This window comes from Cydia splendana, chromosome 18 (genome assembly GCF_910591565.1).
Source record: "Cydia splendana chromosome 18, ilCydSple1.2, whole genome shotgun sequence".
NCBI lineage: Eukaryota > Metazoa > Arthropoda > Insecta > Lepidoptera > Tortricidae > Cydia > Cydia splendana.
The window spans coordinates 11889347-12033525 of NC_085977.1; the positions used below are offsets into that span (position 1 = coordinate 11889347).

The following is a 144179-nucleotide window of genomic DNA, read 5'->3' on the forward strand; positions in this document are numbered from 1 at the left end:
TATCTGCCTATCGCCGCGATAAGCCCGAAGGCATTCTAACAATCTCGTGAGAGAGCAACTGAAATTTTCTACAAGGAAATGTATCAGCTAACGCACTTATGATTCCATGTTTTTATCGTTGCGGTATTATTAGCAGTGGAAAGTCGAGCGCGAAGCTCCGCGTAGGGGAGGGGTGCGGGGCGCGCGGGGCGAGGGCGGGGGCCGCGCGGGCGCGGGCGCCGTGCGCGCGCAGCGGGGGGCGGGGCGCCGCCGGCCCCGCCCCCTCGGGCGCCAATCCGCGGCGGCGTGGAGGGGCGGCCGGGCCCCTGGCCTCTATTTACTCTTTCAATCAGTGCGAGTGTTTGCCCCTGGCCGGCGTGCACGCGCGGGTGATGCGCTAGCCATGATCTCGCAGAAGCTGTCGTACGGCGACGTGCCGACGTCCGCGTCGCTGAGCTCGCTGTCGCCGGGCCTCGCGCCGCCCTACGTGAACAGCATGGGCTGCATGCCAGCCCAGCCCTACCCGAACCTGTACTCCAACAACATGGTGGCCGGCGGATCTTGCATGGGCTCCCCGGGCGTGGGCTACTCGCCGCCCAGCACCATGGCGTCCTGCATGGGCGGCGCCGGCGGAGTACCCTACGGGTCCCTGCCGAGGGAACAGGAGGCCGCTTCGCCGACCTCGGCGCTCCAGCGAGCGCGGAACGACAAAACCTACCGCCGATCCTACACGCACGCGAAACCGCCCTACTCCTACATCTCGCTCATCACTATGGCCATCCAGAACAACCCCACGCGAATGCTAACGCTCTCGGAAATCTACCAGTTCATCATGGATTTATTCCCGTTCTACAGACAAAACCAGCAGCGCTGGCAGAACTCCATCCGGCATTCGCTATCTTTCAACGACTGCTTCGTGAAAGTTCCGCGGACGCCCGACAAGCCCGGGAAGGGGTCGTTCTGGACGCTGCATCCGGACAGCGGGAACATGTTTGAGAACGGCTGTTTCCTCCGTCGTCAAAAGCGATTTAAAGACGAAAAGAAGGAGGTGATTAGACAAGCGCAGAAAGCGACGCACGGGCACGGACACCACGGAGGGCACGAGAAGAGAGATCACCATGATAAGGGCGGGGAGCTTCGGCCGGCCGGCGGCGGCGTCGGCGACGACAAAGAGATGCGCGACGAGCTGCTCGCTCAGCTCCACGCCGCGCCCGAGCTGTGCCTGCCCGAGCACACGCCGCTAGCCCTCGAGCACTACGCGCAGCTGAAGCAGGAGCCGCCCGGGTACGCGCCCGCGCCGCACCCCTTCAGCATCACGCGGCTGCTGCCCGGCGCCGACACCAAGTCCGACCTGAAGATGTACGACGTCAACTACGGGTACGGGCACTCGGCGGAGAACTACTACCAGTCGTCGCTGTACCACCATCACCACGCGCACGCGCAGCCGCCCTTGTGACAGTATCCGCTGGCGTAGGCCCGCCGCGGCCCCTGGCCCGGCGCCTACGCCGCGCTCTAACCGCGCAAGTAAGTCAACGGACTCCGCACTAAAATCTCATTAAATTATTGATATTGGACTCCTGAGTGAGCGTGATTTGTGTTCTGGTGATATTCTAAGACGGTTTGTGTAAATACGCTATTTTGTCCAAGCCTAATTATCGTTATAGAAGCGTCGCGTTGTCGCGTTAGGCCTAATTGTGGAACTTGCGAAAGTGTCCTTTTAAAGTCCTTCTGAGCGTCTCCGTCGGCTCTTTTGAATCAAATAACAATATAAATAAAATGAGTGATCGTTGAGCTTTTCCATGAGTCGTTCTGTAACTGAAATGAGTTGAAATAGAGCTAATCAGTTGCATTAGACGATCGATACGTTATCTGCAAAGCTGTACCTATCAGTCGCCCGTGGCCGTAGTACTCGTTGAACTCTTTTGTATGTAAACTCAAGTACGTAGTTAAGTAGTAAATATCATTTTAACGCGAATTTAAATGCCACAAAAAATATTTTTAACAAATGCCTTCCGAATCACATTCACGTGTCAAAAATCTCAATTTTATTAAAATTTGTGTCGAAATACGAACCTAAAACTACGATAACACGTTTTTATAATTTGTTGTGTGCAATTTTTATTGTATAAACGTCGGTTTGACATTAGTAGGTAATATTTTTTTTATGATGTCACATTACTTAACTAATTCATTTATAAAATAAAAACAATTAAATATAAAGTCAATTAAACTACCTATCTTAATTGCTGGAGTGAAGTAAAAAACTAAAAATATATCTTAAATGAAAACATTTTTATTTAAATTATAATCGCGTAGGTAGGCTTAGTTCTACATATACCTAATAATAATATGTAAATGGAAAATTTTAAACAACATACTATATAAATTTTATTAAAAATGTTTCATTATTTCGGTAGGAAACTATGTTATTAATTATTGTAATTAATTGATTGAAAAGAATCTACGGAGAACACAACAGAAGTGACGTCATATCGAGGACCGACAAGTGTGCAATGTCGTTAATGTAAATTGTGTATAATATACGTTAGATAGGTGAAATGGAATTACCGTTCTGTCGACCATCGTATAGTCTAGATAAGTTTTGTATATATAGTTCTAAGGTAAATATATATGACTTTAAATAATGGTGTTTGGTGTAAAATAGGTACCTATCCAGGCTTCTGCACTACATTCCAATATTTATTTATATGCAAGTGTCAATTTAGCATTTTTATTATCAAATAGCTTAGCAAGCGTTGCCGTTTAAGTTTACTCGAATTGAAGTTTAGTATAGAACAAAAAGAATAGATAGTATAGAGGGGTCTTGTCATTGTAAATTTTGTAGTCACTGTAAATTTACTGCCATCTATCGACACACGACTAAAACTCAAAATGAAAACGTATAAAGTTATCAAAAAATGTATTTAAATGGATAAATTATTTTATTATTTTTATATCATTTTGATCCATGTTCATTCACTGATATCTATGTGTTAAAGTTGTTAAATATGAAACGGTGTCGTCACGCCATCTAGCCGAGGATAGGCTAAACGTGTGTGCGGCATCTATTCGAGAATGACTTTTACTTGAATTCCGAGGCACGTTTTTTCCTTAGACTTTATTCGTCTTATACGAAGTTACATATGTCTTTGGTATAGAATATGGAACACCTAAATGGCCCCTTTAGTGTCGTTGTCGTGTCTTGTATCATGGAAAATTTACACCAAGTAGGTACTTACATAACTATTACAGCTCTAATTTTTAAACTCAACTATCCAAAGACAAACCTGTCATTTCAAAGACAATTAACCAATTTACACTTCACATTTCCGATGACATCATTATCAATAAAAATCGGATTTGACAGCATTGGCAGAATGTAGCTCGCCTTGGGCTCGCATGACCTTAGTCAAGTGGTAAAAACCTCAAGTTTTTTCGACAAAATTCGTCTATTCGTCGTATGTGAATCTACGGCTTAATGTGATATTTCTAGGTTGTCATGTTTCAGTGATATCACGGCCTTTATTGCGTATAGCTATTGGAATTTGAAACGGAGTGTGGAATTCTCATTTTGTTTAGTCATTATCGCAATTTAATTACTTCGATGTTTTAATGTCAAGTGCTATCACAATAATGCTGCAAAATAATTTTATCCGGTCGGTTTTTTGTAGTTTTAAGATTTTTATGTTTTTCTGTTAATTTTCTCATTAACTATAATTAACAATCCATTTTACTAAAAATAACGAAATAAAATTATATTTCCTTGATTATTAGAGTAATTATGAAGAGCAATATACCCAAGAATGTTTACCGGCACGTATACCAATTTAAGTGTATAAAAATAAAATAAAATAATAATTCACGCGATTTTCAGTAAGTATAATAAAAGTAAATAACTCGCAACTTGGTTATTTCAATATCATTCAATTATCTAATATCTCCATATTCTGTTATTTCATTTTAATAGAATAATTATATCCAACATTATTCACTTATACATATTTTATTCATATTGTCAACGCCTGCTAAGCTATAAAATCATATTTTAATCATATTAGTTATAATATTATAGTGATGCTAAATTAATTCTTGTTCTTATAAATACATATTAATGCCATACTCGAATCTTGATAGGCTACTTATATTATCATCTGTTAGTTTCAGAGTTAATAAAATTAAGTATTTACAATAACACATTGTTTTCTTTAGACATCAGTTCCACTAAGTTTAGGTGAAGTGCAATAGAAGTGGTAAGAAGGAAAACTAACTATTTTATAACACTTTAAACTCTCGCGTTTTGTACACATATTTAATTACTCAAACGGGCAACTCAGCTGAAACGTCGGAATTAAAGGTAAAAACAATGAAATTATATCGCGGTAGACCCGTTTGTGTAATTAAATATAACTAACTATTTTATATTAATAACTACCTAGGTTACTAGGTAGCTAGGATATAATGAAACAGCTTCCGTATGGGAATTTGAAATAAAATAATTTTCAAAATATTACGTTACTGACAGGGATTCTACATTTTTTTAATTTGTATAAACTCTTGTAAATTGTGCAGTGTGTTGTGATTGTGACTTAGGTAAAATAAAATATTCTCAAGTAGCCTTTTTAGGGTTCCGTACCCAAAGGGTAAAACGGGACCCTATTACTAAGACTTCGCTGTCCGTCCGTCCGTCCGTCCGTCCGTCCGTCCGTCCGTCTGTCACCAGGCTGTATCTCACGAACCGTGATAGCTAGACAGTTGAAATTTTCACAGATGATGTATTTCTGTTGCCGCTATAACAACAAATACTAAAAACAGAATAAAATAAAGATTTAAATGGGGCTCCCATACAACAAACGTGATTTTTGACCAAAGTTAAGCAACGTCGGGAGTGGTCAGTACTTGGATGGGTGACCGTTTTTTTTTGCTTTTTTTTTGTTTTTTTTTTTGCATTATGGTACGGAACCCTTCGTGCGCGAGTCCGACTCGCACTTGCCCGGTTTTTAATAGTAGCTTTGCTTAGTTAATTTGGGGCTAGGTTGATCTGTGTAAGATGTCCCCTAATATTTATTTAATTATTTTAATAATTTTCTAGATTTAGCTGCATAGACAAAACGTTAATGAATAAGGTACTTTAACTATTACTTAAACCTTTTTAAAAAAATATTTTTATATTGACATATTTACTCAGTTAGTAACAAAACAAGACAATACCACCGGCGTTAGAAGCGGCGTCAACAAACTATTTACCCACTTCCGTAACGATAATAATTGACACAAAAACTAATTTGGTTCAAAAATCCCTTAACCCTTTCATCCCAACCTGTCGTTAAGACAATTGCACAAAGAACTTTTACTGTCGTTCTCACTTTTGTCGGCTTGCGCAAGCGCGCCATAAAGCCATAAACCGTACAAAAGGGTTAACACGTGGCTCGGTGTTAATTTGTTTGAGAAATCGGCAACGCCGATAAACTTGAATGGACCGATGATACAATGTTTCGTAAAGGTGACATTCGGATGGCAACTGTGGCTGCATTACTGGCGTTGATGCGCATGCTGTCATTATCATTATCAATTTCGTTGATAAAATAAATGACGCTGCCGTATTACTGCCTCGATTAAATAGAACGTCCAATCCGTACTTAATTTCTAACGAAATTGAAAGTGACAGCGCCCGCGTTGTCGCCGCAACAATGCCTAAAGGTAACATTCCATTTCTGACCGCAGCTGCACTACGGCTCCGGCACGTCGTGTTATTGTCAATTTCTATAGTAAAATTAATGGCAAGACAATGAATGACAGTAACGTCGCAAGTGTCGCAACAGTAGTGCAGCTGTCGTTGGAAATGGACTGTCACCTTAATGCCGCAACAGTAATACAGCTATAGTTGCAATCCGAATGAGACCTTAAAGCGAGTTATTTGTATTGGGAAATGGCAGGCTTACGTTCAGTTCATATTTATGTGAGACAGTGTGGCTTTCGATTTTAAGCACGTGAATCATAACTTCGGATGTGAATCATAAACTCTGGCTATATTTAAATCTTCACAATAGGCCTCTTATACTTTTGCTTAATCCGTTTTTTGCTCAAGCTTTTTACAAATGAGATTTAAACGACGGAAACAGAGTTGATATTATAAATTTACATTGTAATATTTCTTAGTTATCTTAAAAGAAACTTAACACATCTGTGTTTGTTATACATTTGTATGTATGTATGTATGTAATATGTATGTCTTTTATTGATAACAGTTTATGGGGACGGGGAATAAATGTAGAATTTCCCCATCTCAGAATGTCATAGATAACTTTAACTTTTCCGTAAGTGGGCGAAATTTCTAGGATATTTTACTTATAATTGTCAAGTTTCGGTGCAGACATGGACCAATGACCACGAATAGATTAGGTACCTGTGTGCGACAATTGTATCGTTTCTCATTGTATAATAAAATATATTAGGAACTTACTAATTTGTTGATAGAATTGACGATCAAATGAAATAGCTATCTTGTTTCTAGTAATTTTATGTTAAACCTCTCGATACATCGGGTCATGGACAAGAGCCACCCATTATTGTGACAAACCCACAATGGCCATCACAGCATCGCTGACATAATATCGCATTTATTCAAATAAAAACATTATAAAAACGAAAACACAACAGCGACGGCACAAAAAAATACTAAAACTCAAGTGATTCACTATAAAACTTGTAAGAATACCACCAAGCAATTACATCTCGAGGAAAGCTATTCAAACGAAAACGAATCTTATCGCCACAGAAGAGGTGAGTGGGGATATTTTTGGAGGTGAATAGGTTATGTTTGCCTGAGGTTCTGATGACTGGTAAGGTTTTGAAAGGTGGTCATCAGGGCCCAAGCCCGGTAGCGTGTAACAAGCTGAATGGAGTGACACGTGAAATGTGAATGATAAAAAACATCGCCCACACAGTGCGTTTCCATTGACCCTGGCATGTATGGGAACAGGGCAATGGGTCTCTGTGCTTATGGCTCGATTTACATACCTATACTACGTATCTTTAGGTATTTAAATAAAAGTATACAAAATCTACCCTCAAATGGCTCCTTAAGCTAGTTAAGGGTAGATGAAAATATTAAGCGATCAAATAATGTAGGCTAAAGTCAGGTCGTTCAGTTACAGATCCAGGCGGTTTTGTAATTGGTCGGTTAACCAATAAATGTTATAACTACCCAAAAATGTACCAATTGTCTGTCTACTTTTATTTAAAAACCTAAAGATACAGACTACATATAGCATGTAAGGGAACAGGGCAATGGGACTCTGTGCTTACGGCCCGATTTAGACATTTAGGTATGTATTAGATTTAAGTTCGAATTCATTCATACATACATTTGCTACGTGAGTTAGCAACTGATATGAATGTATGAACTCGCACTTAACACTAATCAATGTGTAAATCGGACTTATAATTATCTACAACACTTTCATTTTTTTATGAATAAACTACCTAGAGTTATAGGTATATTGATGCGGGTGAAATCCGTTACGAGTGATGTCAAATTTAATCGAGTTGTGCCTAATGTTCGAATAGGTACCTACGCTAAGGCTTCTGGGCGTATGTATGTATAGTATAACATAACATAAATTACAATACTTCTATGTGAGTGCATTTTCTCTGTATTTTCTCACATCGTTTATCCTAATTGTAGATATGTAGAAGAAATCACATTTTAAATATAACATGCAATGCAGAAATATGTGACATGCCCTTATGCTGCTACAAATCACACATTTTGTCATTTTTGTTGTGCAAGATATTCTTGCAAGTGGCTACTATGAAATTAATAAATTAAATAAATAATTTATTATTATCTTGCAATGTAAAGTCCAAGTTTAATTCGTCGTAAGACAGTGCAAACGTGTCCCCGCGCCGGCGGTGAAGTGGTTAGCTTTATGGAGGCTGTAAACCACCCACCGCGGGTTCGAACCCCGACGCTAACTCGGTAAAACGCCTTTAATCATTTTATTGCCTGTGTCGTCTATATCCGACAACGTGAAATAAATGCGGACATTAATAATAAAAGTTACATTTCCATAATTTTACGAGTGATATTCTTTTAGCACTTTCACACACAAATTATTTTTGATCCCTTTCCCCGTTCATTTGGTTTAGCTACAAAAGTACCTAGTAGCCACATTTATTAGAGTTTTGGAGAAACACTAGCGACCCGGCCCGGCTTCGCATGGGTTAGCAAATTATACATCTAAACATTTCTCAAGAATCATTCTATTGATAGGCGTGAATAAATAATTTAATACATACATACATATAATCACGCCTATTTCCCGGAGGGGTAGTTAGAGACCACTAATTTCCAATTGCTACAAACCTAAAGAAAAAAAATGATAGGTGAAAACCGCATCAAAATCCGTTCAGTAGTTTTTGAGAACATACAGACAGACAGACGCGGCGGGGGACTTTGTTTTATACGATGTAGTCGAGTCAATGTATGTAAGTAAGTACATCAGCCGCAAAAGTGCATGGCGACTTTATCAATGAATTCTTTCATAATTTCCCCATGCAATTTTGAAGCTCACTGTACAATCAGCAATTCTAATATTCCACGCTATCGTGCTTAATACATACATAAACCTATTCTCGAAGAAACGACTCAATTCGAAGGTTTTCATACATTTATTTCCCTACTTATAGTACTTATTACTATTATTATATTTATTAAAGTCTGATTTTTATTTTGGTATCATTAATTTGAACAATTTGGCTGGTTTAAAGAGCTCCTCATTCTGGGTAAAATAAATACAAAATCAAAACTTGTCCCGAACAAAATGTACTTAAATAGGTAAGTATGTAATATTCCGTTGACTTATAAAAATAACATATGTTTTCGTAATTCAGACGAAGATTTTTTAGGACATACATATAGTGAAATTGCGATTATATTGTACATAATAGGGAACTCTATCTACCTATCCACCAAATTGTATTGATCTGATGAAATAAAATCTATAACAAAATAAGAAACGGCCCTTGTATACAGGGTGATTCAGGAGACGTGAGCAGGACTAACACTGCGCATTTCGTAAATTATAAGCAACTGTTTCGTATCAGTATTAGTGAGGTTAACGTTAATTTTTAAGTCGTGTTGAAAAAAAAAGTTATTAATTTATTTACGAGATGCATGGTCACCCTACAATTAGAATACTAACTACCGATATTCTGTGTCAAATTGAATGTCATCACTGTCATCACGGTCTGGTTACTTTTGAAAACTCGTATCTCACCAAGTTTGACAGTTTATTTTCTTCGTAATCAAAATGCTGTAATTACGGTTAAAGAGGTTTTATGTTTATTAATTAGGTCGTGTAGGGTGACTATGATTGTAGAGAATTAAATTTGCCCTCACCAAAAAGTTAAAAAATAGGAAAAAGTATGGTTGTTTCACCTAAATACGACGGTGATCGATCAATTATCAGTTACTGAGTGTGCAGGATTAGTCCTGCTCACGTCTCATGAATCATCCTGTATATTCACCTACTTGTTTAGTAGCTTTCTCGTGAGGATAAAACCGTGTTATCTGTTACACGATTTCCTTAATAGCGCCCCGCCTCTAACCCGGGTACCTATACATATAAGATATACGTGTACCTTCACGTATGTTGGGAAGAAAACCTTTTTTCGGCGCTTGTGTCGGCGTTATCAATGTTTGCTGGGGCCGGAATAAGCGCACGTAGGTGTATCCGACGTGGCTAGTCCCTTATACGTACATATACGGGGGGCTTGTTTAACTTGCACAAGTAATAGGTCGTGACATGGCCATAATATATCTATTTAATTTTGACAAAAGGAGATATGTGGCAGCCAAGTTAAGAGATGTCATTCTGACGAGTTGTTATTAGACTCAAAATTATTATTCCTATATCTTCAATTGATCAGGCGAACCAGTAGGTATTATACGTTTTAGGATAAAGAACAAAATTACCTGCAACTCAATATAATCTTAATAACATGTACTACAGTCAGCAAAGCTATTAGCTTGGCACCCCTGCATACACATGTGGTTTTGAAATTTTTAACTTTCTTCGTGGTCTATAATCGATGAACTAGGTGAGTACTTTGTAGTGTTAAAGTCAATATTGTTATTTAATTAATTTGTTTATCATAGATAGACGAAATATGTCACATACCTATATGTATTATTAAAATTGTGTTAATTGTACCTGCACATACGTGAATATGTACATTTTGTCCACCGCTCCACCGATTCCATGGAATGTCCCCGTGTCCCAACCAATTTGGTGAGTGAAATCTTTGGTGACAAAAGGAAAACTATTTGTGTGCAAACACCATCGATCATGCGCGGCACTTAGCCGTATTGGGCACCGTTGGATGCATTATTAATACACGTTTGTGAGTTTTGACTTTGCAGCGTTTACCGTGAATCTGGTTTTTAAGTTTTTTGCAGTCTCTGCAAATGTATTTTGCACGACGAAGCGCACAATAATATATTATCACACGTATAGCTTTACTAATAAGTTTATCTCAGATTTCAGAAAATGTAATTGTTTTGTTTATTTATTCTTATAATTTTCGCGTTCTGTTGTGCATGATATGATTGCATGAACATAAAACTATAATAATTTTGATATCGTGTAAGATAGTTATGTGTTTCTGTACAAACGAGACCTAAAGTCACCTATATTTTATACCTATTTATCTTCCAGATAATTGAACTACGCTGCTACTAAGATTCAACAAGATTAGGTTTAGGTCTCGTAATTTTTAGAGCGACGGGAAAATCACAAACATACTGGTATATACATTATATACCAGTATGTTTGTGTATAATTATGTATAAAATGTATAATTACATATAAAAATTCAATCACAACAGTGTTTATACCTACATATTTTGTTGCGTGAATGGCGAAACTTACCTATACCGATGTGCACGTAGTGCTACGATATTTTTTTATCTAGATATGTATAGTGTTAGTAGGTATGAGACCCCTTTATTCATACGTCCATTTCCATCCAAATTTCGAGCGATATTAGATTCCGTGCGCACCCGTCACGAATGATTTATGAGTGGCCGGCACAGGCGGCACAAGATGAATTAGTTTGGTTAGACAACTGATGGAAAAATGGCGGACTATCTGCGCAAACTTTCGATAACTTAGGTAACTGCATTGTGTAATTTTGGAGAGTTTTGAAGGGGCGTTTTTTAATTTACATACATTATAGTCTGGAACAAAATGACGAAAGTGCCTAGCAATTCAATTCAATTCGAATTTAGGACTTTTATATGTAGAAACAGAAATAAAAGAAAGTACTTAATTAAAAAATGCAAAAATTGGCCTGGCTCTTACGGGGCTAAAGGTACTTTCTAGGGTTCCGTACCCAAAGGGTAAAAACGGCACCCTATTACTAAGATTCCGCGCTGTCCGTCTGTCTGTCTGTCCGTCTCTCTGTCTGTCTGTCACCAGGCTGTATCTCATGAACCGTGATAGCTAGGCAGTTGAAATTTTCATAGATGATGTATTTCTGTTGCCGCTATACGAGTAACAATAAATACTAAAAACAGAATATAATAAATATTTAAGTGGGGCTCTCATACAACAAACTCTCAAACAACAACAAACATTTTTTGCGTAATGATACGGAACCCTGCGTGCGAGAGTCCGACTCGCAATTGGCCGGTTTTTTTTGGGTTATTCATATTCATGTAGAGACAAATATCAAAGTGACTCTTTTATAATGGCAAAGTGACCAAATACGAAGGTTTATATGAATGCCAATTTGTTCCCGCCTGTCAATTAGTCCGTCAGCTTGAAGCTAATTGTTCTCAACCAGCCCACTTAACGCAAGGGCATTGACCTGCCACCATTTTGTTTAATGCTTTTATATATAGGCGCTACCGTTTTACTAACCGATATTTAGGGACCTAAACTTAGGGAGTACCTAGTAGAGGTTTACCTATTAACAAAAATAAGCGGTTTTGACTTATTAACAATATTAGTGGTGGTAATTGCTAAAACTGTTGCAAATTTTAGGTATCTACGTCAAACGGTCTATGAGAAAAACGCATTTAGAGTCGCAGCAAGAAAAGTCTGCAGCGGATTTGATAGCCTACGCAGTGTAAGTGTTATTTATACGTCATAATTTCATAGAACTTTGACGTTTAAAATGACACTTGCACTGCGTGGGCTATCAAAATCGCTGCAGACTTTTCACGGTCTGACTCTAACTGGTTTACAAGACCGAAGTGATCCCATAAGTGTTCCGCGAACAAAGTTTTGTGCGGAATACAAAAAAAAACAATACAGATAATAAAGACTTCTTTACAGGTCTGGTTCTAAAGAAAATGCTTCGAAAAGCATGCTATGCTAGTGCAGGGTGCAAGATCCAACCTTTTTTCCTTAAATTGTTAAATATATATTTCAGCCTCAGCCAGTCAACCAGGTATATCCTCCTGACCACTGGGTATATAAAGCCTGACCAGGAATATATGATCACGCGCCATGTTGCGGAATTTCACTGGAACTATTTTTTTCATACTAGGTATACTGAACTGTCCCCCTATACATGAGAATGACAGCGCCCTCTTGACGATCATATATTACTGGTCGGGCTTTAAATAAATTGAACTTTGTCAAGCTGACAAAAAGTTAAAACTCGATTGGGGCCTGCGAAACCGGATTTTTGCCGAAAAGAAAACCGAAACCTTAATGTTTTATGCCGAAACTGAAACCAAAGCTTCGGTCGGACACTACACTACTGAAAATACAGTTTTAGCGAGACCGAATAGTTCTACAGTTTTTTGGCCGAAACCGAAACATCGACCACCACTTTTATCTTGAAACTTACCGAAACCGAAACTGGTAGGTATATTTTTTTTATTTACTTACAGACTGAAAATAGCAAATCATCAAAACAGTGTCAGTCGATTGCCAGTAAACCGATATGTACCGATAAGGTAGATATGCAAATATAGTATGTATGTTTGATAATTTGAGTGTGGACGTGGAGTCAGAGCTAAGGAATGTTTCCCGCCTTTTTAGATAAGCCGCTATAACAACATTTTAACCAATTTATGCATTCATGTAAATTATATTGAATTTGTGGTTTGTACAATTAAGATTTCTGCTACTACCTATTGGCAAGATATTGAATATAATAGTAATTAGATAAATCAATTTTCTATTTTAGTATACGGTGATTGGGTAAGTATAGTTAAAGGAATATTAAATAATTGTATGTATTAAATTATTTAATAAAATGGTAGGTACAGTCTGCAACAAAAGAAGCTAATGGGGCCAGGTACGTCTGGTACGTGTTTAAAATGATCTAAACACAACTCCGTATTTAGTTCAGTGAATAAGAGCGTTTACAGATAATTTTGGACACCCTGGCCTGCTTATGATACCTAATGATAAGTTACTTTCGATGACTTAAAGTTTTTTTTTCGTTTTACTCTTTCTTCTAAATATTTTCATGCCGAAATGCCTTAGGTCAGCCATTCTTTAAGTTTGTTCCGCGGAACCCTAGGGTTCCGCGACACCCCTGCAGGGGTTCCGCAAGAATTTAGAACACTATGCTTTAGTCGCCTCGAAAAATTTTACTATGCAAAAAACACACTTCTAAAAACTATTGTTTTATTGTAGGGTTCCATCAAGTATTTCGCTTTCCAAAGGGGTTCCGTCAAAAAAAAAGATTGAGAACCGCTGCCTTAGGTATATTGAAACATATTTACTTAAATCGCTAATGTTAGAGTCCGTCTCAGCTAACTTTGCACCTTCTTCTTCCTCGCGTTAACCCGGCATTTTGCCACGGCTCATGGGAGCCTGGGGTCCGCTTGACAACTAAGCCCAAGAATTGACATAGGCACTAGTTTTTACGAAAACGATTGCCATCCAGAGGGGAAACTAGGCCTTATTGGGATTAGTTCGGTTTCCTCACGACGTTTTCCTTCACCGAATAGCAACTGGTAAATATCAAATGATATTTCGTTCCTAAGTTCCGAAAAACTCATTGGTACGAGCCGGGGTTTGAACCCCCGACCTCCGGATTGAAAGTCGCAAGCTCTTAGTACCGCTAGGCCACCAGCGCTTCAGCGCTCATCTAACTTTAAGCTCAAAAAAGTGAGGGAGTGTCATTATCACATTTCCATAGAAATTTGACATGGCTACACTTTGTCATTGCAACCCAATTGTCAGAGTAGCTTGTTCCGGCTCTACTCTATTCAGTTCTGAGGGCCTACCGCGAACCACGTTCGACGTGTTGCCTCCTTGTCACACTTACGTAAGAATTTACAAGTGCGACAGAGAGGGAACACGTCGAACGTGGTTCGTGATAGACCTTCTGAATACTGTGGCTACGTATTCCCGCTGTGATGTTTGAGAAATGATACATCAGATTAATTAACTTTGCACTTTATTATAATTTCGTTTTACATTCAGTCGGCCATTAACGTCTACGTTTTTATACCAACGAAGAGCGAGAGGACGCGGCGCGATAGAGACCGCATATTCGGTTGCGTTCATTATGGATGCGTTCTCACACCCGCCAAAAAATGAACAACGACCGTTGAAAGCTTGGGCGCGTTCATTTTTATCAGCGTTTTTATCATCTTAGTGTCATAGTATTTATTATTTGCTCGTAGTATCGCAGTATCGAGTCGTTATCGAATGGTCGATATTTTTGTTTGCCCAGTCGCATCAATGGTCTCGAGTGTGTTTGGGCAATAACTTGTTCGATGAGTTTACGCTGTGATTAATTTGTGCTTACTGTTGGCAATACCTATTGCGGCTTTTTCCTTAGCAATTGAGTTCTACCGCATATATGGATTTTATAATTCTAACTTGATTTGATATTTAATGTAAGTACATAAGGGTGATATTTAGATGGCAACAGCAGCTGCATTCTGCATTACTGTTGTGGCGACGGATTGAACATTCGAATCGGCAACGAACGTTCGCAACCGCAATATGGCGAGAAGACAGTGAAGACACATGACTGTAGCTTGCTGAACGTTTATCACTAGGTACACCTTATATAAAACAAAGTCCCCCGCCGCGTTTGTCTGTGTGTTTGTTCGCGATAAACTCAAAAACTACTGAACGGATTTTCATGCGGTTTTCACCTATCAATAGAGTGATTCTCGAGAAAGGTTTATAGGTGTATAATTTGTTAACCCGTGCGAAGCTGCCGGGTCGCTAGTAAAATTATAATATTGGTGATCTCGATATGCACAGCTAGTTCCGCAAATAAAAAATAAGACACTCAACAAATAAACAATAATTGAAATTACCAGCTTACTTACAATCCAATATTTTACGCAAGACCCTCAAAGAGCCCAAAATAATTACCCAATCCGAGAACATTAGCCAGTTCTACCAAAATAGCGAAACAAAATCCATTACTTAGCTTATTACAGCTCATCCGACCGCACACAGACCAGAAATCCGACACACCGTCCCCTTTCCCACAGAAAACGACCACTTAAGACCGTATTTGGACCCTCCTATGTAATAAAATACTAACCTACGATCTAATATAAAAGCGGATCGCATTAGCTAAAGGAGCCATTATTAAAAAGTATCAGATTTCCGAACGCACAGCGACGACGCGGCCAATCGTGCTCTTCCGCCAACGCGCGGACCAATCAGCGAGCGGCCTGGATTTTTTTTTATTGTGGATCGAGTTAATGGATTGTTCTTCATTTTGATTTATGTGTTGCTTTTTTCGGTTGTTTTTAAAGTATTGCTGTTGTGGCGGGTAAATAATGATTAGTTCGACCGCTGGAACGCTGGTAATTGACGAGATGTAAGTTTTGAGGAACAGTTTTAACTTTTAACAAATCTACTTCATAGTTCAGATTCAGATATAGTTGGCAATTTGTCAATCAGTAAGAACCAGGAAAACTATACATCCTTTTCTTTGGGGTGCTAATACTAGTGTAAGACAAAGATAATAATATGATTTTCTCTGTCTATGATTGAAATGAGACAGTCCTTTGACAAACTATACTTATTGTATTAGTTCAGGGGCCCATTTCTCGAACGGTATTAGTCTAATATTATTAGTGTGTTGCCATGGCAACCCAATGGATTTGACAGTTCGTGGACTAATATTATTAGTCTAAGAGAAATGGGCCCAGTACAGATAAGGTATAGGGTATAGGTAAGTAAAGATGATGATATTTTTATACTATATTTCACATTGTTTGGGTACGATGACAGCTGTCATCTCCATACAATTACCTTAAAAAGAAAATATGTATTGAAATGACGGTTGTCACCGTACCCAAGCTATTTGATAAATAGTTAAATACCTACTTAAAATAGACCTGACCGCGTAGCCAACATGCCAATTGCTTACGCTCCGTAGCGATCGAAATGCAACTGTCACTGTGGCACTAATATGGAAGAGTGATAGAGACACAAAGCGTTTCGTTGACGTAGCGATAGCGATTGTCACCTTGGCTAAGCTGGCTGTGCGGGAGACGGCAGCTATGACGAAATCATTATAATGTCAACTAGAATAGTTAATCATAGAATTAAACGAAGCTGCATAATTGGATAAACCACAATCAAAATTAAATAAACCAAACTACTTAAAAGTTAGGTTTAGTGTCAAAAAAGTTACATCTACCTAATGTGGCTACCACCAGTTTGGCACTGATATAAACGCTATCGAGAATGTAACTTACGCGAGTAGGTACAAGCGAGATGCATAGAAAGAAAGTAAACTACGTAGATGTTAGCGTATATGTCAGTTTTGTTTTGACAATGTCAGTGACTCATGTAATAATGGTACGCGTACTATAGTAAAACCTAACGTCACAGAATAAATAATAGTTCTAAGTACAGAAGACTCGCTCTCTAACAAAACGCGTCTGTTACGATCAGCACAGATATGGCCGCTAGGTGGCGACAGCGCCACGCGCGGCTTATGGCAAACCCCAAAATTGGGGCCGAACGGATGCACTTTTAGCTACCTGTAGTAGCAAAGCGACGAAATCGCGGAGTGAGACACGTCTGCTAACGTGCTAGAAAACGCGAGACAATTTACTGGAAAGTTCTGTCAAGAACACTGACCCTTTATGTACCTATTGTGATTGAACTTGTATGTCACATAGCCAACGATTCTATATATTGATCCTGGCGGCTTAGCACGGTCGCGTTTTTATCCCTTGTCACCATGCCTGTCACGTTCTAACAAGTATGTAAGTGCGAAAGAGACGCGCATAGTGATAGTCGATAAAAATGGAACCGTGCTGAGCCCGCTGGTTTCTCCAATGTATTTTTCCTTAACAAAAAATGGGGATTTCAATTTCAAATAAAGAAAAATTGAAGAATTTTCGGAACAAATTTTAGCCCCACAATTAGCTCAAATATAAGGCTCGTGTTGTTGACACGAGGTTGTAGACTTGCTCACTACCGATTAGGCTATAGGAGACAGCCAACTATTCACTGCCAAGAACACACTACGAGTAGGTGTGTTCAATTTGTTTTGGAAATGGGGCGCTTTGCCACTGAAAATGTTAAACGTTATAGCAAAAAGAATAGATAGTATAGAGGGGTCCTGTCATTGTAAATTTTGTAGTCACTGTAAATTTACTGCCATCTATCGACACACGACTAAAACTCAAAATGAAAACGTATAAAGTTATCAAAAAATGTATATATATGGATAAATGATTTTATTATTTTTATATCATTTTGATCCATGTTCATTCACTGATATCTATGTGTTAAAATTGTTAAATATGAAACGGTGTCGTCACGCCATCTAGCCGAGGATAGGCTAAAGGTGTGTGCGGCATCTATTCGAGAATGACTTTTACTTGAATTCCGAGGCACGTTTTTTCCTTAGACTTTATTCGTCTTATACGAAGTTACATATGTCTTTGGTTATAGGTAGGTATTTAAGTATTTTAGCTACATAAATACGTCCAAGTTAACCTATTTCTTAGCTTGAAGCCTACCTGTTGACAACTATAGCTGGCTGCGGGCGTATCTAGGTGCCATACGTCTTGGCCAGCGCGCATGCGCGCTCGCTCGGTCAATACCAGGCTTCTAGCAATGTATCTATTGCGAAACATTTGGATGTGAATAGGTTGCTGGGTTTTTGTATGGTGTGAAATGACAATGGGTGGTTATTGACTAACTTCCCAGGTAATAGAGACACATGTATGTGCCTGGGACTGCCCAAGCTTTGCTCGAATTGCAGTGCCTGATGATAAATGCATTCCTAATTGGCGTGAAATAAAAACTACACATAGGTATTCCTCATGTTATTCGACACACGAATGGTAATCTTATTATATACAGTGGCCCAAAAATAAGTGCATTCCCGTTGCCAGGGAGGTTTTGGGATTAATTATACTGAGCAAGTTTTTCTATGGGACCAACCCCAAAATCGCGAAACTTATTTCTTTGCCACCCTGTATATAGAAATAGTAATAGAAAATATTTATTCGTATCTAAGCATAAACGCAGAAAAGAAAGTTATAGGTACAAAAATAAACATAAAGAAGGAGTAATACGAAATGGTCACATCTCACCGTGATGCTGGCGACTTCCAGCGCTGATCTTCCGATGCGACCCTCCGGTGAAACAATCAAGACATCTCTCAACTCTAGTTTGGCTTAAGCACTGGGGGCTTAGCCAAGATAACAGTCGTTGATAGAAAACGCCGAAACATAAGCTGTCATCCAAATCCCGTATTTTCTTTTAGTTTGGCGTTAGTCAATGTATGATTGCCGCTTTGGATCCCTGGTACACTTAGAATTTTTTTTTTATAAATATAGGTAATTGTTTGGTAAGTAGGTTCCCTAGAACCATCTTTGGAGTTCAATAATTGTAAATGTAAGTACTTATGTAGGTACCTATATCTAATTGGAAAATGGTAAGTATTCAGAAAATAAACCACTATAAAGATAACTAATCTTTAAGACTAGTAATTACCAGTACCACCTAAAAATAGCCTGTAAAAATAGCCTATTCTAAAGATAAAGATAAGTCGATTGTGGCTGATGTAACCAGCCCTTCAAGTACCTATATTGTTAGAATCTATACGAATTCTGACAGTTTCTATTAACCTAAAAACGATAACAGGTATCTCTCAAAACAATAACGTTATATAGATTTGGAAATAACCACAAATAAAAGCAAGTGAAAATTAAATCCCATAAAAATAGTTTTATCTATAGCAGCAGATAAATTTTCTCCCCAGTACGTGACCGACGCGCCCTCTGCTGTGTCCTGATAATTCCCGATGTTTATTTGCCCAGTCTAATATCGGGGGTCGCAGTCCGAGCTTTGCACTGATCTACTTTCGTTTTTAGACTATCAGAGTAAAAAATATCCTAATATTGTTGTTCAGGTTGTTCTGAGATGTGTTTGCAAAAGTCAGAAGCAACAAACAAATGATTGACTTTATATTACTCCTATAGATGAGTATCTATAGAATGGACGTTACTTCAACCATTTGTTCTTGTAAAGGAAATAAAAAGGGCTAGTATCCGAGTAAGCTAACCTGTGGAACGACTTATTGGCAGCGCCACTATAGAGGTACACGCTATATACTCTTATGGTTTTCTTGGTTGCATAAGTTATTTGACGTTTATGGACTTTATGGTAACGCTTTTACTAGGTATGCTTTTACAATCTGTCGCTTGCAATCGGTGCAGAGATACCTACAGGTCAATTTAGTGATGTGCCGATGAGAACGTTCTCGTTTCTGAGAATTTATTTCTGAAAAAAATCCCGGAAAATTCCAACTTTCTCGAGAACGTTCTCTTATTAGCATAAATAAGTTATAAGACTTATAAGCCATCTTAATTTTTTTTAATGGAATGACATATTTACTTTTTTATACCTTTTGCCTCAAATAACTTGTTTGGGCAATTTTGTGTAGTTTTACTCATGGTTTATTTTATCAATTAGTATTATTTTTATATTGCTATGAATGGTACCTTGGGTACCTATTTGCTTTTAAGCTTATTTGTGTTATCTCCTACACTAAGCGATTAAACAAAAGAATTCATCGCTTTTGCGATGAAGGGACTCTCAGAGAACATTTCCAAGAAATTTCCAAGAACGTTTCCGATAGATTTCTCTGTTCTCGAGAAAATTTCGAGAACGGCACATCGCTAGGTCAATTAAAACGTATACTGACATCAAAATGATGTCATTTAGTTATCGTGCATTTCACTCGTATTTTGTCCGTACATGTATTGGAGGGAGCGAAACGCACGTTACGAAGGTACGCAGGTGTCATTCTGATGACAGAGTAGTACGTTCAAATCGGTCTGTCTGAGTCAGACCTAAGTAAGTAGGTTTGTTGAAAAATTAAACTCGAACCACGAAGATTTGATGAACATTGAATAGTTTTATCTATACCGCTGCAATAGGTTTTCTCCTGTACGTGACCGAGCGCCCTCTGTCGCCCCGATAATTCCCGATGTTTATTTGCCCAGTCTAATATCGGGGGTCGACGTCCGAGCGTGTGCTCTACTTCATGTCGGAGTTGTTCTTCGTTTCTGTTGTTTTAGCTGACCGATGGGAAAGTATCAACGTTTTACGAATGTACCTATAGTTTGGAAAGCCATTTCAGTAGAAAAACCGGTCAAGTGCGAGTCGGACTCGCGTTCCAAGGGTTCCGTACATAAGTCCGACTCACGCTTGACTGCACATTTCTAATAGGTTTTCCTGTCATCTATAGGTAAAGTACTACAGTGAAACCTGGATAAGTGAGACTTCAAGGGACGAGCAGATTTGTCTCACTTAAAGAGGTATTCCACTTACCCAGGCTCTCAGTTAGTCAGGTACAAATAAATTTCTGTCTCATTTACAGAGGGTCCCATTAACAGAGGTGAGAATAGAGGATATATCTCAGATATAGAGGTGGTTAATAAGGTATTTTGTAATTATCTTTAAATGTTTAGGTAAAATAATCTTTGTTCCTAAATATTTTTTAAGTCTGTTTAAATATTTCTTTGAATTTATTTTGAATGATTTTCCAAAGGATAGATTTTTTCAATTAAATTTGATACGGACTTAATTGCGTCTTAGAAATGTATTAAATGAAAATTTGTTTATTCTTGTTACTTATCAAGATTTCAGCTTTCGTTTCGATAGTTTTAACTGCATAAAGTAACTAAATGAAACTTGATGTCGTTTAGACACAATTAAGCAAATGCGGATAGACTAAGAGTTAGTAAGAATACGGAAATAGATCAATAAAATCCAAGTTAGAGAGGTCATAGATTGACGTTATCTCAGATACAGAGGTAATTCGTATAAAATTCTAAAAAAACAATTAGGAAAATGTAATCTAATAAATATAGTCTCAGTAAAAGAGGTAAAATACACTCTCTGTCTCAATTATAGAGGTAAATGTGACCATAAAATCACAACAACGAATCCCAGTAGGTTCGTTTTATCTCACTAACAGAGGTAATTCAGTGCTAAAGTGTCGGGACCGCACCATGAGTCCCAGCTATAGAGGTTTCTCACTTATCCAGGTCCCATGCACTTAACCAGGTTTCACTGTATTTTGTGTATTTTTTTTCAAAATTTTAGGCCCAGTAGTTTCAGAGATAAAGGGGGGGGGGGGGGAATGGTCGGACAGACAGACAGACGCACGAGTGATGCTATAAGGGTTCCGTTTTTTCCTTTTGAGGTACGGAACCCTAAAAAGGCGGCAAATTTAAAAAAATGTATGCGCGAAGACGAAGACCTCCCATAGAAATTTTGAATTTCGTGCCTTTTTGTACTAAGTGGGTTTACATAGTATATTAAATAGTGTTGTGGATCAAAGTCAATACACTGCTGTTGGAGTAACTAATAGTACCTAAACTTAGAACATAAACCTATTAGAATTATTACAAGTTAACCGTGATTCGTGATACTGTGTACTGTGTGTACTGTGTGTGTGTGTATTATACATTTATGACCTATTGTTGTACCTACCTATGTTTAACAAATAAATAATTTGGAATTTGAATATTCTGTCGAGTTCATGTTACGTTGTAAACTACGACATAATTAATTTTGTATTAATTAAGCAGAGATTTTTGCTAAAAATACTACTTACAATGTATAAAAATTTAATAAAAGTGGAAAAAATCACTGTAAGTGGTCGAGACTCAAATGTTGTACATAGAGACTTACTCGGTGACAATGGTTTTTTAACAATTTTTTATAAACATTTTTTTAATCCTTCAAATGACAGATTTTATTGAAAGCAAAACAGAATTAACAAAATAAATACTTAAACTAAACATTACAATTAAAACTAAACTCGAATAACTATAATTAATTATAATAACTATTTTATGATTAATGATTTAATCCCATTTCAGCGTCAACTTTATCTACATATTATATCTGGCTATCTTAAATTGTAGGTAAGTAATAACTAGTTAGCCAAATGTTATTTAATCGGCATCTATTTTATTTACTAGGTAATACATTTAAGTATCTTCAATCAAACTATTATGTCCCCCAGATTAATGAGCACTCAAAACTTTTTCCGATAAGAAGCCAAGCAATTTGATGGCATTATACGTATTTCGCCAAGCAGACGCTGAGCCAACATTGCTGTTGGCTCATTATTGTCTAAGTCCTCCTTTTAACTCCGATTTAATATTAGCCGGCTTTTTTTACGGGACAGGACATTTTATACAAGTATTTGCTAACGAAAGATGAAATTAAAGATTTCATTTCCTTTGTTACTTATTATAATATTGAATTTTTGAGTTGAATAAATAAGAACATTTTTATCATTTAGCTATTGTTTAATACAATTTAATACAGGTAATTAGATAAATATCGCCTACATAGGCAATAGTGGGACAAAAAAAAGTACAAAAAAAATGATTGTATAGCTAGATTTAATTCATGGGACAATCATTATTTATGTGGTTTCACACAGATAGCAAGGAACAAACAATATTAATAATTATGACTTAAAAGTAACTGGATGAAAAGCAAAGCTAACATAATATATAATTCCTGCACCAAACTTACTCAGTTCCGCTTATTGAGTATAATTTCAGGATTGAAATAAATTAAATTAACATAGTAACATTTAAAATTTTCATCAAAATATGTATTTTCTTATTCACACTAAATTTATTAGTCAGAGTTACACTCATCTTAAGTACAAAACCTTGGACTTCTTTCTCTTCTCACATCCAAATACATACTCGTACAGTCGCCATCAGATATATCGGAGCGGCCAAGGTGTTCACAATATCTGAACACGCGCTCTAACGCCCTGACAATAGAGGCGTGTTCCGATATTTGTGAGCACCTTGGCCGCTCCGATATATCTGATGGCGACTGTACCTATAGATACAACTGAATCTGTCGTTAGGTACCTACTCTTAATAAAATTGCCGCCAATTTACTGAACTTTCTCAAAACTGTTGCAGGTTTAAACGAATCTATAATTGTACATAATAAGATCAAACAGTGATTACTGAGGGCGACGGCGGACCTTTCATAAGTTCAATTGAACGGAAAAATCCACCCGTAGTAATCACTTGGACGGTGTCATGCAGTAGTGAAAGTATAATGAAATATTGCATTATTTTATAATTGTGTATAAAATCATGTGTTGTATTGTGTTTTGTTTCCTAATTCATTCATGTTATTCTTTTATTTTGTGATATTAATAGAAATAAAGGTATTTTTGTCATCATCCTCAGCCTATTATTGTAAATTGCCGATATGTAGATAGCTAAACCAAACGACTTAAATAATCAAGTATCTAATCAATAACTATTTTCTTCTTGTTGAAGTGTCTTATAATTTTGATTAAAATATAATGTAACCTACTTGCAGGATTGAGTTAGTATGCTGGTAAACTATGAGTTTTATATAGGATAATACTTACAGCTACTTACCAAAAACACGTTCTTATCAATCCAATGAACCAGCAATATTTCTTGGCGACTTATCGTCCACTCCTCTCAAGCTAACAATTAAGGTTGATTTAAAAAAAAAACCTTTATTTAAGAGAGGACTGGACCGAGTCGTAATTTGTTCAAATTTTCTTGAAAAATTCTCATCGATGTCCATTTAATGGAGTAGGTACTTGTTTATTCTGACTTCGTGATTCGATTGAGTCGTGAACTTTGTAGAGAGATTAGCTTGTAATTCTGTTTTAATAATTACTCTGGGGCTTTATGATGATTAATTTCTAAAGAGGTATGTACGATATTCTTGCCTAATTTTAATATTACCTACGTATTTCATATGTGACTGAAATAATTTATGTAACTACTTCATGTGTTCGGATTCTCGGCGCATGACGTGTCCAAACCATCGGAGTCGCCCTTCGGTTAATTTTTCGGGCAAAGGTCTGACTTTAAATCCCGACTACGGCGAAGCAAAAGGACGATAACGATTTTAAATTAAATTTCTTTATTAAAGACAACATATGGTGCACACATTTGTTAGTTATTGCTCATCATTTATGTTAGTAACAACAGTAACCTAATAAAATAATTAATAATTTATATTTAATTTTGCCCTGTATGTATGTTCATCTGTTCGTTCGCTCTCATAACTTCTAAAATACGTAGGTACCTACCGATTTTTTTCTGTAAACACAGTGTTCCTTCTTCTCAAGACAAGTTCTCAAGCAACTCCAAAGGTACCAGGCCAACCGACAATTATAAAAACGTTATCAGCAGAGATAAGGCCCGGAACCGACGCGCAGACAGGCAAACAGAGTTATCTGGACGGTTGGGACCTTCTAGCGCTTTGTTATGTACTTATTGCGTTCCGATGCAGTACCTACTACCTACCATTTATCTATATAGAAACATGTTATAAATCAAAATAGATGTACGTACTCTACGTACCCATGTGAGCCGTGAAAATAACTTTTGAATGCAAACTATAGGGAAATATTTCTATTCGTAAAACTATTCGAGGGTGGCAGATACTTTGAGGCGTTGTCCTATTCCATATGTCCTGTCCTGTTGTTGCTGACTGTGCCACTTTCGGGAGTGTAAAAACAACTTGGGTGCCTACTCGGATACTAGATGGCGCTCTCCTTGATGAGGACCGACAAAAATACCACAGATTCGATGTTCACGTTTGTACCAATTTGGCAATCGCTCCACGTTACCGCTGACGCGAAGCCAAACATTCTCCGAGCCGGTTGCGGCAGTTTTTTCGTCTCGCCGCCTCCTCAGCTGAACAAATAGTGACAAGTGTGCGCTTCAAGGAAAACAGCGATTCAGAAAAATGAAATTTTTCGCGTAGGCTCCCGGTCTAATGGCGGAGCGATTTTCTGCTTCGCTTATACTAGCAGGGCATCGACAGTATCCTCCTAACTCTCAGAAGCTTTAGTTTATTAATTGAACCTTGTCTTAATAAAATTTTAAATGAAATATTTTTTAATAAGGCCTTTATAAAGGGTCTGGGGCTCAAGAATGTATAGGGACCGTGCGCGTTGGAGGGTCTGCCATCTTGTGGCCTGAATCGGAAACATAATTATATATGTGCATCTACCGTTGTCGTCGGTACGTTTCCTTGTGCATAGTTGGTTCTGCACTCTTATGGGCTACATCGGAAGCATAAACGACACATTTACGCCTTGCTCCAAAAATCTGACGGCTCCTACCGTTCATGCACGGTATTCCCCCTATAGGTCATGCACGGGGCCTATAAAGTAGACAATGGTAAATATTTGACAATTGATGATAAGACAAAAGTTATAAAAAACAAGTTGGATCTAGCTCCCTTTAGAATGCACCAAGAATGGGCGAATTCAGAGATTCAACCTATCTTTATGACTTTCAAATTTGCTTATGATACCTGTAGCTTACAAATAGAATTATCTAGCTGCCTTCGCCACTGGATAACCGCCTTAAAACATGCCCTTTCCATATAATAATTTCTCTGTTTATTCCATTACAACAAGGTTTAAATTCCTACGAAAAAACTTTTCGGTTTCCAAGGCCTAACTCATGTGCTGGAAATTACGAAATTGAGAAAAACAGCTTAATGGGTGGCCATTGCGAAATACGTGCGATGCTCACTGTACTCAGTACGCCGCAATGATGTCATGCTAAGTGACCTTTAAAATAACCTTGCCAAAACTGGAAATTTGAGTTATTTCCAAGTGTTAAGTTTCATAGATATGTGGTCTGTTTATTATGTATTTAAGGTAAGTACATTGATTCTATAAACTATTTTATTTATTACTCACTATCATGCATAAAAAGGCATTACCCAGGTACAGGTTCTGCTATAAATGGTATCCCCTCCACATAAATTCGAGCCTATATTGACTCATTCGACAGACTGAAATAATTATTAATTCCTTTACTTAACTTTACCTTCTCCTAAAACCTCAAAAACGGGAACCCTTAAGGATTCTGCTTACCGTCAAATATACGTCTGGACTCAGCTCTATTACTTAGGGCATACTGAAAATTCCTGGACTGGCCACTTAGAAAAAGTAAGTCGTCTCATATATCAGAATCCAGAAACTTTCAGTATGGCCCACCTATACGAGAAGGCTAAACGTACCCTTCGTATTCTGACTACATTAGAATTCCTGCAGCAGTATTGTAGCGCGACATAACTGCTGTCTGCATTGCTCCGGTAAATGTTAATAAAATCCGGGCAGAGACATCGATTTTGACATTTGCGGCAGTAGGTAATGCAGTGTAGCTGGTGTAGTCTGTATCCGAACGACCTTAAGAGTGGGGTATGCTTTACACACACTTTTGAATTTCGTCGCAGATATGTCCAGATTGTACAGGTTTCCTCGCGACACACTTGGGAATTTCGTCGCAGATATATATGTCCAGGATCCTCGCGACACACTTTTGCATTTCGTCGCAGATGTGTCCAGGTTTCCTGACACACTTTTGAATTTCGTCGCAGATGTGTCCAGATTATCCAGGTTTCCTCTCGACACACTTGTGTATTTCATCGCAGATATATTTGTCCAGGATCCTCGCGACACACTTTTGCATTTCGTCGCAGATGTGTCCAGGTTTCCTCGCGACACGCTTTTGAATTTCGTCGCAGATATGTCCAGGTTTCCTCGCGATGTTATCTTTCTCTGAAAGTTTTACAAGCAAGCAACTCTTAGACAGTGGAATCCACATAGGCACCTATCAGCCCCTCGATATAGTAACATTAACTTGCGTAACACTTATCTATAAGCTGTATGAAGCAACAAGGAAAATTACTCAACCATTTATTAAAACTGTAAGCTTTCAGTGTCAGTGATAACCTATAATCAGCCGATGAACCCATATCGACAAGGGTTTCATACCTATCTGTAACTAATAACATCGTAGGATAACCAATATAAAGGTGGTCTTTAGACCTATAACAACTTAACGTAATCAAAGTTCTTATTATACTGGTTAATCAAATGAAATGGAATAACAGCCAAGTTTACTATCAAGGTGCTTCGGTTATCTTAGAGTGGCCATTTTGTGTCTACGCCACTCCAGATTAGCGATTAGTGTCTAAAGAATTGGTTTTATCGCTTGTAAGATTGGATTAAGGTATCAAAACAAGCAATTTATTATATTACTCGTAATCATAGTAATAGGCGCATGAGTAGGGGAGGTACGGGACCATTGGGCAGTCGGGAGGCTCGGGCACCAGGACTCAGGACGATTTACAAGGGGGTTCCCGAACCTCCCGACTGCCCAATGGTCCCCTACCTCCCCTACATTGTTCAGTCAGCATCAAAAGCAGTGGATCAGACTACGCGTCAAAAGTATTTAAATAACTTAACAAAAACACTCTTTCTATAAAAACATATAGACTACTAGCGACTCGCCCCGGCTTCGCACGGGTTACACAAAACCTTAACAAAATATACAGCTAAACCTTCCTGAAGAATCACCCTATTGATAGGTGAAAACCGCATGAAAATCCGTTTAGAAGTTTTGAGTTTATCGCGAACATACACACAGACAGACAGACGCGGCGGGGGACTTTGTTTTATAAGGTGTAGTGATTACACAGATAATTTTGTACGCAAACTCTAGAGATACCTACCTATTTATATTACCTCTATTTGGAAAAGTATGCTGACTGTAGAAGGGTAGTAACAAGGTTTTAGAATAATGATTGAAATTTATTTCTTACTTAAGTTTAGTTGTTTTTTGAAACTCAATGAGTTCAGCTAATTATTTTTTTCAGTGTAAGTCAGCAAAACGTTCGGCCGGGATGTTTGGAGCCCATGTTGTTTTCAATCCGGCTAAGTGCGAGCCAGTCATCTCCGGGGACGAGATCAAAGACGCCGGCGAATGACCAGGGGGCTATTCTAACCAGCGCTCGACATTTACTGAAAAAAAAAGTAAAAAAACAATCTTATTTATTTCAAACGAAAAATTATACCCGAGCAGTTCGAACACCAATGAATTATGATAAATAGGTAATAGTAATATCGTAAATATTTTTTATACCTTATCCAGGCTTAGGGTTACTATTCTAGAGTTTCAAGACCTAACGTTAATAATAAATCCTATATCTGTACCTTTTAATAGCCAAAAACAATAAACAAATATAAAATAAATCAGGTACCTGTTGTCAAAACTTACTAGCATTGAAGTCTGTATGAATGGCCGTATGGCCGTCCTTACAACGTATTATCAACATTTTTTTAAACTCTACCTACATAGGTACCGACTACCTACTTAATATCAGGATTTTTTTAATCGCTACCTATGTAACTTAGTTATACGTATGTCAATTTAAGATCCTATAGATAGTTCGAAAAGTGTATACATGTTTATGATCTGACTCTGTATAGTATGTATTAACAGTATAAGTGTCTTGGCATAAGTAGCTGTAAACTTATACTTGTTTCTTTGAATAAAGAATAAAGAATGAAGGGGTATCAAGTTTATGTGCAGCTGACTGTACGGATATCTATAATGTCTAGAACGGAGTACAACATATTTGGCATCGCACTGAAAGAATAAGTTACCCGTGTAGTGGTTGAGAATAGCCCCGGCGAGACGGAGCGAGACACAGGGAATATTAGATGGCTCACTCCCCATAATCTCGGCTGCGCGAGGAATTAGCTCGGCCACTGCGCATAGGCAAGGTGCTACGAGCGATGGTTCTCATTAGCCAAGTTTTACGTGCCATTCTTTTCCTATTATGTGTATAATATCTTAATATTCATTTGTTTACAATAGTAGATTCACAAGGGAGCAAAATTACATATTTACGGCGTCGGCGTACATTGAATTTCTAGCGCTGCGAGGGATTCTAAAATAGAATCCTGAGTGTAGTGAAAGATTCAAGTGTTAACGCCCAAGGTAAAAATAATTTAACTAGGCCTACCATGTGAATGTGACACATACTGCCTTTCATATCACCTATGAGAAAATTATTAAGTTCCAGCTTAAAAAAAGAATGCAAAAAATAACAAAAACAGTGTCCTAGAACAGAAAAGCAGCAGGGAGGAAAAGTGCCACTTTGATCCTGAGGATGAGAAAGAAAAAGCCCTTTTCCGACTAGGTGATGTAAAAAAAATATTTACCAGGGTAGATTCATCAGTTTTCTTTTGTCCCCCAGAGCCGAAAACAGAAACCCCATCGATGCTGCTGTGTCAACTGCTTCTACACCTTAAAAACTATGAACATGAAAACTAAAAACAGGAATATTCATTTTACGTAAGTACCCGATTTAGCACACGAGCAGAATTTTATTCTTACAGCCGTTGTCAAATTTCTGAAGGACTAACCACCATTCCATATAAATTGAAAGAGTGTTTTTACTAAGAATGACCGGTTAGAACTCGCCTCCGCTCCCGCTCTCACCATCCGCCCGCCGTACCCTGATTACATCCAACGACATCCCTTTGATGCGTAGGACGTATGAAAAAGTTACATACTGCAGAATTTTATTATGAGCGCCGCTTAAGCATGCAGAGGGCCTACCGCGAACCACGTTCGACGCGTTGCCTCCCTGTCAAACTTATGTACTAATTCACAATTGCGACAGAGAAGCAACACGTCGAACGTGTTTCGCGGTAGACCCTCAGATTGTAGGAGGTGACTTCAGAGGGAATAAGATTTTATATCAAAATTGTTTACTGCTTACGGATTATAAGCTTTATGGAATGAAATAAAATGGTATATTTTTATTAGCGATACTGACGTTTACGTTTTAGAGTTGTATGTAGATACTATTTTTTATACAGTAATATGATAGGATTTCTTTGATGTCGCCCTCTGATGACCTAAGTTGACCTAACTGCCTAATTTACGATCTACAGAACCACTTCAGGTATTTTAAAATTAGGGTTTCATTAGATAGCAAAAAATAAAAAGGTACTTTTTAGTAAAATGTATGCGCTTCTAACTAATTATATCCCCACCAACTTTTTACAGATTTGAAGTAGGTAATTAGCCCCGTTCGCACGGCAGCTTTTTCGACGCGCGTTAAAAAAGCGTTTGAATGACACAAATGGATAACCATGTATGTATTCACACGAAGGCGGTTTTTAAGCGCGGCGCTTTTTTATCGAGCACTGTTCGATTTTCGGCGTTGAGCGTTGGCCGTTGATTGAATTGATCATACGGAACTACGTGTATCTTTTCTCACAAGCGTTAAAAAAGCGCCGGCGCTGCTGTCAGTTGGCTGTCAAGTGTCAATATTTGGTGTCAATCGTCAAAATTATTATTAGTTTTACCTTAAAAATGTCAACTTATGCTTACTAATTCCTGAAATATTCAAGCTATATTCACATAATACGTCGTAATAGCAAATAAAGTATGGCTTTGCTGAGATGCGTACGTGGCAGTACGACTCACAAGTGATTTTTAAGTGTTCATATGAATACAAATATTAGAAACGGTAAAAAAGCGCCAATGTCGGCCCAACGCTTTTTAAGCTGTCGTGCGAATGAGGCCTTACACCGCAGATATATATAATATTTTAAGACTAGTTGAAAAGTAGTTGAAATACATGAAAGCATAATTTCGTTCTTATTTATTTATTTTATAGTAATATCAAAAGTTATGAAACTGACTTAATTTCAGATGGTAGATTTGACAGATTGGTTAATTTTAATAAGAATTTAAATTACCAGTCATTTTCTCGGAAATTACATTCCACGAATTTAAAATAACGAATTTTCCACAAATCTGACGGTCAAAGGATTAATAAGGCTTACAGAGTTATCGCAAACAAGCCTACGCTAAACCATAATCAATTCACTTCTCAGAACCAGTTTTCCGTGAACAGCATTTACCTACACTATTCATAGAATACGAACCGAATTCAGATTTAACATTTTCTTAGACGTATTTTAATTTTATTTTATTTAGTATTAGTTTTTAGTTTTAATTTTGTTTTATTTTATAGATAATTTAGTTTATTTTATTTTTAATGTTTGTATCTACCTTATAAATAAAAAAAAAATTTCTTATGGTTTTCATATCATTTTGACACAACACATCCTTGAAAATCTTTGACCCTGGAAGCGAAATAAAGCAGGTGTGGCTGACTCCGCGATTTCGTCGCTTTGCTACAGGTAGCTAAAAGTACATCCGATCCACACCAATTTTGGTGGCTAGCCATAAGCCGCGCGTGGCGCTGTCGCCACCTAACGCCAGCCATATCTGTCCGAGTGTGGCCCATAATTTCCCGAAATCATTCATTCTCGGTGACAACTACTCCGTTCCCATATTTTCCCAATGGTTTTTTTTGCGCAATCGCCTATTTTTAATATTTTTAAATTAATCGTTTCTTTATAAAAATGATTTTCGGAAATTACGGGCCACACTCATCTGTCCTGATCGTAACAGACGCGTTTTGTTAGAGAGTCAGTCTTCTGTACCTAGTACTATTATTTGTTCTGTGAATAAAGTGAAAATCGTGTATGAGATGCACGCGAATCACCAAGAGGACCGTCAAAGTATCTAAACCAGTTCAAGATCATAACAAAATGTTAAATTAGAATAGCCTCCAGTAATCTTCATCTCACGTACCTACTTTTAGCGACGTCAAATTTGCTATTCCATTTAAACGCATTTCATTTCCAATCGTTTGGTGTATCATATAAGGTTAAAATTCGGTTGGTTTAAAAAGTCTTTGCAAAATTAGAGGAACTAAACTTAACTAGAAATTCTGCATTGATTCTGTCTTTATCATCTTGTTTGTTTCTCGGAGCTTCGTTTCTTAAGAGTTTCTCTGTTTATTTAACAAATTTATGAAAGGGTCAGTTGTAACTTTGAACTGCTAAATTAGGGACGAAGAAATAAAACAAAATTTTAAAAGTAGCACAAACTACATTTAACCGGCGTCATTTTTTCTTTGGTTGCCAATGGACACCATGGTACATTTCATACTTACAGCAGGCGTGGCTCACTCCGCGATTTCGTCGCTTTGCTACAGGTAGCTAAAAGTATACCCGTTCCACACCAATTTTGGTGGCTAGCCATAAGCCGCGCGTGGCGCTGTCGCCACCTAGCGGCCATATCTGTCCAGGCCGCGTAGCCAAGATGCCAATCGCTTACGCTCCGTAGCGATCGAAACGCAACTGTCACTGTTTCACTAATATGGAAGAGTGATAGAGAGACATAAAGCTTTTCGTTGTCGAAGCGATAGCGATTGTAATCTTGGCTAGGCCGGCTGATAGTAATAGACGCGTTTTGTTAGAGAGTGAGTCTTCTGTACCTAGTACTATTTTTTATTCTGTGCTTACAGTGTGTTTTTCCTTTCGGTCAAACAAAGAGGTAAAAAATTGCGTCTATCATTTTAATAGTCATAAAATTTTAGCCCGTTATTTTTAACAATTAGGAGCAGAAGAATATGGGAGCAATTAGCGCTTTCTGACATTTATGTTCATAGGTACCTAATCCTTTCCAGTTCTTGTTAAACACTAAAATATGATAAAATTTGAATTCCTGGTACCGAGCTAGGAAGGGAATTCTTACACCCTTCAGCACGCATTGAAAGTGCTAAGCGGGCATTTTTGGACGTTTTTGTTATGTTTCTGTGACATAGCGACCTCGCACCGACCCGCTAACGACGGGGTTCAGGGAATCAGATGTGTGCACACGTATGGAATTCAGGTTCAAGTGGTGAGACTTGTAAATCTTCATTCCCACAGGCATACCAGTCTGAGACATTGAAGTGTATTATTATACAGCCTTTTAAATTAAAGTATTACCTCATATAAGTCAAAGATTACCCTAGATGTGATAGGCTGAATATTTTACAAGTTAAGGGACGGTTGCATGTGACAAGTTTTCATGTATCTGTTGTATCTGATTTTGATTAGATATGGATTTGACTTAACAAGTAGGTAATCAAACATAATTCCATTACATCAAAGTCCATCATCGGAATTAGGTTTCCCGACATTCAGGATTAATTCGAAATTTCTCGCATACTTACCGATACTTACTACACCTTACCGATTTATGAGTACGAGCAAAATGAACACAACAAGTGATGTCAAATCGATATAAAATCATCATTACATTCTTAAGATAAAATGCCGTACCGGTACTTAAAAACTAGATATTAACGGAAGTTCAATATGTTGGAACTAGCTGCTAGCAAACAGAGAAACATATATAAACATAGAGTTACTATATGTACAGTCGAGTGCATAAATATGTATACATTTCTTCTCCTTAACCCATTGCAATAAGATGAAAAATGTATAAATATTTATGCACTCGACTGTACCAGTATAAACTGGCTGTTTAGAAAAGTTTTCTAATACAGATGTCACATTTGTATATAATTATGTAATTCTATTCTGACCTACTACTGTGTATTGTGGTACTATTGTGTATTGTGGCCTGTGCGGGTACACAATATATTTTGGAAACCTCATCATCATTATCCTCGCGTTGTTCCCGGCATTTTGCCACGGCTCATGGGACCCTGGGATCCGCTGGCAACTAATCCCAGGTATTGGCACTATAGTTTTTACGAAAGCGACTCCCATCTGACCTATTATTATTTATATTTTGGAAACCTTATATGGTTTCATTAATCTACAGAATCTTTAACATCTTTCAGCGTACAGTTCGCACGAACAACACGCATCAACAATTGGCGACATACGCCCCAATAGTGTGGAAAGTTAACAGACAAACAGGGAGATTACACGACGCCGAGCAAACATCGACGGACCTTCATTCGAAATTCTCAAAAACCGTGCCGTTGTCTCGCTTACATAAATATTTACTCTGGCCAGTTATTGGCGGGTACAGTCGCGCTCCGGGGCACTTGCTTTTTACTCGTGTTTCACGGAGATTTTAGGTTACTGAGGATGTAATATTTAAAACTTCCGCGTTTTGAACTCACATTTATAGACGGGTCTAACGCGAAATTTATTCAATTACTTACCTTTATTTACCGACGTTTCGACACAGGCCGCGTAGCAAAGATGCCAATCGCTTACGATCGAAGCGCAACTGTCACTGTCACACTAATATGGAAGAGTGATAGAGAAACATAATGCTTTTCGTTGTCGAAGCGATAGCGATTGTAACCTTGGCTAGGCCGGCAGGTTTCACTGGGTTTCGCGTTAGACCCGCCTATAAATGTGAGTTAATATGGTTAATATATATTGAGGATTTTGCGTGGAGGTTTTAAGCTGCTCATAGCCAGTAATTTGCACGTAATGTAGTGCGTAGTAGTAATCGGTAAGTTAAAGGTAAGTCGACGTTGTTCTGCTGGATCAAGACCTGATACAGTTGCGGCAGTGAAAACACAGGAACAGCCACTCGTTCTCCAAAATTATAGAAATCGAAGAGTCCTTTTTTAGGGATTCAAAAAAATCCTAAGTGTATTGAAATTATCTTATGTGTGATACACATAAAAGCTATAAAAGCAACCGCTACGCTACGCAACCTGCGAGCTGCGCCAAAGAAGGCCCGGTTCTTAAATTTGCCTACTATCAAATTTTCATACTTTAAATGTACCCAAATGGGTTCAAATTTTGCGTCTATGTTTGCTACTACCATAGTCAAAACTGCAAGTTCATATTAAATATAAAAAATAAAAAACGATGGGCCTTCTTTATTGTAGGTATCTTAGTGGCGCATGATTGCCACAAATAATCGTATCCTAAGGCATCAATGCTGTATTCGAATTTATTTTTGTAAGTTACTGTTCTACTTTTACTTAGATTCAAAACTAAGCTGAGGTAAATGCATCTTTGCCGATATATTATGTTATTTCATAATATTGACATAATAAGTGTAGGTACCTTAACGACCTGTGTGCCGGACTGTACTGAACACAAATCTTTTTCGCCTCGCAATAGACTTCACGTCCACGCTCCACGGTCCACCTCTGCGGCTATTTGCAGGTATATTGTGGTTTTACATAACGAATAGATTACGTATTTTCTCTCTGGTTTTTGGCTATGAGATTCGTGTAAAATTATTTTGGGATAGGTAAACTGTTAATCTGGTTGTATTGCAGAGTTTTCTTGCCCATTGTTAAACACAAATGAAAATGAAATTTAAAAAACAAACACTTTTAATTTAGATATTCAACGAACATTTTCAGGGGATCCTTGAAATTGAGTGCATATGTCGTGATGTTGTGCGAAATTTTTCATCTCATTAAACATGTAACCATTAGGTATATAAGGTCTACTAGTGGTCAGTTAAGAGTATTGATGTACCTACATGGCGCATTTACATTACCTACATTATTTAAATAAAGTTCACTCTAGAAAATTTAATGTACCTATACGGCAGCTCATATCATTTTATATTTTTACATATTAAAAACATAATTATATTTACACTATTTACAGGTTTATGCTGTCTTAGGGCCGAAACAGACGGACTGCAACCCGACTGCAATTTGTATGGGAACTGCTCGCCAAACTGCGCCGTACCGGATCGTTTAAAACCTTCTTTTCTAAAGTATCGTTTCCTAACAAAAAGGCTCATAAGGCCACTTAGCTTTATCGGAGGCTCACGAGCAACGAGGTGCTAATCCACTCGCCTTATTAGAGCCCGTGCTAATCACGCGCAAAGCAAGTGGCTGGCAAGTAGCCTGGCAAGTAGCGAGTAGGCGAGTAGCTCAAAGGGCTTTGTTGATCCCAGGCGATACACTGACCTCTTAGCAGAAAATTAAGGTTATTAAGTGTCGTATGTTTTTCTTAGTACTTTGAGATTGTTGAGACTTTTTCGATTAGCAAAAGGTACCTTACAAAGTTTACTTTTGTTGTTGACGTGCATTGTGAAACACTAATTTTCGTACCATCATTTTAACAGTATGAAGAGGCGCGTATTTCTTATAATTCTTATATAAACCAGGTACCCTACACATGTTAAATATACTTGGTCAAGCAGATCTTGTCAGTAGAAAAAGGCGGCAAGTTTGAAAAATGTAGGCGCGAAGGGATATCGTACGTCTCATAGAAAATTTGAATTTCGCGCCTTTTTCTACTGACAAGATTTGCTTGACCATCTATAGTTACATAGGTACCTACCTGTGTATATGTATATGAAACTGAGTAGAAGTTAGCTGTTGTCAGTTGTGTCATGTGTAAGTGATCGCCTTTGGTTTCGTTTGACTATTTAGTTTAGGTACTTGCTACATTTTTGATCTACTATGAACGAAAAATGTTAGTTTCAAATAACATTTTTAGTCCAAATTACTATCGAAATATCTTACTCTTAATTATTTAGGTACTACAAGATACTATTGAATTTATTAAATAAATTTTCAGTTTTTAGTGATATAGAAATATCCATGTGGGATTGTTGTAAATTGCATTAAGACCGCTTTACTTCACTGCCCACTCTATGTTGCATACAAAGTGACATATAGGACACGTAACGTCATTATATCGTTACCTAATTACCAAAGAGCATCAACTGACTAGCTTAGAAGCTACAATTTGAACCGAATCCTATAGTATTAAGGTAGGAATTTGAATGAATTTGGGTTTTTAGGTGATACGTTTTGGTTGGCTAGTGATGTATATGATCACGCTGCAGTGACCTCTCGAGGCACAAACAGAGAGCCTTTGATCACGCCGCCACACGGCGACAAGAGCCGACAGGGTTGCTGCAGGTTGCTGTTCGTGTATAAAAAAGAGAAAATCAAAAACATAAATGAAACTAAGTAATAAAATACTACCATTATAAGTTTCGTAGGTATGTATTTCCCATCACGGAACAATGGTGTTCCGGACCTTTGGGAGGCGTGCGCGGAGCCGAAGCCAACACGTAGAGGCCCTTTTGACACTTTAATGAAATGTAAGGGGTACACCGAGCGGAGGCTGCCCTTGCCAGTGTCATGGGACGCACGCAGAGGCAGCACCCGCCAGGGTGTAAGGACTATTGAGAGTTGATGGAATCTAAAATGAACTAGGTTATTGGGTGAAAGCGATGGACTAAGAACTGAGCTATGGGGTAAAAAACCGGACGCCTGCCTAATAAAACGGTATGCAATTTTATAGATATAATTATTATTATATGTGGATTAATACTACTATTACCTTATTGAAAATTTCTGAATGAGGCAATGGCCTCCCCTCTTTCCCGCCATTTGGTCCTATCGAATGCACACACTCGCCACTCTTTACAAAATGTATCAAGGTTTTATTTAGCTTATCGACCGATGGAAAAACATCTCAAAAACAGTGTCCTCATTGGTAGGCTTCCCCTTGACCTCGACTAGAATTAATTATAATGAAGTTGAACAAATAAATATAAGGCATCTAGGTAAAAGGTTGCACTACGATATAAATATTTAAAGGGGCCGGGCCCACTGATTACCAGTCCGCCGGACAATAGCCTGTCAGTTAAAGGAAAAATTTGACAGTTCCGAACAACTGACAGGCTGATATCATCTGGCGAACTGGTAATATGTGGGCCACTTAAGACGCGACAACCCTATCGTCGTAGGCCTTTGATGAGATTGTGTATATGTAATGCGGATGCATGCCGTGTAAGGCGTTTTCTTTGTCATCCTGTTTCACTATGCATGCAACTATATCATACCCCAGTTTCACACCTTCATTGAACATACAGTTTTATCGTTAAAATCATGATTATATACCCAAAGGTTGTCTGCAAGAGATCGCTCTTAAGCGATAAGATCGCCTGTTGATCTGTCTTTGTTTATGTTACTGTATATTTATTTATTGTAGACTACGAGTATGTGAATAAAGTATATGTGCAATATAAAAATATGTGCAATAGAGAATATAATGCTACCTCAAATATGTAATTTAATATTGTAATTTGTAAACAATTATAGCATGTATTATTTATTAGATTAATTTTAATATTTTTTGACGATCTTAATATGTATTCATCTTTATATTCGGTTGTAATAAAAACATGTAATACTTATTTAAATGAATCTAAATCTAAATCTATTGTATTGTATTTGTCTCGCTCATTTAGTAGAAACTAAAGTAATTAAAACGAATTCAAATAGTTTAATGTAAATTACTTGTTTCAGATAATTTGGGCAGATAATTTTTCAGATATTTATTTGTCAGATAATTCGGGCAGGGTCCATTTGAGGGGCACAACGCCTCTCGTGGCTTAACAAGTTTATATTTTTGTAATTATAAAATTTTGGTAATAATCGTACGTTTAATTACATTTAAACACAATTATATTTATTTATTTACTTATTTTAATTAAAACTATATTATTAATTATATTTTCATTTTATATTAAGAAACAGATACAAAATATATAAATCATAGATCTAGCCCTAAATTAGCCTGTGGCATTGTTCCCAGGACGCCGGCCGCGTTCCCCCTCTGCACAGTGAGGCTGAGTTTTTGAGCAAGAAAAGGGGCAGCTCGTAGGTCGCCAGACACCCAGACTAGTTTGGTAGAAATTTCTTTTACTAGTTTTTTGGTGTCTGACGACCAGGGACCGAGAGTTTCAATTGCAAGTGCCGCAAATACATAATTCGGTTTCAAGAATGCGTATTTGCGACACTTGGTAATTTGGGCGTCGTCTGCTGCCGTCCCCGGCCTCCTGGCAGAGCCCAGGACGTGGGATGGGGCCAGCGTATCAACACATGTTACATCCCACGCCAGGGGCCGTCCCAGGAACCAGGGTACGAGCGAGCAGCCGTCGGGCCTTTTGCCATCCGCCGCAGATAAACCGACTGGCTCCAGGGTTGCTGGTATGGAGGCGGTACCGAGTGCTCTGCGGATTATGTCGTTTAGAGCCGTGTGTCTATAAAATCGGCCGGCGCTTGATTGGCAGTGGAGTCCGTGGTGCCCATAAGCGTCAACATGGTTTCCACAGCGGGAGCAAGCGTGTGGCTCGCAGGCTTTCAAACCTAGCCTGAGGCATACGGCTACGCGCAGTGACGCCGGGTCTAAAAGGGAACCAATGTTCCGCGAAGGCAGGGCGCGTAGCCAATGCCCTGACTCGGGTTCCGATACTGCCAGCAGTCTAGCACGGTCGCGGGGATTCGAGTTATTGTCCAAAAGGGATTTGTGGGTTGTTTTTATTTTTATCAGGTCCCAGGCTGCTTGGCTGGCTTTTTCGGTAGGTGGGCTCTCGCCGGGATTTCCAGCACTCCAAGTTGACTCTGCATCTGCCAAGCTCGCCACTACCACACCCGTGGGATTGGTGACATTAAGAATGCCACGGATGAGATGAGCGACGCTGTGGACAGACGAGAGAAAAGCGGGGAGAGCCAGATCGCCGGTAGAGCGGATACCCAGGCCACCATAATTAATAGGCAAAGTAGCCTGGGACCAGCTTTGAGGGCTGAAAGAGACATTTAGAATTTTACAAACCGAATTTTTTAATATATTGTCAATGGATGACGTGAGATTCGAGAATTTCCAAACGGGGCTGCAACGTAAAACGTATAAGAATTTTGGAGAAAATAAACACAGTCGTAAGATGTAAATAGCCATATGGGCGTTAATTTTGTATAATAAATCTGAACAGTTGTGAAAGTTATCTAATTTTGAATTTATTGCTAAAGGGATGGCGTCTTCGAAAATAGGGGCACCGAGTAATACGAGGGAATCTCGTGTAACAAAGGTGAAATTGGGGGCGACAGAGTTGAGACTTAGAGTCAAAGCAGCCCGGGCACTAGCTGAAAGCTTGTCTGAGATAAAAACCTCACACTTGTTGAAGTTAAGTGTGAGGCCAATCTCAGCGAACTGCCTTGAGATTATATTTAGGTCGTTTAATACAGAAGAAGCCGTCCCTGCAAGTGTCCCGTCATCCAAATACCATACATTTAGTTTTGATTTTAGCTGAGTGATGATTGGGTGAATTGCGAGGCTAAAGATGACGGGCCCGAGCGGATCTCCCTGCTGGCACCCGACACATGAGGCAATTTCTTTTTCCCCAAACATTAATTTAGACGGATTACCGTAGCATTGTTTTAGGTATTCAAAAATTTCCGGAATTTCCTTTTGAATTTCGTCTAAAAGAGTGCTTCGGTCGATAGAATTAAATGCGTTTCTAACATCAACTTTTACCATAATTTCGAAATTTGAGTTTTCCAGGAATGTTCGTGTGGCGTGCACTGCGGCCTCACAACCGCCTCTGACGCCAAAACCAAGTTGTTTGGGCTTGAATTTGTCTGTAAGGCGGTCGTGAAACTCGCGGCAACACAATTTGGAGGCTAGTCGCCGTAGTGTGCTTCCCACCGCTATCGGACGAATGCCACCGTCTTTTTTTTTTAAGGCTATCAGGTTAGCTCCGTATAAAATGGGAGTGATGTCGCTACAGATTTTACCTGAAAGCATTAAATTTAGTAACGCGGTCAGCTCTTTGAGGAGGGTTTCTCCGGCATCTCCCATTAGCGGGCTAGTCAGGTCCTTGAGGTGCTGCGGGGTTATGCCGTCAAGGCCACCGGCCGAACCATTGGGAAAAGAGCTGATCGCATGTAAAGTTGCACGTTCCGTAACTTGCAGTGGTTGCGGAGAGATTTGAGGCTGCACGGGAAGTTGTACTGGTGTAGTTGAAATCGGATGCTTTTCTTTAAGAGAGGAGAACACTTCGTCGGAACGTGCGGCCAAGGTGTCACTAGAAAATAGAAGTTTTGTGGCGCCTCTTATGTTACCGTCAGAAACCTTATTTTCTATTGTCTTAATTTTATAGTTTATGTGAGTATTGCAAATATTTAAGATTGAAGATTGTGCGGGATCTACGGGAAAGTCAGGGTGGAGTATATTTTCTTTGATAATAGCTGATAAAGTGCGATTGGATTGGTCTTTAGGGATATGAATATTTTTGTAAGTAAATGTAAGTAAGGCTTCCCATGCGGGTACATTATTATTAGACACAACCTTGGCCACGCATTCCGAGAGGCTCCGCGCTACAGCAACCCTAGCGCCTTTAGGTATACGTTTAGCTATTTTAGTTTGAGCTTTTAGTACTGCTAGCCGAGAACATAAATCTGCAGAGGGAGCCGCAGTGTTGGGAACAGTGGCCCCAGAACTGTCGACATGAGAGGAGTCGGTCGGGGGTAGGTCTATCCGAGGAACATGTTTCTTGGATAGATGGATCTTGAGTCCGTGGGCACCCTTGTAGGGTTTTTGGTCTTGACATATAGGGCATTCCGTGAGCTGGGTGGAGGCAGAATACATTACCACAAGACGATAAACATCACAAAATTATAAGCACGTTAAAACTAAAAATAAACTCTAACAACTACATATATACACATATTTACAAATAAAAAATGGGAGCTAGCTCCGCGCCGGATGGTAGGGTGCCCAGAAGGCTGGTGGCATTGCCGCGCAATAATCTGTCACTCTATATAAGTTCTACGTCAAGTAGGTAAGATAAGTAGGTTATACGTTATAAGTAAACACCGTTATCAATGTTGCAATTTATTGAAAATCAGTGGTTGGCAAAACTATCCATCGTAGGGAACCGTATTAGCTTCGCCGTCGGTGCCCAACTTCGCCCAAATGAATTCATAGTAGAATTAGCTAAGTATATAGGAATAGTATAAAAGTATTTTTTTTATTTAACCTACATTTTCCACCCGTCGCCAACTTCACCGTATATTTTTTTATTATAAACTTAAAATTAAATTACTGATTCCAAATTATAAATTTTTAATACGCTCATGAATCCCATGATACTATTTATAATCCCGGAATCATGATTTCATGCTAGTTAAAGCGAAGTTAAGGATGACTCACGTTAGACCGGGCTGTGTCCGGGCGGGAGCTTCCGGCGCTTCGTTTTCTATGGAAGCATCACGTGATCACGGTCATCTGTCATAGAAAAGTAAGCTCCGGAAGTTCCGGCCCGGACACGGCCCAGTCTAACGTGAGTCATCCTTTATGCTACTTATATTTTTGTTAACCATTCATCAAGTTGGGTAAATCAACGCGGTCTATGATTCCCGATTTCTAGGTAATAATTTCCACCACTTTAACCCCACAGTACTTGTTGGATTACGAGACAATAAGTCTGGTGTTTCGTCCGTTTATTAGAACGCACACAATGCGCACTACCACCGGATCGCTTTCGTTTTATTTTTAATATTAAACCCCCCGGCGACGGTTCGGCGGACAGAGTAGGGCGGGACAGAGAGTATGGGATACATTTTAGTACTGTATCATTGTTTTATCATACTACAGAAAATCGCCATTAATATTTCATTCTCTCTAACCAAACTAGTACTTACATAGTTTCGAAAATAAATTCTTACTATAGTTCGTTTTTTTAGCATTAGAAAAAAGGTAAACAGTCTTGACGTGCCTTTTTATTGAAAATCATTTAAAAACGCTTTTAAAAATTAAAAAAAAAAAAAAAAAAAAAGTTTATATTACTTAAGAAAGCAAAAGAATGTAAATAATCGTGCATGATTTATAATGTTACATATTTGGTGTGACTTATTTAAAAAAAAACCGGGCAAGTGCGAGTCGGACTCGCGCACGAAGGGTTCCGTACCATAATGCAAAAAAAAAAAAAAAAAGCAAAAAAAAAACGGTCACCCATCCAAATACTGACCACTCCCGACGTTGCTTAACTTTGGTCAAAAATCACGTTTGTTGTATGGGAGCCCCATTTAAATCTTTATTTTATTCTGTTTTTAGTATTTGTTGTTATAGCGGCAACAGAAATACATCATCTGTGAAAATTTCAACTGTCTAGCTATCACGGTTCGTGAGATACAGCCTGGTGACAGACGGACGGACGGACGGACGGACGGACGGACGGACGGACAGCGAAGTCTTAGTAATAGGGTCCCGTTTTACCCTTTGGGTACGGAACCCTAAAAAGTGTTTTTTAATAAAAAGACACGTCAAGATCGCTTACCTTCTTTCTAATGCTAAAAAAACGGACTATAGGGGGATATTGTTATACATTGTATGCAATACTTTTATTTGAATGCCTAGCATAACTATATTATTCACAACGGGTAGAAAATGTCAGTTTTTTACACGATGGTATGTTGTTTCAATAATATAAAGTTAAATTGACCGCATAGAATCAGGGTGTGATGCGAAATCTTGCGTAGACAGTGCTACGACGACCCGTAGACACTGCGTAGCGATATCGACAGACAAATGTAACACATCAGCGCCACCATCACCAGCACGGATATTATGGTCGTTTTGTCTACGTGACAGCGAGATAAAATGGTGTCCGTCACTTTCTATCCCGCTGTGTTAAACAGTGACAGTTATTTTATCACGTCGATAAAGCCATCCATAATACGCATACAGCGCGCTTCTGTATGTTCGACGTTTTCGGCGCGATTCGGGAAATGAATTCCGTGGACCGTCACATATCTTTACTATTTCATATCTAGTGAATCTCTGATTCATTTCCCGAATATGTAGCTAACAAGCATATTGCACTTTTTGTTACAAAAAAAAAATAATGTGTTACAAATCTGCCCTAAAATGATGCTGTCTCTGTACTACTATGACCTGCGCGTTGCGTTTCTGCGCAGCTTGGTGGAGAGTCCTTCAGGCTATTATTGAGACCAGTCCTCGTGTCTTCTGGCTCCGTATTCAGCACGAGTAAAGTCCTATGACGGTGACGGTATTGATTTGGGTCTCAATTATACATCTGCAGTAAGCTATGATGATAATACGATTGATTAGTAATGATGAAGTTAGACTATAGTGTAATAATATGTTCTCTTAACCTTTTGGACGCCAATGACCGATATATCCGCACCGCAGGTTCAACGCCAAAGACTGATTAATCGGTCACAGACCACAGAGCAACATAGACCTGCGTGCTTATGCATAAAGTTCAATTTCAGTTTTGACATTTCGGTGCCGTGGCGTCCGCGTGACAGCTTTTGTGTTTGACACGGCGTCGATAAGGTTAATAAAGAAAACTAACTTCCGAATTGTATTTTTTTCGTAATGATATATTTATTTATATTATTAATAATATGTATAATCCTGTCGACCGACGTTTTAACGCTTTCTGTCTTTCTATCATCCTACATATTAGTGCGATAGACAGATAGCGATATCGTTTCATTGTCGTAGAATAGTATAGCATACTGGCTAGGCACCCTGGCGAAAATACTTCGAAATGCGGTGTATGTCTAGTCCACGGGCCTACCGCGAAAACCGTTATGTCGCGAGTGATAGAGAAGGAGATAACGAGATTCCATATTCCATGTTCCAAAATCGATTTTCCATATTCGCCATAGACCCTCTGCTATGGAGTTAAAAGTAGGTAGAGTTAGACCAAGAAAAGTCTGCAGCGATTTTGATAGCCCATGCAGTGCAAGTGTTATTTATACGTCATAATTTCATAGAAGTTTGACGTTTAGAATAACACTTGCACTGCGTGGACTATCTAAATCGCTGCAAACTTTTCTTGGTCTAACTCTACCTACGTTTTCTTAACTATCGATCGATCGCCCTAAGTGCGTGCGTAAACAGCGAGCAAGTGGTTTGACAGCGATGAAATTCGCCATGTTTTTGCACCAGCCGCTCCTTCAGGCTGTCAATTACTCCCCTAAGACACGCGGCGCCAACTGTTACTCGACTACCGCGATGATAGCACGCCGAACGGTTTTGTAATGGGCCCCGGCCGCGCCGGCGGTGATGCTTTTAAAACTAAAGTTATCAATGACCTTTTTGAAAATTAAGATTCAAGCAGAAAAAAAAAGAGAGACAGAGGAAACCGAGACGCGCGTTTTTGTGCCAAGCTAAAGAGAAAATCAACGTAGTTACAGTGTGACTGGCAACTGGCAATACTTTAGTGTCATCCCATTTAAAACAATCTAAGAACACGCATCGCCAATTTTTAATTTCTAGGTACTCTTTTTTGTCAGATCTTTTGTCTATATCAGTAGTTCAAAACTGTGGTAGAGAGAACGGAACGGAGATTTTGGCCACGCTCTTCAAATTATGATGAATGATGATGATATCCCATTTGAGGTTTCCTGTAGCATTTCTGCGGACTGCAATGCTACATGAATTTTCAAAATCAATTTTGATGCCTGGACAATTAACATTTCCAGCATCTGAAAATAACTCGCTTATGTTTTTTTCTTCATCTTGTCGTACGTAGAATTTCAAAAGAAAACTTGCAAAAATCTCACTTTTCGATGTCACTTAAACTAACTAAAAAAACTAAAAATCATTTTTTTGTTCGTGCTGAGATTGAACTAGAAACCCTTGCCCCAAATTTTCAACCTCCATCACTGGCATTGAAGTAGTCAAACAATAGTACGCAAACTGGCCAGATGGTGTAGTGTTTGCCTCGAACTTTGAACTACACCACGCTACCCCACCTGTCCATGTTTGGGTATTAAACTTATGGTGTTTAAACTTATAAGATTATCTTAATTAGCGGGGTTACTTTTTTATTAACTGTATATGACCGCAACATATACCTACCTACTTAGCTGTTGGATTTGCGTAACGGCTGTGTTACTTTCGTTTACGATATTAAAGAGATTATGGCGATTATTTGAGCCAATACGACCACGGGTAGGCATTGATTATTTATTTATTATGCCTGATATCAATGTTGTGTTGTATGTATGTTGTTTTCAATGTACTAATTAATATATTAAAAAATATTGATTCTACTTTTTTTTTAATCGATTTTGAACATTTGAACTTTGATATCAGACAGTAGGCGTATTTTTTAGGAGTGGTCATCTAACATTAACATCATTATATTCATTAGGTTATTATTCTAGATTGGCCTGGCAAACACAATTAACTAATTAATGTGTTTGAGTTGAGACTATTAAATAATCGTAAGTATTAGGTCTTTTTTGTTGTTTTTAAGTGGTTAGTTAATTCCTACTTCTACTGCAATTTTAGGTACTAAAAATACGATTTAGTCTCATTTAAAGTTAGAAAATGTGCTCTGTTAATATGTATATCAATGCGAATATGTTCCTCCGGCTATAAAACCTTATTTTAATGCCTATTTTTTTTCACACAGGACGTGAAACTTCGTTGTGACTTTCTACTACTAATATTAGAAAACAAGTAAAGCGATCCCAGCGTTTTTGAAAATTCATCCCCTAAGGAGTCCCCACAAGGAGTTGAAAGTTTGTATAAGGTGAAAAAAGTGATTTCAGCGTATTTTGAAGATTCTATAAGCGCCAACAAATAGTCTTACTATAATGTAGCAGTGTACAGTTAAAAACAACTAAATGACATATTTATCTTACAAACTCATGCTCACAGGTGGTGAATATAGGTATTTGCGTCATACAATGCGTCATAGCAGAGATATAACTTGTTTCGGTGATGGATTCGTCTGTCTACGTCACACGATAAATCTTGCTCGAGGCAAACTTATACTGCAGTTTATAATCAAATTGTATATATGACATAATAATACATCATTATGGCATAAAGGATGACTCACGTTAGACCGGGCCGTGTCCGGGCCTGAGCTTCCGGCGCTTATTTTTCAATGACATGACAGGCGATCACGTGATGCTTTCCATAGAAAACGATGCGCCGGAAGCTCCGGCCCGGCCCCGTCCCTGTCTAGCGTGAGTCATCCATAACGCTGTTTCCTATAGGTACTAGGCATTTACTATCATTACCTATTTACGAAAACTGAATTTGATAGCGTATACTTAAGTTTTAAAATTGCCTCCGACTTTTCAAGATCAAGAACGGCATTGTCCCGGTGGTCTTGAAAGACTGGCTAAAGTTGACATCAATATCTATAAAGCAGCGCGAGTTTTCGAACTACCCTCACTTGATCTCGCATTGATCTTGAGGCATTGCCTGTCTCTACGATCCTGACAAATCATTAAATCATCACTTGGGGTCTTATTAATTATCATTCTAAAGCATTTCATCAGACGAGAGAGAAAACAAACAAAAACTATCAAAAAGTATTATTATCGTAATGTTATTAAAGCGTCAAGTAATTATACGATAGTATCAGTAGGTGAATTGGAGAGCACTCGTTTTTTAGAATTCCTGTCGGTAGGTGTACTTTTCGTAGTTGCGTGAGGTTTTAATGTAACCATTTTGTCGTATATTAGCATCACTTTATTACCAGCCTCCCACTCTCGTTTAACGTCGTCCTGGAGCTCTTTTCTTTTCTGTAGGACAGCCGGGGAATAGTCCTCTTTTATGTAAATTCCTGAGTTTTCTAACTTTCTTTTGCTTCTCAGCACTTCCATTTTCCTGCCGATAGTAGTAAAAGTTGTTACTATAGGTCTGATTCTATCACTCTTTTTGCCGATGCGATTCACATTTTCTATTTCCCAACCTTCGCATTTTATTTTCATTGTTTCTTTTATGACGTCTAGTATTAGTTGAACTAAGTCATCGTAGTTCTGTTCCGATTCTTGAACCCCAAAAAATATTAAATTCTTCTTCCTTAACTTGTTTTCTAAGTAATCTATGTTTTTTTGTTGTTTATCAATCTTCTCTTCAAGCTGGTTTGTTTTGCTTTCCATGAGTTCAAATTTTTTGTCTATATTTTTGTTTATGGTTTCTTTAATTCTTTCTTCCATATTTTTCATGTCTTCGCTTTGTGTTACTATGTCTTCTTGAATTTTTTGTAGCATTTTTTTTATTTCTTCCATAATGTTTACGCTGCCCGAACTTATCCGTCAGTCAATACGTAAAACGGAACGTTTCAGGAAATTTCTGAACGCACCTTGATTGACAGCTGTACGACTGTCATCAAGATATTATCTGTGGATATCAAATCAACAACGGAAGAAAAACAAATCACAAAATATAACTAACTACCTGCGCCCGGCACAACTAAACCTTCAGACGTCATCCAGCATAAACACTAGTGAAGAACAAAAAATTAACTAGGACCCCTCCTTCTTCTCCAAGCCGGCTGGTCACCGTGGAGGAGTACGACCGAAACCCCCCATTGAGAAGCATGTAGAAAATGAAAATGATTGTTTTATTATGTCAAAAATTAGTAAGTTGGGAAACCAGGAGAGAAGACAGAGACAAGTTTGAAACACTGGGGGAGGCCTACGCCAAAGAGGCGACTTCCATAATTAACTTAGTCTCACAAATAATTAAATATACTATTTAAATAATTTGTCATAACTTATTTGAAATAGTGATATCATATTAATTGTAAATTATGTATTAAAATGGAATGCCAAATGTGTTAAAATGGAATGCTAGAAAAAAAAAAAACACAATTTAATTTAATGTTATTAAGAGTATATTAATGTTACAATAATGATAAATGAATATAATAGAGAATGAATTGAAAAAGTGATTATTAAAACATGCTAAAAAAAAAATACAATGTTACATTCAAAGAAACTAATTATGTATATACATATTCTAATATTTATATTGTAAAGAGATCATGCATGTAAATGATACTGTTAAAACTAATTATGGTTGAATAAAGGCTTTTTTATTTTATTTATTTATAATTATACGATAAAGACAGTAAGTGTCAACATTGTACCAAAGAGAATTTAGACTAGAGGAATATTGTCATTTGACTTTGATCCTTATTTTTTCATATCAGTGAAAGAATAAGGATCAAAGTCAAATGGCGTTCTAAAAGTTTTAATCATTTGTGTCGAAAGATGGCAGTAAATGTACTGACTACATAATTTACTTTGACAATATTCCTCTAGTCTATATTCTCTTTGATTGTACCTATAGAGGAGAGTGTAGTATGTCCGGCTGATGGTTATCGGGACGGCGCGGCAATTTGGACCATCGCGTGCGACCTGGCAAGGGGATGCAGTACAAAGTTAGGGTGGTAGCGGGTACGTTACATTAGTACCTATGTTATTCCTTAACCAAGAAGCTTTATAATAGTTATAATATAACGCTCGTGTATGAGGAATGTTATGAAAGTGAAGGAAGCGAAAGAGGTATGTCAGGATCGTAGCAAGTGGAAATCCGTGGTCTCTGCCTACCCCTCCGGGAAATAGGCGTGATTATATGTATGTATATGTATAACGCACTGGAGGTTGTACGTAGTATAAATATATTTTGAAAAAGAGTTTATTCACTTATATGATATATGTCACCTTGAAAGTAGCTTAGCCATTATAGGTTTTTGGCCTTGACATTCGGCCCGATTCGAACTTTAAGATACGTCAAATATTACGTCTAGACTCTAGATACGATATGGATTGGATATGTCAGTGTCAAAAGTGACATTTTCGTTTGAAGAAACGTCATTGTTGACACCGACATATCTAATCCATATCGTATCTAGACGTAATACATATATAGACGTAGGTATCTTTTAGTTCGAATCGGGTCGATTATCGTAACACGATTATCGTAACGTAACAGGGGTTCATTGTTTCGGGCTGAACGAGACGAACTGTGATCTACCAGCGGACGTGCATGGCTCCTTTTGATTTGTTAGAAAATTTTCGATATCTAATAAATAGTAAACTGGTTTATGTAAGTACTTGTTTATAAATTTAATCGTAAGCAAGTAAATTGCCATATCTTTAATAGCAGTCAACAATTAGCCTTACCCTAAAGTCCCTAAATTGGTATTCTTCTTCTTCTTCCTCGTTTTCTCATGACTGATGGTCGCGACCACATTGTTTTGTGCACCAAGGCTTTCTATTCTGTACGATTTTCCACCGTCCTAAAAAGCCGCGTGTGTAGATCCCTGGCAGGCCTAAACTAAACTGATGTAACTGATAGTAAACCGCTGAAGCTTATAACTTGCGGGTACTATCCCAACACTAAGCGGTATCTAATGGCCACGGATAACAAAGGCAATTACAAAGGTTGTGTAAAGTTTAGCGCACTAATGCCTGCATTGTTTCACTACACAACTACACATCTCATTTGCACTTCATTATTATAATCATCATTTCCTGATCTCTTTTATTAAGTAGGTACTCTATAGGTACTTACCTTTATCTTGGTGTTATCCTTATTTCATACCAATAGTTGTGCGCGTATACGCATCTTGTTTTTATAGTGATACCGGGCGTGTCTCATTAAAACTGTATATTACAGTTTGTCAAAGGACTGTCTCATTTCAATCATAGAGAGAATCATACTATCTTTGTCTTACACTTACTAGGACCCAAAAGAAAAGGATGAGTATAGAGTTTTCCTGGTTCTTACTGACTGACAAATTGGTTTGACCAACTATATATCTGTAGTCTTATGAAACACCTTGAAACTTTCGAAACAGTCCTTGTAATTTTAAAATAAGATTCCTTGGACTTAACATTTTATTTTATTGAACTAAAAAATCTATATTGGAAATAGGGCTAGCTAAAAGTTCTCCAAGGCATTTACTCCGCCTGACCCTCGAAAACGTTTGACGCCGAATACTTAGCATGCAAAATTACCTACACGAACGAAGTTTACTGCCCCCTCTGTTCCACTTTGAACCACCTAAAACCTTCAAATTGCCAGTTATGTAAACACCGAGCGTTAGCATGCCTCAAGTGGTCCCAACGGGGATGCGTGTACCCTCGCCGTGCCCCATACCCTAGGGTACCGGGTACCCCTGGGGTATACCCTGTTTATTGCGAGCCCAGCGGCGCCTTTGTCTTCCCCCAAATTGAATATATTATTAATTTAAATGTTACCAAAAAAGGTTTGTTAATTTTATATTGCCGTGATTGTGTTGATTTAGACGTTTCTAATGAAAACTTTTGTCAATATTTACGAGGAAAATAAGTTTCGTATCTTTAATTGTTTTTCGTTATTATTTGCAGACGTTCTTGTGATCTCGGACAGCTTCGTTCTTAGAAAGTTTAATGAAGTACTTTATCTTCACGTTCGTGATAGCGATGTATAAGAAATAATAATTAATTAAATACATAAAATACAAAGTAATTACATTAATTGTATGTATACATTGTGTCATGTTTGTTTGGTCCAATAATGCCAGAAAAAAATATATTTATCCAGTTACTCAAACATTATCTTATACATTAAATATTTATCATCAGAATTTTGTATTGTTGCGATAACTAATACGAAAAGAGATGGTAATAAAACAAAAGTTATGAAACATTCTAGCAAGTTAAAATTTACTGCATTATCTATAATCAAATAACGTTTTAATAAGTAGGATATATTTGCCTTTTGTGTGAAGAACTTTTAAATATAGTCGGTCGAACAACCTTGTCTTGTCTATTCAAATTTTCTATGGAACGATAGCCCTTCGCGCCTAAATTTTTTACATTTGCCGCTCTTTTCTAGTGACGGTAATTGCTTGTCAGAGTATAGATGTCAAAGACAGCATTTGTCATACAACAAGAATGAGTTCAATTGGTAAAATTCGGTTGTCGCCTTCTGGTTGTCTGACGAGTTTTTCATGATCATATTGATAATTCCGACAAAAAATTTAAAGTTAAATTAAAAGTATGATGACTACTTGGTATTGTAACATGTAAAACGAAACCCTAATCATATTTAAGCTGAAAGATAAATTCTTTCCCAACCCATAACCATTTGGCAATGCTTAGATTGCTTAGCCAAAACTTAGAATCCTAGAAAACCGCCATATGTAATTAAACCTAATAATACCGGCTTAAATCATAACAATCACAGTGTAAGGGGTGTGGACATATGGCCGACATTACTAGACGGTTTTATTAACTGGCTGTCTGTCAATTTGCCGTATTAGGGCCCCGGGCGAGGGGATCAGGGGTAGAGCGTGTCCGCAATATTAAGTTGGCTAAAAATATATTTCGGTTTTTTTACGTGGCTTTAGGCGCGTGGAAATACACGTAGTTTTTATAGATACCTAATGCCCGATTCGAAGTTCGATACGTCAATTAATAGATCTAGAAACGATATGGATTAGATTGTCAGTGTCAAAAGTGACGTTTTTGTTTGAAGAAACGTCACATTCGACACTGACATATCTAATCCATATCGTTTCTAGATCTATTAATTAACGTATCTATTAATTAATAGATCTATTATCTAAATAGATCTAAATAGATCTATTAATTAATGTTCGAATCGGGCCTATACTCTTTATTGCACACGTCAATAAAAGAAACAGTACAGATGTAGTGCATAATTATTTTCCATCGTATTTTCACGGAAACGTACGAACTTTTCTTGCTATTTCAGTCAGTCTCGGTACAAAAAGTACCTACTTACGTTGACTGAAGTAGCATGAATAATACGAACGTTTCCGAGAAAATACGATGGAAAACAATTATACAATACATCTGTATCTAAGTACATAAAAAATAACTTATTAAAATGTTAATTAAAGATAGACGCAGACAAACGGAGGTCATATCAGGTAACTACGCTAAAAAGAAATCTCTTCTAGTTCAGGTAACCTTAGGATATTGGAATCTGTGAATGTTTAGATAATTATGTAGGTAGTTTCTCGCCAAAAGATTCCAAATTTTATTAAATACTTATAACAGCGCTTTATCTGTCAATTTCTACTTTCGGTAGTAGAGATTCATATTCATATTTTCATTTCATATGTCCAAAAACATTTTATTATATTTTATATTTTCTTATTTTTTTCTACCCTGTACTTTTTATAAACCGAATCACCCCGTACACCAATCCTTAGCCGCAAGCGTTTAGCGCTGACAGCCATTGAATAGATCTACCGGTGATTATCAAAAAGTCGTATGTTGCCATGAATTTTGTATCAAGATACGACCTTTCGGCTCCGCGCTGTAGAACTGCGCGGGAGTTTGTTGTGAGCCGCGTATAATTGATTCAGTTGCGCGTGAAATTCCAACCCTGTAGTACGTCATTTTACCGCTCCGATTATTTATAATAATGTTTGGATGGTTATGAATGAATTTGGTGTACTAACTTTGTATGACTGACTTATAAATAAAACTCTTTTTTTCAACGGCGTAGAGGTGTAGAAGGACTACCCGCGCACCTTTATCTATATGGTTTATACGATACGCAATATATTAATTATTACCTATTAGTTAAATATACTAATAATTAAAGATAAAATAATTAAGTGTAAAATAACCCCAAATGCAATGTAAACTCCTTATAACGTCACTCCATATAACGTTTCACTCCCTATAACGTTGACATTTTTGGCTCTAGTTGGTTTATCATAATATTAATTTCTCTCTATTTAACGAAAACTCTCTATAACGTCAAGAAGTGTCCGGTCCCTTGAGTGTCGCTATATAGATTTTACACCATTTTCGTCATGTGTTTGAGCTGTGTTGTGCTTAGTTTCTACAAATATGTCACATACGCAATAGAATATTTTATGATAAGCATTAATTAAAGGCACACACGCACATGCGCGATATCGCTACAAGCTGTCCAAGTGTCGCATTCAGTAGGGGACAGTGGGGTACAGTGGATCTAGGGTAACAATCTTTCTCCACTTTTACAAAAACCCTATCTTATTTCATAGAAGTAGAGTAGATAATGTGAGGCTAGGTTTAATCTGTAAATGTAACTGTTTATGGGAGTAATTTTTTGAAATGATTTATTTTATCTAAATATTTAATTCGTCACCTTTTTGTTAATGGCGCCTAATAACAATTGACAGAGTTTGACACTGGTTTGATTAGAAACGATAAAGGTAAGTTTTCCTGAAGATTTTATGACAGTTTAATTTTGGGAAATATCAACCACAAGCAAACACAAGCTGTTGACGAACACATTGTTCGTTACAAAACTTTTTTTTTACTCCAATCAGTCATTAGCTTCTATGGTTAATACCTAAGTTATCCAGGCTATCCCTTTATTACGCGATCTAGATAAGTATATATATATATATATATATATATATATATTATACTTTTATCTGCATTTACACATAACTATTACGAATAATAAACTGTCTTCATCTTTATATTTAATGTATAGGTACATATTTGTCGGTGGGTGAATGTTTTTCTTGAAAATACAGCTCAAGATCGCGTTATAATTATTCTCCGATATGTATACACAGGTGTATCTGTTTCTATAATAGAAGGGCGTATGTGAACGAACAAAGGGAGTTGAATAAATCCTTTTTAGGAAGGTGAGTGGGTGCTCTAAATACCGAAGCACCGTACGAGTTTCGTAAGAGTTTAATTTATATGTATAGTCTTGAATTTGTGTTTTATATCTAGTCGATAGAAAAATATTCTTCGGATATTATATTTTATTATATTCAGCTAATGTCCACGCTACGTCATAATATATTTAGGACTTAATTATGTAGGTATATAGCAAGGTATTTTCAGTGCACTCTATAACAGAGGCAATTGAAGTAATAACAGAGACTACATAGGTAAGTACCTACTGTCTGTCACTTCAATCAGTACAATTATTATTTATTTATTTTATTCGTACTAATTTATTTTATACTTAGTTTATACTTAATTTTAATGATAGTTTATAAGTTTTGTTATTGAATAAATCTTTGTACAATAAATAATATGTTCATTTATAGGTACTTCTTATGATACGATAAAAAATCCTCGTTGTTCCTCGGTGTTGTTGTGTACTTAGATGAAAAGCGAGTTACAATGCCACCATTATCGTCGGTTGAGGTTTCCATTTAGCCATTTACTAGAAATGTTTTATTACTACAATTGGTGCACGCCTACTACCTACATAGACATAAACAAATTGCATTTAAATGCACATTCACTATGAAATTAGCGGTTCTTTTAAAGAAACCAAACCATGTTTGTCGAACAAACCCACGAGTCGCAGGCAAACTCAGCGCATGCGTCGCACAGACATGCCACATCGCGAATAAGCTACAAGTTTCACAATAACCGACTAAACTCACAACCAAATAGACCAATATACCTTTTACTTGATAAGCATATACGGCACTTTGGTTTTGATGAAGTTCTAGGAATTTAAAAGAGTTTTTGAGATCGTATCTTACTTCTTGGAATCATAAAGTCGGATGTGCAATATTTGTGATGTGATAATTAGTTGGTTTTGCGAAATAGCATTTACATGGAGACACAACTGTTGGTATTAACGCGACAAGTACATAATGTATGACGTATGTAATTCAGTATGTACCCATATATATGTCTTCAGCGGCCCACATCTGCATTCGAGAGGAGACAGAGCTACGTAGTTCCCTGTAATGAATTTTAGACACTTCAACCATGTCAGTGGCAAACATGCATACATTCCGCGCGCCATATTTCTACTTAGAAATACGGTAATCAAAAACCACCTTTATAAATCTAAATAAGTAAATACTACTTTTCTTACTGTCCCACACGGCTGCCGTACGTTACTTGTTATAGAAAAGGACGAAATCATAAAACAAAAAGTCAAGGTTGACTCACGTTAGACCAGGCCGTGTCCAGCCGGAGCTTCCGGCGCATCGTTTTCAATGGAAAGCATCACGTGATTTGTCATGCATGTCACATAAAAGTAAGCGCCAGAAGCTCCGGCCCGGACAGGGCCCGGTCTAACGAGAGTCATCCTTAAAATGTATTAACGGTTTTACATTTTAATGAATATTTAGGTACATATAAATTAAGTTTTTTTTTAATTGAATGTGTTTTCGAAATTTGTCCACTGCAACAGTTACAATTGAAAGGGGCCATAAGCCATCTATAGAGGTGTTTATCCTCGCAATAAAAACAATCGGGGATAAATAGTGATGATCACACCCTCGCCATTAGCGTCATTGTGTCGACGCAACGGAGTCGCCCGCGCGGAACTGAAATCAGTGCGGATGACCCCAAATCTCGACGCACCCTGTACCACTAGACGTACACGTCGGTTTTCAGTAATAATTTAGCTCGACTATGTAGTTAAATGATGTAGGTAGGTAAGTTGTCAAGTGGGATCTATGTAAGTATGAAGATGAGACTTTATATAAGTATTTTATTCTAGTGTTTGTAGTTACACACTAAATACCAATTAAAAATGGTCACCTTGTATGTTTTGTGCTGGAGTAGACAGTGTTTAACAACGTTTAAATAATACACCGTTTATTGAAAATCACACTTACTTCGTAAGTTCGAAGACCATACCAGAGCCTTAACCCGCATTGGGTACTTAAAATTGATAACCAGACTGAATAAAATGTAAGAAAACAAACATATTATGCAGCTTAATTAATAACAATATTTTTAATACAGTTGCTCAAAAAGTGCTACTTTACGTAGCTGTTTAGCGTGCGGAAAGTTGGTTATCTCGAACTAGTGCTTTTTACTTTTCCAATTTTTTTTAATTTATACTTGTTCCAATTCACGACTACTTATTGATGAGTGTTAATATTAGTTTCCTTTAAACGTCGTAATCAGCATAAAAACCTACTGTTAATGTAAGAATGTGAAAAATATACATATTTCATATTTTAATACTTACCTCTTCATCATTATAACACGTTTATTTTTTAATATTGAATATTGAAAATTCCGTTCTTAATAAGTTGTCTGAATGGAACGGAATAGCTGCCAAACGCCCATAGATATAATATACTTAAAGACGACGTCTAAGCGAGCTGTCACTGTTACCACTTTTGTTTAGTGTTCGATTAACAATGTTTTACTTATTTTTTCGCAACTGTATTAAAAAACGTCGTTCGATACACGTGCGGAAATGTCATTCTTCACTCGTCCCGAGTCTTGCCACGAGCCGCAGGCGAGTATCTCGGTACTCGTGAAGTAATGACATACCTTCCGCACTAGCATCGAAATGTACTATTTCCTTGATTTTAAGTATTATGTTAGAGTCTGTGCGGAAAGAGAAGTGTCGTGAAATATATGGGGCCTAATACATTCCACGACTCTTCTATTTCCGAACAGACTATATATACCTATTAATTCTAACGATTTAGTTTGACAAAATGAATCCACGAAAAACCGCACCGAATCGTTTTTTTTTAGATAATTCGCGATGGACAGAAATACAGGGTGTCAGAGTGCGGGGCGGGATTATCTTTCGTTAGCAGGCGGGCCGCGTGAGCCGCGCGTGACGGCGCGAATATGTGGGTAGGTGAATGAGGGACTAGGGGAAAAGTACTGGTAAAAACGTGTTAAATTGTTTTATAAAAGCTTTTAATTTTTTTCATTCGAATTGTTTCATATGCAAAAGCACCGAATATAGCCTTACAGTCCGTTCTACAATCAACATTTTGATGGATAAAGAAACATCGAAGCAAAGAGCATTAAAAAGAAATAAAATGTACCATCATCCACCATCTCTACCCGTTAAGTATGTTACTATTAAATTAAACAAAAGGTTTCCAGAATGAAACATAATTTAAATTTGCTGTAAATCATATCGGGCGCAGATCTTTTTCATAAGGTTTTCTATATATAGTTCGATAATGATGGTTTTCTTGAGTTTTTTAAATTTAGTTTAATAAGTATTACCTAACTAGACGTCGCAACACCACAGAATGGACAGTCCAGCAAAAGCAATTTAACACTAAACATAAACCAACAACCGACCTTTCCTGTAATAACCATTCTCATAAATCTTCACAAGTGACGTCCAAACTAAATGCCCGTCAATTGGCGACTATTAGCACCAAGATTTAAAACTCACAACTTAAATAAGCTTGTCGCACAAACGCAACACATGCTGTCGCATTTGTCCTCCCACTATAACAATCAAACATTTAAACTGTTAAATTTACACCATACATTCCAAAAACTAACAGGTTCACCCTTCGTACGAAGTTACAAACACTTACGACCTTTAGTTTCAAGTAGGTTGCGTTAAGGGCAAGTTCACCCTATGATGTTAATCTTTATTAAGGGGCTTATAAATGTGGATTGGTTGATTTGGACAGATTCGCGCGGGATTTCATCTCAGATTTATGTTTATGTCGACGAAGAATTTATTGTTACATTTTACGGGCGTGGGGTTGGATTGTTAAATGATGTCGGCCTTATTAATTATTATTGAATTATATCTGTAATCAGAATTTCAATGTTTCTGTTACGTTTAAAGGTCTCATTTTACATAGCAATACAGGCTGGCTAAAAAAAAAATGCATTCCCGTTGCCATGAGGGGAGGTTTTGGGATTATACTGAGCAACTTTTAGTATGGTAGGTCTCAAAGTCATGGTCTCAAATAACCGATTTTTATGATTATACTGATCGCATGATTAATAATTATGCTTGATATTGTTTTCAATTAGGTACATACAAATAATCAATATTTTTCATGTAAGGCGCCTTTTCAAAAGGTTTACTTTTACATTTGACGTTAGTTTACATGTTTCCCATTTCAACTAACATATATATGTAGGTAGTTAAGTTTATACTATATTTAGCATATCTATAAAACATTATATTTACATAGGTCTCCCCAAGGAGCGCAGTCGTCTTATAACGGGCTCCGCGAAATTACTGGCCCGTAAAAAATAAATAAACCTCCCCTCAGTTTAGTTTGATAGACTCGTGGAGTTTAGCGAAACTACGAGTAGGGACCGTGGGGATGCAGCTTTATGTTATTTACTACGTTTGCTTTGGAATAATTAACTATTATTTAGCAACATAGTAAATGTGTAAAGAAGCGCTGGCCTAGCGGTAAGAGCGTGCGACTTTCAATCCGGAGGTCGCAGGTTCAAACCCCGGCTCGTATCTACCAATGAGTTTTTCGGAACTTATGTACGAAATATCATTTGATATTTACCTACCAGTCGCTTTTCGGTGAAGGAAAACATCGTCAGGAAACCGGACTAATCCCAATAATGCCTAGTTTCCCCTCTGGGTTGGAAGGTCAGATGGCAGTCGCTTCGTAAAAACTGGTGCCTACGTCAATTCTTGGGTTTAGTTGTCAAGCGGACCCCAGGCTCCAATGAGCCGTAGCAAAATGCCGGGATAACGCGAGGAAGAAGATACTAAACGTAAGCCAACACAACGTTCAAAACCGAAATAATGCATTATTTAGTCCACCATATTTCCTGGCCGTTCAAAGAGGCAACGCCAGCAGCGTGCTGGCACATTTGCCCGGGTACCTATCGACCCTACGTAGTACATATAATATCCTTAGTAATAGTATCCTTAATTTTTAGGGTTCCGTACCCAAAGGGTAAAACGGGACCCTATTACTAAGACTCCGCTGTCCGTCCGTCCGTCCGTCTGTCTGTCACCAGACTGTATCTCACGAACCGTGATAGATGATGTATTTCTGTTGCCGCTATAACAACAAATACCTACTAAAAACAGAATAAAATAAAGATTTAAGTGAGGCTCCCATACAAAAAACGTGATTTTTGACCGAAGTTAAGCTACGTCGGGCGGGGTCAGTACTTGGATGGGTGACGGTTTTTATAGATAATGGTACGGAACCCTTCGTTTGCGAGTCCGACTCGCACTTGGCCGGTTTTTAGATTTAGTTTTAATAAGATTGTCTATTACTGTATAATTAGTTACCTATACCACTAATATTTGTTATACAAATAAATACATTTTTAATATTAAAAAACCATACTAATTTTATCTACTTTAAAAAAAGAGGTACGTAGGTAGGTACTTAGAGTACGTCTAAGCTAACTCTGCGCTCTTTAACGTAACAAAGTGTATAAGTGCAATAGCATTTTATAAGAATAAACTTCAGATTTTCTAAATAATTTGACGTTTACAGTGACACTTCCACTCAGCAGTCTGTGTGATTTTTTTTGCCCAACTCTACAAGTTTTCCCAAAAACGCCCAAATGCGACATTCGTCTCCGGCAATCACGCAATCAACCGCATTCGGCACCCTACTAAAAAGCTCTAAACACGGCCCCAATGAAACAACGATAATTTATTCAGTTGGACGATAATCCCCGCATCGCGTCGCGATCAAACGCAACGCAGTTCGAGGGAGGGTTAAGGGAGTTGCACAATAGCAAAGTTTAGCAGGGCACCTAGCCAAGATGCCAATCATTTGCACTACTACAACGAAACGCTATCTGTCTCTCTATCGCACTAATGTGGCTAGGAGTTGGCTAGGTCCCCTAGACTGCTTGGGAACGTTAAAGTATAACTGAACCAGAATGTGAACTAATTTGTGGCTGCTTTTAGGTCGAAACTTGACGACCGCCCCATAACTGCCTTTCCATACTAACTCTACTACATAGTTAGGAGCATTTAAGTATTTGTATGGAACATGTTTTTTGCTTCTAACTCTTATAATAATCAAAAAGATGAATTTTGTTAATTTCTCGCTGTTTTATGAACCTAGGTAATTCTGTATATGCAAGGAATTACAGACAAATTGCACTAATTTACGAGTTGAAAGGTAAACACAAATGCTTATGTTACTGTTACTGCATATAAGGTCGGTTACACCAAACCGTCTGTCACCGTTTTAGCGTTCGCAAAATTTTATTGTATGGAAAGTTTCATAGTTCTCTGCTGCTTGACGTTGAGCAGTCTGTTAATTGTGGTTGGTGCAACTGGCTCATAGCCACGTAAGACGCAAGCCAATTTTTGCGCTTTCGAATTTAGAACTTTCTTTTGTTTCTATAAGAGTTTCATAACTCAAATTTAATTTGTACTTGTACATGTACGCGGGGACTTACGAGGACAGAGCTCTTCGTACTATTCTAATACCTATACCTCGATAAATTAAATCGCAACGTTTAGCAGCAAGTGTGCAACCCCCTCGCAAACTGCACCGCGGGGCGGCGACCGAAAACAACACGATTTCTATTTGCGTCTAAACCGTTCTTTGTTGTGCGATTAGTCGCATTGTGCCGCAAGTGCACAGCGGGCTTACATTATATTAGTAGGCTGGAGTAGTGGGTGTGAAAAGATTGCAGATGGGAAATCAAATGGCGAATTTATTGGACTGTTTCATTGGGGTAGGTTCATAGAAACTATTTGTAGTATTCAGAGATTGCTTGTTGCTACTTTCAAAAATAGGCATCATATTGGGAATGTTATCGTCTCTTTTTTTTTCTTGCCAGAATTTATTATTCAACTAAATTAGCCTTGTGACAAACTGACACTTAATTAGTAAATACAGCGTATAATATAAATGTAACCTAAAATGAAATCGTCTCTTAAATTTTATGCATTCTTTTCATTTGCATAATTTTTAACTTAAATTAATTGTGATTTAGAGCTTTTAGGTAAACTCAGATGGTCCGATTAGCTATGTACAGTCAGCTAAACAATTAGCTTATCACCTCTGCGTACATTTATACGGGTTGGCTAAAAAATAACTACATTCCAATTGCCAGGGAGTTTTTGGGATTATACTGAGCAACTTTTATTATGGACATCTAACCAACGCCGAAATAGCGAAAATTGCTGTTTCATACATTTTGGCTAGGCCATTTTCTATGGGAGGGTAAATATATTTTTTTCGCTATTTCGGGGTTGGTCCCATAATAAAAGTTGCTCAGTATAATCTCAAAACCTCCCTAACAACGGGAAGGCAGTTATTTTTAGCCACCGTGTATAGGGATACTAATAAGCTAATAGTTTTGCTGACTGTACTTACTTATGGATTTAAACTTTGAGTAGTTTTACATATTAATAAATTAGTTAAGCTGGACTAGGTAAATCTCTAACTTATAACAAAACTAAATATTACCTTGTATTTACGTTTGGAGCTCTAGATTGCTCCGGTCGCGGTAGTACTCAAAATCAACATCTTCAGTACTCTGCGCAAGTTTTTCAAAAACAAAAACTGTGACCTAAATAATAAGGCATTTAGTCCCATATGCGCAAGTATATAGTTTAGTTAAGTGGGTAATGGTTGGTATATAATTAACTTGATTACACGAGGCTCGGTCTCTTCCGCCGCCAATTAATTAAAGCATCAAGCTACGCCGCCGGCTACAGGTTGATTCAGTTGTGTTCTGCTATTATTTGAAAATTATTCTGCCTGGGACTTCATCATCATCATTTTAGCCTTCAGTCGCCCACTGCTTAGCATAGGCCTCTCTTCGTGTACGCCACTTATCCCAATCCTGGGCAAGTCTCATCCAAAAGTGCCCCGCGATTTTTCGAACGTCATCGTCATCCACCCAGCGAGCCAACGGACGCCAAGCGCTTCTTTCGCTTCGATTTCGTCTTTATTTAAGTCGTTAAACTGCCCCCCATCCTTACCCAAATTAGTTCTCTCATCCTTCCCCAACTTCTGCAATACTAACTATTAACCCCAATTTTACCCCCTTGGGGTATGATTTTCGGGATAAAAAATATCCCACGTCTTATTCGCTCACATGCTAGATCGCTATAGTAAGTGCTACGACAAATCATGGGATTAGAAAGACACCGAACTAACCACGAGTTCATATTGGATAGAACCGAAAAAGTAAGATGTGAAGATTTGTGGCATGGCGGTGCCGAATGGTTTATCCCACACTTTCTCTCCTTCCTTCGATAATTTTGGGGGTCGTGACCCGTCAAGGCATCAGTTTACCCATCTTTCGCTATTGCTTCAGCAATTTTAACGCCGAGTGTACCTAGTGTAGATTTGGCAGACGAGCGCACAATAAGTTTCCGAAGGTTTCTGCTGGAAAACTTTACATTGCTTGTTCAAATAAGATACAAGATGCACGTGCTGTAAATATAAGCGTCCTGTAAAGCTAAGTAAATTTTCCTAACAACAGCACCCTGTAATAACGTTATGCGATACTGTAGGTGGCTGTACGTAGATATACTGTCGGTGCGCATCCCGTAGCCTAGTTTCTTAGTAATTTACTAATAGCTATATTATTCGCTTCCATACATTCTCTCTACTTGGCATGTAGGTTGCATACAACCTTATACCTATTATGATATTTTAATTAAGCTGATTATTTAATTAATTTGAATGTTATATAAAAATTGATTACCTACTGCCTAATAACTTGACATGTAATATTTAAAATATTATAAATAAATGACTATGACTAAGACTATATTCATGTAGATTATATCTATGTACTGTATGTACCTACTACAAACTTCTGTAATAAACAACATTACAGAAGTTTGTAGTAGGTACATACAGTACATACATATCTACATGAATATAGTCTTAGTCATAGTCATTTATTTATAATATTTTAAATATTACATGTCAAGTTATTAGGCAATACGATAGACAATTCATATTCAACTTAAATGAGGTAAACGTCTTAGTGTTCGACATGCTAATGCCCCTGCACCTGTCACGTCTATTGACAAGGACTTTTATGTTTCAAGACATTTAGGTACTAGGACAGTGACGAGCACTCAGACATTTACCTTACGCGAGCTTAAGGAAAATCAGATTAATTGAATTCTCTTGAGCAGGGATCCAAATAGCTCTATATATTTAGATCGGGCCACTATATAAGTAATCAGGCCTACATTATCTCTAGTAAAGCCAAGACGCTGCGCGGGGGCGATAGCGGGCCCGTGCCCGCGGCGCGCGGGGCCGGATTAGGCCCCAACTTTGCAAGAACGGACTTAAAACGGGGACGGTTATCCGGGTAAATAAGGGAACTTTGCATTCGGATGTTTAGGTATTGCGAGAGGCTACGCCCTTCTGAGAGGAAGCGCGGACGGGCATTCTTACTCTCAGAAGGCGTATTGGATGGCTTTATCGACGTGATAAAATAAGTGTCACTTTTTGACACAACGCGATTGAAAGGGATAAACCCTGTCATAATCCGATGTCATGTTTAAAAACACGACCATCATATCCTTACAGGAGAGTTGTTCTTTAAGGCCCACTTGCACCATTCCACTAACCCGGGATTAAGCGGTTAAACCGTTAACCTAGTGTCAAATTGTACTGGTAACCATGGTAACGACAGGTTTAACCGGTTAACCCCGGGTTAGTGGAATGGTGCAAGTGGGCCTAAGTGTTTTTGATGTAGCATATTATCTTGCTAGCTTATTCGTTCTGCTTCTACCTTTCCTGCCTTCAATCTTTAGGGCCACTTGCACCATCGTTCTAACCCGGGGTTAACCCGTTAAACCGTAAACCCAGTGTCATGGTAACTCCAGGTTTAACCGGTTAACCCCGGATTAGTGGGACGGGATGGTGCAGGTGGCCCTTATAGACATTAATACCGCTCTGATTAGGACATTAAATTGTTATGGGAGTTTAACGAGGCATATTCTAAATACCTATAGATCAAAACCCAAATGACTAATCGTTAATCGACGAACGCCAAACGAAAAGTAAGAATAAGTGTTAGTGTAGTAAATAAAGGTAGTGGACCCCGCAGTAATTCCTCAGCCAGAAAAAACTTTACAGTATGATAAAGTATCAATAAATAAAAAGTAATGTATAAATTTCCAAAGAATAATAATAATATAATTAAAGTAAATACCTAAAGTCTTAAATCGTTAATATCTATTTACGGAAAAATGCTCCGTTCAAACTTTCTTCACCAGACATATTCATGTAACTTATTGCAACAATATATGAAATATCAAAAAAATATCCCAGCAGAAATACCAGTATTAATAAAATAAATTTTTTTGGCGTGTCTTGGACCGGAAAATTGCTCAGTCTAATTTTTTCACTGGAATGCCATTTTATTGCCGTTTTATACCTACAAAATGAAAATCTAAAAATTTTCCACTCTCAGTTTTTAATAGTTCTATAATACATACATTTCGAACCGCATTTTTTTTGGATTTTTTTACCCACTACGCCAAATTATATTCTAAGATCATATAAGAAGAAAAAACTGACAGAGCAATTTTCCGATGAAAATGAGCGTCAAAAAAGGAAGTATCATAAAAAAATATTCTCATGTTTGACAAAACTTTTAGATTTTTTTCTAGTATCACATACTGATACAAATAACTTATTTTGTAAAATAATTTAGGACTGAGGAATTACTCGGTTCAATATATAATCAGATTTGTGTTTTTACCTAACTTAGGAGTATTTTTTTTTAGATATTTATAATGTTAGTCTCGGCTCATACTATTGTGATATTTCATAAGATTTCAAGAATAAATTATAATTATTTTGCGTGAGTTATGTTAAACTTACGGCATTCAGTGGGTAGTGATTAAAAATGTGATTTGTGTTTACCCGAATATTTGTTAATTAATCTGTGGGTAGTCGCGAAAATGACCCTTCTCTCCTACCCGCCAATTCTAATGAGGGAAAAGTATAAAATGTAACTTACCATGGGATGGAGGGATCATTCTCGCTTGGCGCTTGAACCAGTAACATGTAGCACGAAGGTTACGGCTTGTTAACTAAATATTGTTAAAGAGTGTTGAAGTAAGTAGTTGGAGTAAAATAAAAGTAATTGATTGTACGAAGGACTTTGATTCATCACAAGTCAGAAGCGGTGATCAACGGCGCCCATAAAAGGACTAGAACGTGTGAGTACCTAGTATACATATACATATTTTATATACTCAGACGTTATGGTAGTAAGTTTTAAGTTGCAATGCTTGTAATCTCAAAACCTGATTAAGAATACATGTAGATTCGCGATCATGGTCAAGTTGAAGTAACGAATGCAGACTTTTATTACATAATTTAGAATTCTGCTGGTAATCAAAATCGGTACAGGTATTGGGCGAGTTAACCTTATTTTTTTTTACAAGAGCCATGTTTAAGATAAGACTGTGGTTACAAGTTTTCTTAGAATTTGAATACTTACTTACGATTAGTGTGTACAGTGTAGATGTTTAGCCGAGCATAGGCACATACGATACGTGATCGCGATTATAGTGAAATTGGATACGATTTGGATAAATATTTAATGAATCCATTAGCAATTAAGATACAAACATGTATAATTGTACGTGTACGGTTATAGGCAAGTAGGTAAGTTTATTGTCATTAAAGGAACAATTTCATTTAACGCAGTGGTTTAAAATTTAAATAGCCCATATTGTGAAGAAACTCAAGAAACATACAGAAGTGCTTTGTTGTCATGCAGATTTAGTTTAAATACTTGCTGTCGTTAAATTGAAAGTATTTACATCATGCATATTAAATATATACGTGAGTTTCGAATACTGATCTTAATCTATTCTAATAAATAGTATGAGCTAAATGATCTAATAAGTAAAGTCGTACATGATAACGCCTTTGATTGGTTTCTGAAATGAATAAAGGGCTCTATTAAGTTATTGACACGTTGTCATTAACAGTGTAGTCACCATGTAGGTGGTGTACCATCATTGTCAGACGGGTCAGACCCTAATGTCTTTGTTATACAGATTTTTATTGGTAATTTTTTTCATGTCATTCAATTTTTACAAATAAAATTATTATTAACTATAATAAGTGAAAATGTTAAAAGTAATAAGTAATTAATTAATAATTAAAGTAATTAATAATGGGAGGTAACCGTTAGGACTTAGAACCCTATTCAATACGATGTGTTGGAATCAATGATCGTTTTGCATAGATAATATAGATTCCTCAATTGAGTAATAAGCGTGTTCTAGAAGTAATGATTTCAGTTTTTGTTGAATGTTGTGTCACTTTTTGATTCCTTTATGTCAGTCTGCACTGAATTACAAAGTGTTGGTCCATGATCTTGAAGAACGGCTTCGTCAGCAAACATAACGCAGGTTGTGTCTGTGTTAAGTATTTTTGGCAGGTCAAGAAATAGTAGGCATCCACAAACGCTTCCCTGAAATATTGACATAATTGAATAAACAATATGACGCGATTTTGATGTCACGGTCTTTAGTTCCTCGCGGTCCTTATCAAAGTGTTCTACTTGTACGCATTGTCTACGGTCTCCGAGGTACGATTTGATTTGAACCAAATATACAGAGTGCCGCGTATTCCCATCCCGTACAATTTACAGAGTAAGATTTCGTGTGATACTTTTTTATACGCTTTTGTCGTGTCCACCAAAAATCCTAAACTATGTGTTCTGTTGTCTTTATGACCTAAGATGTTCTGTATGTATAAATAAAATGTAAATGATAAAATACTGTACTTTACGAAAAAGTCGGATAAGAGTGCGATGGGTCGATATTGGTTTGGATGGATTACGTCACCGTTTGTAAATATGGGTTTAATAATGGATATTTAATGGATATTAAGTAAGTCCTGGAATATTCCTTGATTAAATGATTGGTTAATCAGTTTTTGTCAGTGGCTGTGCTAACTTTACAAGAACGGGCGGCATTTCGTCGACTCCAAGACTATTTTTATTTTTATTTTTTGAGTTGTTTTACAATTTTTATTGTTTCGGTCACCGGCTGAATGAATATTGAGTTGATGGCGGGGTATGCACACGGCACGGCGCGCGCGGTCCGTTATCGCTCCTGCTTTATTAAATATGAGAACTACATGTTCTGGCGCTGATTGATAAATTGTTGAACTATGGGGAAGCTACATATCGTAACATATCATATAGGCGGTACCCTATAACCAGATTTAATGGTTAATTACCTATGTAGGTTGTTATGGTGTAGTTAGTTAGCTTGTAAGTGCTATGTTGCTCGTGGACCCGATGTTCCATTACTTGAGTACGCAAAGAACGATCTAGTTGCCACGTTATTACCTACATATATTTAATATTATACTACGTACACAAGAGCTTGATCCTATGATTAGTGGTTTGAATATATATGTTTTGATAGTATCATTGGGTACAGGACAAACAAACCACATGAGATCTGTTATTCAGTTCACTGCAAATGGATATTAAGACTACTATATTACGGGTACCATTTAGGTTTGGAGGTGGTATGTTATAGCTAGACCCAACGTCTAATGAGCCAGTTATGTGTGATCGCTTTGATTATTTAGTTGAATTATTTTGAACCATGTAGGCGAGCTGTTTAGGAGTGCAGCTGTTTATGAGTGCAGCCATATATTAGGTGTGCTACCAGAAAGTCTACAGCCATGTAGATGTGCTGTTTATGAGTGCGGTTATGTAGTGCTCAGCTAGAAAGTCGATAGTCATGTAGATGTGCTGTTCATGGGCGAGGCCATGTAAGTGTGCTGCTAGAGTCTACAGCCATGTAGATGTGTTATTTATGAGTGCGGCCATGTAGTGTGCTGCTGGAGTCTACAGCCAAGTAGATGTGCTGTTTATGAGTGCGGCCATGTAGTGTGCTGCTGGAGTCTACAGCCAAGTAGATGTGCTGTTTATGAGTGCGGCCATGTAGTGTGCTGCTAGAGTCTACGGCCATGTAGATGTGTTGTTTATGAGTGCGGCCATGTAGTGTGCTGCTAGAGTCTACAGCCATGTAGCTGTGCTGTTTATGAGTGTGGCCATGTAGTGTGCTGCCAGAGAGTCTATAGATGTGGTATTTAGTACGGGTTTGCCGTTACAGTCGAAAGTCAGAGTTAGGATCTGAAGAGTTAAAGTGTAAAGAGTTAAAGAGTTAAAGTTGAATTGAGTTAAATAGTTAAAGCGTTAAAGTTCAATTGAGTTAAATAAAGAGTTAAAGTTGAATTGAGTTAAAGAGTTTCATTGAGTTAAAGAGTTTCATTGAGTTAAAGAGTTTCATTGAGTTAAAGAGTTGAATTGAGTTAAAGAGTTGAATTGAGTTAGAGAGTTGAACTGAGTTAGATAGTTGAACTGAGTTAGATAGTTGAACTGAGTTAGAGAGTTGAACTGAGTTAGAGAGTTGAACTGAGTTAGAGAGTTGAACCGAGTTAGAGAGTTGAACCGAGTTAGAGAGTTGAACTGAGTTAGAGAGTTGAACTGAGTTAGAGAGTTGAACTGAGTTAGAGAGTTGAACTGTGTTAGAGAGTTGAACTGTGTTAGAGAGTTGATTCGAGTTAGAGAGTTGATTCGAGTTAGAGAGTTGATTCGAGTTAGAGAGTTGATTCGAGTTAGAGAGTTGATTCGAGTTAGAGAGTTGATTCGAGTTAGAGAGTTGATTCGAGTTAGAGAGTTGATTCGAGTTAGAGAGTTGATTCGAGTTAGAGAGTTGATTCGAGTTAGAGAGTTGATTCGAGTTAGAGAGTTGATTCGAGTTAGAGAGTTGATTCGAGTTAGAGAGTTGATTCGAGTTAGAGAGTTGATTCGAGTTAGAGAGTTCGATTCGAGTTAGAGAGTTCGTTTCGAGTTAAAGAGTTCGTTTCGAGTTAAAGAGTTCGTTTCGAGTTAAAGAGTTCGTTTCGAGTTAAACTGTTTGTTTCGAGTTAAACTGTTTGTTTCGAGTTAAACTGTTTGTTTCGAGTTAAACTGTTTGTTTCGAGTTAAACTGTTTGTTTTGAGTTAAACAGTTTGTTTTGAGTTAAACAGTTTGTTTTGAGTTAAACAGTTTGTTTTGAGTTAAACAGTTTGTTTTGAGTTAAACTGTTTGTTTTGAGTTAAACTGTTTGTTTTGAGTTAAACTGTTTGTTTTGAGTTAAACTGTTTGTTTTGAGTTAAACTGTTTGTTTTGAGTTAAACTGTTTGTTTTGAGTTAAACTGTTTGTTTTGAGTTAAACTGTTTGTTTTGAGTTAAACTGTTTGTTTTGAGTTAAACTGTTTGTTTTGAGTTAAACTGTTTGGTTTGAGTTAAACTGTTTGGTTTGAGTTAAACTGTTTGGTTTGAGTTAAACTGTTTGGTTTGAGTTAAACTGTTTGTTTTGAGTTAAACAGTTTAAAGAGTTTTATTTTGAGTTAAACAGTTTAAAGAGTCTTATTTTGAGTTAAACAGTTTAAAGAGTTTTATTTTGAGTTAAACAGTTTAAAGAGTTTTATTTTGAGTTAAACAGTTTAAAGAGTTTTATTTTTAGTTAAACAGTTTAAAGAGTTTTATTTTGAGTTAAACAGTTTAAAGAGTTTTATTTTGAGTTAAACAGTTTAAAGAGTTTTATTTTTAGTTAAACAGTTTAAAGAGTTTTATTTTGAGTTAAACAGTTTAAAGAGTTTTATTTTGAGTTAAACAGTTTAAAGAGTTTTATTTTGAGTTAAACAGTTTAAAGAGTTTTATTTTGAGTTAAACAGTTTAAAGAGTTTTATTTTGAGTTAAACAGTTTAAAGAGTTTTATTTTGAGTTAAACAGTTTAAAGAGTTTTATTTTGAGTTAAACAGTTTAAAGAGTTTTATTTTGAGTTAAACAGTTTAAAGAGTTTTATTTTGAGTTAAACAGTTTAAAGAGTTTTATTTTGAGTTAAACAGTTTAAAGAGTTTTATTTTGAGTTAAACAGTTTAAAGAGTTTTATTTTGAGTTAAACAGTTTAAAGAGTTTTATTTTGAGTTAAACAGTTTAAAGAGTTTTATTTTGAGTTAAACAGTTTAAAGAGTTTTATTTTGAGTTAAACAGTTTATTTTGAGTTTAAAGAGTTTAACAACTCGCTGGCGTAGGGTGATAACAAAGTTTAACAACCAATCATGCAGCGCACTGAAATTTAATTACAGGGTAAAATGGATTCCGATATTGACACCCCGAGATCACCTAGACTGTCGTCACGAGCACGACGGATGCAGAGTCGCGAGCGGTAGACGCTGAAAATCAGCGACGGTGAATCTACGACAGAGGACGCTGTGGACTGCGACAGCCGAGCGGGAGGTGCCTGAAGACAGATGCCGTCACCACAGCAGGCGCTGACGACGGGGCCTCTCTCAGATGACCAGTACGAAGAAGGCGACGCTCAAGAGGGACTTACAGTGGAGGACGTCATCAAGTTTGTAACTAAAGTATTGTAATTTGAAAAAAAAAGTTCCTACATTTACTATGGAAGGTCTAATAATTCGATTATTGATGTCAATTATTATCGCTCATGCTGTGGTAGTTGTTTCTTTCTTCTTATTCTAATATATCAGGCAAAATTTTATTGCTCGCGTCATGTTTGTTATACTTAAGTAGAACTTAATTGAAAATAAGTATGTTACAGTACTAAAATCAATGCAATGAAATTTGGGCTTATATTCTATAAGCACGTGCCGATAATAATGTCTATAACCCTGCGTGTAATTAGGTAAAATAACTTATCGCATGGGGATGTAAATTTTAGTAAGTATTTTAGTACGTAAAGGGGTTGACAGTGTGGACGATGTATTTCGTGAACCTTTACATGATTAGTAGTAAAAGTAGGTATTTAAATATCCCTTTTTATGCAACAATAATACTAGTCTGAAGAATAAATACCGTTTACATCTGCAATACCTGCTACCATGAGTAAATTAAATAATTTGAAGTTTACCTCTACTTGAGTTGCTGTAATTCTTTGTATTATTTTATTGTATTCTGGTGTACAATGAAGAGTATTGGTATTGTATAAACAGACTACTTTTAACTAATAGAATTGAAAAGGCAATAGGCAACACGGCCGAGTGTGATATTATTGTTGATCGTGCACCGGAGGTAGCACGCAGTCGGATGGCCGAGTGTGATATTTCATAAGATTTCAAGAATAAATTATAATTATTTTGCGTGAGTTATGTTAAACTTACGGCATTCAGTGGGTAGTGATTAAAAATGTGATTTGTGTTTACCCGAATATTTGTTAATTAATCTGTGGGTAGTCGCGAAAATGACCCTTCTCTCCTACCCGCCAATTCTAATGAGGGAAAAGTATAAAATGTAACTTACCATGGGATGGAGGGATCATTCTCGCTTGGCGCTTGAACCAGTAACATGTAGCACGAAGGTTACGGCTTGTTAACTAAATATTGTTAAAGAGTGTTGAAGTAAGAAGTTGGAGTAAAATAAAAGTAATTGATTGTACGAAGGACTTTGATTCATCACACTATACAATAACCAAGCTAAATTTCATCGACTGAGAAATTAATGCATGGGTCTCCATACAACAACTTGCTTCATTTACTACACTATGTATTGAAAAGGCAGTTGCGATGAAAAGTCACGTCATCATCATTCCCATACATTTATTTAACTTAAGTAAAGGCGCGTTTAGTATCCCGGGCAACCCGGCTAACAGTAACTTATGTTTATTTCTATGACTGAGTACGAGTCTAGAAAAATGTTAATACGCTTAAAATTAAGGCCAATTGCGAACGACTACACTCATAATTTTCTTTTATAACCATCTAAACCCCCTCGTACTGCTAGACTTGCATAATCGCAAACAGTTAAAAGACACTGAAAAAATATTAATTAACATTCCCGTATTTACCAGGAATCGCAATTATGAAACGGGTTGGCGACAGAGATAGTGACATGGTACTGTTATACGCAGTATCTTTACTTCACACTTGTACTTTTCTGCTGTGAGTTGACATTATTAGGAAATGCACACATTGGAAGAAATTTTCTGCTAGCAAATTCAATCCGTGGAAAAACAATTGGCCGTTTAATTGCCAGTATTTAAGGTAACGGTCTGATCATATTTGGTTAGCCTTTTGCAATACGGTTTAAAATTTGTTAGAAGTGATTTCTAACTGTCTATAAAATCAGCTACACAGTCTAAATAAGTCCAAATACTGTTATACTTATACTGTTAGGTCGCGTCCCAGTTGTTTTATTACTGAAATTAACCCGTTTTTAGTGGAGATACATAAAATAATTAAGTAGGGAGATCTCCTTTACGTGGTGGGTTCTGATGTTGAGAAAAGATTCGGCATTTGCTTATACTTTTCAACTGCGGTTTAAAAATAAAAAAACAGATATGGACATTTTTATATTTAAATACAATAGATCGTCAAGTTGTGTATCAGTTACCATCTAGGGTTTAAAGTTATTCTGTTCTTAAATACACACTATAGAGCTACGCCGTAGCCCGTAGCATATTACGTAGGTAGGTTCTTAAGTTTAACTAAGTAATAAGTTTATAATTATTTAATTTTAAGAAAATGTTTGATATAATTTCAAAGAATCGAGGTTTTTGCTGCTGTAGTTTTGTACCCACCCATCCATATGGGATTTTAGGCCCCTGTTACAAGATAAAAAAAAATCCTCCATTTTTTTACTATCGACAACATTGTGTTCTCATTTGTGTCACTAACTTCCTTCATCGAATATCCGAAACAAAAACCATATCGGTGACATTAAGTGTTTCAATCACACGAACAACAATGTCCGAAACGCGCCCGCCACGCTCCTACGCATATTCCCAATATTGCTGCTGTCACACGAACTGTATCACCAAACCATTATGTACCTTATTGTTTAATTTATAGAGTTCAATTTGTAAAAGTTTGGGGGGTAGTTTTAATATTGCAAAGCGTTGCGCGCACACGAGGACACGTGCTGGCGCGTGCGTTGTGGAGGACCGGCGGCCATCACTAATTTTGACGGGTACCTAATGATCGTTTGCTCATTTCGGTTTTAATTCTAGTGATTTATTCATTAGGGTAGTAAAATCAGTAGGATGACGAATTTTTCGGGTGACAGAGCACGATAAACGAAGTAAAGAAAACGAAGTAATTTGTATTTTTCTCATTTTTAACAGAGCACACTACGAGTAAATTATTCATGTTTTGAACGAAGTATAGGTACTTTAAAAAAAAGCTTAAAACTATTACCTAATATTATGTAGATACCTACTTTAACTATATTTGGACACACAAATAAAAAAAGAAAATTCTTAACGTATTCTGACATTTTTGGCTACGAAGAAATTGTGTTTCAGCGACAAATATGTTGGTCTTTATTTGTTGGTTGTTTACAAGAATGATTTGTATCTATTAAAAGATTTTAATTTGTTTGCTATATACACCTACGCTTAATTTACATTTATGAACAGAAAATTTATGCAAAAGTAGGTACTTATATATTTTGCATAAATTTTCTGTTCAAAGTAAGATATATCGTTTCAGTCGTTTGCCTACCCGACTCACATTGAAAAAATACCTACTCGTACCTAACTACCTCCGTTACACCATATTTAACTTTGCAGTTTATACAATCCCATGTACCATCCTACCTTCCTTCCTTCCAACAAACCTACCCATAGGAATCTCCGTTTGAAATGAGCACTTCGACTATGAGTCTAGTAGACAGAGAATTTTAACAAGTTAGTTCTATTTGATTCGTTCCGCCGGCGGCCCTCTATTTTAATATTTCATTACGTGCTAGACACTCGCCTTTAATAGCTTTGCGCTCTTTTATTGTAGTTAGCTGGTTTTCCCACTCGACGATTTGAGTTCGGTTTTTTGTGGGTTTAGTTTTTGTTTTGTTGGGGTGGGTGTAAAAAATCTAGGTACCTACTATATGGCAATGGGCAACTTCTTATTTTTTATTTTCTTAGATTCTTGTTAGAATTAGACATGTTTTCATGTTTTTTTATTCTATCGAGTCAACTTTAATATTTTGGTTGGAGTCTACTCTTGCAAATGTAGTGTACATTCGATATTATTTTTTTCAAGGCATTATTTGCCTTTGATTAAAACGCGTATAAATACTATAAATTTAATATAAAAATACTTATCAATGAACGTTAATCGTAACGGATTATTTTAGTAAAAATAAAATTGTGATTTTTAATTATATGATTTTTATTTTTATTTTTAGAATATGATTAGGCCAGGCGAAGGTACCTTTATATTCTACCGAAAAATATAAAAAATACCGTTTTCCATGCGTGTTAAAAAAACCTGGGGGCCGATTTTTGAAATTTTGGCAATATAGTCGGGTTCACGTTTACGACCACCTCCTTCACCGTGGGTACTACGCATGAAAAGAGTAGATGATATTAATTCCCCATTCTTCATATATGCTGGCGACTGTACCAAGCTACCAAGTGACAATGCTCAGTAATTGGAAGGGTTGTCGATCAAATTGTGAACGGGTAGCGGGTTCGCGCCAGCCCGGTATCGCCCGCTCCTTATTTAAAACACAAATATTTGCTACCAGTGAAACTTTTCCTCAGTCTCCGGGCTTTATTAATATTTTATTATTTTGTCTTGTTACGTTTCTGAAATTCTCAACTTCCCTTGTTAGCAGTTCCCGGTCTAAAGCGATTATATTTTAAATTATTTTAATTAAAACACTGTGTAAACTGTTAAGTACTCGCGATTTTCTGTTGAAATTGTTTCGTAGTATAATTAGAAATGTTCAGTGCCGGTAAGTTTGTGCTCCTATGTATAACTTACAAAGGGCTAATAATTTAGAAATATACCATGGCCACTAGAGTTCTTTAAACCATTAATTTATATAAAACACTTTTTGAAGTAACCTAATATAAACTATTTCCAGTTAGGTACTTACATAGTTATTAAATTCCTTATTTATTTCCGTAGAAAAGAAAAAAGCTATCACATTAAATAAGTAAAACATACGGGGCAAGCACTATTAAGGCTAACTAAAAAAACCGGACAAGTGCGAGTCGGACTCGCGCACGAAGGGTTCCGTACCATAATGCAAAAAAAACGAAAAAAAAAAGCAAAAAAAAAAAACGGTCACCCATCCAAGTACTGACCACTCCCGACGTTGCTTAACTTTGGTCAAAAATCACGTTTGTTGTATGGGAGCCCCATTTAAATATTTATTTTATTCTGTTTTTAGTATTTGTTGTTATAGCGGCAACAGAAATACATCATCTGTGAAAATTTCAACTGTCTAGCTATCACGGTTCGTGAGATACAGCCTGGTGACAGACAGACGGACGGACGGACGGACGGACGGACGGACAGCGAAGTCTTAGTAATAGGGTCCCGTTTTACCCTTTGGGTACGGAACCCTAAAAAGCTAAAATAAAGTGACTAAGTACCTGCCTACCTGCATACGACTATTAAGTTTGTGAAGAAAAAACAGTTCCTAAGCGGTTTTATTTTATTCAGGGCATTTATTCTTATAGTAGTAAATAAATATACGTAATAACTACTATCATGTAAATAACCAAGAATTAACTCAATTTAAATACAATCGTTTATTTTATTTGGGTAGTTATACGTTTTTCGTAATGAGCTGTAGGTATTATATTCAAGTATAAGATTTATTTTCCTAAGAGTTTTGTCTTCAATTGTAATTCTAGATTGCCCGGTCGGGTCCTCGATTAAAAAGCCTGTTTACCCTCATTCCGTCGCTGGGATGCCAAATTATAAATATTTACCCCTTTATTTTAATGCGCAACACAAAAACAATCTTATTATTGTGAATTAAGATAATATTTATTTTAGTTAATTGTCCTTAGTTTTAATTTTATATTCTTGTTTGTCTTTTAATAATAATTATTAGCACAAGGTATCTAGTTAATAATATATTGACTACATATTTAATTTAAACTTACTTATTATTCCCGTCAAAATATTCCCCAGGGTAACTAGAATAGTTTTTGAAGGTAACAAATAGCGCTTGAAATTGAGCACTAGTTACTCGTTAATTTAGTTATGTACCAATATTAGATTTTTTTTACTGATTGAGTTGGGTACACAAGCTCTTTACAATCTAGTAAAAAATGCAAAACGATCGCTATTTCGCAAATTCCCGCGCAGACAATTTAAATATTCAAAGTTATAAACCTATTACAAGTTGGCAACTCAAACTACTGGGTTATTCTGTGAAGCTTAAAGTTTTTGTGAATTTTACACAAGTTCGTATATTAACAACGTTCGGAGGCCGATGGAAGTTTCAGCGTCCTTAATTCATTAGATTAGCCCCCGAAAATGTACGTTTAGAAAATATAACGTTTCAGAATATTCCTGAATTTTAGCGACAGGAACTTTAGAATAGGCTATTACCTACCTACTTCCTGTAAATAAAAGGGTTTGGGTAGGTGAAAGTTTAATTTGCATTTTTATTATAACTATTTTTTTTAATACAAGTTCAAGGGCCGAATTGAACTTATTTTCCTAAACAATAGATAAAACATTGATACGCTTAAAAAATCTCTTAACTAAACAAATGATGCTTAGGATAATTTTTATATGCATCCCCGAAATGTAACCAAAAGGACATGACGATCATTTTGCTTTCTGGCGTTTTCAGTTACCTACAATAAATATATGTATACACACTTCACTTAATCTCAACTTAACCAGAAAAACTAAACATTTGCTTTTGATGCAAAACCAAATCAACCACAATAGGTTATACAATCATAAGCATTTTCAAGAAAAAAACAATTTCAAACTAAGTATTGTAAATCTTAATTTTATAAAGATAAGGTGCAACATACAATGTGGCTTCTGATAATAACTATAATAAGCAACTTAGAATAATTATGTTTGCTATGGAACTGTCAGTTAACGCGCCATTTTCGAGGGCCCTCAATGTTGCCAGCGTCGAGAGCGGCTGATTCTGACGGCTTTTGTCACGAACGGATTATATTTTACTATAGATAGCTTTTTCTGACAAACGTGAGGAGATTGCGGATAATAATAATAAACTTTGTGTTATGTGTGAAATTATTGTCAAAAGACTGGCCTATTGAGAATTATGTCACTATGATCAATATTTGTGTTGCTGAAATGAATAGATAAGTATTAGGTAACCACCAACGAGGCGCCATTCAAAATAATAATGAAATAAATAATTGTTTATTTACTTATCCACTGTCAGTCGAATATTGCAGTGTAGGTACATAGGTATAGGTATGTGGTTCCGTAAACCGCAATAAGTAATTAGAATTACATATTATATCATGATTAGTTAGTGATTTATAATTAAATAAAGCGAGGTTTAGACTAGGAACTTGCATGCAATTTTCATAACACAGCGGTATCTGATCAAACTTTTGAATGCAGTTTACCTTAGTAGTCGGCAATGTAACGTAAATTGTATGCAAGATCTTGCTAGTCTACGCCTAGCTTAAGTTTATTTAAGTTGAGTATTAAGTAAAGATGGGCCGAATATTCGGTAATTATTCGGTATAATATTCGGCCGAATATTTTGTTCGGTATGGACTGAACCGAATATTCGTCCGAATATTCGTATTTGCAAAGTCCATATTCGGCCCATCTCTAGTAGGTATTAATAATATTAATTAAGTCATATAAGTTTTAAAAACTTGCGCAATTTTTTATTTGCCTACTCATTGTTTACCTACTTATAATTTTCCACAGCACATGGTGTCACCAGAGCCCTGATAACGCTCTAATCCTCATATAAATCACGGCGGCAAATTTACGAGCCATTCATAAATACCTACGTAAATTATTGCCAGCGCGAAAAATACCATCCTAACGGGGAAGTAGGTTAAACGTGCTTCTACACGGTTTTAACGAGACTTGATCTTTCGAATTGTTTTATTTATGTACGAATTTACAAGGGTAGGGAGGCGCGCGCTGAATTTTAATAAATAATGTGTAAGTTGGTATATGTAAATCTGTCTATTTGTAAAGTTAAAATAAAACAAGGACACGAAAACATGAATAATTAAAGGCTTGCATTTCAAAGGATAAAAAGATAACACTAAACTTCGGAAAGCATATTTTATGTAGGTAATGAACTATCCTGATAAGCAGAGGGTATGTACTAAAAATAAATAAAAGAAATCTTTAAGAAATCATTGTTGTCTCTTGCCTTACAGTTTATTAATCCAGTAAATTGTTATGAAAATCTTATCTCCATCAAATTTCGCTACATCTACTTATACTAATAGAACCAAGCAAATTCATCACTGGCCAAAACAAGGTATCTCTTAAAAAGTTAATTATGGCATAAAAACAAAATCTACCGCAATAACTTCCAATTTCAAATTTCCTATTGTTCCACCAACACGTGACGGTGTTGTATCACCAAACGTTTTTTTCTTCATAACGCGTTACCTATTCTCAAATTCTACCGGCCAGACATGTGTTATTATTATTCCGTGTTTCATTCACCTTTCTTTGTCCAACAATGAGCGTCCGCGGAACTATGGGCCTAGTATAATAAGAGACATAATATCCAAAAGCATAAAAGAACCGAGAATGTTGGAAGAAAAATGTTACGCCGCTTCATACAAATTGTATTTCGGATTGTAAAACAAACTGACATCAAATGTAAATATCTGCCATTGTGGAGTGTTGTCATCTGTAGAATAACATTTATAATGGATATTTAATGGTCTTTTTTGATGAATAGTCCAACGTGGACAAATACTTCCGTGCTGTCGCTGTTTGCATAATTTTAAATAGGTCATGTTCTACATTAAGTACGTCCTAATTTTGATGTTCAAACTCGTTACTTGTGGTAGATACTATCACTTAATAATAAAAGAATATGTAAAGGTTCCGATCCGCACCGAGCTTGCGTGGAAACTACTTATAGTTTTAACTTACCTTAACCGTTACTTGTGTGTTTTCAGAGGAGGTTCACTAGCCCTATGTTTGCAATGACCCCCAGCTGACATTTTTATTTTATTTTAAATGTAACAAGGGTGAATTGAAGGAGAAAAAGACGGACACAACCAACAATACAATGCAACGAAAAAATCTAATTTATTCGTAGAATTATTCGCTAATGCTTTTCCAATTTTGATCATAATTTAAGTTGATTTTCCTAAAGAGTCGGACGAAGCTATGCAATGACAAAGTGAGGCCATGTCATTATCAATGTCAAATTTCTACAAAAATATGACGTTTATAATGACATTACCCCTCACTTTGTTCTATTTAATTCCGTGCTAAGTTAGCTTAGAAGGACTCTACAAGCTTAATTAACCTCGTAAGGCCCACCATACAAAGTTTCCCTAATTTTAATTTGAACCTTGTTGTTTAGTAGATTAGGGTGACTTTCGTATGTTTTAGAAAACAATGAAACAAAAGAAATGCTACTTTATGTAGTTTTTGAAAGGTTCGAATTAGATTGAAACAGAGTGTACATTGTAATGCACGTTGGGCCTTACGAGGTTAAGAAGGGACTAGGGATTGCAAATATTCGAAATTTCAGGTATTCGAATATTCGACTTTTTCTGACGACATATTCGAATATTCGAATAATTATTCGAATATTATAAAAAATAAGAAAAAGAACGAGAAATCGGTTTATTATCGTTTTATTCAAAAGCTTTTTTCACATATTGCTAAAACTAATAATATTTTGCAGAAATCCACTTAATTAACTAGATTTTATCATCCTACTGATGAGATGCCCACAATTATAAAAACAAGTAAAACGCCAAAATAAGACGTATTCTATTCTAGATAAAACTTTTATTATAAATGCGTCGTTGCGTGAAATAATATAACTTTAACCATCAAAACACCTGGGTATGTAAGATATTTTCTAGTAGGTAATTATTTTCGGATTTAAATTAACTTGTAGTCAGTCAGAGGCCTGTAAAAAGGTCTTTAATTCCATTGTATTTTGAATCTTTATTGACTTTATTTGTTTTGGCAAGTTTTTATTCCCAATGGTCGACTTAATTATATAATATTGGAATATTTAAGGGAAAAAGTTAGTTGACTACTGGGTGGATTATTCGTCAGCTAAAGGTGCATAGTTAGATTACCTAGTTGGGCAGGTTTGGTATGATCAAATTTGAGAATTGCGATAAGTGCGGGCAAGGTTTAGTCTTCAAAAAGTCTCTTAACGTACGCTTGCACTGAATAAACGGAATGACCCTTTAACTTAAAACTTACGCACCGTAAAATAACATACTTTTTGATTTAGTTTTCTTTCAAATTGAGTTGAGTTTCACTGTATTCACGAAGTCTATCGAGAGTTCGAGAGGAATACAGTAAAAATATTATTTCCTTCGTATTTGGGTACCTACCTACCGTTCCTCATTCACTGTAAATACCCGGAAAACACACAGAAACTGTAACTACAGCGGATGAAATAGATTTTTTATAGTAATAAAAAATATTCGAATATTCGAAACCTGAGCGGCCGAATATTCGAATATCAAAATAGGTCGAATATTCGACAAATTCGAATATTCGAATTGCAAGCCCTAGAAGGGACACGCGATCAAACCAAATAAAACAACCGTAAGCCACAACCCCTCGGCACCACTAAAAGTTTGACATTTTCTTAAATTTATGTACTAGATTATCACATATTTTCTAACAAGCTTTAACCACCTAATGTAAAAATACTTTGCGGCTTCTCGGCCTACCCTTTCGGTTATCTAAGTCTGACTACGGGTTAGATTACAGAGAAAAGTTTTTCGATAATTAACAAGACAAACGAACGAAATTAATTTTACTAGTAAAGCCACAAATAAACTCATTGAATTGTGATTTGGTATTAGTGTTTGCGATTGAAGAATTTAACTTTAATTTAGCCGTTTAAAACGTAGTAGTAGGCAGGGATCGGGTCCAGTTTTTTGCAAAAACTTCGAAATAACCATATTTTCCGACTTATTTTATACTTACTCGAAATATAGGACTGCCCAATCAGAAATGGAATAAATAACAAATAACGAAAAAATACCGTTTCCGTTCCCATACAAAAATACCGGTAGGGTAGACCGAGGCGAATCGGATAATTTTTGGTTTGATGGTCAATAAATACAATTTTTAAGGTGATACTATTTTTATTAATATTCAGTTGGATAAATTATTTATTAATGAACAGAATACAAGGTTCAGACATAAAATCAAACTTAAATATGATTTATGAAAAATAAAATACAAAACCTCTTAAAAAATCCGATTCGCCCCATTTTAAGGGGTAAAACGGATCAAAAAAACTCTGTCATAAAATCTTAATTAATAATGGTTAACAATGTTAATCATATGATTAAGAATCACAAAGGTCAAATAATTGAGATCAACTATCATTGGTATATTTAATGTTGCATTTGAGCATTATTTTTATTCCTCCTTTCTAGTTCAATTTTTTATCACGCCACCTACAGAAAGCGCAACATAATATCACTCCTATATGCTACTACACATATATTTTAACAATAAATCCAAAACATGCTAATGGCCATTTAGCAACAAAATCGAATAACTTAAATGAAAATAAACAAAAACTGTAAACTTTTACAAACCAAAACATGAAAAAACACACATATCCGATTCACCCCATATGAGAAAATTAGTTGTTGGTAACAAAAGACTACGTAGGAACAGCGGTTTCGTTAAAACCTTATTAGCAGCTGTAGTCACATTTTCTCCCGACCATTCCTCCTGATACCTCTTCTTTGTATACGTACGCACCATCTAAAACATGCGAACATAAAATAAGCCAAAAAAAACGTCCAAAAACCTTGTTTTATAATGTGATCCTAATCGCCCCCAATCAGATGATCCGAATAACCCCATATCATATGTTTGAATTATTTTCGCGTAACGGAAATATACCTTTAAATACAATAAAAACAAAATCAAATCAGGAAACACTATGCGCCATTAACAATAAGTAACAACAATTACAAACCTTTAGCCTTTTGCGTTTACTTTTATCACGGACTGTATTTGCACATTTTTTACATCGGCGGTAACTTAAACTAATAACGCATAGACAGATAGTCCCCATACGGCTAACCTGCCAAAAGTGAAGCCGAAACACGATCGATGTGTGCGTAGGAGGCTCGTGTTTTACTCTCAGCAACACACACACATATACAAAAACGTGTTATAGTATTTCCAGTATATAGATATTTCCCTCAAAGTGGGGATTTAACAATATCCTTAACACTTGGTTATTGATAATTTGTGTGTAGATTTAATAGCAAAAGCTTTTTATGTTTATTTAAGGATTTTTTGCATTAGAGTCCTTTGTGAAATAAGGTTTAAATAAAAAAAATTATCCATTTTTACAATTTTTTATTTAAAATGTGCATGAAATTACTACATAATTTGAAATAAAATTATGAAATATATAATTTTTATATAATTACTTACACAAGGAACTTCAATTAAGCGTATTCATTTTAGAATGTAAACGTCATGTCCCATTTTGAGGAAAAAATATTCACTACACTGGCAACATTTATAACAAATGGCGGCTGACGAAACATTGGATTTTTGTAGTTACGATGACGTAAAAATATCACTTTAAACTCTATACTTACGCGTGAAATGTAATGTAAGTCGGTTTGTTTTTATGATATGATGCGTTGTGACACCCATTCAATGCACAAACAACCATTTTTCCTGTGTTTTTGATTTTTAAACGGGAGGTGTACACAAACCGACGTGACCTTGAGTACTGCCAGGGCCGATCGAATACGGTGACACGAGTGCGACGTGACGTCGCACTTGAAATGGCTTCACTGGGGATGTACGAACACTCAATCTATGCCTTATAAATCTATGGGCGGTAAAATCACAATACACCTATACGAGCGACTCATCGGGAAGTGTCACCGACCGACGCCTGAGTCTTTTCCAATGGCAGTAACTGTGGCGACATGCGTTAGGAACAGAGCGAACTCGAGACGCTGATTGACTGGCTGTAACTAACCGCGATCTTTCAAATTTTACAGAAATGCTTATTTTGATCCGATTTCACCAGTGATCCGAATCGCCTCGGTCTACCCTATCCGATTCCTGGTGAAACATATACTTGGGCAAATATTTCTGGTCTAGTGATAATTTATAGTTTTAGGTATTTACTATACAAATGTAGGGTGCAATAGATGCATTAGGAAATTTGAAATCTGGGCTACGCAACTTTCAGGACCACTTATGACTTATGAGCAACAGATTTGATGTTAAAACTTATTAAGGAACAAAATTAAAGAATCACCCTGAATGATACAAGTGCCATATATTTTGTCTGGATGCCTTTTCTCTGGAGCCACAGGAATTATGGCGCCGCCATGACGCCTCTAGTCTCTGTTCACTCGTTATGTTTGAACTTTGAAAGCTGGACCAGTTAAGACAATAATAGTATTTTTCATCAATTTGTGTATTTTAGATATGCCAGAGTGTCTTTAAGTCTCTTTGTCTTTTTGTCCGTTTAGCCACGGTGGCACAAACACGTCACGCCTTTCATTGACAAACATATTTTTACAGTCGACAAAACAACGAGCAAGTTTATTTTTAACCTTATCAAAAGACTAATAAGACGAGTTTCAGACTGTGTAAGTTTTTTGAGTTTTTCCAAAATTTCTTGAAGACAGATTTCTGGTTTTGTTACGTAATGGGATCTCGGCGCGTGAGTGGAAACCGAGGCTTTTGTCTCACGACCGCTTATGCTAATACACTCTGTCGTTCATAATAATATTAATACACATTTGGTTTAACTGGAAAACCACGCTGACTCAGATTTAGAACAAGGTCAGTATAATCATCGAGAACTGTCTCAAAGAAACCTTTTAAAACTCTAAAAGTTTACTTAAGAGAAATGGAATTCAAAGATAGTTCAATTTACAATTTCACAGCACGAACAGACCGTCCCTTCCGTTTTTAGATTTAATTTGCAACAGGCGTATCGCAAACAAGTGCACCAAACAAACTTCATACAATCTTCATAAAAGTACTGATCGTAGGCATTTCAACAAAAGAAAACATACCTGTTAACATACATCCGACGAAAAACTTCCGTACACCGACAAAGCTCGCGAATTCGCCACGCCCAAATCAAAATATATTATCGACCTATAAATTGCACAAAAACTGGCAACATCGATTTAAAAAAAAACGGCATTCGCACAATCAATCAAGCGATAAGCCAATAAACCTCAACGATGCGCTTTTGAATTTGGAATTCGATTTTTGAATTGTGCCATTGTTGCGTTATGGCCGGCGGCGGTGCGAGCTGCCTTGTCGAATGGCACAATGAAAGGGCAAACGGAAGTGAACGTCGGTGTCTCCTGATCAATGGAACTCTGGATAGTTCAGGAACTATAGAAGGCACTGTAAAAACGGCGGTAGCGTCAGCAAAGATATTCAAGAGACAATGTAAGTAAAGCCAGTTGGTGCGCCGACCTGTGGGTCGATAAAAGTCTGTTGTTTGAGTGAAATATCCTGTGCGTTTTACCGATAAGAATAAAATAACTAAATCTTCTAGAAGAATTTATTTAACAGTAGGTAGTTAGCTGCCCAAGCATATCAATTGAAAAGCTATAGTCATATGTATTAATTCCAAATATATCCATAAGTAATTACTGCATGAATCCGAAACTAAGATTTTTCTTCCGACCATACAAACTGATATCCACACATGATACTCGTATAAAAATGTCCAGATACGAGCCAGAAAAAATATTGTATAACAATACACCGCCCCCTATTGAACACAAACCTGGCATTGTAGCCGCAGTCACTAGTGAAAAAAAAATACGTCCGGGGTTGCCAGCGCTATAAAATAAAGGCCCATAAAAGGTGAGTAATAATGAAATATGTATTACACGGGTATAATGTTGTTAGCCCCCGTTTAGGAATGAATGGGCGCTTTGATAGTCAGTTTGACTTGTCCCCATTGTGGGATTGCCCGTGAAATCGCTCGAGATGCAAGGGATAGATTTATATCCCAGGGAACTAATAGTTTTGCTAATTACAGGGGTTGACACTATTTGTCACATTAAATTGCAGGGAAATTATGATTTCAAGCGTGTGTTTTAACGTAAAGAAAGCGATACTTTCTCTGGCTCTGCAATTGAGTTTACTCTGAGTTTATAAGCATTTTTGAAAAATATTTTTTTGCGATTGAAGACCTTAAACTTTGGTAATAAAGATGGATTAATGCTTAAGAGTCTGTAGGTGCGAGGTGGTATTTAGAAAGACGGCACTTTCGTTCGTCGGAAGAAGTAAAGCCGGTTCGACTAATTAGTGTTAATCAAATAACGTCCTCTTTGGCGGTACCGGCTGGTTTTGACTAATAAGAAATCTTGTGAACTTAAAAATGTAGTACGGTGATTTATGCAAGATTTTCTAGCGACGGAACACAAACTATTCAAACAATATATTAAAAAAATATACGTATATTAGGTAAAGTATCTGCAGAAAGGCCTTTAGCAATTCTAGTATACTATACCTCCATGACAAAAGTGAGATCCGGATGGCGACTAGAGTTAGACCAAGAAAAGTCTGCAGCGATTTTGACAGCCCACGCAATGCGAATGTTATTTATTTATATGTCATAATTTCATAGAAGTTTGACGTTTAAAATAACACTTGCACTGTGTGGGCTATCAAAATCGCTGCAGAATTTTCTTGGTCAAACTCTAGCCCGGAGCAGTCATTTAAAAAAATAATAATAATGGGATAAACTTACACAAATCAACCACAGCAAGCTCCACAGTAAGCTCAATAAGGTTTGTGTACCTGCTAGATGACTGATATATAATGATAGACAACCTCTGAGATGAATACACAAATAAATGCCCTTACCAGGATTTGAACCCGGGACCTCCTGATTCGTAGGCAAAGTGGCAGGGTCATTGCCGACTAGGCTAAGAGGCCGTAAACATTTTTAATAATTTCCTTGAAAAATTCAGTGACGATAAAACTTTGTAGTCGCGACAACAATGCGTCACCAATAGCTGTCATGCAATGTCATGGACATTATCAGTTACATCGCCCATTTTCTGCTGTTGCAACGCAGCTGCAGTCGCCTCCAGAATGTCACCTTTAAGGTGACAGTCCATTTCCAACGACAGCAACACTATCATTAATTTTACTATGGAAATTGACAATAACACCGACGCGTTTGTACTAGTAGTGCAGCCGGCCTAGCCAAGGTTACAATCGCTATCGCTTCGACAACGAAAAGCATTATGTCTCTCTATCACTCTTCCAGTTTAGTGTGACAGTGACAGTTGCGTTTCGATCGCTACGGAGCGTAAGCGATTGGCATCTTGGCTACGCGGCCAGCTGCGGTCAGAAATGGAATGTTACCCTTAAGGTGACATTCGGATGTCAACTGCAGCTGCATTACTGTTGCAGCGTCGTCGTTGTTACCGCCGTTGTATCTATCAATTCCTTAAAAAACCGGACAAGTGCGAGTCGGACTCGCCCACCGAGGGTTCCGTATTTTTTAGTACTTATTTGTTGTTATAGCGGCAACAGAAATACATCATCTGTGAAAATTTCAACTGTCTAGCTATCACGGTTCGTGAGATACAGCCTGGTGACAGTGGTGACAGACGGACGGGCGGACGGACGGACAGCAGAGTCTTAGTAATAGGGTCCCGTTTTACCCTTTGGGTACGGAACCCTGATAAAAATGAGTGACGTTCGCGTTCGCCGCCACATTATTGCTGCCATTATGACATTTATTCTGTCACTCATTTTATCAAGGCAATTGTCGGATACATCGGTGGCAATTTAATGTAATTAATGTAATCTATGACACACACACCTGTCATTTAGAAACATCAACCAAATCTCTTTGTCACCTTAACTAGACTTAGGTATAAATACGGCAATTATAATGATAACGTCAGCTTGACTCATGGAAAATTACCGCACTCTCTCTGACGGAGGAATTAAAAATAAGACTTGCAAAATGTGACATGATAAGGACCTAGTATTTACCTTGCTTGCTAAAATGTTTACTTTAATGAAACGATATTAAAAACATTCGCAGATTTCACAACATTATTAACTGTCGCATTTCAATATATATGTAGTTTGGTTGAGATAGTAATTTTCAATATACATATGTGAAATTCATGTATTTAATACTTAAAGATATGTATATATGTTATACCTTAGGTACATGCAAATCGTTGATGTAGGTACCTAATAAAATTTGAAAAGCATATTTTATTAGTTGAAGTAATTAAATCCTCCTACAGAAGTAGGCAGGGAAAAAATGAAATTATTTTTATTTTTAATATTTCGGGGCATGGCGTTAGCGGCGTAACATCAAGCTGAGGACGCCAGTGCGATTAAGACCTCCACCACTGGAGGGCTTGGTCACTTTTTCTTTAATATCTATTTCAGTTTATAATCCCTTCTGGTTAACATATTTAAAAAAGAAAAGTTGATAATAACCCCTCTCTTCTTCTTCCTCGCGTTATCCCGGCATTTTGCCACGGTTCATAGGAGCCTGGGGTCCGCTTGACAACTAATACCTAGAATTGACGTAGGCACTAGTTTTTACGAAAGCGACTGCCATCTGACCTTCCAACCCAGAGGGTAAACTAGGCCTTATTGGGATTAGTCCGGTTACCTCACGATGTTTTCCTTCACCGAATAGCGACTGGTAAATATGAAATGATATTTCGTACATAAGTTCCGAAAAACTCATTGGTACGAGCCGGGGCCACCCGCGCGTGAGCGCGACCACCGGATTGATAGTCGCATGATCTTACGGCTAGGCCACCAGCGCTTAAGAGCCAACGGGAGTGGTGATTTCTCCATACAAACGTACTCCTCGTTTTCCTCCGTGGTTTTTGAATGGCCTAATTGACTATGCCGCAATGAGAGGCGTGGCATTCAAAACTGATATCAATTAGCCAAAAAAGCAAAACGGTCCGACACAGATAATTTCATAATCATTTAGATTTCCAAATTTGGTTACGATTGGTTAAGTTTTGGAGGAGGAAACAGAGGAGTACGAAACCTCGATTTTTGAGATTTTTACGCAGGATTTTTCGCCTTGTCCTTATCGCACTACTTTTAGGTGCCGCTTCCGTTAGCGAGACGGGTATATTTACCTAAAATATTTAAAACTCAGCTCCTGTTTCGTCTTAATGTTGAAAAAAACTATCAATTCTAAAAAGTTTCAAAAAATAATAAATATGTAGGTAAAGACAAACAGTATAAAGGATAGCCATAAAACAAGTCAACAGGAGATCCTCCGCAATAAAGCGACATTTATACCAATCAAATATTAAATATTTACCTAATAAACGTGGGCCATGTTTGCTGGCAAAATAATTTCTAAGACTCGGCAAATTCATTTAGAATGTTGCCCGAATTGAGCATTAATAAATAGAATCAATATACAGACAGACTACAATAATGTTAGGCACTGCAAATATGTATCTTTGCATTTATATTATGATGTGAGTTAGTTATTAGCTTAGTAGTGTGTTATGTGTAATGTTGGTTGCTTTTGGATAACTAGGGAAACCGGTAGTGCTGTAATTAAGTGATATATCGAGGTTTTATCGCGTTAGGTTAGTATTGCACCGGCCAAAAATGGGGGGTAATGTTTCAGGATTCGTGTTTATAAGTGATATTTAAGTATGTTTATGTAAGTATTCTAATCATTAGCTTGAGTGTGAGTTTAGAAGTTACATTAGAATCTAATGTAACTTCTAAACTCACGATCTTTAGATAAAACCAATAAAGCCATCTGCTTTACCAGACGCCGTCCGCAGCGTGCGACTGCCAGCCACCCGCAACCGACGACGCCCAAATGTTTTGTTAGTTAAAGTATGTGCGTAGTCTGGTTCGTCCACCACACGCAACGTCCACAAATAATAGACATGATTACCAAAGAAAAGATGAACTATTTACTTATGAGTTTAGTGCAGTCCAATATTGTTTGTATGATAGACAGCCGCGGGTGTCGTTTTAAGCAGATCGTAGCCTTTTACAGCTGCCAAATGCTGCTTACAACAAAAAGTAAAACTGTCGAGCGTCAAACGGCTATATTCAATCATTTTTGAGCTTAATTGTTGCTTGCGTAGTATTTTCGAAACGATACAATCTATCCTACAAAATAAATAAAACAATCCTCCATTAGGCTATTAGGTAGGTACATATCCCAAACAAGCGTTCCAACAAAAGAAGCCCACTTGCCCGCTAACTGATAAAACAAATGAAACCTACACTAAGTGAGGTGTTAGTATTATAGTCAACAGCTATTATTCAATACACATTTTGCTTAGAAACTGTAATCTTTTAGCCAATAAGTGATCAAACAGAGTTGGACGTGCGACTTTCAATAATTATGTGTGCGGATTGTGTTAGCGGGCCGTGTTGGCTCACGGACAAAATGGTAGTGGAAAATTATATGTGGAAATGTTTTGTTGATAAATATAAATCACGTGCTTGTGTCGCAATGGATGTAAATTTTTAGAAGAATAGATTCTTTCTTTAGTCTATTTGATTCTCCCAATGCTGGGAAAATACCTCTCCTCTAGTTTTCCATTTGTAGGTACTTCTTGCGGCCATTTGTAAAGGAAAGTTTCAAACTCTCCGCCTGGGCCTACCCCGCCCACACTTCTCTACCTGCAACCACTTGGTGGCTATGTTAGCCCACCTATCCGGATACATACGATATATGTCGCCGGCCCAGTCGCATTTGAGCCCATTTGTGAAGAATAGACTACTTATATGACTGCAAATTTCAAAGTAGGAGGTTACCAGATTACGGGGAAAGTTGCGAGGGGCAATATAATGTGTTTTCATTGAAGGGATAGGGAAATAGAAGATTACCATCCCATGACCCATTAGGTTTAGACCCTTTTTATTACCCCGTAATTGTTTTTGTTGCATATTCCGCTTAATTGTTGTTGTGACGTCACAGCCTGTCTTAATGTATACAAAACTGTTTACAGATTTACTCAGTAAAGTTTCCAAAAAAAAATTATTTATTTAAGTTACAAGTTATAAAGTAAAGCGCATAGGTTTAGTTGATGGAGGGAGTACCTACATTTAAAAATAAAAACCACTTGAAATCGACGACTGTTGAAGCATTTGGCCTGAGTGAATTGCAAGGGGACTGTGCCATGGCAGATGGACTGACATAACAGTACTTATTGGTGGCACTCGAAGGCGGAGTATTACTTAATAAATCTAATTTCGAATATTTGAAATTTTCAGTAAAGTTGTCCAAAAATATTGAGAATGAGTAGGTAAGTAGATTGAAATTAACGCTTGTGTACTTATACATATACATATTAATTAGTTGTTGAAATATGTGTGTCATGCATAGGTACTTTTGGGTTCGACGAAAATCATATAGCTACCTACTTACAATTATTATGACGGAGTTTAATTCACTCCGTAAACTCAGATTTTTTAATTTCTTTGAAAGTACCTATCTATGTAAGTATGCACATTATGCCATGTAGTGATAATAATTGTGACTAGAATAGGTACAATTCAATTAACGCATGGATTTGGCTTTGTTGACCCAGAGCCAAGAAAATTCACGTGAAAGAATTGGCGGTCGCTCATTGCAAGTCCTAGAACTCGAATCTTTAAAACACTGATACACAATAAGCACATATCCCGTATGTCCTTAAAGATGTTTATATAGGTACGAGAACAAAGGTCACCGCTAAGGGCATAGCTACGTGTTCAAATATTTTGGAGCTAACTTTTGCCCCGATGTAAATAACCTCGAACTCAAGAATTTTGTTCGTAGCGTACTGTCTCAAGTACATCCGAGCTGTGAATTATCTTACTTTGGACAGGACAATTATATGTGTATCGCTAAACAAATACGCGTTAGCCGTGGTATCGAATCAGTGGAGGCGCGAATTGAAAACTCAAACAGTTGACTTTGCGCTTTTGGAGATGGTGCCTTGTTTAGTAGGTTTGTAACTACTTGGTCACGATTACATGGAAACTACACGCATACCTAGTCGTATACTTATTTAAATACTTGCATCCATGCATGGTATATTATGAGACTTATCTTATCTTCTTCTTCTTCTTCTTCCAGTGCCATCTCCTACCGGAGGTCGGCTATCATGAGGGCTATACGAACTTTAGACACAGCAGCGCGGAATAATGAGCGTGTGCTCTGTTTGAACCATGTTCGGAGATTTTTGAGCCATGAGTTACGTCTTCTTATACGACTTATACGAGTTGGCAAACAAAATAGTACTTTTAAACTTTTTATAGTAAGTACTTGCATCTGTAGCGTGATCTCAAATTTTTCAGTTTAATAGTCCTTTCAAAGTAAACAGGTAATCTCTCTGCCGAGAAGCTAATAGCTTTTGTAGTAAAAGTGAAAGTTACATGTTAAGTCAGTGTACACACAAGTTTTTCTCACTGTTCCCGAAGATTTCTCCTGAAAACTCATATAGGTAGGTATGTAAAATCTAGACACGCGGCAGCGTGTTAAGCCAAGTTCAAGCAAAGGAACTGGCTAGCCAGCGCCGAGTGTATTATTACACGAACCACTTGGTGCCACTTTTGACCCTTCTATAACTCAAAACCTCTTTAACGTAAACACATAAAACTACGTGTGTTTAATTATATCCATAAGAACATCCAGAAGCCCAAATTTCATGAAGCTAGCTCAAACGGTTATAAAGATATGAAGGTCAAAAAGTCGTAAATTTTAAGACTGACTGACTGACTTATAGTACCTAAACCTAACCTACTTCCAGATGACCTAGAAGGATGAAATTTGGAATCCAGCTCAGTTATTGTGTGAAAGCGTAGGAAAAAATCAAAAAATAAAAAAAAAGTTAAAATCCCATACAAAAAAAAACATTTTTTATTGTGACTGACATATAAGGGGTCATCCATTAATTACGTCACACGTTTAGGGGGAGGGAGGGGGTCAAGAAAATGTGACATATTGTGACATGGGGGAGGGGGGAGACACAAACTTTGTGACGTCACTTTAACTTCATCAGTAACCGATTTTTTTTTTTAATTATTTTATTCGCTGTACATTTAAATAACAAGTTTTTAAAACGATAATCGTTTTTATTCTTTTAATTTTCTTTCCTAAGCAGTTTTGGGTTATAAAATTACTAATATTTATATCGTCAAAAATATTTTGATAAAATATTAATAATACTTAGGTACTTACTTAATTCGATTTGGCGATTTCGTAGAAAAAATGTGACGTCACACTAGGGGGGAGGGGTTTGCCAAATGTGACCAAATGTGACAAGGGGGGGGGGGGGTCAAAAAACCTAGAAATTCGTGTGACGTAATTAATGGATGACCCCTAAGTACCTAAACCTAGCCTACTTCCATATGACCTAGAAGGATGAAATTTGGAATCCAGGTCGGTTATTGTGTGTAAGCGTAGGAAAAAATCTTTAAATAAAAAAAAGTTAATAAATAGGGGGGTCCCCATACATTTTTTTTTATTGTGACTGACATATATTACCTAAACCTAACCTACTTCCAGATGACCTAGAAGGATGAAATTTGGAATCCAGCTCGGTAATTGTGTGAAAGCGTAGGAAAAAATCTAAAAATAAAAAAAGGTAAAAAATAGGGGGGAAGGGTCCCCATACAAAATTTTTTTTTTTAATTGTAGTGTTGGAACCGTTACAAGCAGATATTTGAAACTATCCCAATATATGTATTATTATATTTGCTATATAAAAGAAATATAAAAATAAAGTTAAGTCAAAAAATAAGTGGTGTCCCCATACAAAAAATAATTGTAATACGCGCTAAACAACCGGCCAACGGTGTGTCGTTGGCGGCGCGCGGCACCACATAATTAATACAAAGAACAGAAGTAAAAAACATGCAGCGGAAACACAAGAAAAAACATTAAATCTCAATACCTGCCTAGTTTTCTTTACAAAAAGTATTGATATCCCATCAAAAACATAAATGTAAAAAAGGAGAGCCAAGTTCAATACAAAAATTATGCCTGGCTGTGGGGTTCGCCGCAAAAAGAATGGAGATCTAAATGAGTGCCAAGTTCTATGCAAAATCCAAATATGTATTTATAAGAATGTGAGATCTTAAAGCAGGTTAGATTTGACTTGGCCAGTTTTCATTACATCAGTCATTTTATAAAGTTATTCAACATATATATATATATATATTTTGTAATTCTGATAAAAACTGGCCAAGCCAAATCTAACCTGCTTTAAGATCTCACATTTTTTTTAAATAACAGCAATTGTTATAGGTATCCAATAAAGCAAAGAAATAGAGTTTAATACTTGTTTATAATGTTATTTTGTTCTTATAAATACATATTTGGATTTTGCATAGAACTTGGCACTCATTTAGATCTCCATTCTTTTTGCGGCGAACCCCACAGCCAAGCATAATTTTTGTATTGAACTTGGCTCTCCTTTTTTACATTTATGTTTTTGATGGGATAGGTAACACATGGAACATCGCGAATAAAATCATATCGCCAAAAAATAGTTTGCCGCACATTTGTTAACGTTTTCTAAAAATGTGTTTAATTGACTTGACTGTTTACTAACTACGAAAATATACCAGTAAACGCAGCACCACAGGGCATCAGAGGGTCGTATTACAGTGGACCCGATAATTTGTGTTGTCGGCTCTCTCGTTCATCTCATTAACACGTGCGATGCGATCCGGGTACGAATGTGGAAGACATGGAACCACTAAACAATGTTACATTGCTTGTAGCATAGCTCTTGTTGCAGTTACAGAAAGTTTAATATCGCTTGAATTTTAGAGATAATAAGTTGGTTAGGTATTTACAAGCTTTTGCATAGCGATGTCTTGTCCTAAATTCAAAATATGTTTTGAACCAAATACACTTGTACCAGAGACTGCTCCATACTTCATAATCCATGTAAGAATGCTGGTGCCAAGGTTTGCACGCACCCGAATGTCTTAAAGACGAGACGCTAGTAAGAAAACATGATCATACTTCTTGACACTAAAGTCCATAGTCTACAGCTTAGTCCACTAATACATGTGTCCCATATACCTCTGGTTTGATGGTGATGGAGTTAAAAGAAGTGAAACATAGATATTTCATAAATAAGTTAACTACTACTATACAAACACATTTAAATGTGTATATGGACTAAAGCGTGATCATATAAACTGTGTGTTTACCACTAGCTAAATATAATAGAGAAAATGCTACCTACCACAATTATATTAAACACAAGAAAATCTTAGAGTAGGATAGACTTTCTGTAAACTACAAACACTTTCATCCAGCAAAACGTTAAAAAACAAATCGCGACCCGCCCACCTAACAATGTACACAGATTATCGTTTCAGTGACATTACACAAGTGGCAATGTCGTAATTGTGCTTTCGGTACAAATATAAATATTATGTTTATATATTGATAGAGTAGAGCGCTCGTCAAACAGTTGGGTGCCAATATTAACTCTAGTTATCAGGCTGTGGGTGAACCTGGTGAAGGTCAATGTCAGGGCTACGTTTCAGGGTCGTGGAGTGTTCTATTTTCAAATCTTGATGGGAATTTAAAATTTGAGGAACAAGTGACGTGCGTGCGTGCTGGCTGGTTTGATATATTACGAATTTAAATATTTTCGTGCATTTGAAGTTTTAGTAAAGTTTTTAATAACTACCTATAGACCAAGGTACAAGGTCTCTATGAACCAGTTTTCAATTATCTAATTTAAGTCTTATGCAAGTATCTCTAAAACAAATGGGTATCTGTTGAACACACTCGCTTTGACACAGTAAAGTTTTAGAGGTATGTCAGCTACACACATGGCCATCCTATAATTTGCCCAAACATTCGTATTGCATCTTTTTCCTTGATATGTGAAGGCGGACAAAGTAAATTGCAAACATGAAAATAATAATGTTACCTACATGTCAACAAGTGCGTTAATTACATTTAAACAGCCCTTAATTTCAACAATGAATATTTTTTTCACATAGGTAATACTTATGTAATAATTTTTCACTTCATTGTAAAAAACGTCCTACAAGTAAAATTCATCCATGCATGTAAAGATTGTAAAGGTTTCTTCTTCTTCCTCGCGTTATCCCGGCATTTTGCCACGGCTCATGGGAGCCGGGGGGGCCGCTTGACAACTCATCCCAAGAATTGACGTAGGCACTAGTTTTTACGAAAGCGACTGCCATCTGACCTTCCAACCCGGAGGGCAAACTAGGCCTTATTGAGATTAGTCCGGTTTCCTCACGATGTTTTCCTTCACCGAAAAGCAACTATGTGAAATGATATTTCGTACATAAGTTCCGAAAAACTCATTAGTACGAGCCGGGGTTTGAACCCACGACGTCCGGATTGAAAGTCGCACGCTCTTACCGCTAGGCCACCAGCGTTTCAGCGTAAACATTGTAAAGTAATCATATTTTTCAACACCAGCTAATCAGAATTTTCCAACGCCACCGTCAACCAACAAATAAAATCCATTTAATATATCATAAAATAACGATCGACACAAATTGTGTATTTAATTTATCAAGGCAAACTCCTTGGATTACATTGGCGGTGTTTCCAAATATTTTCCGTGCAAGCGGGCGATGTGTGCTGTGTACATATTATGTGTGTTTATGTATTGTACTGTGTGTAGAGCACATATTTAGCTGGGCCCAATACGAAGCCCCTTGGCCTTACGTTATACCTGACTGGGTTAGGAGAAACCTTACGGTTAGTGTGTTGCAGAAGGTTTGAAGGAATTCTATTGACCTACGAGTATACTATACGTGTTATAAGATATTTTGCTGTAGGGACCGTTAGGGAGTACTTGGGTACATATTATAATATTGTAATTGTCATATACCTAGTCTACAGTTGTAATTAGGTTGGTTCTGGAAATTGGCAGTCATTTAAAGGATGACTCACGCTAGACCGGGGGGCTGGGCCGGAGCTTCCGGCGCTTCGATTTCTATGGAAAGCACCACATGATTACCGATCAGCCGTCATAGAAAATTACATGTCAGACGCCTCGGCCTGGGCACGGCCCGGTCTAGCGTGATCTTATGGCCTTTACGATTTTGACGAATAGGGAATAGGTAAGATAAAGGGTCTAACCAAAAAAACAATCTATAGCTAGGTTTTATTTTTGGGAAAATTCGTGTTGCCATGTTTTCACGCAGAAGCAACAATAGTTATTTGTTTTACAAGGGGGCAAAGTTGTTGTTTAACCGCTCGTGCTAATATTGATACCCGAGTAAGCGAAAGAATCCAAAATTAAACCACGAGCGTATCGAGTGGTTCGAGAAGTGGAATCTTGAGCGTTGCGAGGGTTTCAAGGCACGAGGGTTAAACAAATTTTGCCACCGAGTGAAACACTACATTTTTCACCACACCAACGCAAAGAAAATACGAACTTTAAAACATCAAACAAAATGAAATCAAATGAAATCCAAATGAATGTTATTAAATATTTATCATCCAAAATCATCATTTAAAAGTCTATTCTGCCAGCCAACATGAGCAAACAACTCAAAATTTGCATAATACATATTACTTTGCCTCACATGTGGATAAAATACAACTTTCTTATCAGTTTTTGAAGTGCAAAGTAAGCCTTTCCGAGTTGGTGTGGTGAAAACGTTTTTTATTGTTATTTTATCAGGAAACGTGAAACCAAAATTTTTGAAATTACTTATAACGTGCATGTCGATGCATCCTGTCGCGCTTAAAAAGGGTTAAGCACAATTTACATACTGTGTGTCAACACGATACCTACGGTATAAGTACCTGTCTGAAGCATGATATAGTATACCAGCTAGAACAAAATTTTTACAGTTCAGAACATCTGACAGGCCGATACCGTCCGGCGAACTGTTAATCATTGGGCCCCGTAGCATCTATGGGTTAGGTATATTTTTTGTAACACTTTAAAAAACTGCGTGCTGCTGCAATCGGGTCAAAAACGTTCGGGAAAACTAGCGTAATTCCTATGGACAATACGAAAGTTAATGATAGACTTATATCGACCGAGATATGGAGCCTGATTAACTTTTGTATTGTTTTCGAGCTCCCGTATTTCGACGCAGTTAACTGAAGATAGCGGGTGGCTGTCAAAGTTGTGTAGACCGCGTTCGGTCTACCCTCATTCTCACAAACAAAAAAAAACCGGCCAAGTGCGAGTAGGACTCGTGCACGAAGGGTTCCGTACTATTACGCAATAAACGGCGAAAAAATCACGTTTGTTGTATGGGAGCCCCACTTAAATTTTTATTTTTTTGTTTATAATATTTGTTGGCGGCAGCGGCAACAGAAATACATCATCTGTGAAAATTTCAACTGCCTAGCTATCAGGGTTCATTAGATACAGCCTGGTGACAGACAGACATACAGACAGGCAGAGGGACAGCGGAGTCTTAGTAATAGGGTCCCGTTTTTACCCTTTGGGTACAGAACCCTAACAACTACAAAAGGTAATCACGGTCCATATCCCGGTCGATATAAGTCAAGTGAAATTGTTATTGAAAGTTATTGATGTTTGTATATTTTACAAAGGCTTTCATTATACGGCTTTTAGGAAGTAGACGGTTTGAATTGGAACATAGGTATAAGGGCCGGACCCGAACCTAAGAAAATTAGGCTTTTGTTTAATGATGTCCACAGAAAAGACTAATACTAAAAAGTTTTTCACTCAATCGAGGTGCAGAGAATGACAGCATGTCTCATCTTGCAAAGTTTAAAAGTACCTACTGCATAATCAGATAGGTAATCACTAACCAAACAAACTATTAAAAACACATAGAAAATCCAAATATAATCCTCAATTACGCAAACGGAATAATCCCAAAGTTCTTATTAGCATAAAACTAGGCGCAAGGAGACCTTTTGACAAAACAGGTCTCCAAACTCATTTCCATCGGTTTACCGCTCCTCTCACACCGACAAATCTAAGACTGATCTTTGATAACGTATATTTAATACGGGTCATGAGGTCATATTAATACTGGTAGGTTGAGACAATGGTACGATTGAAGATGGGAATAGACGAGACTCTTGCGCAGCGGCGCGCGCCGGCGCTCTGCAAACAATATGGCGGCGATAAGCGGCCATCTTGGGACGGATCGAGGTTACGACGCACCGCTGGAAATTCAAATTATGATTTTATTGCCGTGTTTGACTTTACTCGCTAGGTATGTAGAAAAGAAACCGTAGGTAGGTAAGGGGGTGTATTACGTTATACGGATATAGCGTTTAGAAATTACGGATGGATAAGATGAGAGATTGGTAGGCGAGAAGAGATCTCTGCTGCGAACAATTGAAAACAGAAGGGGAAACATGTTGGGGCACCTGATACATCACGATACTTACATAAATTCTATAATTGAAGGCAGAATAGAAAAACAGAGAGACAGAGGAAGACCGAGACGTGCGTATTTGGACCAGGCCAAAGAGAAAATCAACGTAGTGACGTATCAGGAGCTCAGAACAGCGGCAGAGAGAAGAACGGAATGGCAATTACTCCACCGACAAGAGCCAGGCTCTTAAGAATAATGATGATGATGATGAAGATGAGAGATTTTGAAAATGAAGGTACCTATATTAAATTTTATTACAATAGCGAGTAACCCTGGTTCGTGGTGGGCTAAAATTATCACACGCCTTGAAGTTGTATGTCAACGATTGTAACTCGCCACTCTACATTTGGCTGCTTTGCGACGAAACGCTCCTGGGGGCCTACCGAAATTCGCAAATTGCGGGATCTTTTACTCCAATGAAGGCGTAATAAGAGTGATAGAGAAAGATGCCCGCAATTAGCGAACTTCGATTTTCGCGATTATAGCCCTGAAAGTCAAGCAAGACGCAGGGAAATAGGTGCAAAGTAGGTATAACAGTAGTAACTGTGAGTCGTGAGTCTATGACACTAACGGCACGTCTTTTTATTAGTTAAGCTATGATAATGCTACTGTCATTTAAATATGGAAATGATAAGATGATTGTGAGATTTGCGGTATGTGATAAAAAGTGAAACCACCGATGCTTAACACACGTTGGTAACTAATTTAGAATTATGTATATACTTCTAGTTATCTAGTTCAGTATTATAATAAGATACAATATACAAAAGCAATACCTTGAGGAGACATTTTTTCAAATATTGCAGGGCTCTACTAGAAGTATTAAGGGGCCCACAGATTACCAGTTCGCAGGACTGTATCAGCCTGTCAGTTGTTCAGAACTGTCACCTTTTGCGACTAACTGACAGGCTGATATCGTCCGGCGAATTGGTAATCTGTGGGCCCCTTTAAGGATTTTTAAATTTTTATGAGAGTGGAAATGTTGTTAAAACATTTTAAACACATCTACGCGGATGAAATCGTAGATGGAAGCTGTAGAAATGTGCTAAATTTGACAAAAGCAAACCGCAAACACAACAAGAGCAACATTTTTGCTCTCTAACTGTGAGTCCACCCTTACACGCGCCAACTAGGTGCCTGATTGTTGGCTCAGCAAATTTGTTCTCTGTCTCACTTCGCAGCGGGGATTACTCTGTTTTTCTACAACAGATAACAGTATCACATGTTACGTGGTTGCGAAATAGCGGGCTTGAGTCATGTGCGGTCGTTAAAGGGTAATTATGAGTTTATAGGGGAAATATTGTTTTAGTTCAAACAGTATCATTTTAAGTATTTAAGGACCATGAGTGCTAATTCTACAAATAATTAAATTGTCTTTACGATGGTCATAACTCATATAAATAAAGATTTACAAAATACAAGCAGATATTTTTAAATCGATTGTGATTTTCTCATTTCTTTATATACCACATCGCTTACAAACAAGCATCGGCCCGCCTGATGGTAAGCAGTCACCGTAGCCTAAAGACGCCTGCAACTCCAGAGGTGTGACATGCGCTTTGCCGACCTTTGCATCTTATATTTTTGTTTTTGTTGCTAACTTAACATTAACACTTGTTGTTTTGCGAAGATCATCTAAGAGGTATCTTCATACTTATATAACATATACTGCAATATTGGACTGATTACGGGGAATCGGAGATAGACGAGTTTTGGAAAACGGGATTAGACACGGATTCTAAAAATATATTCATAGCCTGTCATTATAAGCCTGCTATTTATAGATTCCTTTGCTCAAAGACATAAAACACCCCGAGAGTTTACGTCATCGTCAGCTAATATTTAATTGCCTTATCTAGATGGAGATGTTTAATTCTACGTGGAAAACGGTTGTCTATGTATATCTAAGTAGGTACGTTAATGCATATACATATATAGCCAGGCTGCATATATAAACAGTTAGGTAAATGATGTTTAAAGAGGTTAATACCCGGAAACAGAGATGACGCAAACCTATGAAATTAGGTTCACTAAAGCGCAGAATAAAACTAAACTGATAATTTTTGGGGATTTCTATGAAACAAGTTCAACCAAGGAATAGGTAGAGTTAGACCAAGAAAGTCTGCAACGATTTTGATAGCACATGCAGTGCAAGTGTTGTTTTAAATGTCAAACTTCTATGAAATTATGACGTATACAATAACACTTGCACTGCGTATGCTATTAAAATCGTTGCAGACTTTTCTTGATCTAACTCTTAGCAGGCATACTTTATGACGAAATAGTATATATAAAATAAAAGAATATGCATTTATAAAATCCATGGAACGACCAGGACATCGATGATTTAGTATGTTTGAATTATTATCATTAATTGATACAGTAAATCATAATTAATGCCACACCATTACAATTGTTTTAAATTAAATGTGTAAGTGTGCACAGTTGGTCTTGTTTTTGGTGCGTAATTAATGAATTGTGAATAATTTATAGGTATTATTCATTTAAATGAAATATAAAATGATCGTGTTTTATACAAATTTCGTTACAGTTTAAAATATTAACTATAAAGTAAAAACTTAAGAATGTTAAAATTCAATAGTTCACGTTTTCTCATTTTTAAATTAGGTACCTACGTTCTGTTTCAATGAACTTCTTTCATTTATACGCACTAGTAGAAGGTGCATGAGTATGTATATTATCCTTTTTACGAAGTTGACTAAAAAAAACAGGGAAGCACCACTAATGAATAGTAAAATCTAAGAAAATATAAGGCGGGAAGTATCGTCAACCAACATGCTTCAATAAAGAAAAAGTTAATAACAAATTAATAATGTGTGGTGATTTAGCAAAAGATGTAGGTATACATTATGCAAGGATTTATAAGGAAGGAAAAGCGAAGGGGGGGCGAAAAGAAACTCGCGAGATCTTTGACTAGGTACTCTCATGAAAGACACGTGTAATTTAGAAACGTGTAAGGATGTTAGAGGACACGTGTAAGGAAGTCTTCCGTGACAGCTAGTACAACTTGGCTGAAACGTCGGAAAAAAGGTAAAATAATGAAATTTAATCGCGTTAGACCCGTTAGTGTCATTAATTATGAGTCGACTGAGAAAAACAAATGCTGATTCTCTAAGTTACTATTTGCAAAAATAGAAATTGCTAGTACTTTATAATTTAGGAACCTAAAATATTGGTAAAAACAGAAAAAATATGACTAGAAAAAATATACCTACTTGGTAAATATCGTAAGATCGATCGTCATTGCCGAGCAGAGTAACACTAATTAGGCTAATAAAAAAAATATGGTTGTCTGTAAAGTCGAGCTCGGTTTACGGACGATAATTTTGCGTGATAACGTCATAACTAAACATTACTATTACATTACGTAACGTTACCATGGAGATCTGTCCACAACGTTACCATGGAAATCTGTCCACAACGTTACCATGGAGATCTGTCCACAACGTGACACTTTTTCGTGCATGCTACCGGTGTTCATCGATTTATAAGATGTTATCACGTCATTTATCTATTTAATAACCCATTTACAAGCAACCTATTAAGATACTAAAGCGTAAACATATTAAGTACAATATTCTAACATAACATAAAGACGATCAATGTCCAATCCGCAAACCGAGTAACACGGACGCCAGGACACACAGACAAACAGCACGACAATATGTAGATCGTCTAATCGCGCGGAGAGATTTCAAATATTAGTGTTTGGCAAAGAAATAGAGTCGGGCGCTGTTTGCTTCGGACCCCAATCAGCTGTTAACTTGGCGACCTACTAACTTGTGATTTCTTTGTTGTTTTCATTATGCTGTGTTCTTTATCAATATTTTTTTAATTTGAGTTATGACTTGCGTTGCCGACGGATGAAAGTACATAGATGGATAAAGAAAAGAAGCACCCATTAAGAACGTAACGTAGAATAAAATAACTTTATTAATTGGCCATTAAGGATGCCTCACGTTAGACCGGGCCGTGTCCGGGCCGGAGCTTCCGGCGCATCGTTTTCCATGGAAAGCATCACGTGATCACCTATCATGTCATAGAAAAGTAAGCGCCGGAAGCTCCGGCCCGGACACGATCCGATCTAACGTGAGTCATCCTTTACACACTGCCCACAATATTTAAACTTCCGAAATCTCAATCGGGAACAGTTTTGGGCAATGTAAGTAAGTCACGACTAGAAATTAGTCTCCAAATGGTTCCTACTGCTTAACTTTCCGGTACAAGATTTTTTAGTGTTCCGTACAAAACTTTGTTTACGGAACACTTATGGGATCACTTCGGTCTTGTTTCTTCAAGTATGTGCCATCTATATACTACCTATACGCTAGATCTCCCCAGTACCTGCACGTTACAACCGTATCGGAAAACTAGTTTGAACTGAAAATAATTAATGAGTTTCAAATGCCGCTTTTGTATTTACCTATGAATGGTGGGACGGATATTGCTAGGCTAGATTGTATTTTATTCGGCTTTCATATATTAAAATTATTTAAAAGACTTCTTAGTCTATTATGCATGATGCAAACCACTCTCTTGGGAGTTCCATTAATATTTTTCTTTAAATTAGTTTAAGTTAACTGGTTATTTCTTTGTTTCTTAAACTATTGAAATGAGGCCAGTTAATTTTATTACTTAATATTAAACAGTATTATTCAGTCGGTTACGTAGAAAGCTGCCAGACACACTTATTCATCAAGGTGATAAAAAAACGACGGTTCTCGAAATACATACTTACTAGTCCAGATGTCAAAAGGCAGTTCCAAATTACGCCCCTCAATTGCCGAGTTTCCTCATTGTTAATTACTATTCAGCACAGTCGATAACAGGTGTTAATTAAAAATCATTAATCGCTGCTAATCTAATAATCCAACACTTAACTTTTCCGACACCGTCGTCAGTAAGGAAAAAAACTTGACTCGAGAAGTTGGTAATTTAATTTTAATAAGAGTAAAAAATCAGCGCGTCTTAAGTAATGTAAGAGTGAGTTTATAATGTTAAGATTATAAATTAAGTTCGTATTGCAAATTTGTAGGAAATTAGGTAGTTACAGTCAGCAGCTACGACGATGGATACGTCACAATAATATACAGGGTGGCCAAAAAATAAGTGCATTCCCGTTGCCAGCGTTTCGCGCATTCGGGGTTGGTCCCATAGTAAAAGTTGCTCAGTATAATCCCAAAACCTCCCTGGCAACGGGAATGCACTTATTTTTTAGCCACCCTGTATAGTTTCAGAATAATACTCGTAGTATGTAGATTATTTACGTTACTTAAGTATTCCCTAATTTATTAATGAAAACAAACCTTTAAATGGACAATGTGTTTTAAACACATCTATTTCATCTGTAGGTAATCTCTTACTTATCGGGCTATCGGGATTAAGCAAAATAAACTATTTCACCCTCAAAATTACTCTAATCCATAATTCCAACTCCATTCGTTTTGGAACGCCACCTACGTTTCCCAATTAATCCGTTTGGCGGCAAGTTAAAAATCGTTTAAACGCTACCTGAGCACCAATTGAATTATTAATGCAGCCTCCACAAACGGCGCGGGTACATATTTACCCGCGCGTAAATAGATGCGCACACAACCAACACGCGTTTTCAGTTCTGTATATGTAGGATCCGCACATGCAACTGGTCACACTCTAAACCCCCATTACGCAGCGCAGCGGTACTCGAAGCTCTATCCAAGGAATATTCATCTTCTTGGCCACACCATCCAGTCTCACTACACTGGACCCAGCGTACACCCTACTGAAAAACTGACTGAATTAATTTTGTACTATACGTAATTTTATTATAGTCAAGGCTGAATTTGACGGAAGGACGGAACCCATCAAAGAAAGTCCGTATGTGAAACCGGAAATACAATTTACTGAAAATGTGTAGTGTGCCCACAGGCCACATCACCCATGAGCACCGAACAATAAAATCCGGTTAACGGATAATATAATGAAACAAGTACCTACGATTTAAGGATACGTACCTACTCGAAGATTAAAAATTCAAAAATGATGGGTAGGGTGTTTTAAAAAGTGCAGGTAGAGTCTGTGCGGAAAGAGAAGAGTATAATGTATTGGTTCCCATATATTCCACGACTCTTCTCTTTCCGCACAACTCTACCTGAGTATATTTTTTTCTGCAACCAGTGCATTCCACATTGCTTCATCTGAAACCACTTCATATACTTCTTCGCGTTCTTGTACACAGTTCGTACGTAAAAGGCCGTAGTTTTCCCGGTTGCGCGCGCCACTGTCGATGTGTGCATGTGTGTATATCCCTGTGCCTGTGTGCACACATCCCTCTTTCAAAACCAGAACGTACCAAGGCGAAAACCCACTTGGGAAATTTCTGTCTTAGTGGGACACAACTTAAGTTCAGAATTGCGTAGTCTAGTGTGTTTTAATGATCTTATGTATCTGTAATGCAATTTTACATGTATTGGAAAGTAAAGGACGTAAGTGTCGTTGTGATTTCAGTGTGATTACGTCGTTTTTCATAGTTTTCTGAGCGTGTATGTGTGTGCGGGGTTGGCCTTTTGGGTGGGGCGGTGGGGGCAAGGGAACCGTGGAGTCGTATTTGCCGACTTGTGCAATTAACAGCTCTTTATGAATATTCAAGAGTTTTTATACCAATTGGCGATCTTCGCGTGTCTTCAGGATATAGACGATGTGTTTAGTTTTATAAATAAAATAAAATTGAAAGAAACAACTACGTGTTTTAGTTATAAAATATGATTAAGTTATCATCGTCTAATGACGAAAATGAAATTATGACTATGAGTTCCTACGTAAAGTTGGGTAGGACAATGGAATTTATAAAAAAAATCGAAAACAACCTTACGTGTACATTTTTCTTTCAAATATAAATATTGTATAACTTTTACTTCGTCATATACTAAATAACTCGGCACCATGCCAAAGGGGCCAAATTTCTTAGACGTATTTTAATTTTATTTAGTATTAGTTTTTAGCTTTAATTTAGTTTCATTTTATAGATAAGTTAGTTAATTTTTATTTTTATTGTCTACCTGAACCTTAAATAAAACATCGAATATATCCCTTTTAATATTTCTAATAACTTTAAGAATATGTGGTCAGGATTTGTTAATAACATTATTCCCTTCAGCAATCGCTCAAAAAATCTTAAGTATGGGAATAGGAATGGGAATATAAAGTATAAAATTGATACAACCCAATCAGAAGTCATGGTGTAAAACGCGTTGAAAATTCCGAAACAACATCTTCAGTATTACAAGACTCTCCACGCGACGGGAAACTGTGCGAGCGAGACGACATTGCGTTTAAAGAGACGGCGAATCGGGGGTGAGCTCTGTACAGAAATATCTAGAAAAGCGTATGGCTCGCGAGGAGGGACGTTCCAAAACGAATGGTGGCTAAACGCTTTAGAGGCGTTTTTTGTTTGTTTGTTGTGTTATGTGAGTATTGTGCGTGTTGTATTAAGGCAGAAGAGTGCGGACAACAAATATTGATTCGGTGCGAGGGTGTCTCCGGCGGCGGTGCGCGGCGGGGGGTTATAATTTGGACTAATTCCTGTTCTGTTGACATAAGCTTGTCTGGCTAGCCAGTGGCCAGGGCAGATCAACTTTTAAAAGTAACCGGGAAGAAAATGGAACTGGAAACGATCTTTGCGGGTTTCCATTTTGGTAGGTTTACGGTAAAGAAATGTACCTAATTATCAAAGTAAGTAAATGTTATATTTAGGAAACATACCTAGTTATTTTAGCTATCCTCTTCCGTGATAATAGGTATTTAATTAAAAGTTATGTACCTGATGCATAAGTAACAAAATGATCATGGCTAAATGTTCATGTTTCCAAGGCAAGGTACTTTCTGAAAGGATAATAAAAAGAAACGAGACTTGCACTGACAGTTTGGGACTTGCACCTCATACAAATAACAGGTAACTACCTATAAAAACTAGATTTTCGTAGGTATAATAAGCGCAAAATCAATTCTTAGCCATTTAGCATATTTTAACCAAACATGACAGGAAACGGATTCATTATACCTACATTATAATATGTTTGCACACCACACCTCGGATGGGAATAGAAAACAAGCCATCAGTAGCACTTAGTGTGTGCTCGAACATTTACATACATAATTCATTAAAGTACAACGTTAATTTGATTGGTAAACGTTTTTGCCGAAGCGAAGTGTCCAAATTGGAAATGTACGTAAGCTTTGTATCGGAATCGGAAGGTTTACCTTGCTAAGTAGCTTTTTACGTATTTGAAAGAGTACCGAGGCAGCGAACACCGCAGCACGCTGCTGTCTTCAAATAGGTACCAAAGATTTTATACTGCCTTCGGTAGGTAGGTACAAATAGGGAATATTACGCAAAACCCTGCGTAGGGTTCACTACCACTATCCATCACAATCTTGGGGTCTACCGCGAAACAAGAAATTGGAAATTTCGTTATCTAACCTTTCTATCACTCTTGCGTATTCGAGCGATAAAGAGGCAGATAACTAAATTTCGATTTTCACGTTTCCTGGTAAACCCTTGTAAACAAATCGTCTTGATGCATCAATGTCATATTTATTGTCTGTGAAAACTTGTCAAAACTTAGTTTAAGGCACAGTATGTATTAATTATGTATTAAGTTACTCTATGGTTTACTAGCTGGCTTAGTGCTGTACTCTGGTGGCAAAACATTGCAATAATACCCTCTATTCCCGTTATCCCAATCCCAACTACTTAATATTATAAATACGAAACTAACTCTGTATGTCTGTCTGTATGTTACCTTAGGTAGTTTTTATCAATCATCATCATAATTACAGAGATACTAAAATAACTAGTACACAAAAATATTTTGAAATTCCTCTATGGAAGCTTAGGAATTATCCAGGTATTATTACACGAAACGCTAAATTACCTTCAGGTATAACCACATTCCCACAGCGTTACACCAACACGTCTTATCTCTGTTCAAACTGCTCGTATCTCAGAATATTTCCATATACGAGAGTTCTGAGAAGATAGCGGGTGAACGGGCCTTTGTCAAGGGTAAAAAATACGTTTTCACGCTTTTAAAGATAGGTGTAGGGTTACCAGGTGCAAGGTTAAAAAGTCCTGACTAAATAAGAAAATGTTGAAAAAAATCTGAGCTGGGTTAAAAACGTTCAGGACAACTGACGTCTTTACTGTTGACTATACTCGGAAATTAACGATTTGGGTGGGTTTTATTAAGACTTTCATCATCTAAATTTCAAGAAGTAGAATGTTGAAGTCTTTAAGCGTCCGAAAACATAAGTACAAACATTTTATTACGTGGCTGCGCTCTTAACTTTCAAATTTTACGTTCGTTTTGTCTTTGTCTTAATAGTTACTTCTTCCATTTATAAACATGTTGCCATACTACGAAATTCGAGTCATAATGGTCTCTGAATGAAGATATACCAGTTAATTTCAATTCAAAAATTCAAAATATATTTATTTCATAAATTAATATTACAAGAGAGGCAGTACAGTAATCCCCACACTATTTATTTGGGTTATTTTACGGTTCCCACCTACTACATCAGCCGTTTACTTCTGGGCATATCGCAACGACCGGATGTGCACTCCAACGATTTTCTACGTACATTTTCTGGTCATTTTACAGCCCTTATACCTACACCCCTTTTGGCAACTACCATACCCCCTCTTCCAAACGTACAATAACAATTTGCCAGCAATACAGCATCACCTAATAAACGTCAAATGATTCACCGTACAAAATCAGGGACGTTTAGCCCTAAGGGCCGCTACCCTCGAAGGGATGATCCACGATCTTACGCGATATTAGCGCCCGAGGCTGCACAGCCCTATAAATAAAAAATACTTATTACAATCTGTAGGGCGGCTGCTGGTATAAATATGTAGTGATTTTTTAGGGATTTGGGGGCTTACTATTGCAATTTTCAGGGTTTAGATAATAATTTTCAAAGTGAACTGCATTTTTACGCTGTTTTTATTTTTTTTATTGATATTATAATTTTTGTTGACTTATTTTTAGTATAGGGACCGTGCGCGTTGGAGGGTCTGCCATCTTGTGGCCTGAATCGGAAACATATGTGCACATGTACATTGCCAAAGCAAGTGCTACCATCTACCGTTCTCGTCGGTACGTTTCCTTGTGCATAGTAGGTTCTGCCATCTTGTGGGCTACCTCGGAAGCGTAAACGACACATTTACCTACGCCTCGCGCCAAAAATCTGACGGTTCCTATGCTGCCCCCTATAATTTACGCACGGGGCCTATATATTCGGTAGGTAAAATTACCTGAGTACTTACTAGTGAAAGATTTTCGTAAACTACTGTTGTACAATTTTAATTTAGTTGGTATATATAAATGAGTTAAAACTTTAAAAACAGTAACAGTATACATATGTAGGTACCTATCCCGGCTAAGTTTTCGAATTTATATATAGATATATTTATTCAGACCAAAGAGAGAGAAAAACGCCTCTTCTTATTCAGACATTCAAAAGTAATAATTAATATTTATTTAAACTTTATTGGACAAAAAATTAGAAGTACAAATGGCGGACTTCATACTAATAAGGCATTCTCTACCAATGAACCACGGGGCCAAAATAGAAGTTTATAATTGATAATAGATAAATGATATCACTAATATTGACCAAATATGCAAATTTTAACATTATTTTTACATCTTCACATTAAAGTGAGAATTGAAATCGATGGTACGGGCCGCCGAAGCTTATGAGAATTTTAGATTCTTGTCTCTCGACTCTTGCACTTGTAATGAATTCGGCTGAGATTGTTACTATTTATATGTCTTTATAAGCTGCTAGGTTTACCTAATAAAATGGCCCGTTTAAATTTTGTTTCCATTTGCATCTTTTAATGAAATTCAATTTACATTTGATAATTTTACTTGCCAGTCTCTTGTGACGAAAATATAATATAAATTTTGTACATTTTTTGTATATTGATAATTTTATTAATACCTAAATTAAATAACTTTGCATTGGTGAAATTCATTTTTGGTAAGTTTCGCACTAGGTAAAATTAGCGTTTAGGTATTTTCACGCAAAAAGCAATAAATGTCTTAAATTTTATATGGGCATATTTCGTAAGTATAGGTATTAGACGTAGATAATTTGGACCTTGCAAAATTCGTTGCCCGATATATTACATAAACTTCGTCTGCTAGTAATGATGATGATGATGATTGATAAAAACCTATGTCCTATCCTATGTCGGGCCTCAGACTATCACCATACTAAATTTCATCTTTAGGGCTTGTGCACAAATCACGCGAGGTCCGATAGGGGGTGGGGGGGTCACGAAAAAATCACGATAGATCACGTTGGGGGAGGGGGGTATAAGGAAACCTCACGTGTATTTTTCTACAGTGAACGAAACTATGAAAAAAACACCTACGACATGAGTAGATACTTTTTCTCGGTTTCGTTAAACATAAATCTTCATTCTGCACTTCAAAATAGCGAGTCTATTTAACGAAAATAGAAAAATAAACAAGATTTTCTATATACCTACAATACAATTTTTCTTAAAATTAGGTCGAATGAAAAAATTTCAAAAAAATACACGTGAGGTTGTGTGGGGGGAGGGGGGTAGCGAAAAACCTCACCAAATATCACCAGGGGGGAGGGGGGGTCAAAAAGTAGCCGAAAATACCTCGCGTGATTTGTGCACAACCCTTTATCGGTACAGCGGTTTAAGACTGAAGCAGTAACAGACTGACTGACAGATAGAGTTTACTTTCGCATTTATAATATTAGTAGGGGTTTCTGCGTGACACGCACGCACGCATGCACGTAACTACAATCTACTTTCAAACATTTTTATGTGTATTGTTCGAAATATTATGTTATATTCTATCTTTATCTTATGTGTTTGTGTGCAACTTAGTTTTAGATTAATTATGGTTTTAAAATGTCGCCACGCCCTAGTAGGGTCCATGTAAATATGTACTTACTGACTAAAATAAAAGAACATCTTGTAATACCATGGTTGCAATAAACAATTATGATTATGCCATCGACACAAAGAAAACCGGCGTGTAATTTAATGCGCCTATTTTGCCGGTTATGTATTCACTACCCTTAAATTATTCCCTACACCCTCCCCTGAGCAGTAACTCTCGCAAAGTACACCCAACTTGAGAAGTATCTAAGTACCAGCTTAGCGAATCTACAATTTATGCGCCAAGAGCAAATATACTATTTTAGACTTGCCGAACTTATAGTATACCTTCTGAGAAATAGGTAGTTTATAGTACAGTTAGCGTCAAAAGCAACGTATAAACAACGCAAAAACGTATCTGTCCATTGACATAGATATCTAGGGACTGGCTTTACGGGCAATAATAATGAGGCATGACAGGGGCCAGTACAGCGGTGTGACACCGCTACAACGCGATTGGTTGATGAGTTCGCATCACGCGCGCGATTGGTTGAGAGTTCGCATTATGCGCGCTATTGGTCGCAACTAGTTGCGTTAGACCAGCCATTCTCTAAGTGTGATCCGCGGAACCCTAGGGTTCCGCGACACCCCTGCAGGGGTTCCGCAAGAATTTAGAACACTATGCTTTAGTCGCCTCGAAAAATTTTACTATGCAAAAAACACACTTCTAAAAACTATTGTTTTATTGTAGGGTTCCATCAAGTATTTCGCTTTCCAAAAGGGTTCCGTCAAAAAAAAAAAGATTGAGAACCGCTGCGTTAGACTGCACGATTGGCTGGAATTCGTACCATTTTTAGTGCCCGTAAGGCCTGTCCTTAGATATTATACGTCAATGTATCTGTCACTCTCTACTAATTTTCCAAATAGAGATACCTATACCTATCTCGAAAGTTCGCGTTCAATAGTATCTGCAACAATTTAATTTTATTGTTATATACGTGGGCCATACTGAAAGTTTCTGGATTCTGATATATGAGACGACTTATTTTTTCTAAGTGACCAGTCCAGGAATTTTCAGTATGCCCTTAGTATAAAGACAGATCTCATTTTTAAGCTATCAGAGAATGGTAGATAATTTTAACGCATAGTCTGATACGCCACTTCCAATGCTGATTGTATACCGTAAGTACGGGCAGTCTCAAAATTCTCTGAACATTTTATCATTTTCCGATTTCTCATACTTGATCTATCATTTTCCCTTTTGTAACATTTACCACCCATTTTTTTCACGCCAAGTGTTTATGGCACTACTGGCACTTCCTGATAATTATGGTTACCTACTTCCAAGTTGGTGCAAACTTAGCGTAGACTGACTCTACCACGGAATCCAATAATAAGGACATATCAATACTTTCTTTGGACGATTTGCTTAGTCAGTAAATATCATTTTTTAGGGCTGCTATTTAACTGATCACCAGATTTAGTAAAATTTAATACCAAAAAAATCTATTTTACCACCCTAAAATCATGAATGATCACCAAAATTATAACACCATTTTAATGTGAAATGATTACCAATTTTATTACATTTTACTATCCTTTTAAAGTAAATGACACCAAAATAATCATTATTAACCCAAAAATAGTCAATGATTACCAAATTTCAATCCCCATTTTAATGTGAAATGATAACCAAATTTTTACATCTTGCTATCCTATTAAAGAAAATGACGCCAAAATAATCATTGTAAACCCAAAAATAGTAAATGACCACCAAAATTAGAACTCCATTTTAATGTAAAATGATAACCAAATTTTTAAATCTTGCTATCCTATTAAAGCAAATGGCTCCAAAATAATCATTGTAAACGCAAAAATAGTAAATGATCACAAAATTGTAACCACATTTTAATTAAAAATGTGCAATCATTTAATATATCGTTATCCTATTAAATAAATTAATCCACTTCGTCACCTTTTTCTAGTAGCATTTTATTTCTGTAACAGTCGCAGCTCTAACCTAACCTAACCCACTTTTCTAGTAGCATTTTGTTTCTGTAAGGGTCGCAGTTCAAACCTAACCTAACCCACTTTTCTAGTAGCATTTCTTTTCTGCAAGGGTCGCAGTTCAAACCTAACCTAACCCACTTTTCTAGTAGCATTTCGTTTCTGTATGGGTCGCAGTTCAAACCTAACCTAACCCACTTTTCTAGTAGCATTTCTTTTTTGTAAGGGTCGCAGTTCAAACCTAACCTAACCCACTTTTCTAGTAGCGTTTCGTATCTGTATGGGTAGCAGTTGAAACTTAACCTAACCTACTTTTCTAGTACCATTTCGTTTCTGTAAGGGTCGCAGTGCTAACCTAACCTAACCCACTTAACTGATAGCAGTTTAACTTACTTTTCTAGTAGCATAACGAAATGCTACTAGAAAAGTAGATTAGGTTAGGTAGGCTACGGGGGGTTGAGCGGGAGGGGCTAGTAATTTTGGCATCAGTTTAAGTACTTTATTTGGTAATATGTATAAATTTTTTGGTAATCATAGTGGTTTATTTAGGTGAAAATATCGCATTAATTTGGTCTTCAAGATTTGGTGATCATTAATGATTTTTGGTGATCATTCAATATATTTGGTATTTGAATACAATTTGAAGTGCAGTCGTAATTAAAGTGGTGGTACTTTTGTATTTTTAGGCCTTATTTTTTTGGTGTTCAGTATTTTTTTTTGGTAAGCATGATTTTTTTATTTAGGGTACCAAAGTATTTTTTGGTGGTCATTATATTTGTAGCCATTTTTTAGTCAAGTGACATCTCCTGAAATCGCCAATTTTAACTTATCTCGTTAAATATCACAAAAAGTTCATGGTGTTCCTCTTTCGCATATTGCCATTGCTTACAACATTAGCAATCAAGTTTCTTATTACGTACCTACTTACATACCAGAGAGTGAGCGTGGCACTCGAAATAATAATAAAATTTATAGGTTATTTCGAGATTTTACCTATAGACCTACCATCCGCTCGCGCTTGACAGACAGCTGAAGTGTGCGAAAGGGAAGCCATCACGTATATGAACATACCATTATTGCGAAAGAGTCAGACTACCAAAGAGAAAACGTAACCACTTTTGAGTTTGACGACGGCCGCGGACGGCCAAGAGCTTATCACGGTAATTTTCAAATTGGAAAATATACACGGATTAGGACGAAAAGTATTAAATAAAGTAATTCAGTGAAGATGGTGTCTTGTAGTGTGCCGGATTGCAGTGTCACAGGGCCAAATAGTCCAAGCAAATACTCATTTCATAGGATTTATGTTATTCCGAGCGAAATTTTCATAACGATATTTTGTCAAATTAACAGCGTAAAAAGTGTAAGAAAGCCGGTTTATACAGTTCTTTATAAGTTTTTCTTCCTTTGTGTGCTAATATTTTATCATATTAGTCTATAATTTAAAATATTTTGTGTAAAAACATAATCTGTTACTTTACGCTAGGGCTTGACAAAATGTTCATATGACAGTATCGATAACTTGTCGGTATATAAATAGCTATGTAATTATTTCTTCACAAGACAAGCTTTTATAACCGACTTCAAATAATAACGATTGTTATACCTTTTTGAAGGTGTTCATGTATAGCGGTAAACTTAAACTTCACTTTCCAACACAGTAAGAGTTACATTAAGATAAGTCTGCAACGATTTTGATGGCAAACGCAGTGCAAGTGTTATTTATACGTCATAATGTCTTAGAATTTTAACGTTTAAAATAACACATTTGAAAAAGTAGTCGATAAAGCAATCAAACATCGACAGATTATTAATATGTTGTAACATGAAATCACTATTTTTGATCTCACATAGACAATTTACGCACACACTTGCATTTCATTTTTGGTCACACTTTTGAAGATTGACAGTTGTTCTTTGTCATCTAATTCTATGATTTTACCTCGCCTCAAATTGACGCATGATCGCGAGTTATTAAATTAAAACGTGTGATAAGTAATGGAACCCAAGAAGTACCGAAGCAACATAAAAGTTCATTGACTGTGTACAAATCGTTCCAAGAGTAATTAGGCTTCGGTTCCACCTCTAGGGCCCTAAGTCAAACAAGTTAATTCGACCGTAAAGGCGCCGTAAATAATCGCGCAAACATCATAAAACACAGAATGATTGCAACGCATAGCGGCCATCTTGGTTTCAAAAGTGTCATTTATCAACGTCGATGTGCGAGTAAAAGGCACTTTTAAATATGATGTCCTAAGCGTAATTAGTAGCATAAAATAGGATTATGAAATTTCAGCATGATCTTTACAAATAAATGTTCTGCTTGTACTTAAACTAAATTGAATGGAAATAGTTATATTCGGCGAAAATGCAACAGAAAAAGTCTTTGCAAAATTGAATATTTAGGTACCAGAAGAAATATCACTAGAATAGGTCTATTTTTAACATCATTTCATTTCTTTGTTTTTTGTTAGAAGTATTAAAGGATACATATGAGTCCTATGACAATTGTTAGGTTAATTCTACCTACTGTTTCACTGAATCAGAAAACTCTACCTAAACCATTTTACGGATTTGGAACCATGTAGGTAGTGTGTAGTGATTATATTCTCTTTGCATCTACATGCAAACTAGTCTCAGCAGATTTTAAATGTAAGTATGTACATATTAAATACTTACTAAGGTATTTAGGTACCTATATTTCTTTTTTTTTGTCATGATCATCGGTATCGGTTTATATTATGTGCTGAAATTACCACATGTTAACATAAAATTTTCTTCTCATTTTTTTCCTACGCATCACTAGGCTTATGCAAAGAGAATGTACTTTTAGGCATATGCAACATTTCGATATTCAAACTAACGGCAACATATTTTTTAAATATTCGGCAACTTATCAACCAGCATTAACTGAAGGGGCGTTCAGACCCTAGAAGCAGATGCGTTCAGGGCGTGTTATTTGCTTAGGATGCGTTCGATGCAAGCCCGGGGGAGCTCCGGAATAATTGAATACCAAGATTTGATTCTTGCTGTTTACGGATTATCGGACATGTTTTTGATTTTTATGTTACGAAATCTTGTTGGTATTTTGGTTGACTGGATATACTTAATGTAAGTTCCGTAAAACCTTAAAGATTCAGAAACAGGATAATCTAATCTAATACCTTTAAACGAGCAATTCTTGTTTATATATATATATTTCGGGGATCTCGGAAACGGCTCTAACGATTTCGATGAAATTTGCTATATGGGGGTTTTCGGGAGCGAAAAGTCGATCTAGCCTTGTGTTATCTCTGGGGAAACGCGCATTTTTGAGTTTCTATATGTTTTCCGAGCAAAGCTCGGTCTCCCAGGCATTAAAAAATAATCCCAGTAGGTAACTTTAGCTGTGCCCATTTTCCAAGTCTTTCGTCAAGTTACTAAACAACTTTTTTAAATTTAATTTGAAAAAGACGACCGGTCTGGCCTAGTGGGTAGTGACCCTGCCTGCGAAGCCGATGGTCCTGGGTTCAAATCCTGGTAAGGGCATTTATTTGTATGATGAATACAGATATTTGTTCCTGAGTCATGGGTGTTTTCTATGTATATAAGTATGTATTTATCTATATAAGTATGTTTATATCGTCGCCTAGTACCCATAGTACAAGCTATGCTTAGTTTGGGGCTAGGTTGATCTGTGTAAGATGTCCCCAATATTTATTTATTTATTTATTTGTTCATTAACTGGAAACTTGAGACACCCACCTCGACTTTGGCATGGGCGGTTTAAAATCGGACTAAGCTAACTCTGCACGGGGTTTGCAATGACAACGTGTGGCAATATCATCATTAATGACAAATTTCTATGAAAAAATTGTGTTTGTAATGACAGTCCCACACTTTGTTCTATTGAAGTCGATACAAAGTTAGCTTAGACTGGCCCTATCTTAAAACCCCTGTGTTGTTTTTTCATCTAGGTAAACTACGCCAAGTCTGGTTTATCTAGTCTGGTGTGTAAAATAAGATTAACACAACTGACGGCCTTCGCGTCTTTAAAGAGCTAGTTAAAGTTAACAAGAAAGAGATAGCTACAATTAAAACAATTAAACAATAATTATTTCGTTTGATTACATTTTCAGGGTCTACAGTCTGGGGTTATTCAAAAAAGAAGTGTACAGTTATAAAAGGGTTAGTTTGTTACAGTTAATCCGAGTCGAGGAATCATAAAAGTAAAGCCGCATATTTATATTATACATTTAATTTAGAAGCCGTAGATTTTTTTAAATCTCTACATATGTAACTTAGTAATACATACACATGTCTGTTTAATTTAAGATTCTAGAGATAGTTCGAAAAGTTTATACATGTTTATGATACTGACTATGTACCTATTAACAGTAGGTATTTAAGAGTCTTGGCATCCTGCAGCTGTAAACTTATACCTAGTATTTGTTTGAATAAAGAACAAAAACTATTACGCAGTCTTGAAATGACCTTTTTCTACTCGTCGACTATAATTCTTGAATTAAGATTTCTTATACCAAACTGCAATTGGGTATTTTTAATGTGTGGGCTCCCTACTCATTTACTCAACTATAATATTCATTTCGATACAGTTTAGTCAACTATAATGAAATTGACCAATCACAGCTCGCCGCGATCAAGAGGACGAAATAAAACCATAGCTCAAATTAATTATTTATTTTAGGTTGTATAGTAGAAACAATTGGTTCATAAGTCAGAAACGCGCATGTGACACCCTTAATATAGCAACATCCATTGACAACGAAAACCACTTAGCGTTGCTTGTTAGTCTCCATAGGCTACGGTGGCCAAAATCAAGAAAAAACTGTCTAAAAATTGAATTTAGCGCGGAGCAAGTACAAGTACCACGGCCTCATGAGTTACGAGAAGGTGTCGTTGACCAACCCGCCGTGGGACGCGGGGCGCGGCGGCCGGGTCGCGTACGAGTATGAAGGATATGAAGGTATCGCGGCTGTTCGCGTATCTTAGCTGTATACTTTTGGTTTGTTTACCTAAATGATTCTACTAGTTTAAAGTATTATTTTTGTTGACGCGTAGAAAAAGTATTGTATACAATAGTGATATAATCAAGCTTTTCAATCTCGTACCTTACTTAGACAACTCAGCAAACTTCGTTGTCTAAACACAGTACTCGACTGAAAAGCTCTCTATTATATCACGATTGTATAAAATACTATTTCAGCTTTAAAATCAACAAACAATAGAATACTTAAATCGGAAAAACCCCGTTTCAACTAGAAGGGAATCCCGAATGCCATCCTTGAATGTAAGCGGATATTGTGCGACTATGCAATAATGCATGAAACGACTGATATCTTGAGGCCGTTTTCTAAACGCTTGTAAACTGTACCAAAGACATATGTAACTTCGTATAAGACGAATAAAGTCTAAGGAAAAAACGTGCCTCGGAATTCAAGTAAAAGTCATTCTCGAATAGGTAGCGCACACACCTTTAGCCTATCCTCGGCTAGATGGCGTGACGACACCGTTTCATATTTAACAATTTTAACACATAGATATCAGTGAATGAACATGGATCAAAATGATATAAAAAATATAAAATTATTTATCCATATATATACATTTTTTGATAACTTTATACGTTTTCATTTTGAGTTTTAGTCGTGTGTCGATAGATGGCAGTAAATTTACAGTGACTACAAAATTTACAATGACAGGACCCCTCTATACTATCTATTCTTTTTGACTGTACTAATAGTTACCTTAACTCAGATGGTTTAAATTATGGCGAAATAAACTCCAACTTCATCCAAGAACGAAACTTCGATCGTTAAATTATATCGACATCAGAGCCTTTTCATTGTTTTACGATTTCTTACGATTTACAAATACGTATATTTGTCTACCTAGGTAGGTACTTATGTACCTTCAGCTACCACTACTTGGGTTCTTGAAAACTTAAACAAACGATACCAGTAACGACATCTATGAACAAGCGTTGGAATTGATAAACTCCGTTCAATTTGACCGCCGCCGCGTGTATCGTGAGCAAAGAATATTTGATAATACGTTCGTTGTTCGTGACGCTTACTTACCCCACATTATGCACAGCATACATTTTTATTTTTATACTAATACAATACAATACTCTATACTAATACCAGCTAATACTAATATAGGAAAGTACATAAAACCATTTTAGCCAGCCAGAGTTTTAGAAACGAAAATAGCAATTAGAATTCGGTGTTGTATAATTGTTAGTGCGAGTGTTTTTTTTATTGGTATGTTTTTCCTAATAAACAGCTTTTCAGGATAAAATAAACCTAGTTTTTCTGTGGAGTTATAAAGTTTGTGTGCAATAAGACATACATCTTCCGTCATAATTGATTGCTTTCATTTTAACAGCTATTCGTACTGTACAGTATTGCAGAAATCACTGAACCAACACACGTAACAAAGAGTAATAATGTTGTAACGCTCGGCAAAACACACACCGTTATTTAATGTGTCATTATAGCCCAAAGCTCATGACCGAAAAAAGTTGAGCACACATTCGTCGGTCTGTCCGTCCTATTTGCGGAAGCAATTTCGCGAAATGCCACAATTTATTTAAAAATTACCCTTGTTTGTGTGAGTAAATATTGACGTGTTTGGTTTATGATAATGGCAACACTGGCAGGTACGAGCGCGGCTAGCGACAGCATTATTTAACAGCATTTAATATTTGCTGTCACAATGTAAAGTTTACTATATAATATTTGTAAAGTGATGCCCCTCTTTTGAAAGTTTGTATTTACAGCGTATATATGGTTTTTAATGAAGGCAAATTTGTAGAGCGTCTAGGAATACGTTCGATGTTTATGTTTGCAAATAATTGTACAGCGGGTTGATCGGCTGACTAATAACTTATACTTAACACGTCAATAATCCTATTAAATGTTGGTATAATTAAAATGTAATGTATATTTACACTCAAACAAGGGGTATTTAGATTGATATGACTTATGATCCCGGTACTAAAGAGCGCTGAACTAACCACCTCAAAGAACGCATTGATAACACCATTAACACCTAAGAAGGAACTCAACATTTTTACTTACAGACTTAGCTTTTTAAGCAATAGAGCGTGGACTGTGTGGTGAGAAGATAGCCTGGGGAAAATCCAGGACCCTGCCTTGAACAAATTTGACTTTAATGGTGGAATACTTCTACAAGTTTGCGGTCTAGCGAGATCAGTTGAAACGGTTGACCAGGTTGACCCAATGGGAGGCTTGTCGGTGTACTAACCTTAACCTAGACGAGAAGACTAGAAAGAAATTCAGCTAAGCCAATAACTGTCTGAGTAACGGGAAGAGGTTTAGTATCACACACACGTTCACACTAAGATCGTTGTCTTCGGCACTAAACGTGTATAGTTAAGGGCTTCACCCTGGGAGCTTTATGTTACTCTTATGATTCAAGAGCCGTAAAGATGTCGATAAATTTTCAAATATCTACGTTTGCGGTCGTGTCCCTAAAGTCTCTAATACGATGAAATGCAATGGAAATTAAAATGAATAGAAAGACTGCTTAGTCCAGTTTCCACGGAAATTGGCCTGCCTTCCTGGGTTACTGTTTTCTAATAAAAAATGCATATAATAGATAGGTACATATTATCTAGATTTATAGTAATTTTAATGTAATTTATTGTTATATATGAGTGTGTTATTTGTTATAATGGTCAAAATAAAAATGATTTAATTTATTTGTTTTAATTATTGCAATTTGTATAGTCCTAGTAATATAGCAAGAGCAGCCGATGCAACGGAGCCACGCCGTTTTGTCGACTAAATCTAAATAGTGTTTAGTTTTAAGGTTTTAAAATACATATGTATGTATGTTAGTCTGTAAGATATTTGTAATATGGGCCTTGTTGCCTGATTGAAATTTCTAAATAAATAAATAAAATAACAGTTTAAAAAAATTGAACACAAATTAATTATGAGAGGACGATAGAGAGGTCAATGCCAAGGAAATATATATTATATAAGCATAACCGAGACAAACGTGTGTATAACAATAGGTAAGTACCTAATTTATATTTGACGACCGGTCTGGCCTAGTGGGTAGTGACCCTGCCTATGAAGCCGATGGTCCCGGGTTCGAATCCTGGTAAGGGCATTTATTTGTATGATGATGCAGATATTTGTTCCTGAGTCATGGTTGTTTTCTATGTATTTAAGTATTTATATATTATATATATCGTTGTCTGAGTATGGGTACTCGGTGTTGTGGGCAACACAAGCTTTCTTGAGCTTACCGTGGGGCTTAGTCAATTTGCGTATAAATGTCCTATAATATTTATTTATAATTTGATCGTGCTTAGCTTTTATTACTTTGTTACTTATTTCAATTACCTATCTATGTAAATTTGTAAACACCTGCACTTTAATTTACTATGTATGTATTAACATTGACACCTGCACTTGAATATACTAGTTGTTAAAACAATAAGCCATAAGGCATTTTCATGTGTAGGTAAATAGGTAAGTAGGACTATGATACTCGTATTAGTTTAGCATTTATGCGGCGACCAGCCGTACAGTGCGTACGGCTGGTCGCCGAACGGTTGCCCGATGTCCAAGAATAATTTCATCATAATGTCATGAAATAAACTCTTAATGAAGGCCCTTAATTTATGTACTTAATGCCATTGTAACCCAAACAAAGGAAGCGCGCGGACGACCTTCTCAATCAATTTATAATAAGTGTTGACTTGTTACGCGCCAAACAAACTCTCCGATCGAACTCAAAGTCTAACAGCAAACAATATCATCATAGTATTTGTACTGAAACAACAAATTTGTAGCTAGCTTTAAATGCAAGCTTAACAGGCCAGCACACACTCGACGTGTGTACAAAGACAATATGTAGGATACTACTAAGATCTTAAGCAACGCGATAAAATGAATCTCCGTTGCGACTGATACCTACGGCCCAAATCAAACAGTCACCGCCATTTTGTTTCTACTTAAACCGAAGCAAACTCGACCTAAACAGACTAAACTTTAGATTTAAAGTGGAACAGCAGTAATCGCCAGTAGAAACATCGGAAATTAAGGGAGGACTAGACGCGAGTCTGTTTGCCGTTGAACGTCCCAGGACGAAGTTACAAATATTTGACGTGTCAATTTTGTGAATGTTGACCGAGAATTGTGGTTAATATTCCTGACCCGGACAACCTGGCTGCCGGTAATTAAATGACTCAAATATTCTAACTGATAATTTATTAAGTCGCGAGCTGGGACGGGGATATTAGCTATACAAATTAATGGCGGGCTTGAACATTGGAAGATACACCAATCCATTTGCGTAAGTAGCTCGCGCCTGCTACGCGCGGTTCTCGACAGATACGATTTCCTATATCCACGTTCCAGTAACTGTCTGATGCAGTCTGTATTATGTAATATTTGTTTACTACTTTCACTGATATCGCAACAGTATGATGTCGCAACAGTTGCATTAAACGTCCTTAATACAAATATAGATACACCACCTCCACATATCTTCTAGAATTCTTTCAGATACTAATCTTACGGCGCGGGTTCTCACTAAATAGGTACGAAAATGCTTCTGTAGTCAAAAAGGTTTAAGTAGTAAGTATGTAGTACCAACCTAGTTTAATTAATTACATGAGATTAAAGACTATAAGGCCTGATATAGAGACTATAGCACCTGATGTCACTATGTCCCGACCCCAAAAAACCAAAATATGTTGGCTTGCAGAAGACGAGAATGCAAAACAGGATTAACGTTTAGATGAAATAGGATATGTAGGACTACCTTACATCAAAGGGACTCGCACTATTCAGACAACCATAACATTGTCCCAACTTGTTACCGCATATTGCTCCGCGCTATTTATTTTCAAGTGGCAACACCGTGAAAACAAAAAACACTACACTTCGGCAATTGTTTTCATTGGCAACAATGCCGTGTTACAGTAAGTGGCAGCACTCACTTTCGCGACTCAGGCATCTGAGTAGGGGCCCTCAGTATTTTCATTGTATGCTTTTAATTTTGAGTGCGCGAACTAGCTCGCTCTCCGGGGAGGAATGTTTGCGAGGGTAATATTTGCTTCCGCTGTATAATTCAGCTGGCCGCCATATTTGCCAAAGAGCAATCATTTTAATATCGTCAGGCATCACATTAGGGTCGGATACGTTCTTCCGCCGGTGGATTACTTTTTGCAATTTTAATTATGGCTTTTCTTCGTTCTCGTGGTGTTTTAATATGGAATCGAGACTTGGGTAAAAGGTTTTCTAATTGAATTCAATGCATTACTTAGTTGACTGTTTCTGGTGCCCATCATTAGTAAGCAGAGTTAGCTTAGGGTGTGTATTGCATCTCACATTTTGCTTAATGAGAGAGTGCATATCGTCCTTAAGACCAAGGTCGTATCTAAGGTCATATACCTAAGATGTAATGGGACCCACTTTTTTTGCAACGGACTGTTGGTAAGTACATTAGATAGCTATGACTAGTAGTGTACGAATACTAAGAGGGCAAAGAAATATAGGACAACATACTTTAGCGCCTATTACGAGTAGATAGGTAAGTCCCGTAACTTACTAAATTGAAGTTTCTTAAATATCGAGAAATGTGTAGGTACTTTTGGGACCAAACGCACCTCCACCCACTCTTCAGTCGGAATGCCGCATAGGTAAGTACTTGCAACAACACTCGGTAAAAACAACAGTTTATCCCGTTTTCACGGCCCCATGGGTTTATTTTTACCTCCTGCCTACAACGCCATCTGTCAACTGGAGCTAACACTAAAACTAAACACGCAGCGCCACCTAGTTAAACATGAACTCATATATTTTTTTGTATTAAAATGCATACCTACGTAAAATAGTAGATTGTACAACAAGGGCATAAAGTGACCCAATTTTACCCGAGGCAAAATGTAGACGAGGGTAAAAATGGACATTTATGCCCTTGTTGTACACTCTGCTTTTCACTTCGATTGCGAGGAAAATAATTATATTTTTCAAGGCAATTTACACCACGAAATTGTCGTAAAGCGAAAGAACATAATACATAACCAATTCCCGCCAACTAACTTTTTAATTCTTTTTTTTAATTTTCAACATGTGATCAGAGTTTCAGACGCTTGGTTTTCTGCCAAGTCAAACATTTCGGAGCATTTTTGAACGATAATCGACTGCTATTTTATGTGATTTTGAAATTTAATGACAGAAAATACGGATTTCTAATAAATTGTAGCAAAAATAAAATAATATAACAAGTTTTGTCATCTACACAATTTTATTGCTCAGTAAAATTGTGCAATATGTTTTAACTGTTTGGCTGTTGAGACCGATTACCTTAGTCTTAGAAGAAAATTTTAATTTATGCTCTAGAGCATAAAATGCGATTTTATGTCGTCTTCGCACGACATAACGGTGCACTTTTTGAGCATGAGAAGTGAAAAATGTATTTTATGTTACGTAGTGTTTGGCGGGGACTCTAAAATCAAAGGCAATAGACGAACCCTGATCAACTTACCATGACACATAACTTTCTTACTATGAATTCACATCCCAAAAGACTTATTTTATGTTTATCACAATTTTCTCAACAGTTGACCGGTCAATCCAATACCAAGCATATGTTTATCCAATTGTACTAACAATTATAATAACAGGCATTTTGGATTATTAAATATTTATTTAATAAAAATTTAGGTACAGTTATTGGTCCCTTCAAGCAAAATCATCCTACACCAAGAATATTCTAGACTTAATGAGTAATATTTTAACTGAGGTATAAAAATTACTTATTGTCAAACATTGTCCATAGTATTAAATGCATACACGTGGTAAACTGAAATTAAAATTTGATTAAATCTTTATGGAGTAATTAGATACATAATTATTTAAATATAACAGTGTTAAAAAAAACTTTGACAATTCATCACATTATTGTCGTAATTGCAAATAATTATTGATTGTATTAGGCATCTAAAGTCTAAGACTTTGTGCCTTGAATTTGACAGCTAATGTAGATGGCGCTGTACGGCCCCGTAAATTTGAGGGTTATCAGAAGTTGGCCTTTGACGATTAAGTTACCAAAAAAACATAGCGCCATAGAGAGCGTGCGTGTTGGAGGGTCTGCCACCTCGTGACCTGAATCGAAAACTTTAACAATAAACGCCTATTAGCAGGTGCTGCCCCCTACAGTCCACGCACGCTCTGTTGCGCGTAGTAGGGTCTGCCATCTAGTGGCTTAAATTTAAAAATAAGAACATGACATTGTGCTACGCGCCAATAATCTGTTCATTTACGCTGTCTATACGCTGTCCATTTTGTTCAACTGTTAAAATAGCGGATATTTTTTCTTATACTTTACACATCTTAACTTAATCATTGTTAAATAGTAATGTTAAAAAACACTATGACCGGCATTGTTAATAAAATCAAATTAGGTACATTAATATCAACATTCGAGATATTAAAATTAAGATCAATACAGATCAAAATGTCAACTTAATTAAGATTGCCACTTAAAACTTAAAATCTCATAAATATAACCACAGCACACTCACTACTTATATTAGATTTCACTTAAAACAAAACTTACTATAAACTTGTATTTTAAATGCATAATTTAACTTAGCAGCGGATCCGTGCTAAAAAACCTCAAGTATGGTTAATTTTTAAGGTATCCCTGTTATGTAAGAGTTGTTCATAACATAACATTTACATATCTTAAAAAATGCTGACTGCACACATACGTAACTGATGAATGATATTAGGGATGTAACGATACCGATACCGATATATCGGCATCGCCGATTTAAATTCAGCCGATATCACAGTATGAAAAGCACGCGAAACGAACGAAGCTGCTAATAATTTGAATAAACTTTGTTTCCTTAACAAAAATCTACCTAGAAAGTGAACTATAATTACTGATTTGATTTACTTTTGCGTTGATTGCTTGATGGTTACCTAAATCAATGATTTCTTTGATTTTGATTTGGCATTTTTAATTTTTTCTTTTTAGTTTTTCACACTTCACAAAATCGAGTGCCTATTATACATAAGTATGTTTTATGCATATTAAGTATATAGTTCCTTATTTATTTGATTTATTAACTAACTACTATGCCGTTGATATCGGTATCTGTATCGGTATCGCCGATTATTTACTTCAAAAATTGGTATCGGTGTCGTATCGGCAAAATCATGTATCATTACATCCCTAGTCTCCACTCCGCTTATTAGACTTGTAAAACTAAAAATATTATACTTAATCTGTAAAAAAAAACGCGTTGTCATGTAAAAAAGAAAATTGTGACGAATTTTGTACTCGTAAATGGCAAATATTAAATATGGCCGCACTAAGATAAATCTCTTGATTATTTCGAAACTAAAAACTAAGTTATGATCATGACATTATAAACTCATACATAATACTCTAATTTATACATAAGAGTCAGAACGATTAATGTCCACTTTAATTTACACGTGATTAAACTCCTTATGTCTCAAACAATAAAGAGTAGAATGGCGTAAATCTTGAAGAGAACACAGGTTTGTCTATTCTCAACTATAAGAATACTTAAACTAAAGTGTGATTACGACGAATACTGTGATTAAAACCTGACCAGGAATATGATCACGCGCCATGTTGCGGAATTTCTCTGGAACTAATTTTTTCATACTATACTGAACTATCACACTATGAAAATAATAAAATAAGAACGCTCTTTTGACAATGATCATAAATTACTGGTCAGGTTTTAACGTGATATTGACTTTGAATGTTTTAAAAAATATATTACAGCTGTAAAACAGCGGGTTTGGTGTTAGGCCGGAGCCCCACTGCTGCGCACGCTATGTACACGACCCACGTTCCTATACAAAATTTCGTGGGCTTGCCCACGGTTTGTATTAAAACGTGGGCCGTGGATGTAGCGTGCGCAGCAGTGGGGCTCCGGCCTTATTACTATTCCTCTCAAAACAAAGATCATTTTTAAGAAATGTGATGGCTTAAGTAAGCTTTATTCTTACTCTAATAAACCCGTGGTAATCTTAAACCAAACACACATAAAAATATTCAAAACTAATGAAAAGGATACATTCTCCATGGAATTTCAACCCATTTTCATTGTACTTGCATCAAACTTAGAAGATTGCTCCATGATTTCATTGATATTTATAGATCTATTCAACCACCAAGTCAAATTCTTCAACGTCCTCACACATGGAGTTGAAACATGCTGCCCAGGCGTCCACCTCCGCTTTCTGAAATGAAGAAAGTCTTATAAGAATTCTATGAGCCAAACGGCAAAAGGTACAGTCAGTATAACTATTAGTACCCCTGCATACAAATTTGTATATTTGCCTTTGTATCATTATACTTATATTAAATTTGTATACAGAGGTGCTAAGCTAATTGTTTTGATTATTATATTCATAAAGATTAGCTGTGTATTTACCAATGAATCCAATGATTATGAAACTTCGGAAGCAATGTGAATGATACAATCTGCCCGTAAGATAGTCTGTAGTCAAGTTTATTATATTTGTACAATATTTGAATTTCAACAGCCAGTACCATCACCCACACTGTTAACTGTACATCGGTGGACCGCATGCCTTTTGTAATAAGGTCCACCGATGTACAGTTAGGAGTGTTGCTGTTTGTACAAATAAAAAGCACCACTCTCCAAAACGTTTATGTCAATAATTTGATTAGTGACGTTTATTCAATTTATTGTCAATGCAGATGTTTTTGCAGAAAATGAGTGTTAACATAACTCTTATTCATTAAGGGCTGATTTAGACGATGCGAGAACTCGCATGCGAGTTTCATACCATTGCGGGTTTTGATCGGTCGGTTGAATTAGACGTAATCAACACTCTGCAATGTAACTAAAATCGCATGAACTCGCATGCGATTTTAGTTACATTCGCGCCGTCTAAATCAGCCCTAACTCTAAACATACCTCTTTCTTTGACAGCAACTGTTTCTTAGTTTTCTTCTTCTTAGTGGCTTTCTTGGCCTTAACCTGCGGTAGATGGAAGCTCAGGTCTTCAAGATTGTCGACTTCTTCATCACTGGACTGGTTGCGAGCTTCGTCCTCAGACGCGCTGTCGGATGTGTTTTGGAACATCACCTTTTTGGCCTTTCCATAGCTTTTGCGGGTTGGCTGGAAATTAGAGAAAGATGAGGTTAGATTGAACAAAGGCTTTTAAGGTAGGTATTAATAATATAAGGACAATTATACACAAATAGATCTATCCCACAGTCAGCTCAATTAAGGCTTGTTGTGGGTATTAGACAAACACAAATATAATACATGCAAAGACTTATAAAACTTATATGCATAGAAAACATCCATAACTCAGGAACAAATATTTGTGATAAACACACAAATAAATGCCCTTAGCAGGATTCGAATCCGGGACCTCCTGCTTCGTAGGCAAGGTCATCACCAACCGACTAGGCTAGGAGGCTGAGGTATAGGCATAAGAGTCTATTGCAGCATTTCCCAAACTATGGGTTGCGACCCATTGGTGGGTCGCGAGCGAATATTGAGGGGGCCCTGAAACTACTAGGGAATCTGACCAAGAAAACGCAACTTATGGCGGTCACGACCCTCAGTCATGAGGTTACGACGAAGAAGAAGGTCTATTGAATTGAAAAAGCTTAAAGAAACACTTCAATCAAATGAGAAAACTTTCTGTGGGCCCTAATAATGAGGGAAAACAGGTAAACATCATCATCACATTAAATAAACAGACTCACTATAAATAAATATTATGGGACATCTTACACAGATCAACCTAGCCCCAAACTAACCAAGCTTATACTATGGGTGCTAGGTGACGATATACATACTTACTTATATAGATAAATACATACTTATATACATAGAAAACACCCATGACTCAGGAACAAATATTAGTGTTCATCACACAAATAAATGCCCTTACTGGGAATCGAACCCAGGACCATTGGCTTCGCAGGCAGGGTCACTATCCATTAGGCCAGACCGGTCGTCAAAATTCTCATACTATACTACATGCTATGCATCATGGGCCTCTGAAGAAACAGCGTCAACTATTAAACCTATAGCACCCCAACCTTTAACTGTTTAACTTGATTATAAAAAATGCAAAGATTATCTGTACCTTCAAATGATGAACTAACTCAATGTCTTCAAATAAATGCACTGATTGGCTATCATCTTCCAAGCCATCAGCCATCTCAACATTTGTAACCTCAGCATCTCCCTGCTTATCCAGCAATACAGGTGCATCAGCGGCAGACTTTATCTGATCATAGATCTTCTCCACTGCCTCGGAGCTTGGGGCAAGCTTAGCTTTCATTGCAGCGGGTAATTCAGCCCTCATAGGTCCCGTTTGCTTATTTATTTCTTTGAGCACAGCTCCTGACCGTGACCTGAGGCTTCGTAATCTGTTATTATCAACTTTTACTGGTGAAACATTCTCCTGATTTTCACTGTCATCAAAACCGAACAGTGTATTCTCATTGTTCTTACGAGGTAGTTTAGCTGGAGTGGGATTATTATCAACATTATTTTTACGTTTCTGTGGTTTGTTGTGGTCACTAATTTCATTTTCAGCACTCTTGTTGGAAGCCCCAGATGTTTCTTTCCTTGGTGTGGCTACACTTCTTGTTACATTAGACATATCAAATAATGAATTAGCTTTGGTAGGTGTGGCTGAGGCTCCCCTCTTCTTTCTATTAGATTTCTTTTCACAAACTTCTTTGATAAATGAAATTATGCTTGTTTGCTTTAACTTGGGCGCCGCATCTTCTAGTTCTGGTAAAGCATCATTAGATTCTGTAACCATGTTAGTATAAACATGTTTCTTCTTGCTATCATCAAAATGGTTGACAAAAGAGCATTCTAAAGCAGGAGTCATATCTGGTTTCACATATGTGTTTGCCTGCCATTTAATAGGTAGATTTTCAAATTCAGCACGCCACGGTGTTGCAGATGGGTTCTTTGAAGCATTCATACTACTATTTGCGACAGGTTGCTCATCAAAGAAGCTTAAATCATTACGTAGATTTAAAGGATCATCAGGCCTAATGTACTCTTGGTTTGTATTGGATGGACAACTTTCTGGCTCCGGTTCAATTCTGTGAGGAGAGTTCACTGGAGAGTAGTTAATTTCATGATCCATGGAAGCATCAAAATCAGCAGCAATGTCTTCAACCCTGTATGAAACATGTTTAGTGGACACATTACTTCTTACAGAAGTATTTTGAGCTGGATCAGGGTGTATCTCGGCAACTGTGCTGATAACTATTGAACTGTGATGATTATTACCTGCTTGCACAATATTTGAGGTTTTTGTGACTGTTTTACTCTCTGGATTTTGTTTAGAAACTACATTTTTCAAGTCTGCCATATGTATTGCCATGTTTGTCTCATAATCAGGGTGTATCTCAGCAACTGTGCTGATGACTATTGAACTGTGATGATTATTACCTGGTTGCACAGTATTTGAGGTTTTTGTGACAGTTTTACTCCCCGGATTTTGATTAGAAACTACATTTTTCAAGTCTGCCAAACCTCTTGCCATGTTTGTCTCATAATCAGGGTGTATCTCGGCAACTGTGCTGATGACTGTTGAAGATGGGTTAGGTGCAGAGACTGCTGTTTTGTTACTTGCTTGTTGCACAACATTATTACCTGGTTGCACAGTATTTGAGGTTCCTGGTGCCGTTTGACTGTCTGGTTTTTGTTTGGTAACTACATTTTTCAAGTCTGCCAAAGCTTTTGCGATGTTTTTCTCATAATTGTTCTTATAGACCCTTATTTTTGGTTTGGTTGGTTTTCTAGTAGTAAGTTTCTTCTTTTTCTTCTTTTGAGGTGCAGGCTCTTCAGTTGGATCAAATGTGAACTCATAAATGTCTTGCTCACCATTTTTCGACTTTTTCTCTTCAAGAATTCTAAATGAAGAATTTGCTTTAAAATTTTTCTTATCTCCAGTGTTTGTTGATTTCTTTTCAGGGCTCTTTAATTTAGGACTTAGGGTATCCTCTTTATATTCTACAGGTTTTCTTAGTCGCCTTACCCTGTCTTGTTTTTGATTTAAGTTTGTATCTATGTAGTTTTTCACAACTTCACTTAATTTCTTTTGTACAAGTTTTTTCTGAGTGATCTTAGTTTTCTGTGGTGTAACTTTATTGGGTATTTGATTTTGAGGACTTTTTTGAGGTGTCACTTTCTGTGAGGTAGCTTTTTCTGATGAAGTATTTTGTGGCGCTGCTTTCTGCAATGTACCTTTTCTTGGTGAAACTCTTTGAGGTGTTATTTGTAATGGTGCTTTTTCAATTTTTTGTTGTTGGCCTTGTTTCTGTTTGCCAACTACCGCTTTTCTAACATCTTTAGGCTTCTCATGTGCCTTAGACACCAATGGTGTGCTAGTATGACAATGAGTTGGAAGAAATTTGTTAGGGCTTGAGTTTTCATCAAATTTAGAAGGCAGCCTACTAACTCTCTTCGGTCTATTTGCAAGCAGACTATTATCTAGTACTGTAGTTGGCGTTTTGAATGGTGATTCTACATTGACAGTGTTTTTAACAGGGGTTTTTTTAAGTGACTTGGTAGGAGAAACTGCATTTTCTTTACTGTTAGACAGTTTGTTTAACACTTCGTTTTCAACATATCTAGGCGGCAGACGCCTGTTTCGACGTGGTCTATTTTCGTCAATAGTAACAGGAACTGCTGCAATAGGTTTTTGTATTGGTTTGTTCGACTTCTTGATAACCTTTTTGACGGGCCCTGGACTAGTATTTTCATCTGAGGCCGAGTTCGTTTTGTCCGCTAAAGGTTTACGTGCCGGTTTTGTGGCTTGCCTTGTGTTTTTCGCCTTATTTTTGAGCAGGTTCTCTACATTTTCTTTGGACGCTTTTGGCGCTCTGACTGCGCGAGTCCTAGCAGGCATTATGCCGGAATTAACACATTTCACTGGTAAAAAGATAGCTTTAAACTGTTGTAATCTATGATTATTTCACTGCTGACTAAAATTACACTATTTAATTCAATAATAAGTGGTGTCGATGATTTAAAACGTAATTGTAAACAATTATCTCACGATTTTCGCTCGTTTTTCCAACTTTTGACAGATCGGAACATTACCATAGAGTATACATACTCTTTCAAATCTGTATAAAGTTGCCAGTATCTGTCGGCCGTAGATATACTTGTGGCCTATTTTATAAAGCTACAAGTTACAATTTACAAGCGGAAGTCTCGTTCTAACACATAGGGTTAGAAAGAGACTTCCGCTTGTAAATTGTAACTTGTAGCTTTATAAAATAGGCCACTGGTCAAGCAGATCTTGTCAGTAGAAAAAGGCGGCAAATTTGAAAAATGTAGGCGCGAAGGGATATCGTCTCATAGAAAATCCCGCCTTTTTCTACTGACAAGATTTGCTTGACCGTCTATATAAAAGCCATAACACATTACCGCACCGCACCAAGGTCACGGGGCACCGCACCCATACGTGTGACCGAGAAAGAAATATATCTTTCTCGCTCTCACTTATGGGTGCGCAGCACCAAGGTCGCGGTGCGGTGCGATAGTGTGTTACGGCTATAAAGTATGTAGATTAAAACTATTAAAACAATACATTATTTCTACCAAGGGCCCAACGTTTTCTGTTCTCTTTCACGTCGCAGCAACTAGTATCATTTCTCTCTCCTCGCTCTTTTAAAAATGCCGTTTGTCAAAAAAGGACAACCATACTGTTGACAAGGTGGACTTCAAATCAAGTGTTGCCTTTCTTGATGCGCCCAGGCTGTGTATGTGTGCGTAAAAGCGTATATGTGTGCTCTTTTAGGGATGTGAAAAGTCGATTTTAATCATGTTATATATCGATAAACGCTACACAGCGGAACGAAATAGCGATTAATTGAAGCTTCAATATCTTCGTTAAACATAAACAAAATTGAAATGCTAATGGATAATGAATATATTATAATATAATAATATAATTCAATTATTGCGGAACACCTATTTTAGGACGTATTCATGTATTTTAATTAAATATCTGAACTTTCCCTTGGTTCCCTGCTGGGGCGTGACTATAAAATTGTGATCTGATAACCACAATAAAGAATGAAAGCGTTTTTGGTAATTTTAGGTATCGTTAAGCCTTTGAAGTAAAATTAAAATTGCAAGAAATGTCGATAGTTTATCGATATGACTTTATCGACATGGCTACAGCAACGTGGGCCTCATTGTTAATCGTACACTAAACAAAAGTGGCAACAGTGACAGCTCGCTGAGACACCGTCTCTATATATTATAAGTCTATGATTTCTACTAAAAGTGTCGTTGTTCCCATTTTCATATGCTACATGTATGGCTAGCTTTACTTTTTGTTTGTTATTGTGGTACTAAAACACGGCAAATCTATTCCCTAACAGATGGTGCTGTTTGACGTGATGTCGCATACGCTGCATACGCATATGGCAACATATGTTTCAAAAATGACGTCGGTTTGATCTCCATCTCAAATTGAAATCAGTCCAACCGTTGTGCCTTTGAAAATTGTTAATGTTCGCGAGTGTTATGGTGTGGCTAATTTGTGTTTATTATTTCTAAAGTGACCTAAAATTAAGCTTAAGTAGGGTAAGTAGACTTATGCATATGAATTCACTAGAAAACAGTTAATTTTCCTAGCTATACGTTTTGGTGTTAACCTTCGCAAATCTTTCACAAATAAACCTATTTTTTCTATTATCAGCAAAGCGAATTTATATATCTTATGTTCTTCAACCTTATTACAGATATATAACGTCACTGGTTGGCATAAAATACTTAACTGGCATAAGCTGTCCGGTTATAAACATTGACATACCAACAAAGGATTTCTGACCATCCATGACCGCATTTGCGGTATAACGGTTTGTTCGACAATCTGAACCGAAGACAACATGGTTGACGGGGAAAATAGCAAAGGGACGATAGATACGGTCCAGGTGGCCCTTCGTATTAGGCCTTTAATGCAACAGGAGACTGACAGGGGCTGTGAAGAATGCATAGAAGCGGTGCCCGGCGAAAACCAAGTTCAGATCAAAGACCTGGCGTTTACGTATAACCATGTATTCCCACAACACATAACACAGCAAGAGTTTTATGATACGGCAGTGAAAGGGCTTATTTCGAAGCTATTTCAAGGTAATCATTATTTTCATCTGTTAAAGTATGTTTTTTCTGTACCTGAACAAATAAGCTAAGCTGATTTGTTTATTTATTATTTTGTATCAAAGTTGATAAGGCTTATCTTTGTATAATTTCATTTAACACTTTCAGTGCCCAGGACCCGCTTGTCGGGTTAATTTTGTATTGGAAATGGGGCGCTTGACACTGAAAGAGACTGTAGTGACCTCAGTGTATGGTCAAATTATTAGTAGAGAGAGTTATTAATGAGGAAGCATTTGGTGTGTGTACGAGGTGTGAGCAGCGCACTTGCCCAGGGCCTTGCTCTTGCAGAGGCCTCACATTACAGCCAGCACCTTGTTGCAACTTCAATAAGACATTATCTAAACATGACCATACATCGGATTCTAGGGGGCAAATTGTATGACGGATAGGGATCCCGTCATACAATTTGCCCCCTAGAATCCGATGTATGAACATGAACCCTTTGCTGCGGCAATTAGTTTAAATCTTAACCTCTAGCGGCCCATATGTCAAACCGTGCCAAGCAAAATGAAATTTTATTTAGTCAACACAAAGTTCAAATTAGAATGGAACGGGAGACCTTTTTATAGGTCTCTGGGCGGCTAGAGGTTATTGGAGCATACTTTTCATGGGGTTTTTTGACCCCAGTAAAGGTGCATCTGAAATCTGATGCACATGCTTATCATGGCATATAAAATAAAAACAAAGCATGAATCTAGTATTAAACGGGATTGGGCGTGAGTGGTGGGGATAACTGACAGAACGGGATAGTCTTACGTATCTTTCAGTAGGGGTAGCAGAGAAAGCACTATTATTGTTGGTCCTTGTCACAGTCTCACATATTTTTTGTTCCCCACCTTTTTTTTAGTATGGATAATGGTGGGCAACAAATACCAATCATAGTGATGCATTTACCTATGTTTTGTCCCTCACGGAGGCACGCGTATACCACTTCTATAGGATCCTACCTTCTATGAAACAAAGTTATTTTCATTCCAGGTTACAATGTTACTATTTTGGCTTATGGACAGACGGGGTCAGGAAAGACATACACAATGGGCACAAATTATTCAGGCTCTGACGGAGACTTCACTAAACTAGGTAATGTAATTTATCCAGTATTCATATCATAAACATTGAAATGAGAAGTTCTGTCTAGGATTATTACTTTAATGCAAGATCTAAGTAGGTATGTAAAAATTGTTAAGGTATGAATTTTTAGGGTCTCCCCACAACCATCGACACGGAATTGGCAATAGCCAATGGAAAATGCTTTGTCTATGCAATAAGATAGAAAAAGACGTAGTCAGGTTTGAGCCGAGCTGAGCTGAGCCAAACGACGTCTTTTTCGCTTTAATTGCGTGGACATAAAAGCTTTTTTCTAGCATCTGCTGATACCGCTGTGTGGAGAGACCCTTAATTTCATCCTTCAGTTCTAAGTTTTTAGGCAACTTACAACAAGACACAGCAACCCCAAGAGACAAGCCCAATTTGATCTATACATAAGAATCTTGCAAGAATGTTAAAGTAGAACTTAGGAGTTCTCCAATAGGGTTCCAATCAGGCGGTCATAAGTTGCGTTCTCGCGCGCGAGTCTATCCTTGAAGTCGCGCTTGATGTATGGAGTCGCACGCAAGAACGCAACTCATGCTATACAGTCAGAGTTCAACAACATAATGTTTCAAAATTAGGTACCTATAGATTATTATATATGTCTATGTTAAGAAAAAATAATCTACAAAATCGTCATTTGTCTATAGGTGTAATCCCTCAGGCAGTAGCAGACATATTTGACTTCATAGAGACCCATGAGGACAAATTCATCTTCAAAGTGAATGTTTCGTTCATGGAACTGTATCAGGAGCAATGTTATGACCTCCTCTCGGGAAAAGAGAGGGGACACTCTATAATTGAGATTAGGGAGGACATCAATAAGGGAGTTATTTTGCCAGGTCTGTATGAAAATTTAGCTGATATGATATTTATAGAAGCTATAGGAATCATACTCAAGCCGAGTCTTAAGGTCTGTCTAGATCAGCCGAATACACCACCATTTAGCTTTTTAAATTCCAATTATTATCAATTTATTCAGTTCTATTACTATTCATGTTTAAATAGTATACCTATTTACAAATTACTCTCTCATAGGAAATTTCAACATCAGACCAGCAAAATGTATGAAACAGCCAAATTTTTTTTCGCTATATGGTCCCATAATAAAAGTTGCTCAGTATGACCTAAAAATTAACGAGTTTGAGTAATTGCTTTACGTTCAGTTACATACTATATATCACATTTTTTAATAAAAACATAAATTACTTTACAACTGTTCTACATGTAGGTATAACGGAACTGACCGTGACATCAACCATAGAGACCATGATGGTACTAGAACAGGGTTCCTCTGGCCGAGTGACGGGCTCCACTGCCATGAACCAAGCCTCTAGCAGGAGTCATGCTGTCTTCACCATAATTATCTTTAAGGAAAGCCGGACTGACAAGTGAGTTTACAACTGTTCATAATACTTTACAACTGTTCTACATTTAGGTATAACGGAACTGACCGTGACATCAACCATGGAGACCATGATGGTACTAGAACAGGGTTCCTCTGGCCGAGTGACAGGCTCCACTGCCATGAACCAAGCCTCTAGCCGGAGTCATGCTGTCTTCACCATCATCATCTCTAAGGAAAGCCGGACTGACAAGTGAGTTGGTGTTTAAACTAGGTTCTGTGCACTTGATACGTAATTTTCAATCCATTCTTTAAAAGTTATACCTAGTGCCTGCAATATTATTGCATGTATTATTATTTAGTACCTGGGAGACCGAGCATTGCTCAGAAAACATATAAAAACACAAAAATGCGCCCCCGAAAACCCCCATAAGGTCACTGTGGCGAAGTCCGGCATACTTTTTTTTTTTCGACTTTGGAGTGATCTAGTTCCGTTAATTATTCACCTATGTTACTGCTTGTAATCGCATACGATGAAGAATTTAATGATTAATAGTTTAGCCTTAGTGACAGATCATTTCAATCACAAATTAAGCAAAAACAATGGCATTTTTTAAAATTCGGCGAGTAGACGGACTTCCCGTGCAGTTTAAGGGAAGTCCGTCTAGTTATGATATCAGCCAATCTATGGGTGCGTATATGTTCGTAGTTAAATTCCTAAAAAGAACGGATCAAGACAATGAAAAGTGTATTTTAAACTTGTTAATATACGGTTCAGATTCGAAATAAACACCATTTTTCTAAAACAAAGGCAAGTACAATATACTACCAAAATGGGGTGGTAAACCTTTTTTGGCAAATAATTAAACATAATTATTTTCTTGATTTCCGCAATAAAAGATCAATAGTAATTTTAAAATGAATTATAATCGTTTCTTTTAATTTACTGAGATCAAAATTTAATAAAGTAACATCATGCGCAAAGTCAGGAGGATTTTTTGATACCTTATCAAATCGTTATAATATTAAAGTCGCAAAAACAGTTGGTAATCTCTGATTTAACGAAAGTCGCCATATGACGGACTTGCCTTGAACATAATAGACGGACTTTCCAACTTAGTCAAATTTTAATATGATAAATTGTGGAACGTATAATTACAAACTAAGCTAATTTCTGATATTTTAAAAATAGAATAAAGACAACTGGTTCTTATGCTACCTACGTAGTTACTTTCTGATGCACAATCTTTTCAGAAACTATTTTTAACAATTTTTTTTCGAACGGCTGTCGCACTATGACTTCAAGTTCAAAACACGAAATGACTTGTTGAGGCGGATTGCTCTGAAGTTGGTTGTCACAGCGCCATCTGTTTTACAGTGACGGAACTAGCGCGAAAAACTGGTTAATCGACTGGACTCCAAAGTCGCATACGCCTTCAAATTCAAAAGTTATAACGTGTTGACGGACTTGCCTTGTAGACGGACTTGCCCACAGTGACCTTATAGCAAATTTCATCGAAATCGTTACAGCCGTTTCCAAGATCCCTGAAATATATAGGTATATACAAGAATTGTTCGTTTAAAGGTATAAGATTAGGTACTTCTAAACACTATCTTTTTTGTATTCTTATTAAGTCTTTTTGAACAAGAAAATGGTCGATAGCTAGTCGCTTTCTCGTCGTCGGTGGAACAGATGCCAAAGATTCGCAAGCATATTTTACAAGCTTTTATTTAGTTTCACCTGACCGTTGTCTGTCTGTCTGTGTGTGTGTAATCAAATCTTGCAAGTTAAATTTGATCCACTTTCCGGTTTCCGATTGAGCTGAAATTTTGCATACATACGTAAGTCGGGTGACAATGCAATATTATGGTGTCATCGAGCTGATCTGATGATGGAGACCGGAGGTGGCCATAGGAACTCTGTGATAAAACAACGAAACCTAATTGTGTTTGGGGTTTTTAAAATTGTCTCGATGAGTATTAGTTGCCTCTGGAAAAAAAAGTACAGTCGGCGATAAAAGCTTGTACCAAAAATGAAATTTTTGCCAAAAACTTATTTTATCGTAGCTGTACGTTTTCAGAAACCTAGCCACCACATCAAAGTTCCACCTAGTCGATCTGGCCGGTTCAGAGCGCATTAAAAAGACGAAAGCCAGCGGCGAACGGCTAAAGGAAGGCGTGAAGATTAACCAGGGCCTCCTGGCTCTTGGAAATGTGATCTCAGCTCTTGGAGACGGCACCAACAGGAGTTATATTAGCTATAGGGATAGCAAGCTGACCAGGTTACTGCAAGGTAAGTTAACACTTTGCTGTCAAGAATTTACCTGAGTGTACATTGTGTAGACACTTGTTATAAGTGTGTGTTACAAGGTATCGCAAAACGTATAGCACCCGACAACGCCTTGCACTTTATTTGTCATAATAGTCTTAATACCTACTACGTTGTCTTAATAGTCTTATTACCTACTACGTTGTTTTGATTGATTGATTGATTAACGACAACGGCCTTGGCTGTGCTAAAGATATTTTTGCTGGATTTAGTTGAATTCAAATACCTAGTTGAATGTATCACTACACCTTATTAAAACAAAGTCCCCCGCCGCGTCTGTCTGTTTCTGTGTTTGTATGTTCGCCATAAACTCAAAAACTGCTGAACGGATTTTCATGCGGTTTTCACATATCAATAGAGTGATTCTTGAGGAAGGTTTAGGCGTATAATTTTGTTAGCTCGTGCGAAGCCGGGGCGGGTCGCTAGTAAATAAATAAAAATATGTTCTAATGTTGAAAGTATTTTAATTCCCAACAGACAGTCTCGGCGGTAACTCTCTGACACTAATGGTGGCGTGCGTCAGCCCAGCGGACTACAACCTGGATGAGACCGTATCCACGCTGCGGTACGCGGACCGAGCGCGACGCATTCGCAACAAGCCAATCATCAACCAGGACGCTAAGGCTGCCGAGATCGTCAGGTAATTCATCATAAACATAACTTAAGGTGGGTTCCCACGGCCCGTGTTATTACAAGCCAGGCCGGATCGCGCCACGCCTGTGGATGCCTGTGCGGTTGATTATGTCTTGCGCCGAGCCATTCCAACGGTGCGAGTCGGCCTGCGTTCAGCGCGTGTGCTGCGCATTCAGGCAATCTGGACGCACCTTAAGACGCGGCTCTAGTGCCTCTACCTCATTTTCTGTTACAATTCTGATGGACAAACGAACAGACAAAGGTTTAATATTATAAACAATGTACAGTCGCCATCAGATATATGGGAGCGGCCAAGGTGTTTACAATATCTGAACACGCACTCTAACTCCTTGACAATAGAGGCGGGTTCAGACATTTGTGAGCGCCTTGACCGCTCCGATATATCTGATGGCGACTGCCGACTCGTAATACGTGAATCCTGCTAGGTTCTAGTGCTCCGTCGTAGTAGCTAGAAATCTTCATTTATAAACGAGCGGATTGCATTGTTTTAAGATTTCTATTTTATCCATGTTAGCATCTTTCAATCCTTTAATATTTTTTATTTCTGTAATATCAAACCAACTCCTCTGTTTATGTGGTTTTAAACTTTTTACAGGCTAAATAACTTAGTAAACGAACTAAGACTCCAACTACTCGGCAAAGCCCCCACCGTCAGCGAGCAAAACAACGAAAAACTTATCGAAGAAATCGAGCGCGAAAAAGCCAAATACGCTGAACTGCTCAAAAAACACAAGCAAGTCACCGAACACCTCGGAAACATGCTCATCGAGAACACAAATCTATGCGAAAAGGCGCTCCTAGCCGAAGCTGCCAAAGACAAAATAGAGCAGAAACTCAACGAGCTCACGGAACAATGCAACCAAACCATAGACAATCTAAATGAAAGTAAAGATGAGAAAAATAAGACGACAGTGCTGGATTATATTAAGGAGATTAAGAGTAAGCTAGAAGATTTGCAGTCGGTGAACTTTAAGACGAATGAGGAGTTGATAGATTACGAGATAAAGCTGTCGTTCACGAAGGATGAGGGCGAGGAAGGGGAGGATGTGGTGCTGAGTGAAGATCAGGCGGTGCTTGAAGAAGAGAAGAGAGCTATGGGACAGGTATACATTTCTGCTTATATTTATTAACCAATTATTCAAAGTTATACATATTTATTTTATTTTTAACTTGTTGGCGCAAGTTCGCCATGTAAAGTGAGGCGTTAAATAAAACAAATGCTTGAGTTGTAGCATTAACTGTATTTATTATAAATCTTCTGATCTTGATCTTTCTGGTGTATGAATTCAGTTTCTGGACAAGTAACTGCAAAGAGTGCTTCTGGAGCGTTTCCGTTCTTTGTAAGGCGCGTTTATTGCGCGCGTGATACCGTACGGTACGGGTATTAAGGTTATCTAATATGTATGTAGGTTGTCTTAACTTGATACTACATAGATCACCAATCTATAGGCAAGAGAGATAACTACACATTTCATAAATATATCATATTCCAGGTTGCATTGAACCAAGAACTACAAGAGTTAAACCGCGCCATGGCGATCAAGGCGTCCGTGGTGCAAGCGATCCTGGCCAACAACAAGGACATGCTGGACAGCCACAACAACCTCAAGGAGAATGAGGAGAAGATAGCGCTCTTGGAAAAGGAGAAAGAGGAGCTAGTGCAGCAGCTGAGGAATAGTAAGGTAGGGTGTTCATTATATGTGACGTATAACAGGTCATATTCTAGGTGGCATTAAACCAAGAACTACAAGAGTTAAACCGCGCCATGGCGATCAAGGCGTCCGTGGTGCAAGCGATCCTGGCCAACAACAAGGACATGCTGGACAGCCACAACAACCTCAAGGAGAATGAGGAGAAGATAGCGCTCTTGGAAAAGGAGAAAGAGGAGCTAGTGCAGCAGCTGAGGAATAGTAAGGTAGGGTGTTCATTATATGTGACGTATAACAGGTCATATTCTAGGTGGCATTAAACCAAGAGCTACAAGAGTTAAACCGAGCCATGGCGATCAAGGCGTCCGTGGTGCAAGCGATCCTGGCCAGCAACAAGGACATGCTGGACAGCCACAACAACCTCAAGGAGAATGAGGAGAAGATAGCGCTACTGGAGAAGGAGAAGGAGGAGCTAGTGCAGCATCTGAGGAATAGTAAGGTAGGGTGTTCATAATAATATGTGACGTATAACAGGTCATATTCTAGGCGGCACTAAACCAAGAGCTACAAGAGTTAAACCGCGCCATGGCCATCAAGGCGTCCGTGGTGCAAGCGATCCTGGCCAACAACAAGGACATGCTGGACAGCCACAACAACCTCAAGGAGAATGAGGAGACGATAGCGCTCTTGGAAAAGGAGAAGGAGGAGCTAGTGCAGCAGCTGAGGAATAGTAAGGTAGGGTGTTCATAATATGTGACGTCCCACGGGCAAAGGTACCTTATGGCGGTTGGCGCTTACGCTATTATTCCTTAAATAAATAAAATAAAAATAGATTAATAAACGCCGCTCCAATACTATTGCGGTGCTATGCGACGTAAGCGCCAGCCGCCATAAGGTACCTTTTCTCGTGGATCGTCACATATTAGTGCGAGCGAGTAAATAAGTTACGTAGACGTTAGCATATATGTAAGTCTGACAGTGCTAAGGCAGTCATGTTTAGGCTACTAGTCACTTTATTTATTAAAACTCAGATTAAGAAAAATTCCAATGGGAAGCTAATGAGCTTTACCAGTAGAACAATAAAAAGTCTAATACAAAATACAGAAAAGTCAATAATTTTCCCATTTAGAGTAAGGATCCAACCCACGAAGAACGTCGCACCAAGGTCCAGACCTTGGAAGCCGAGATTACTGACCTCAAGAAGAAATGCCAGCAGCAGGCCTCCATCATCAAGAATAAAGAAAAGAACGAGGCTAAGATTAATTCGCTCAATGCTGAGTTAAAGGCCATGAAAGTTACTAAGGTAAGGACGACGGTCCATTTGTTCCTGAGTCATGGGTGTTTTCTATGTATATAAGTATGTATTTATCTATATAAGTATGTATATCGTCGCCTAGCACCCATAGTTCAAGCTTTGCAGTTTGGGGCTAGGTTGATCTGTGTATGATGTCCCCAGATATTTATTTATTATTTATTTAAGAAATACATCGGTAGAAATAAAATCATCTGTTCAGTAAGGAAATTAAACGAGTTGAATTGAAATGCAGTGAAAATTATATGGGTGAATCAACTTTTTTGTCAGATGTTGCCATGGCTACGTTTTCCTGGGTATCTCTCAAAACTCTTGTTTTATGGTATTTAACCTTTTGATCGCCAAACGGCGCATCCATTTGCCGTGCCACTGACGCCACGGGGGTAAAATTTCGTTTTGTGAATAAATAATGCCAACGTAAAAAAAAATTTCAGTAGATTTTCATCAAAAACCGATCGACGTCAAATGCCGTCTTTGCGTCGTTGTCACGATTTTTCGTTGACGTTAATTGCCGTCTGTGGCGTTCAAAAGGTTAAATTAACTAAAAGTGCAAGTTTTATAATCCGACATGAAATTGTAGAAAAATATTCAGGGCGCCACTTCCTACTTGGTAGCCGGTGTTGCTCGAAGTCAATGACAGACAATTTTAACCCCACTAATTATTGTCCCTCAATTGTTAAGTATAGTCTCTCTTTTTATTTAGTTCTGTATGAGAGAGATCGGAGATGAACTATCGCATGGTCGAGGACAGTGGATGGAAGATTTAAAAAAGAAGTTTATTGTCGATTTCGTTAATATTCCATTGGAAAGAGAGATAGTATGTACTTTGGAAAGTTTTTTTTTGTGTCGAAAATGTATCTATAGCATAGTCATCATTACCGTAAGCCATATAACTTTCATAGCCCCACAGTCTTCGATCATATAGTTTGGGTTCATAGACATATACACCTATACCGTATTCGCGATAGTTTGCATCTAGCGGAAAAGTGATTTTTTATAACAAATTTCCGAGTTTAGCTATTATCTTTCCATAGATCGATAAAGTGTGTCTGATGTCACAAAAAGATCAAGTACAACATTAAACGATTGTGGCTTTGCATCACTGAAGGGTCCTTATGCTTCAAGTGCAATAAGGACGTTTCCATCTGGAATTCCATCAGAAATTCTGATAGAACCGTCCTCATTGCAGATGAAGCATAAGGACCCTTCTCTGATGGAAAGCCAGAGCCACATATGTACATTTTTACATCTCTGTCGGCTTTAGACGTTCAATTTCGTATTATAGTGAAGTACAAATTTATCAAATCCTTACGCAGGTGAAAATAATCCGGCAAATGCGCGAAGAAAGCGAGAAATTCCGCAAATGGAAGGCCGACAACGAACGCGCCATGCTCCGGCTCCGGAACGAAGACCGCAAGCGCGCTAACGCTATGGCCAAAATGGAGTCGCTACATGCCAAGCAGCAGAACGTGCTTAAGAGGAAGATGGAGGAAGCGGTCGCCGTCAACAAGAGACTTAAGGTAAGGTAGTTGCCGACGAATCAATGAGGACCTGCTAGCCTACGCCATTGCCAAGATGGAGTTTCTCCTCGCTAAACAGCAGAACGTGCTTAAGAGGAAGATGGAGGAAGCTGTCGCAGTCAACAAGAGACTTAAGGTAAGGTACTTGCCGACAAGTCAATGAGAACCGCAAGCCAACGCTATGGCCAAGATGGAGTCGCCACATGCCAAGCAGCAGAACGTGCTTAAGAGGAAGATGGAGGACGCAGTCGCCGTCAACAAGAGACTTAAGGTAAGGTACTTGCCGACGAGTCAATGAGAACCGCAAGCCAACGCCATTGCTAAGATGGAGTTTCTACACCCTAAACAGCAGAACGTGCT

At 37.2% G+C, this 144179-nt stretch overlaps 4 protein-coding genes across 5 annotated transcripts in view; 2 read left to right on the forward strand and 2 right to left on the reverse strand.

Annotated features, from left to right (window-relative positions):
- Positions 1-204: 204 nt before the first annotated feature.
- On the forward strand, positions 205-112131 carry LOC134799122 (silk gland factor 1). Of its 2 annotated transcripts, XR_010145333.1 has the most exons (2): positions 205-1924; positions 112116-112131. XR_010145333.1 is itself a non-coding variant. In XM_063771521.1 (1 exon), the coding sequence occupies exon 1, from the start codon at positions 383-385 to the stop codon at positions 1433-1435; it is 1053 nt and encodes a 350-aa protein (XP_063627591.1). In that variant the 5' UTR covers positions 205-382; the 3' UTR covers positions 1436-2744. The 2 variants fall into 2 exon arrangements, 1 of the variants encoding a protein (XP_063627591.1); XM_063771521.1 differs by lacking the exon at positions 112116-112131 and having other exon boundaries at positions 205-2744.
- Positions 47328-47975, reverse strand: LOC134799703 (uncharacterized). The gene has a single exon (XM_063772138.1). It carries the CDS (start codon positions 47973-47975, stop codon positions 47328-47330), a length of 648 nt encoding a protein of 215 aa, XP_063628208.1.
- Positions 112132-126742: 14611 nt separating the features above from the next.
- LOC134799609 (nucleolar protein dao-5-like) lies at positions 126743-131827 on the reverse strand. Its single transcript, XM_063772047.1, has 3 exons — positions 128862-131827; positions 127673-127876; positions 126743-126968 (listed from the first exon to the last, which is right to left on the reverse strand). Exons 1-3 carry the CDS (start codon positions 131652-131654, stop codon positions 126888-126890), a joined length of 3078 nt encoding a protein of 1025 aa, XP_063628117.1. The 5' UTR covers positions 131655-131827; the 3' UTR covers positions 126743-126887.
- A 1392-nt stretch (positions 131828-133219) lies between these two features.
- LOC134799610 (chromosome-associated kinesin KIF4) overlaps positions 133220-144179 on the forward strand; it is a 19993-nt gene continuing 9033 nt past the window's right edge. The window contains exons 1-11 of the mRNA XM_063772048.1: positions 133220-133345; positions 133504-133894; positions 134900-135001; positions 135661-135852; positions 136449-136608; positions 138437-138648; positions 139162-139324; positions 139934-140441; positions 141298-141486; positions 142117-142290; positions 143616-143819. Of these exons, the coding sequence (XP_063628118.1) occupies positions 133651-133894; positions 134900-135001; positions 135661-135852; positions 136449-136608; positions 138437-138648; positions 139162-139324; positions 139934-140441; positions 141298-141486; positions 142117-142290; positions 143616-143819 (2148 nt within the window). The 5' untranslated portion in view covers positions 133220-133345; positions 133504-133650. The remainder of the gene's footprint in view (positions 133346-133503; positions 133895-134899; positions 135002-135660; positions 135853-136448; positions 136609-138436; positions 138649-139161; positions 139325-139933; positions 140442-141297; positions 141487-142116; positions 142291-143615; positions 143820-144179) is intronic.

What these genes read in the sequence shown, in the direction of transcription:
- LOC134799122 (XM_063771521.1), top strand. Translation starts at nt 383, where the DNA reads ATGATCTCGCAGAAGCTGTCGTACGGCGACGTGCCGACGTCCGCGTCG.
- LOC134799609 (XM_063772047.1), bottom strand. Translation starts at nt 131,654, where the DNA reads ATGCCTGCTAGGACTCGCGCAGTCAGAGCGCCAAAAGCGTCCAAAGAA. An exon ending in AGTTAGTTCATCATTTGAAG is followed by an intron (nt 127,877 to 128,861) that starts GTACAGATAATC and finishes TCTAATTTCCAG; the next exon opens with CCAACCCGCAAAAGCTATGG. An exon ending in AGTTGCTGTCAAAGAAAGAG is followed by an intron (nt 126,969 to 127,672) that starts GTATGTTTAGAG and finishes TCTTCATTTCAG; the next exon opens with AAAGCGGAGGTGGACGCCTG.
- LOC134799703 (XM_063772138.1), bottom strand. Translation starts at nt 47,975, where the DNA reads ATGCTACAAAAAATTCAAGAAGACATAGTAACACAAAGCGAAGACATG.